We start from the raw sequence: 143,327 nt of genomic DNA, 5'->3' as shown, positions 1-143,327 counted from the left end.
GCACTCTACCACTGAGCTAAATCCCCAACCCTGAGGTAGCTTTTATTAACGAGATCTCGGGCTGACACCGAGGTCTCGGGCCGACACGACACGCATCTCACGAAGGAGATAGAGGAGTCGACCCCAAAGCTCAAAAGTCAGGGGTTTATATAGGGAAGGCTAGGGGTTTGGCGCGGTTACACACAATTGGCTAATTTTTGGCGCGACTAGAAGTGATTGGCTCATTTAAACATGGCAGTGAGATTACAGCACAGCAGGAGAGTATGTATTGACTGGAGCATACAGGATTTTAGAAGCTAGGGGCGTATCAGAGTTTGAAGGACATCTGGTTAAGGTGTGACTCTGAGTAAGCTGGGGGAGGTGCCTTTCTGCCAGATGGTTTGGGTCAGTCCTGATAACTCGGGCAGTTTCCTGCATTCCTTTTCTTTATTTTTATGGTCTGTTAGTCCTAGCGGCAGGGCGGGGCTGCCTGGACTTGCTTTTCAAAGTGTTTGGCCCTGAGTTTGTGAATTTTGAAACTTACTCTTTTTTTTTTTTTCTTCTTTTTTTCGGAGCTGGGGACTGAACCCAGGGCCTTGAGCTTGCTAGGCAAGCGCTCTACCACTGAGCTAAATCCCCAACCCCAAAACTTACTCTTTTAACTTCATATTTTTAAACCTTAAATCTGTATAATTTTTCTTTCATGTTCCAGGCTGACCCTGAACTCAGGAATCTGCCTGCCTTTTTAAGCACAAACAAACAAACACACAAAAACAAAAACAAAAACAAAAACCAACAAAACAACAACAACAACAAAAAAAACCCCAGCTGGATGGGATTCTCCAGTGATCATCACTCCCTAAATCTCTTATCTCCTTCCTTAGTATCTTTCTGACAAGCTGATTCATACTGCAGCTGCCTCTATTCCTTTAGATCTATGAAGTTCCTTATACAATTCATATTATGTAGTTGCAATTATATTTTGCCTAGTTGAGAAATTATACAGTTTTGAACTCAGGTTTTCAGCATTCTTTCCCACAGCCTCAGGGATGTGGTGAAGGTCACAGTGTTCTACCATTTTGTTGAAACGTTAGATGTGCTCCTGCCTCCCAGACTCATGCTGTCTCTGATTATTATGGAGACACTAATCTTTTTTTTTTTTTGGTTCTTTTTTTTTTTTTCGGAGCTGGGGACCGAACCCAGTGGAGACACTAATCTTGACAGACAGAACATTTCTCATTGGAGGAGTGTGAAAATAGGTATTGTTGTGTAAACAAGCCATACACCCACAGCAACCATCAACATTTATGGAAGCCAACACCCTGTTGCTCTGTTGCAGGAGCAGGAAAGCATGTCACACTGTCCCTTATGTAGCCAAGCATGACTCAGCATAGGGTCACACTTCGACTGAGCCCATTCAGGTGTGCTCCTCCTGGACCTCTGTTTAAACATTAATCTCACTTCAGAATACTTCTCAAAAAAGATGTAAGAGAGGGAGGTCACAGGATCATCTGCACCTCCTTCTAATGTTGCTATGTAGAAAAAGTTTCCTTTTTTCTTTATGATATTAATTTGGGTCTTTTAATTGGCTTATTAAGGGTAGGTGGTTGAAGCAGATCTGGAGCATGGGTTATGACTCCCATTTGATAAAATGCTCATTCTATGGAAAGGTACTGGGGACTCAAGATATGGCTTTGTGGATAACCCTTGCCATGCAAGGGTAATTACCCGAGTTAGAATCCTCAGAGCTAGCAAAAATGACAGGTGGGCATGACTGGCCAACTATAATCCCAGCATACAGGAGATGGAGCAAAGTGGTTATGTTAACAATTAGCATTTTCACCAGTCTGCTTTCAGGGACCTACAGTGTATGCCATCACCCACCACCAGCAAGAGCAGTGCCTAAAAGGCCTGGGCCATCCTGGTACCTCTCCTTCCCTTCTCTGTCTCTGTCTTCTCTGTCTCTGTCTTCTCTGTCTCTGTCTTATTTGTGCTTATATTCTCTCTCTCTCTCTCTCTCTCTCTCTCTCTCTCTCTCTCTCTCTCATTCCCTGTGCTGTTCATTCTTTCTGTCTGTTAGTCTCTATTTCTCCCTCATGTCTCTTGCCCCCAAGATGACCTTTCACTCCTTCCCCTCCCCCTATAAGCCTCTTACACTAAATCTGTTGCATGGAGTAATTTTTTTATTGGCACACCTTGGCACAGCCCATCAAAGTTACCCAACTTGCCATTTTATTCTATCAGGTTAACTAGACTAAATCAATCCATGAGCTCTGGGTTCAAGGGAAAGATGCTGCTTAAATGTATAAGGTAGAGAAGAATTGAGAAAAAACACTTGATGTCAACCTCTAATCTCTGAACACACATGCATATAACTGCCCCAACCTACATTTGAACATGAGAGACTAGGAGTTAGACTCCCCAGTAAATGTTAGCCTATAGGTGATTTTACTAGGCTCCTCCTTGGGAACTGGCAACAGCTTATGTCATCACCTGAACTGCCACCAGATTCAGGTAGCCTGGCAGAAAATGAGAGGACTGCTTGCTACCCCACCTCTCTTTCTGCATGTGCATGTGTGTGTGCATATGAGTATGCATGTATATGCGTGTGTGCGTGCGTGTGTGTGTGTGTGTGTGTGTGTGTGTGTTCTCACATGCTCCTGGCTTAGCTTCTCTTTCCTTTTCTGTCCTTCTTTCTGTCCTTTTCTGTCCCTACTTCTCTGTCCTCATGACTCTGCTCCCATCTGTCTGCCACTACCTCTTCTCCAGGTTCTCCCTCCCCCTCCTTCTTCCTCCCCCACCTTCTCCCAAATAAACCTCCTTTATAACAGGTCTGTTGTATGGGGTGATTTCTCACCTTGGTATGGGCCCAACAAGTACCCTGACACCATTATTATATTTCATAACAGTAAGCAGACAGGGAGAGTGGCCATGACCACTTAATAAAAGTGGCAAATTTGCAGAAAGGCTGGCTTTTTTCTCACCCTCCTGATTTGAGACAAAAGCCTGACAGATTAAGACAAAGGCCCTGTAGGTTTTTATCTCCCACCAGCAGGCCCCTTGCTGATGAACTGAATCCACAAGTTCAAGGCAGGATCCGAACATATATGTTATACAACAATTCTAGGCCAGTCAACTCTCCCTTTTTTTTCTTTAAACTGATCAACCCTAAATTATGGGAGGAAAACTCTTGGAGATTTAAAACAAAACAAAAAGCAAAAAAACTAGCCCTCATTATCTGAGTTTCCCCTCTACCTTGTAGAGGGTCTTTGTTTGTCTGATGTGTGTGTTTCCTCAGCCTCTATAAAAACACATTTCTTCAACTGACAGTTCTGTCTGCTGCTGATTTCTTTGAAAATTTTCTACTGCTACCTGTTGCATTAGAGAATTTTCCTGCTTTTTAAATTTTTAACTGGCAGACAAACCAAGATCAAAACATGTAGACTGAATCAAACATGCATACACAGCTGCACGGTTACCACTGTTAATCCCAAAGATTGGAGTAGAAAGACCACTGACCAAAATTACCTTGGTCGAATTAATTCAAGCAAGTTCTTTTATCCCTGTGCATAGGCTGTCTCCCCTAAGGTGGAACTTGATATTTTGGCACCGGACATGAAGAAGACAATGTTTTTATAGCTCAGGGGTAGGGGGTTTTCAAATGGGAGGTTTGGCCGGCCAAATAGGTGTGGTTACAGAAGCAGAATATAAGCATAAGTTAGTCATAAAGACCTCCTGAAACAAAGACATGGTTGTAGGTGGCATAACAACATGGTCATAACAACTGGTAGTTATAACAACAGATAGTGAGGTTGCAAGATGGTATAGGCTGTAGCATTTGTAGTTAAAGCTACAAGTTGAACGCAGATCAATTCTTGAGAGTAGAGGTTTAATCCTAAACAAGAATGAGCCTAGTTTGTCTTTACTATAAGATGGCTTTTAAGCCTAAGGTGGAGGCAGGCTAGTTCATCAGCTACATGCACAAACAGACACTGAAATACATTTATTTCAAATCCTAACAACAGCCACCCTTCCTTTAATCTCAGCATTCAGGAGCCAGGAATATTCTTTTACTTGGAGGCCAGCCTGGTCTACATAGTAAGGTTCAAGCCAACATGTCACATAGTGAGAACTCGTCTAAAACAGCAGCAGCAGCAGCAGCAGCAGCAGCAGCAGCAGTGATAATAACAACAGCAATAACAGCAGCAACAGCAGCAGCAACAACAGCAACAGCAACAGCAACAACAGCAACAGCAACAACAGCAACAGCAACAACAGCAACAGCAACAGCAACAACAACAACAGCAGCAACAGCAACAGAAGCAACAGCAACAGAAGCAACAGCAACAACAACAACAGCAACAGCAGCAACAGCAACAGCAACACAGCAGCAGCAGCAACAGCAGCAGCAACAGCAACAGCAACAACAGCAACAGCAGCAACAGCAACAGTAATAACAGCAACAGCAGCAACAGCAACAGTAATAACAGCAACAGCAGCAACAGCAACAGCAACACAGCAGCAGCAGCAACAGCAGCAGCAACAGCAACAGCAACAACAGCAACAGCAGCAACAGCAACAGCAACACAGCAGCAGCAGCAACAGCAACAGCAACAACAGCAACAGCAGCAACAGCAACAGTAATAACAGCAACAGCAGCAACAGCAACTGCAACAGCAACAATAGCAGCAGCAGCAGCAGCAGCAACAGCAACAGCAACAGCAACAACAGCAGCAATGGCAGCAACAGCAGCAACACAGCAACACCAAATCCTATCATCGGAATAATTTTGCATTCAGCTACTGTTACTTATTTCCCTCATTTTCCAGTTCTTTCTGTATATTCCATGAACACATGGTAAGTGATAGGAACCTGCTGTTAGGCATGGAAACAGTGGTTAATTAGATGCAGTTCCTCTCCTTAAATTAAGGAGCTTAATTTAAGATATTGTAGGTTATAATTAGATGTGGATTTTTAAAATTCATTCATGCATGTATTGACTTAGCCACCCACCCATCTGTCTATCCATCTGTCCATTTATCGATCCATTCACAAGCACTTAATAAGTGCCTGGTTTTACTTTTCCTTAGGAACATTAAGCGTCACCCATGCACAGAGATCCATTTCTTGACATAACATGGGTATGATGAAGCAAAGATAATTGCTGGGATTTTAAGGTTAAAAGCACATTTTACCACCATTTGTTCAAGGGCAAACAGTTAAGGTTAGAAATAGATTAAGAAGCACATGTGTGACCCAGAGCCTGGACTTTGGATCTAATAGACTTGGACTCTACTTCCTTTACCTTTCAATGGTTTGCCATCAGCTGTGTTCATCTTCAGATTCCATAGTTTCCTCCTCTGTGAAATGAAAACAGTCCCCAAGATGGTGTAGTAAGACATAGCTGTACAGTGTTTAGAAAAGAAGTGATATCGTGTGTGTGTGTGTGTGTGTGTGTGTGTGTGTGTGTGTGTGTGTGTCGAATGAGTGAACATATATGTGTGTGCATGAGCATGTGACATGGAAGACAACCTTGTATGTCAGTCTTTCTGCTTCATTTAGGATAAGGCTCTTTTGCTGTTTGGCACTATGGACATTGGTCACAAGCTACCAGGGAGTCTTCTGTCTCCACCCCATCTAATCAGCACTGGGATCACAGATGCTTGCTACCATACATCGTTTACATATACATGTAAATATGTTGACATGTGTTCTGTAGACCTGAGCTCAGGTCCTCACATTTCATAGCAAGTTCTATATCTACTGAGCTCTCTCCCCAGGTTCCCTCCTCTCTGTCTCTCTCCCTCTTCTTCTTCCTCCCCTGAACTCTCAGCAATCTTCACTCTTCAGCCTCCTAAATTCTGGGACTATGAGGTGTTGTTATTATTTAGATATAAGCTTATTTAATACTCTATTTTAATATGTATGTATCCATGTTATTAGTCTGTTTCTTTAGAGAATCCTAACAGAGTAGGATTTTATTATAACAACAACAAAAAAATGAAACCATTCAAGACACATACCCATAAAGCAAAACAAAATGTGTAGGATTAAGTAAGACTTTATATAAACTATGGCATGTTCTACAGAAATGGTGATTAAGCCCTCCCCCCTTTTCTTTTCCTGTTATTGGAACTCAAGATAAGCATCACTATGAGTGATGAGTAGGAGAGTTTGTGGAGACCCAATGTTCAAATGGCTTTGTTCATGTTTGCAAGCCTGATGAGTTGAGGAAAATGGTTAAACAGCCATTTTCTTTGACAGCTTCATGTGTATACTGGTGTGTCATTATCTAGCCTCCCATTGTCTTTTCCAGTAAATTTCAGAGAACAGGAGTGAATGTCAAGGGAACTCCCTGTGAGAGTCTCTGTGACCACCTCAACAGCTGAGTCACAGTCTGCAAAAGCTAGAAGATAGTTCAGGTCAGCATGGCTAAATAATCAGCGTGGGATAAAACTTGGAGAGTCTGACCCTGAGTGGTTTATTGTAGGCATATTTGAGCACAACAAAATTTTCTGATAATAACTCGATGTGTACATAATAAAACATATGACATGGCCCTATTGAAACTGAAAAGTATATGTTCTATCCTCCATAAAGATTGACAAGCTCACAGTAAGGGGGAGGGGATTCAGAGTGGTCTTGGCCACACAGACATAGCAAAGGTCACCAGGCTTTCCTTTACTCCCTATCATTTTTTTTCTCTTATTTGGTGGTAGGGGGTTGAAAGGGTGGAAAAAGGAGAAAGAAAGAGAGTAGCCAAAACCAGTTACAGGTCACTGCACCTCATGTTGGCATTACTGAGAAGGTCCTCAAGGTTCTTTGGGGTATTATGCACAAGAAATAGGGAATGCTTGTGCAAACGTGTGTGTGTGTGTGTGTGTGTGTGTGTGTGTGTGTTCATGTATCCGAGGGTATTCAATCATTGAGCCCCATCCACATGACCTGTCCCTTTCATCTCCCAAACAACGTAGGTTAAGTTTTGACTCTTTAATACCTCACAATTGTGTTCAATTTCCATACATGGAAAACATACTCAAACCTTATCAAAGCCACACTAATAATAAAGAATAAAAGTATTTTTAAATTACAAAGCAATGCTAAAACCTGTTGAATACCTATAAAGAAAGCAGGAGGCAACAAGCCATTACCAAAGGGCCTTTGCTGGGACAATGGGGAAGCAAGGTTCTATTCCTTTTTTGTCAGCTGACTAGTTCCTCCATCCCAAACATCTTCCCAGCTAGTCTTCAGTAGTGGATATAAGTCCATATATGGACTCACTCTTCCTACTTCCCCTCCAAGAGATGACAAGGACTGGTATCATTCTATATGTCAGACTAGGGATTATCTATAATATTGTCTTAATTCCTCTTGACCAAAACATTAGTCCTATGTGATTGGAGCTGGCCAATCACAAGTGCACATACAAAAGGATGTATTTGGCAGCCTAGACAGGGGAGCCTACGGGAAAAGGTGGTATATGATGAAAGACAAGAGCTACAAACAAACAAACAAACAAACAAACAAACAGTAGCTAGTTGTTGTAGGGTGATGTCATACAGGTGAAGGCAGGTACAAGATAGAAAAAGGCCTGTCATTGGATGAGAAGGAAGGATGGGCAGGAGAAAAGTTTTAGAGAAATGAAGAGACTGGATGGAGGGGGAGAAGCAGTGGAGAGAACATGGAGGCTGATTAAGATTCCTCTCTACACATTTTCAGGTTATTATGAATATTCTTAAGGGATGGATGTGTACAGGGTATTGTGTGTCTAGTTGGGCAATTATATCTTACCAATTGGATCAGAGGTTATTGTGTGTCCTTTCATGTGACGATTTAAGTTTAAGAGAGTATGTGGTGGCTGGAGACACTGGGCCTCCATGGAATTGAGATGTGTGCGATTGGCATGGTGGCAAACCTGCCTTGGGAACTAGATGGGTAGAGAGATTGCTGCTAGGCTCAGAGAGAAGCCATTGGCAGATATGGGATGGAGCAAAGCAGGTGAGAGGCTTTGCTGACTGAGATGAAGACATCTACCACATATCTTGGGGGCACTGCGGTGCCAGATCTAGTGCAGGGTAAAAGACAGCATTTATTTTTTTTCTTAAATAATTTTACAGCAACAAGTTGCTACCTATCTCTGGTGAAAGAGGATAATAACAAGGGGCCTTGAGAGGAGCAAGTAGGGCCTGTGGAGATATGTCTCTCCAGTGTGATGGTTAATCTGGCTAATAACTTATTGTATGGGAGACTAACTGAGAGGCATGCTGCCTTAGTAAGGGTTATTATTGCTGTGATGAAACACGGTGACCAAAAACATTTTGGGGAAGAAAGGGTTTATTTGGTTTCCTGCTGATTAGGGGCATCGAGTTCTTTGGGGCAGCAAGGTTGATTCTTGCTATCAGGATATCTAATTTCTTATTTTTTCTTCTTTGTCCAGGACTACTTAACAAACTGCAACCAACCCTGACCAACAGCAACCGACAACATCCAACCAACGATCCATCCTAAGCGTCCATAGACCCTCTAAAAACTCCCAGAATTCCAAAGGTCACACAATCACAGAAACTATCTGTAGCTGGTAAGAATCACGCCCCTGCCAGAGCATGAGGCAAATCATAGTCAGCTGCTGTGGACAGTCTGAAGCAGCCCCACATCCCCACACCTGGGATTAAAATGGAAACACACTCTCATATGTGTTGTTTAAAGAAACCAAAAATTCCAAAATTGTCACTGCAGCAACCTGACCTCGGACCTCTAGAACATGGGCCCAGATAAATCCCTTTTTCTTTACAGCGTAACTTGTTTGAGCATTTCATTATAGTAATGTAGAACTTGGGAAGGTCTAGTATGTTGCTTTAGAGTGTGGATATGAAGTTGATTTGAACAGTACTTTTTTTTTCCCCCAGCACCAGGAAAAGTTTAATCTTAACAAACAAAAAAACCAGCTTTCACAGAAGATGTGATTTTTATACATAGAAAACCTAGTTGTTAGGAGAACGTAAAGGCTTAAGTAGATGTAAGATGCAGTTCAGTGTGTCCTGAAGAGTTGCAGTTTGGGTGTGCCTCTAAAAACCCCGTAGATGAGACTGCTAAAGAACGAAACATTCCTGTCTGTTTTAAGGCAAGGTCCTTGGGAGGGCTGTTGCGGTTTTGCTCTAGGATCTGAAGCAAAAAGTCAGCTGGTTGGCCTTGTGCTGGCCCACCTTAAAGATGAAATGATTCTCACACTACTGGCTTGGCTTGGAACCCCACCCCCCACTATATGAGGTGTAGGGAGGAGCTAGAGACTTCTTTGATAAAGAATAAGATCCTTCCCTCCTCTCCCCCTCCCCGTCTCCCTCCCCCCTCCCTTCCCCTCCCTCTCTCTCTTTCTCTTTCTCTCTCTCCACACACACACACACACACACACACACACACACGCACGCACGCACGCACGCACACACACACACACACACACACACACACACACACACACACACACACCCTGCTTGGAAGAGCCTTTGTAGAAGGAGTTCTGGGTAAGATGATTTTCTCTCTGGGCTTGCCGGAACTACAGAGAGGCAGCTGGCAGGGCACAGGTAAAACAGGATTCTAGGAAAGAGCTAAGGAGCCCTCTTGGGTTTGGGGGAGCTCATGAGAAAGGTCGGCTAGCTCGGTAGTATGACACAGAGCTTTCTAAAGAGCTAGCAGTTTAGTTGCAGAACCAGGCTTGTAAATAGATACTTTGTATATAGTTAAGAATATAAAGTTACCTCACTGAGCTAGCAGATTTTTACCTCAGTTTATGGCTCCTGGGTCTTTACTGGTATAAATGTTAGTTAATTTAAATGGTTAACTTATTACAGCATTGCCTTAGTCATAGTGTCTCTTTATAGCAAGAGAACAATGACTAAGACAAGTTGTGCCTCACAAAACTGAAACTACAACTCCCATTTGTTCCAGCTATACTCTATAAATACCTGGGTATTTACCCAAAAGAAACTAGTCAGTACACCAGAGAGACATCATGCTCATTGGTACAACATTCATAATTTCCAAGTGATAGAATCAATGTGTTTTCTCATGGATTGTTAAGAAAACATGGTGCGTATAACCTTGGAATTTTATTCAGGAATAAAAGTATGTTATTTTCAGAAAAATTGATCAAAACTGAGCATTATCATGTTAAGTGAAACAAGCCAGACTTCAGCAAATTACCACAGATTTTTCTCTCATGTGGGAATCTAGAATATGTGTGTTTGTGCTTGTGTGTGTGTGTGTGTGTGTGTGTGTGTGTTTGTACATTTGCAAAAGTAAAAGATGTCTTGATTTAGTCACTATTTTTATGATATACTATGACTAAAGGGAATTGTGAAGAAAAGGATTTATTTAGTTTTCATGTCCTCCTCATAGTTCATCTCTGAGGGAAGCCAAGGCAGGAATTGGAGGCAGAACCTAGAGGCAGTGATTGAAATTGAGGCCATTGAGGAGTGCTGCCTACTGGCTTGCTCCCCCATGGCTTGATCAGCCTGCCTTCTTGTACACCCATGTCCACCTGCCCAGGGTGGCACCACACCCACTGGGCTGAGCTCTCCACAGCAATCATTAATTAAGAAATGTCCCCACAGACTTACCTACAGGCCAACTGTACGGAGGTTCTCCTTTCCAAGATTACCCTGGCTCCTCTCAAGGTGGCAAAAGACTAACAGGCAGAGGGACCGTGTGGGAAGCAGAAGAGGGCAGGAGAGAATAATGAGGGATGAGCGAAGGCCACCTCTGTACAATGAATACATGCTAATAATAAAGAAGATAAGTAAAATAAAAATGATATAAAGGGACAAAAAGTAAATATAGATGATAAACTATTAATTGACCTTCAGGGTGAGAAAGGACTTGTCAACTTAAAATCAAGGAAGTCTAAACAGGGTCAGGAAGATGCCTGGCACTTGCTGTCAAGCCCAATAGCTTGAGTTTGCTGCCCTGTAGAAGTAAGAAACTGACTTCTGAAACTTATCCTCTGCTCTCAAAGGTCCTGAGGCTTGCTGGGATGGGTTGCTGGGGTGGGTTGCTGGGGTGGGTTGCTAGGGTGGGTTGCTAGGGTGGTTTGATCTGGTGCTGCTATATATGCAGATGTTAACTCTGGCCCCAAGGTCTTGTTGCCCCCATGAGGAGCTCCTCATGTACACTGAGTGATGCTGTCCAACCTTACTCTCCAAGTTAACTGGCCAACAAAAGGGAAAAGCCTGTAACTGGACAATAGATAGAGGTAGGCAGATTTCAGTTACCTGCCTGGGGGTCCAGGGTGAGGCAGGAAAAAGAAGAAGGATATAGGGAGAGGAGGAAGTCTCTATGAGAGGAGATGGATGATAAGCATGTGACCAGGAGAAACAGCAAGTGACAAGGGACATAGGGCTGGGGTATGAGTTAGAACAGTTCCAAAACCTGCACAGTCTAGGCTTACAGTTTGTAAATAAAATACATGGATTGTGTGTCTTTTATACGGGCTAGCTAGAATTTATAATTCCCTTTACAGCATGCCTTACCCTCCAATTAAAAAACTTGAAAGAAAAGACATGATCAACAACGTGTCTTGAATACACATGTCTAAGTTACTTTTCCATTACTGTGATAACACACCATGATCAAGACAATTTACAGAAGAAAGAGTTCCTTTGGGCATTACACTTGTAAGGGGTTAGAAGCCATGATGGCCCAGTGAAGACAGCAAGTGGCAGGCAGCTGTGGCTAAGAGTTTAATCCACAAATGGGAAGCTGAGAGTGCTGCTTGTGGCTTTTGAAACCTTAAAGCTTACTCCTACTGGCACTTCCTCCAACAAAATCACACCTTTTAAGATTCCCCAAGCAGTGTCAACAACTGGGAACCAAGTATTCAAATGTCCAAGACTGTGAGGGACATTTCATTCAAATCACTACATGTTTAGTTGTGAATCTTTTTATCCGACATAATATTTTATTGATTATTTGGGAATTTTACATAATGCGCCCCCGTCATTCTCACTTTGCAGGCCACCCAGGTCTATCTTTGTGACCTCCACCCTGCAAAAAAAGAAGAAGAAAAAAGAAAAAAAAAGTGCCAATTTGTGTTGCCCATATATTCACTGGAACCTGGTTAAACTCTGGGTGACCAGCTCCTTAAAGAAAACTGATTGTGGGGTTGGGGATTTAGCTCAGTGGTAGAGCGCTTGCCTAGCAAGCGGAAGGCCCTGGGTTCGGTCCCCAGCTCCGAAAAAAAAAAAGAAAAAAGAAAAAAAAAAAAAGAAAACTGATTGTTTTCCTACCCCTATCCCTGCCAGAAGGCATCAACTATGAAGAGCTACACTTCACCATCCCTATTAAAACATGTAAGAGTTCAGCAGTTGTACCTGGTAAACCTTGGGACAGCTGGCACTGAGGGCAGGGAGGTGTGTGGCAGCCGGGAGCTGAAGGGAATCCTTGGCCCTAGACACTCTGCATAGTCAAAAGGGGGCTCTGTCTCTGGACAACAGCATTGGAGTCTCAGCGATGGTTGAGTATGGTGCTTCAGAAACTTTAACCAGACCAACGCCTTGTTGCAATGAATATTTACATGTAAAGTTGTTTGGGCTAAACAAACAAACAAACAAACCCAAACAACCCACACTGCAGTTTTCAATGCCACTTAGGCCAACAGATATGCAATGCAGAGGTGGGAAAGATAGAGGGACTAACTTCAAGTTCTCATTGGAGAGAGGTGGGACTCAAGAAGTTTTAGCCGTGACAAGCATGGGAGAAGGCTGCATTAGACTGGGGAGCGGGGAGCAGGGAACAGGGAGCGGGGAGCGTGTTGTTGCGAAGTAGGACCAGCAGGGTGGTGCGCTGCAGTCTAAAACTGATGCAGGCTCAACCCCAAAAGAGCTGTCTAGTCATAGGCTCTCCCTGGCTATGAGCAGGATCTTGGAGATGGAGAACAGTTCATTTTCTGGACTCTTCAAAAGATCTTGGTACGGTCTATGCTGCTGTCAGAGCCCATGTTGGTGTCTGTGCTCCACGCTTCCTTTAGCTGGGGGACTGGCTAATGTCCGTGGTCTGTAGTGCCGCCCCAGGAGGTAAAGATGCCCACAGTCCATGTGGATGCCCACAGTCCGTGACCTGTGCTGCCATCAGAGGCTGTGGATGCTCATGTTCCCTGTTACTTCCGGAGGCCATGTTGGTGTGTGTGATCTGTGTTGTCACCGGAGACCAAATTGTGGAAATTTTATACATCAAAAATTTAAAAAGACAGGCATGATACACATGATCTTAGTCCCAGTATTTGGGAGGTAGAAGCAGGTGGATCTCTGAGTTTGAGGCTAGCATGTTACTAGGAGGACTGTCTCTAAAATGCTTTTGCATCTCGTCTCAGGGTTCTTTCTTGGGCTATGCACAGGATGCTTGCTTCAAATGCAAGCACATTACATGGGCAAAATCTAACATCAATTATCTATTATCTATAATCTATTATTTATCTAATCTAATCTAATCTAATCTAATCAATCAATCTATCTATCTATCTATCTACCTATCTATCACCTATCTATTATCTATTTATCACCTGTCTATCATCTATCTCTGTCATCTGTCTGTCTAATCTACTTACCTAGATCTATCATCTACCTCTCTATATCCTTAGCTTTTGTGACAGCGTATACATAGAAAGGGAAATAACCACAGATACACTACTGTTAGTGAAGAATGATGAAATCAACATTTGCAAAAGAACTGTCTGATTAAGCAAGAATGCTGCCTAAGCTGAAAGTAGCCAGATACCCCTAAATTTATTCTAACTTTAGCCCTCATCTCCTTCCCTCTCAGAGGTGACCACTATTGTGACACTTGTGATCATTATTTTCTTACTTTATGGCTTTACCCATTTTGTATGTATACACTAATAGCATATTTTAGTCTTTGCCTGTTCTTACTTTATGAATAGACTATAGCTTGCTACTTTCACTTAGTACTGATTATGACCTTCATCCACTGTGTTGGATCTAGATGCTATTGCAGCACTCAGGTGTATAGTACACAGTGCATGATGACACCACATGCTTATCTGGCATGATATTTAATTTCTAGTCTCAGTCTGACAGGGTTTGAGTCACCATGGAAACATACCATGAGTATGTCTACAGTGTTTCCCAGCAAGGCTGTATTGAGCAATAGGGAAGACCCACCCCGAGTTTGCATGGCCTCATCCCACAGTCGAGGCATCCCTCATATTAAAATAGAAAGAGCAAGCTGTACACTGGCATGCATCTCTCCCTGCTTCCCGACTGAGGAGGCGGTTTGATCAGGTGCATAGGAGCTGCTTTGATTTCCTGTCAGGAAGGCTGCACCCTCACACTGTGAGCCAAAATAAACCCTTTCATCCTTAAGTTGCTTTAAATAAAAGTGTGGTATGTGTGTAGTGTGTGTGTGTGTGTGTGTGTGTGTGTGAGTGTGTGTGTGTGTGTGAGTGTGTGTGTGAGTGTGTGAGTGTGTGAGTGTGTGTGTGTGTGTGTGTGTGTGTGTGTGTGTGTGTGTGTGTACATCTGCAGAGGTCAGAGGACAAGTTTGTGGAATGGATTCTCTTCTATCTTTCCTGGATTCTGGAGAGTAAGTTCAGGCGGCCACATCTGCAGGGCACCACCTTCTCACTGACTTTTAAGTTGGTTGTCCAATGCAGAATGGTCAACCCAGAAATCACATACACGCCCAAAACAAAAACAGACTTAACACATTGCATTTATGTATTTATGTATACAACTATATAAAGATATGTGTATAACAAGAACAATAATATTAAAAAAACAAAAAACAAAAAAAAATACCCTGGCTATTAACTTGAGAGTAGAGGAGGGGACACGGGAAGGGTTGGAGGGTTAGTACCTGTGAAGGGCTGGAGGGAGGAAAGTATTGGGGAGAATGATGTAATTCTATTTCAATTACAGTTTATTAAAAATCACAACAAACAGAACAAAAAAACAAACAAAACGAAACAACAAAGAAAGACTTCGGTGCCACACTGCCTGTATTGAAACCTTAAGAAAGTGTTTTGATTCATATTCCCATTAAGAATGAAACATGTAATACTGCACTTGTAGGTGCTGTCGGTTGCACAGTAAGAACTGCATTGGTCCTTGCAGGGGTCTGAAGTCCGTGCAATCACGAGGATGCCCATGTCACCACATGGCACTAATCCAGAGAGGACTGTTGTCATCTGGAGACCCCACCATAAGCTATGTGCGGAGCCCTGGCTACCTTCTAGACTCACATTTTCCTGAGCAAGTAGATCCTGTATAGCACCTGCATTCTCTGATTTCTCTCATCTACAGCAGAGTTGTGTTCAACCCGCGAAGCCTACATTACATGCCTGCCTCTCTGTTGCTAAGGAAGCAAGGGAGAGGAGTTTTATATATATATTTTTTTCCTTAAGAAGTAGGGCTTAACGGGCATGTGGTACCTGTCTTTAGTTCCAGGATTCTGAAGGTAGAGGCAGGCAGATCTTTTACCCAGCAAATTCCAGGACAGCCAAGGCTACATAGTAAGACCCTGTCTCTAAAAATGTAACAGTTAACAACAAGGGAAGCAGGGAATTTTTCTAAATGTAAGAAAGTTGCTGAAGGAAGCAGGTGGCCATAGATGTGGTTTATGCCCACCTCACCCTCCGTAACTGCCAAAATTAAACAGTAAGTTGTTTTTGCTAGTAAAATAGCTTTTCATTTTTAATCTGATTTTCAAGTGCCCCCCACCCCCAAGTCCTGTTTTCACAGCTATCAACTCACTATGTCATTTGTTCTCGTCCTTGTGTTCTGTAAGAGGTGCCTGTGAACAAACTCACTAATGCACTGCTTAGAGTTGTACAAGGGTTCTTCCATCCTGTAGCAATTAATCTCAGCTGTCAGGGTTTTAATCTGCCCAAAGCTCTGATCTTTCCCGTACTTGGTGAAGGTGAGCTAGATTCTGCCTACCTGTCCAACATGGACCCTTGTTTCCTTTCGTTGCTGCACTGAGACCTATCCTAAGAGACAGAAGTTCTCTCTTCCTATGTGGTGACGTATGCCCACAGAATGTCAAGTTAACTGCAAGGGAAGGAAAAAAAAATCCCAAAAGTCACAGTGATGGTTTGTATATGCTTGGCCCAGGGAGTGGCACTATCAGGAGGTGTGGCCTTGTTGGAATAGGTGTGTCACTGTGGGTGTGGGCTTAAGACCTTCTTCACCCTAGCTGCCTGGAAGTCAGTCTTCCAGTAGCAGCCTTCAGATGAAGATGTAGAACTCTGAGCTCTGTCTGCGCCATGCTTGCCTGGATGCTGCCATGTTCCCGCCTTGATGACACTGGGCTGAACCTTTGAACCCATAAGCCAGCCCCAACTAAATGTTGTCCTTTCAAAGACTTGCCTTGGTTATGGTGTCTCTTCACAGCAATAAAACCCCAAGACAGTCACCAAGATTTGTTTTGAGTCTGTGAACACCTCATGACTCTACTGGTTCTAAGAGGAAGAGGAATGTTATGCCTCTGTGTGCCTGAGGTCAGAGTTCATGTCTCTGATGGCATCTCCTAAACAAGAAAGACAGACTTGGCCTTCACTCCTCTCATTGTTACCAGACGCGTAATGTTATCCAGGTCAGGCATATGTTAACAGCAAAACCAGGGGCTGACTCTCCCTCAGTCTTGGTGTTGTGATTACATATGTTTTACACAGAATGGCGCTGCTCACCGGCAGTCTTAAGAGCTGGGGTTTGGGGGCTGGGGATTTAGCTCAGTGGTAGAGCGCTTACCTAGGAAGCGCAAGGCCCTGGGTTCGGTCCCCAGCTCCGAAAAAAAAGAACCAAAAAAAAAAAAAAAAAAAAAAAAAAAAAAAAAAGAGCTGGGGTTTGGGGCAGCATTCTGTGAACGAACCAAGTTATAATCTTTTTCTCCTCAACTAATAGTGTTTTTCAAAGGTGCAGATTACCTCACAGATCATTGAGCAGTGCCCAAATCCTTCTGGAGCAATCTGCCTGCGCTTTCTGACACACAGATCTGCCCTTGTTGACGATGCCCCTGTCTCAGAAGGACTTGGATGGATGAATGGCACTTTTCGCTATTAGTGAATTGAGTGTTCCGGTGGATAATAAAAATAAATACAAACAACATGATTACATTCCAGAGAGGGGGTAGCAGAGCAAGGAACAACCAATCAAAAGTATCCAGAGCCCCAAATTATGCCCCAGAGGAGTCATCTCACATATCCTTGACTCTGTTTCCATGGTAGTAAGAATTGCTTGGGATACTCAAAGGCAATTTAAATGCATTTAGGCCACAACTTACAAGGGGATAATCTTAGGAATATCCGAAATGAATAAACATTAACAGCCACTAAAACAACCAGTATTAAGAACTACACTACATCTTGCTTGCTTTGTTGTTATTGTTGTTATTGTTGAAGTTGTTCAGAATAAAAAAAAATTTAAATCTGGGAATTAAGTCTGCTCATAACTGGGGCTTTCAAAGACTCATATTCTCTCTCTCTCTCTCTCCCCTTATTGGTCTGTCTGTCTGTGTTATCTATCTATCTATCTATCTATCTATCTATCTATCTATCTATCTATCTATCTATTTTTTATGTGCAGAGGCGTTTTGCTGTCAGAGCCCCTGGAATTACGGATGCGAGCTGCCCTGTGGGTACTGGGAATTGAAACCGAGTCCTCTGGGAAGAGCAGCCAGTGCACCTAACCGCTGAGCCATCTCTCCAGCCCCACAATGATGTGTTTCTAGACAGTGTCACAACTCGCATCTGTTAGACTGAAAACATCAGGCGCTGCTTAGGTTTTGAATTATATTTTTTTTCAACTCAAAGGTATGAGCTATTTTGTTCACCATATTGTTCTTTGCACTCTGCAGACTATGAAGGGACATTGGAGAATTCAACCTACCAAAGGCACAGGGTTGGAGAGTCCCTTCCTTAAATTCTGGTGTCTTTTCAGCCTTTCAGAGTCTGCAGAGAAAAGTCAAACGCCACTCGGGGAGGAGGCTTAACTTGGTGTCTAGGGCGCATCACCAGCTGTTGTTTTTGTCCTGATAGAACCTAGAAAGAGACATGTGGAGTGGATGTGACCACACTTCATTGTATTCGTGTGTGGAATTCTGAAGATCAAAGAAAACATAATCAAATAAATACCATCCACATATGAACACACACCAAAGGTTTCAAAGTGGATGCAGGGAAAGAAAAGTAAGGCGGAGAGATGGAAGTGAACAGAGCAGAGATGGAGAGATGGGAAAGAGTGCAGCAAAGACAAAGGCCCTTTCTCTATTCATTCCTCTAAGGCTCTGCATGCTCATAAAATGGGGCAAAGGTCTCATATTCCACACTGATTTTATGATTTTTTTTTTGATCTCACAAATACTTCTTTCTAGTACTTGCTATGCACTAGATACATGTTATAAATATTAATTACTAAGCATGACAGGCATTTGTTCTTCATAGAGTAGGCATTTCTATTTCTGCTGGGTCAATGAAAAAAACAGGTATAGAGAGGTTAGAGCAGAGGGTCCCTGAGGTCATGGGCTAGTGAACATTGCTTCCTCTACAGAAGCAGGGCAGGAGTCTCTTACCACCCTTTGAAAACTTACGTGTTGGAAAATGTGAGCAAGAAAAGAGAACAACTTAATAGTAGCAGCCCACCCCAGAAGCTGGCCTTTCTAACATCTACAGGGGAACAAGAAGGAAGACGCTTGGAAAACTCTATTCCTCTATGTGCTTTGTGTCACATTAGACAAGCTACAGAGACTCCTGGTGTCTGTGTTCTTTTATGAATTGGAGATTTTGATGTTGATCGGAGAAGAACTTTAATTTTACAAACGAAAGGTTGAATTTGTCCTGGAGGCAGATGCATGAGCTTTGTGGCCTGTGAAGGAAATATCATTTTTGGTCATTTGCATAGAGAAGAGAGTAGGGTGGGATATTGGAGAAGGAGACTGACGTATTTTGTGGAATGTGAAGTCGTTTTTTGTGGTTTAGAATCATGGGAATTTTCTTGGCCTGAGTTGTGAAGGTAGCATGACCTTCTCTGTGAGGGATGTGACCTTGTTACCATTCCCGGCTGTACAATTGCTCTATTATGTCCACGCCCACATTTTTCTGCTGGTGGCCAAAGAAAGGGCTCATTGTTGATACTGGATCACCACCTGAAAACTACAGTATCATAATCCACCCAGAATATCTTAAGTAGTCTGAGAATCAGTATGTGTTAGTTGAGATTGGAAAGCAATGTTTTGACATCCTTCTGATGAGAAGAGCTATTAAACCTTTCTAATTAAGACACCTAGGAAGCTACTAAATCTTTAAAATATGAGAAACATGGCTGGGAATATAGCACCCATATCAGAGCATTTCCCTAGCTTGCCTAAAACTCTACTTTTATTTCTTCTCCAGAAGGAGAAAGAGGAGGAGAAAGAAGAAGAAAAAGAAGAGAAAGAAAGAAGAGATACAGCTCTTCATACACCCGAAAGTCTGTATTTAGTTCCCAGCACCCACGCTGAGTGGCTCACAAATGCTTGTGACTCAGCTCCGGACACAAGGAACCCAATGACCTCTTCTGGCACCTTAACCACTGGCATCCATGTGCTCACACATACAGGCACACAAACACAAGTATATGATCTTTTTAAATGTGGTTTTGTTTGTTTGTTTTGCTTTGTTTTTTTGCACACAAGAGCGGTCAAAGTCAGAAGTGTATATAAAACATTGTTCAGAGACCATGGCGCTCACGGGTCTCAAGAGTAACTTTGGCTCTCAGGGAACAACTGGTAATGTCTGGAGGTACCGATAGTTATCGGGACCGATGGTGGATAGACTCTGTTTCTGGCATTTAGCAGATCTGTGTAGGAAGCAACCCACACTAAGCTAGACATGTTTCACTTCAGAACTACCTGTATAATAAACATAGTTTCTTAGTTCCCTTATGTGGGAGTAAATACACGTGGGGCACAGCCTAACTGTAAGTCTCTGGAGCAGACTAAGTGCGTGTAATAGTCACTTTACGTGCCTGATGTAATTCTCATCTCGGAGGCTCACTGCCGAATAAGCTCGCCCTTACTAGTTCTTTCTGAACTGTTGCTGGTTGGTTCAACTCAGCTCTTCTGGCTCAAATTTCTCTCCAAACTGACCGATTCAATCAGGCTTCTCTCAGCATCTCACCGAAAGGCTCTGCTTGGCCTCAGACTAACTCTGGCAATTTGTTCTAATCTTCTGGTTCCTTCCTATTCTCTGGCTTCAGCTGTCTCTGCTGACCTGCACGGAACTGCAGGAACTTAACTGCACTGCGCTCACTGCACCGATTTGCAACCGACTCGACTGAACTGAGCAGCACCCAACTCTTCCTGCACTGTCCTTAAGTAGCCCCCCTTGCCTGTCTGTTCTTGTGAGAGCTGGGCATATTCTACCTCTGACTTATTCTGTCAAGTCTTTCTCTGATTTGTCACTTTCTTCTCCAATTAGATGTTACTTTCAAACATGGCTGCTTCCTTCTACAAACTAACCTTACCTACATTGTTTGGGATTAAAGGTGTTGTCTATATTTCAGCCAGAGTAGTTATGCTGCTGGGTTAAAATTTCTCTACAACCGTGAGACACATAGTTATTCCTCAGTGTAAAGGTGACTCTGCTCAGAAAAACTTAAGTTTCAGAGTTTAGGAATCTCAAGGTGAGGGAAGAAAGAAGAAGCTTGATTCTTGTCACCCAGTCCATGAGGACTTTTCTTCACTCTTCTCTTAATTGTACTGTTCAACTGGCTCCTGGTCCTTGAGGAGGGGAGTAAAATCAGTGTCTTAGATATTCTGATATAGGGGGTTAAGAGCACTGGATCCTTTTTCAGAGGTCCTAGGTTTAATTCCCAGCTCCTACATGGCACCTCAGAACTGTCTATAATACTAGTTCTAGGGAATCTGATGTTGTCCTCTGGCCTCCTTGGGCACCAGGCATTTCATGTGGCACACAGACTTACATGGAGGCTAAATATCCATATGCACACCATAAAATAAAATAAGTATCTACCCAACTATCCATCTTTTCATTTAGTCTATCAATGTTTTTCAGCATCTTAATGTAGTTGGTACAATGTGAGGACTTAGAGGTAAAAATCAAAATACTGTATACTTCACTCATCACTCATGCCCATAGCTCAGCCTCTCTCTCTCTCTCTCTCTCTCTCTCTCTCTCTCTCTCTCTCTCTCTCTCTCTCTCTCTCTGTCTCTCTCTCAACAAGCCATCATTCCACAGTACGGCTAGTTCTCGGTTGCTTGAGAACATGCAAGCTGAATAAGAGCGTAACCTGAGAGGATCCAAGAAAGCTAGTTCCTTCCAGAAGAGAAGGCACTACTGGACCTGAGTTCTGAGGACAAGGTAGGAGTCTTGGAAGCATGTAGGTGGTGTGCTGAGGAATGGTTGATGTTCTTGTTTCTGGTTTGAACACCTAGGTGAATGATGGTGGCAGTAGTTAAGGAGTAAGGTGTAGAAGGAGAGACTTGTAGGTTTGTTACTCAGAAATGATATCACTCAGTTATCTAGCACCCATATCACCACAGGAACCTCATGACAGAGAAAACAATGTTCTGCTGTATGCTAGATCCATGTTAAGGAAAGTAGACATTCTATTTCACTTAAATTTCCCAACATGATACAAATCTCATTCTTTTGTTTCTACTTCTTAGGTAAGAAGGTTATACTAAAGGTACCAAAGCACATGTTCTTCCCAGGATCAAGGGGAGATGATAGAGTGGGGGTGCCAAGTCTAGCTTGAGAGCATTGAACCCAGAAAAGAAGGCTTACTCAATGTAAGTTTGTCTTATAAAACTATCTAGTATGTCTACGGATACTATCAGAGCCCAGAGGTTAGGTGTAACCAACTACTTTGTAACCAGTTACTTTCTGGTTGGATTTGAGGCTTGTTTCACAGGAAGGACTTCACACCTGCTACTCTAAACTTGCTCAAAAGACCACAGTTCAGGAGACCACAGGCCCTGGGGCAAAACTACTACAGCTGTTTTTTTTTTTCCCTAAATGGACACACCATCAAACTATGTTCTAAACATTTATGTTTTTATTCATAGGTTAGTGCTGCCCTCCGCCTTAGCCTGAGAGGCAACTTTTTGCAGACAACGCAAGACACTCAGAACTCATCAGAGTGCTTAGGATTAGTGATTCCTGAATGCTCAGCTCAAAGTGGGACATTTATATCAACCCCCATGAGGCTCTGGGAGCGTTGAGGAAGTGGGGGCAGAAAGAATGTAAGAGCCAGGGGTTGGGGCTGAGGAGATGGCTCAGCGGTTAAGAGCACTGACTGCTCTTCCAGAGGTCCTGAGTTCAAATCCCAGCAACCACATGGTGGCTCACAACCATCTGTAATGAGATCTGATGCCCTCTTCTGGTGTGTCTAAAGACAGCTACAGTGTACTTATATATAATAAATAAATAAATCTTAAAAAAAAAAAAAAAAGAGCCAGGGGTTGAAGACGGGTACTGTGAAGTGCAGCTTGCTGGACATGGCATGACAGCCTCCCCTGCAACCTTGCAGCAGATCTAGTTCTCTGCACAAGAGCAAGCTAACAAGATCAGCCAGTATTCCAGGGGCATATGGTGGGGTGTTTGGGGGGAATGGGAGGGGAATTGGAGGAAGATATGATCAAGATACATTGTATACATGCACAACATTGCTAAGGAATAAATGAAAGATTTGAAAACCACATCTAGGTGTTTGTGGCACAGTAATTTATAGTACATAATTTATTTATTTTTTTCTTTTTAAGATGTACACAGTAGTCTCTTTTAGTGCTGTTTATTTTTCTTGCATTGGAAAGTCAAACTTTTAACCGGACTTCAGTCTGTTGTGATGCTGTTACCACAGCGGGTGTAACAGGTGGCCTGCTGACTCCCATCCAGCTACAGTTTAATCTGCCTTCAGAGAAGCATAATGCTGGCCCTGCAGGGAAGTCAGTCAGGGTAGTAGAGCTAACAGCTGAAATTCTGTCTTCAGAAGTGAAAAACGTTTACCCCATGCGCCAGTGAGCGACACAGTCAGCACGACAGCTGCTGATGTCACAAGGAGAGGTTTATTGAGCTTATTTTTGACGTTGCCAAAGCAGAAAAACAGCCCCACTTAAGGGGACATTCCTTCCCATCGAGTTCTCTTTTTTTTTGTCAGGTCTCATCTGTCTTTCTGTCTCTCTCCTTCATTAACACATTTGAAGCCTTTCAAAGCTGTAATCCTGGAAACCAGAAAGCCAAAGATTCTCTTAAAGAACAACAACAGAAACAATTGTTTTATTTATTTATTTATTTATTTATTTATTTATTTATTTAAGCAGCTGAACAGCAGAGGAGAACACTATTTTGTGACACTGAAATTAAGAAACATTATCAAAAAATTCTATTTGTTTCCTTAGACCTTCAAGCCAACCAGTAGAGGGCAGTGCTGACTTGTTCTTTAACGCCCCCAATAGTAAATGCAAGTTTAGTAATGAAAGCTTTTTCTTGATGTAAATTGTTGGGCAATTAAGCAACCAGAGCTTCCAGGGACTAAGCCACTACCTAAAGAATATACATGGACTGACCCTGGACTCTGACCCCATAGGTAGCAATGAATATCCTAGTAAGAGCACCAGTGGAAGGGGAAGCCCTGGGTCCTGCTAAGACTGAACCCCCAGTGAACTAGTCTATGGGGGGAGGGCGGTAATGGGGGGAGGGTTGGGAGGGGAACACCCATAAGGAAGGGGAGGGGGGAGGGGGATGTTTGCCCGGAAACCGGGAAAGGGAATAACACTCGAAATGTATATAAGAAATACTCAAGTTAATAAAAAAAAAAAAAAAAAGCTAAAAAAAAAAAAAAAAGAAAGAAAAAAAAATTGTTGGGCAATCAACTAGATGGGAGAATCTCAAGGGCAACAAGTCATAGCAACGCACGATCGATGTAATCAGGTTGTCACAATTTACCTTTGAAACAAATTAAATACTAGTTCCACAGCCCAGACCAGAAGTCTGGACCTCCTTTTTAGTGTTTTTCGTCTTCCTCACTTAGCACTGTGGCCACCAGAAAATCCTTTGTGCTCTCGGAGCCTCTTCTTTCTCGCTAAGAAATGATGCATTTGGCGCAGATTAAGGTTAGCTACAAAAGAGAATGCTAACTAAAATAATGCTGTAAAAAGATCTCCTGGAGACGCTTAAGGGGACCATACCCAAAGCCCACTGACCATTCTCACTGCAGAGTTAACTACTCCAAATCCTTGGCGAGGCTTTCCAGAAAACAAACGGGGCCAGGGTATGAGCCATACAAGGAAATACACCGACCCTGGCCTTCCCGGACCCTCTACCTTTATCCAACTAAGAAGTTAGCTTTAAAGAGCAGTGTAAGATGTTTTTGATGTATACCATTGCTTTGGATGTCTGCACCGTTTGCTTTCTAGTGTGTTAGACGTCGGTAGGGCTCCTAGTTCTAGCTTCTTCCCCAAGTCAGGAGCGCTTTGGCTTTTACTGTTACACAGAACTGTTTCTATAAAGAACTTCATAGTCAGTGTAGCTGGCACTTGACACTTGTGGATTTCACAACTGTGGAGTCCATTAGCTGTGGATGGACAAAATTCTTTTTAAAAATTGTGCTAATATTGGGCATGCATTTTGGTCCCCGCCACACTTCATGGCATTACTCCCTAAGCAATGCAACATCATACCTATACACATAGCATTGACATTGTATGCATAGTATGTGAGATACTGGGCTGGATCTTCAGCTATTTACTGGGCATGGTGGCGAATGCTCGTAATTCACAACTTGGGAAGTGGAGGCAAGAAAACTGTAAGTTCAAAGCCAGCCTGGATTACATATGAATTTTGAGGTCAGCCCCGGGGGCCATATCTCAACATGAAAAGACAAAAGTTAAAGAACCTTGAGGAACTGAGAGAGAAGCCATTCACCATGTGCAAAGGATTGTTAATAAAATAATTAGCAGAGCCCTCCTTAGTCAGTGGGACCAGGATGGTAGCAGCTCACTTTGGAAAGACACTCGCTTTCTTTGCTTTCAATCACCCACAGTCAACTGAGATTGAAAATATTAAACAGATACTGAGCCGTGATGGCACACGTCTTTAATTGCAGCACTTGGGAGGCAGAGACCTGTAGATCTCTGTGAGTTTGAACCAGCCTATTCTACAGAGTGAGCTCTGATACATCAGGGATACACAATAAACCTTGTCTTGAAAAACAAAACAAGAAAGAAAATATTAAAAGGAAAGCATCACAAATAAGCAATTCATAATTTATTTTTATTTTATTTTATTTTTTTAACTTATTGAGATGGTGGGAATAAAAGCCCGGACTCTGTGCAAGCTAAGGAAATTCAATATGGCTGAGCTGCGTCCACAGTCTGGCACCAGTGCATACATTTCAAATTTCATATCACTCCGAATAGTATGATAAGATTCATGCTGTCCAGCTCCCCCTAGCCTGCAGCAGAGTCTGTCCCTTTGTCTAGTGTTTTCGTGGTGTATATGCTACCATGCCTTCTGCGTTCAGTCTGGGTTATGAGGTCAAGTGTCACAGTACTGCAGTACTTATGTTCAAGTCACCCACGTTACTGGTCGTGCATCTATTCTCAGTATTTAGGAAGCATGACGCAGAAGATTTCAAATTTATGACTGGTTCAGGCCACACAGCAGGACTCTATCTCAACGAAAGAAAGTAAAATCTAAGACTAAGAGCATAGCTTAGTGCTCAGTGCTAGAGCATTTGCTCCAGGTGCCATTCCAACATCACCACAAGCAATCCGTTGGTCAAGCAAGCGAAGAAGTGAAAACCTTATTTTGCTCAATAATGATGACAAAGCGCAAGATTAGTGGCACAGGAAATTAAGGTACAAAGGGAAGCCCTGGTGTGTTTCCTTTAAGTGACAACGTGGAGGTTTATCCTGTTTCTATGATGTGTAGAGTTCAGTACCGTCCACAGAGTTCACAATGAGTCTGGGAGTAGCTCTCCTACACTCAACCTGAGACTGCTCTGTTTTAAATGTTGAAACCAGACATCACTGTCCATGTAGAGGCATAGCTCTCACTTCAAAGAGAATAAGGCAGTTTACTGTGGAGCCCACTGTAAGTGACTGGGAAACAGAATCAGATTATCCTGAACACTGTGTTTCAATGTGGTAACAGTTTCACTGTTTTTATAGTAACAAAGAATGTTACAAATCAGGCTTCCCCCTCCCCTTCTCTTTATGTTGGCAGAAACATCAGATAGTCAGGTTACAACAAAGCAGGGACACCTCTGTTACAGGTCTACATTTCAAAAAGGCTAGTCATCAGACCTGGCAGTCAGGAAGATGTTAGGTCAAACATTGAGGAGGGAAATAAATGGTTGCTATGGAGACAAGAACAACAATAGAAAATTTGGTTCCCAACCTGTAACATAGCAGCTTTCTACAATTACTGAAATTTTAGTTAGCCAATCAGCCTTATAGAACATTTAAAATAGCCATGTCCTTGTTACTGGGAATGTCACTCCCCAGTTGCTCCTACAGGCCAGCACCACAGTCTGTGCACACATATAACAAAAATCACCTTATGTCCCACAGTGCCAGGAAGGCTCGGGTCTAGAGTCTGACATAGATAAATAGGCAGGAAGTAGTTTTCAGGAGAGATAAATAGTTGGTAAATCCATAAAAGAAGAAATCTCTGGGACATTTGTAACATATCCGTCATCGTGATATGAATTTTATTTTTCCCCCCTCTCCATTTGTCATAACATTTACAGATGACATATAATGCCTAAAGTTAGAATAATTAGTAATGCAGCATGGTCGGAAGAAGTGAAGGCGATAGATGAGGGAGACACGTTTTAATCAGCCAGCATATTTTTAACTAAGTTGACTCTGTTTCCCAAAGTGATTAGAGTTACTTGTACTCCATGGAATGCTTTGTTTGATAATTGGGGCATTTGAAATTGCTCTCTCGGCTGGAGAGATGGCTCAGTGGTTAAGAACACAGACTGTTCCAGAGGTCCTGAGTTCAATTCCCAGCAACCACGTGGTGGCTCATAACCATCTGTAATGAGATCTGATACCCTCTTCTGGTGTGTCTGAAGAGAGCTACACACATATATACATAAAATAAATAAATAAATAAATAAATAAATAAATAAATAAATCTTTAAAAAGAAAAAAAGAAATTACTCTCTTTAGTTAGTTTGGAAAGATAAACAGACAGCCGCAATACAGAAGAAATTAAATAATGACATAGCGATTCATTAAATTTTCTTTTAACAGAGTTGACCTTTGCCAAGTATCAAATATTATTAGTGGTAGGGCTAGAAATAAGAGGTGTAAGAATTAAACTCCCATAATTTTGTAGGCACAACCAAGTCTTATTTCTCATTTTATAGTAAGAAAGGGACACGGAACACCAAAAGAAGTTACTAGTAAATACTATCCGCTTACTTTGCATTGGCAAAATATGATTATTATTTTATTTTTAAAAAATGCTAGCGGACGGGAGCATAGGATATCTTAAATACTCACTTAATCAAGAAACACTCTCTCGTGTTCCAATTGTCCATGGATGTTACTGTAGCTGGATGCTCATTGGGCTTGTAAGTTTAGGTGTTTTGCTGCTATCATTTGTTCAGAAGTTAACTCAAAATTTTGGGTGGTTCTAATAAGAATCAGGGGAATTAAAGACACTTTAAAGGAGTCAGAAGTCTCAGTATGCTGTAGTATTTTTTGTTCTATAGCTCTTCACTTGTTATATTGGAACACTTTTCATATCAAGAAAAACATGGTGATCTAATAGGTAAGCCCCAGTAACATTGTTTCCTTTCTATTAGTAGGAAGAAATGTACTTGTTTTAGGATGTAGAAGTTTGGATTTAAAATCGGTGTGCCCCCAGACCAACCCCAACACCTTCCCTGAGCTGGCACTGGAGTTCCTTTTAGAAGATTTAACATTAAGTCACTATCTGTTTAAAAACTGGATTTTTAAAAATCCAAATATTCTCTAGCAATGGAAAAAGTCTTTTACATGGTAGTGAAAATATGTTACTTTTCTTAAACACGAAGAACTGAGTTAAGTAAGTGAGAGATCTGGAAAGCAAATTGTCACATTAGGAACACAATGGCATTTTCCTTCTTAGAGTCTCTGAAGCCAAGATTGGGGTTGGTTTTTTTTCTTTCTTTTTTTTTGGGGGGGGGGCTTCCTGTTTTTCATTTATTTAAGACCTCCTTACAATTTCCAAAGAGATGATACAAAAGCAACAGACTTGGTTTCAAATACATAAACACTTTTCATATCAAGAAAAACATGGTGATCTAATTGGTAAGCCCCAGTAACATTGCTGGAGTTGAAAGCGTTGCTGATGGCACTGTCACAGGACGTCAGCGCACTCCAGGGCACTGCCAGTATTCCTGAGGAATAAACGCGGCTTCTCTTTCCTCCCGCTGGGATGTTCTCAGCATAAGTCACTGCTCTTTGACATATTTTCCATGTAGAAGATATGGAGCCTGAAAGTCATGCTGACAGTTGGAGTAGGCCATCCCCAGTCCCACGCCAGAAGCAAAGGCTAATGGCCACATTCTTCTCTTAAAGAAGGTGAGGGAGAAAACAATTCCTAATCCAAAACCAGTACCTAGCTTCACTACCGCGTCGGCCATACATCGGACCCACTTTCTGCCCGGCTCGGACTCCGACATGTTCCCTACCGGCAGCTCCAGCGCTCCTCACCGCCGGCCCCCGCGCTCCGACTGATGGTCTGGGGTTGTTTTTATAACTAGCAAATAGCAAATATACCAAATAAAATTCCAAATATCTTTAATGATTTTCAAAATCTCTAAGCTATAAAATGTTTTAAGAAATATAAAAGTGGGAGTTGGTGGGAATGTGCTCAGAGAGGTTTGAGTTCAGGTATCTGGGGAGGACTCACTTGCTGCTGACTAGAAGACCAATGTTACCCAGCTTCCTTGAAGTTCACATGGGTGAGTCTTCGGGAGAAGCTGGCACCATCTTAAGATGAGGAATGGAAGTCCAAGAGTTTACCTCTTGAAGCTTTACAGATCAGGAAGTAGTTAGAAATAACTGCTAGGGTTCTTTCCCTGCCAGGAGAAGGGAGTTTCAAGTGGGGTGTGTTTCCTCTGTGAATGAACATCTGACTTTAGCTCCTATTTCTATAGTTCTTGCTTTCCTCAGAGCCCTCTGTGTTCTTTCCTCAGAACTAATTTGGAACCTTAGATTTAAAGTTCATCAAGAGTGTGTGTGTCTCCCTTTAACAGAGATGCTCATAGATTTTTGATTTAATTTTTACCCAGCATTTGTTTTTCCGAAAGGGAGAGCTCTTAGTAAGAAGAACTAGGCTGACTAAGTTGAAAGCTTTAGCCAGTTTTGACAAATGTAGCTTTGTTTAATTAACCACCAATCTAGAGGACTTGGGGATCAGTGACTCAAAGAAAGTTTTGTATAATAGGCCAAATGTTACAGATAGGTTTATGTCTTTGTCCACAAGAAGTTTCATGATTATTACGTAACTTAGCATTTATTTATTTATTTAGCACGCGTGGGACGGTACACATGTATGACACACACGGAGGTTAGAGGACAACTTGTCAGAGACGGCCTCCCCTTTGGCCACATGGGGGTCTCTGGAATCTGCTGGTATCATCAGACTTTGAGAGAAGCCTGGTGTCAAAGTAATGGCTAGCCTGTGAGTGGGGGCTTTACCCCAGTCATCACACATACAAGCCTAGCATTCGAACACAATCTAATCCGTTTTAAATGGTTCCTTCTGTGAAAAGATAGACCAAAAAGTTTTGGTTTTTCAAAGTCAGTTTTGTGATAGTATTATTCAGGGATCTTTTCTACCTCAGGATGTTAAATTTTAATATTACTGGGTTTGTGGGCTTTAAGTATAGATGCTTTAGTCATAGCCATGATGTCATCTTTAGATTTTAGCTTTTTATGTCTTTTTATGACGCACTGCAGTGTGTGTATGTCACACATTAGTATGTGTCATAAAGTCCTTTGAAGTTTGGTCCTTTTCTGCTTTTCTTTGGAACAATCTTTTACCTTAGGACACAGTTTCAAATCTTTTCATTACTTTTATTTACTGTATGTATGTGATTATGCACGTGTATGTGTCTGTACATGTGCACACATGTCACGGCACGTGTGTGGAGGTCATAAGTCACCTTGTTTTTCTCCTTCCTTCTGGAGGATTCTGGGGATCAGGCCTGGTAGCAAACATCTTTACTGAGCTATCTTGCTGGCCCGTCTTTAGAGCAAAGTCTCATTTTACAAGATCCTTTGTCATCTGAAAGCATAACCTTTGTTTATAAGCTTCTCAAAAAAGACATTTTATATCTATAATTTAGCTCTTTACTTTTAACTTTGTTTTTAAAGAAGACATATCTCTTGTTTTAATAAAATAATTATGTTCCGGGGTTGGGGATTTAGCTCAGTGGTAGAGCGCTTGCCTAGGAAGCGCAAGGCCCTGGGTTCGGTCCCCAGCTCCGAAAAAAAAGAACCAAAAAAAAAAAAAAAAAAATTATGTTCCAAACGAAAATCCAAGGAAGCCAAACGTGAAGCACAGAGAACATGTGTATCACAATGAATCTCCAACAGTTACAAATGCAGGTAAAAAAGCCATTAATAGTACCATCTTTTCTTAATAAACTTAATTTAAATATCTGTTAAAGGGCTCAAGCCTTGTTTCATTAGGCACTTTGAAACTCTTTGAACTTAAGAAGTATTTATTAATTCTATATATGAGCGTTTAGCCCGCCTGTGTGTATGCACGTCATGTGTGTGCTTGGTGCTCACATAGGTCAGGAGGAAGGCATGGAATCCTCTGAACTTGGAGCTATGGTTGTGAATCTCAGTGTGAGGTCTGGGGATTGAACCTGGATCCTCTGCAAGAGCAACAAGCACTTTTAAGTTCTGAGCCCCAGAAACTGCCTTCTAAAGGAGGTCAGAGTTCGACATTGAGTATCTTCTTTATATACTAAGGCGCAAGCTCCCATGGGAGATAAGACATTGTAAACCAAAGAATTTAAGATTACAAAGACATACTATGGCCTTGATAGACTGCCTCACCCATAAAAGCAGGATTCCTACAAGGTCACAGATAATCTTGCTTGACCTTGCTTGTTATCTGTAGAGATAGCAGGTTTCTTCGCAGGGCAACTTCCTGAAGGGAGGCCCTGCCTGAGGGAAATTTAGCTTGGTGCAGCACTCATTCCTACCTATTAGGGGTGGCGGCTCTCCTCTTTCTCTGGTGGACTTTCTGTGGGAGAAGATCTTCACTATGGCTGTGGGCACCCATAAACACAGTCCCCTCTGCTGAAAGGTTGGATTCCAGTCCCCCAACCCCGCTTTTTTTGCCTCTTGTTCCTTTTAAGCTGTCAGAGACATCTAAAGGCCCCGCCCATAAGAATTTATCAAAATAGGCCGGCCAGTCACCTGACCAGGGAGACACCCTTCAAAAAGCTGTAACACTAAGAACTGAGATACACAGAGACTTGGTAAGATTGGAGGAGGAAGTTTTCCTTTAATGAGATATGATACACTTATATCTCATAAGACCTCGCCTTCATACCACTAAGCCTAAGCAACAAAGAAAGTGGGGCCTTTCCCTTTTCTTCCTGCTGGCTTCTTTCTCTGGTACTGGCTAAAATCCTAAGCCTGCTTGCCAACTCTGCATTCGCTATCTGAAAACACCCCTACTGTCTCCCTGCCCCCATGCAGCTGACAACACACTTCATTACTCAAGTCTGCCTGCTTCCCTGATCTCTCATTCTGGACTTTCCTCCTTGTCTTACCCAGCTTCCAACTTCCCTCAACTCGCCTGCCCTGCTGTTTTTCTCTCAAAGCCCAGTAGAATGTCCTCCACTTCCCTTCTGAGTTCATTTAAAAACCCCTTTACACACCAGACCCCATGTTTCTTTCAACTAGAAAGGCAATGGAAGACCATTGCAGGAATCACCAACCGTGGCAGATGAGGCAGGGTCTAACTGTAAGGAAGGGTTCATGATTTGCCAAAGAATGATGCCTCAGACTAAAATAGTATGAAAACGTAAAGAGTGTTTTATTCTGCAGAAGTCCAGCATGCTAGGGTCTCCCATTACCCAGATAGAGAGACACTCAAGTGAGCCCAAAGGCCGAATTTAAAGCACACTAGTGGAATTCTGGGAAGGGGTAGGTGACCTCTATTTTAATCTCTGTCTCTAAGGACATTCCAGAACCATTTTGGGGAAGGGGGGGGGGTGTCTGGAAACTGTTGCTGGGGAAGTCTGGAAACTGCTGCTAACCCATTGTCCTTACCTCAGGCCAGGTGATGGGTCAGCTTCTGAGGCCTGGGCTTGCCAGGACTTGCTCAGTTATTTAACAGAGATCCCGAACTGCTATTTCGAAGCCTGTTGTAGCAAATGCTATGTTTATAACACCACACAAGGCAGAGAGGAAGGGGAAGACTCTTCATGTTCCTTGGTTATCTTAATGTGCATGAATTTTGCCTGCAGTGTCTGTGCACCATATGTGTGCAATGTTTTCTGAAGCCAGAAGAGGGCATCAGATCCTCTGGAACCGGAGTCACAGACAGGTCTAAATAGCCCTGTAGGTGCTAGGATTTGAACCTGGGTTTATTTAGAAGAGCATCCAGTGCTCTTACCTGCTGAGCTGTCTCTTTAGCCCCCCCCCCCCCTTAAATTTCTTAACTGTAAGTTTCTACAGCACTAACAATCTTTAAACTCTACTTACACTAATACCAACAAAGCTCTTCTATTACCTGTACCGCCTTTATTTTTTCCTTTATTTTTTTCCCTGCTGCTCTGACACTATCCCTAGTTTTATTCACTTTATTTTTCTTTCTGTTTCTCCCCTTAATAACAAATATCTTAGTAAATGCCATACTATTCCTCCTTTCTTTATTCCTCCAATGTCATCAGAGTTAAAGAGATGATTATTTTTATTTGACTAATACTTTTAACTGACTATTACCGTATTTATAATGAGGAACTGTATTAAAGGGTGGCAGCCAGTGTTAGGAAGGTTGAGAAGCACTGAACTAGAGCAAAGCGAGAGAGTGCCAGAGAGAGCATCAGAGTGGTGGGGTATGAGATAGTGCAGTGCCCAGGGGCATGAGAATTCTAAGGAGGACTAGTAGCTCTGGGGAGGGGGAAGGGCTCCTTTTGCGGATAGAAAACCTGTTTCACAAGTTCCTGAGGAAAACTCATTTTAACCACCAGAAATCCTTCCATAGTCCAGCTTGAGTCATTTCTAAACCCATGGAGGGCCTGAGACCTTAACTAGAGGTGCTGTGTGGCACCTCTAGTCAGAATGGATCAAAGCGGAGGTCTCTATGATACAGGTTTGCCTGTGGTGATGAAAAGGAATGCTGCTCATAGACTCAAACATCTGAATGCTTGGTCATTATGTAGTGGTACTACTTGAGAGGGATTTGGAGGTGTGGCTGTGTTGGAGGAAGTGTGTCACTAGGGTGGGCTTTGAAGTCTTTAAATGATCAAGTTGGACCCAGTATCTTTCTCTTCTTGCTGCCTACAGGATCCTGATGTAGAATTCTCAGCTCCTCTCCAACAGCATGCCTGCCTGCATGCCACCATGCTGACAATAGATTAAACCTCTGAAACTGTAAGCCAGCCCCAGTTAAATGCTTTCCTTTATGAGAGTTGTCGTGGCCATGCTGTCTCTTCACAACAATAGAACACTGACTTAAGACACCTGGTTCGAAGGAATTTCAGAGTCCTACGACACCCAGTTCTGATCCTCAGGGCAGTCCCACAGCAGTCTTCCTGTCTAACTCCATTCTCTCTTTTTCCCTACTCAAGTTAGAGGCCTACAGGGAGCCAAGAGAAGGGGTTGGGGGAGGAGGACTCCCTCCCCAGCCTAGGGACAGGTCTTACTTTCTTTTTCAGTGGGAAGAAAGGAAGGAAAGTCTTAGCTCTGGCTGGAGGTAACTTACTCACCCTAATTACCCAGGACTCTGAGGACATCCATCAGGGACAGTTTGGAAGGGTGGAGAAGGATTTGTTGGGATCATTTTTGGGAACAGCAGAACAGGTTCTGAGCTATAAATAAGCTTAAGGAGGTGTCTAGCCCTTTTTAGATCCCTGATTGTGTAATGAGGTTTTCCCAGGAACTTGATGTTTACTGCCAATTCTGTGGCCACAAGGACCTTTCCACTCCTCATCCTCTTAGGTTTGTGGCCTGTGCAGATGAGGGCAGGAAAAGCTTAGGAGGAGGGCACATGGGTTCTATTTTGAGTTTTTTGAAATGAATATTATAAACTAGTAGGGCCTCAAGGTGAGGACAGATCTGGCCGCTCAGCCCGGGACACACCAGAGTAGATGACAGACAAAGGAGAGATCACTAGGGCATATAACAGGTAAAAGGGCAAGAGACAAGGGCTACATCAGTCCTAGGCACTCCCACATTCAAAGTTGAGGAAAAGGAGGAGTCAGTGATGGAGGCTGGACAGGAGCCAGAAGAAACACCTTGACCGTGAAGGCAAGTGGGCTGACCCCTGCCTGACTAGTGAGTGTGTCAAGGAGAGATCTCTGCTGACAGGTCAAGAGTGCTTCCTACGGTTCAGGAAAGCATCTGACTGACAGAGCTTGAGAGAAAGTAAAGGGGGCCAAGTGGGCAGACAGTGCATACAGACAAGGTTTGAAATTTGCTCTAAGGGGAACAGTGAAAACCGAAGCCATAGCCAGAAGGGAAATTGCGATAAAGAAGTATCATTTCTTCCCGAAGATGGATCAGATGATATATACACACTTTAATGTGCAAACATCTCCTCTATGGTAGAGAAAAGAGACACAAATGGATAAGAGCACAACTGAACCACGTTACAATAATAAAGTCGCAGCCATGACGTCCATAAAATGAAGTTAAAAGGCACCGTAGGTGCCATGTAGTTGTCTTGGTTGCACGTGATGAAAATTCTATCCAATCCAACTAAACTTGAGCAAAGACGCAGAAATCCTCCCCACCCTCCAAAATAATTTACTTCGTAGACACAAACCCAGTTCCCCCTTTAAAGGGAATAAGCAATAGTTTATTCTGGGACCAAATGTGAGTGGCCATTACCCTGTGAACATGGACTCAGGTTGTCCCAGTTAACATGTTCTTATGTGGTTAATGGTCTCATGAAGGTTTTATAGCACCGCAACAAAGTTATAAGCCAGGGCATTTCCAACTGTGCTAGTGGGAACATTAGGTGGGTGAGTCATGGTAAGGCAGGAAAAATCTCTCTCAGGTGCTGTCTTCACTGGGCTTCCTGTTGCCGTGGAGAGACAGCATGACCAGCAGTTCTTACAAAGGAAAACTAATTGGAGGTGGCTTACAGATCAAAGGTTTAGTCCGGTATCATGGCGGGAAGCATGGTGGTATGCAGGCAGATGTGGTGCTGAAGAAGGAGCTGAGAGTTCAACATCTTGATTTATAGGCACCAGGAACAAAACAACAAAAACAAAAACAAACAGACAGACAGATGCTAGACCTTGCTTGAAGCTTTTGAAACCTCAAAGCTCGCAGTGACACACTTCCTCCAATAAGGTCACACCTATTCCTACAAGGCCACACTTCTTATAAAGCCACTCACTGCCTGTGGGTCAAGCATTTAACCATATGAGTCTATAGAGGCCATACCTATTCAAACCACAACAGATGCTATCTGTGATAGTCTTAGGGATTGGTGGGAGCTAGTGCTCTGTTAATATATTCCAAAAGGATTTAGCTGACAGTCACTGGGATGTTAGGTTGGACAACAATGACTATTATCAGACCTGTGATGATTTGGCTATGTAACTGCAACCCTTCAACTCTCCCCAGTTAGGAAGTTCTAATCAGCCAATCAGTCTTACAGCATCTTTAATAGGTTACATCAAGAATAGTCAGTTGTAAGAGTAGAAGATGGGGCTGGAGAGATGGCTCAGTGACTAAGAGCACTGACTGCTCTTCCAGAGGTCCTGAGTTCAATTCTCAGCAACCACATGGTGGCTGTAATAGGATCTGATGCCCACTTCTGGTGTGTCTGAAGACAGCGACAGTGTACTCACATACATGAAATAAATAAATAAATCTTAAAAAATCCAGTAGAAGATAGGCCATAGGACCAACAGAAATCTTAGATGCCAGAGACTTCTCTGCAGCCAAGTCTCTCCCTTCATCTGATTATCATCAGTTTCTGTTTTTAACATGGTGCCTTTGCTCTCTTATATGTACCCTTCCTTCCTCCTCACTTTGATTCTTTTGATCCTCCTTCTCTAGTGCTGAGATTACAGCCACCACACCTCTTTATGGGATTGTTCAGCCACAAACTGATTCCAGTCTATCTTCCCAAAGAAAAGAGAAACTCTCCCCAACACTAGCAAGTTCAGTTGAGTAACTAGAATTAGGTATCCTTGGTCTCTGAACTTCAACTAGGCTTGTGGGGAGGAAGGGGTCTTTGACAAGCCAGGTCTAGATTCTAGATTCACAATCTCTTCCTCCGTATAGATATGATTTTTCTTGAATTTATTAGTGTTATTGGTGGTGGTACTACTTTGTGTGTGTGTGTGTGTGTGTGTGTGTGTGTGTGTGTGTGTGTGTCCCTGTACATGTGTGTGTGTTAGTTCAAACATAGTTGGAATCCCTTGGTGCACGCATGTGTAGGATGATGTCATACAGGTGAAGGCAGGTACAAGACAGAATGAGGCCTGTCATTGGATGAGAAGGAAGGATGGGTGGGAGAAAAGTTTTAGGGAGGAGACTGGAACCGAAGAGGGAGGCAGCCAAGAGAACATGGAGGCGGATGTTAAAATTCCTCTCTGCACATTTACAGGTTGTTATGAATATTCTTAAGGGATGGATGTGTACAGGCTTTGTATGTCTAGGTGGGCAATTATATCTTATCAATTGGATCAGAGGTTATTGAGTTGTGTGTTCTTTCATGTGGTGATTTAAGTTCAAGAGAGTATGTGGCGGCTGGAGACACTGGGCCGCCATGGAATTGGGAAGCATATGTCTGGCATGGTGGCAACCTGCTTTGGGAACTGGATGGGTAGAGAGATTGCTGTCAGGCTCAGAGAGAGGCCATCAGCAGTGTGATATGGGATGGAGCAGAGCGGGTGAGAGGCTTTGCTGACTGAGATGAAGACATCTACCAGTTATCTTGGCTGCACTGCAGTGCCAGACCTAGTGTGGGATAAAAGGAAGCATTTATTTTTATAATTTTACAACAACACACGTGGAGAACAGAGGACAATTTTGTGCGTCTGGTTCTTCCCATCCATTTTTCCTCGGGTTCTGAAAATCAAGCTCAGAATGTCAGGTTTCTGCGGTAAGTGCCTTACTCATGAGCCACTGTCAGTACTCTGTAGTTCTGTTGTGATCTAGGGACTCTATGTGCAATCTGGCCTTAGGCTCTGTCCTCCAGAGCACTGAAATTTCAGATATGAGATGCCATATCTTGTCACACATCCTTTTAAAAAGATATGTGTCCAATTTCTTTCTTTCTTTCTGTCTGTCTGTCTTTCTTTCTTAAAAGATTTATTTATTTTATGTGAGTACACTGTAGCTGTCTTCAGACACACCAGGAGAGGGCATCGGATCCCATTACAGATGGTTGTGAGCCACCATGTGATTGCTGGGATTTGAACTCAGGACCTCTGGAAGAGCAGTCAGTGTTCTTAACCACTGAGCCATCTCTCCAGCTCCAAGTCCAATTTCTTGGCATGACATGACATTGCCATCTACAAAGTTCATGCTCAAGAACTGCCCAATGGAGTTATAAAACAAACACACAAACAAACAAACAAACAAAAAACCCCAAAGTCCTCTTAAATGTTTTTTAGTTTGTGGTTTTGCATTGGCCAGGTTTGTTGGGTTGCTCTACGCCAAGATTGTGACTCCAGATTGTGCAAACAGGAGTCATTTTTCCCAAGTGCCCTGTACTTTTTTTTCTGTTGTTTCTTTTTTCCTCCTTGTAAATTGTGTTTTATCTTTCTTATTAGTTAGAATCTTCTCTCTGATGTGTGTGATTTTCCAACAGGCAGACACCTCCAGGTTAGGTTTAACTTATGAAGGGGGAGGGGGACAGTTCAATTCCTGGCAGAGAATGATAGAGAAAGAGAAAGTTATTAACTGGGCTTAGACTCATGGACATTCGAGGGAGTTGTTTGTGGATTTGTGTCCTCTATCGTGTGTTCAGAGAAGTGATCCACTTGCAGCTGGCTTTTTTTGTGTGTGTTAAACACAGGAGGCTGCCATTTATATTAATAGTGCATATTGATCTCATAAGTTAAAGGATTCCACCTTTCCATGCATGCATATAACAAACTTGCACATATTCACCTAAGTGAACAACGTAGGGAATGATTTACCTTGCATATGGCTTCAGAGAGTTCAATCTAAGACTGAACACCATAGCAGCTCTTTCTTACCCGGGTTTCATCTAATGAACAGAGCGTGTTTGTGGTGGACCTGGAGAAAGACTTTGGGATACAAACAGGGGAGGTGATGACTACATAAGTGTGTATAGGGCTGCACTTCATGCACTGGATGCGTTCAGACTCTGTCCTCACTTCACTAGTTTACTTCCACTCTTAGGAGAACCTTTTCTTTCTTAACAAGGTGATTCTGTTTATAGTTACATGTCCCCAGTGCAGTACCGTGCTGTGGGACACAAGAGCCTGGGATCATTCCACCTCCTTTTCACTCTGCTTCTCTGATGTCCATGGCTAACTTTGTAGGCGTGACTTATTCTTACTCCCCCTCCTCTTGGTGGGTGATGGAGTTTTCAGCTCTCCTGTGCTGGTGTTTTTCCCTCAGACGTTTGTCCTCAAGTTAAATTCTTTCATTAATGAGGACAGGACCCCACCCACCCCCCAAAACACACACACACACACACACACACACACAAACGAGTAACCCCATTTTCTTTGCTAAAGCAGGCCCATTGATTGAAACTTTATTCAAAGCATTGATAACACTCAGAGCAGACTGACTTATTAAGCACTCTTATTCTGCCAGCCATTTGAATGGAGAAGTTCTAGGAGGTTTAGCTCCCAGAGGAAGTGGGAGATGGGTTTGTTATGCCTTGTTTGCTTTGGTGACACTGAGCTCTAAGCATTGCATATGCTCCTTACAAAACACCAGGACTGCAGCCTCTTCTCGAGGAGTTTTTTGTTGTTGTCGGGCTTGTTTTGGGTTTCTTGTTTTTGTTTGGGGGCTTGTAATGTTTTGGGGTTTTGAGGCAGGGTTTCTCTGTGTAGCCCTGGCTATCCTGACACCCCATCTGTAGCCTTGAACTCACAGGGATCTGCTGTGTCTGCTGGTGATCATAATCAACCTTGAAAGCAACAGAGAACAGTGTCAGATGGTTGTTGTCAGAGGCCAGGGTGAAGAGAGGAAAAGATTAGGGACATGACTAGGTTGAACAGCCCAACAAATAGACCTTTCTAGACAAGGGTGGTCACTAACTAGATGAGTTTTCAGTGTGCTCAGAAAGGGAGAAGGGAGAACTGTTGGAGGAACCTTAGGTTTTTTTGTTTTTGTTTTTTTAAGATTTATTTATTTATTTAATGTATGTGAGTACAGTATCACTGTCTTCAGACAACACCAGAAAAGAGCATCAGATTCCCACTACAGAGGGTTGTGAGCCACCATGTGGTTGCTGGGAATTGAACTCAGGACCTCTGGAAGAGCAGTCAGTGTTCTTAACCACTGAGCCATCTCTCCAGCCCAGAACCTTAGTTATTAAAACTAAGTTTTTAAAACTTTCCACAAACACTAAGACAGAAGGGAAGCTAGATAGCAAAATGGGACGCCTCAGTCAGCCCTGGGGAGGGCGACGCCCTAGCCTTTTCTCATGTCTGTTTTAATGTTTGGCTTGTTTTTGAGACAGGTATCACCCTGTAGCCAGGCTGGCCTCAGACTTTCCAGAATCCTCCTGCCTCAGCCTCCCAAATGCTTTTATTATAGGTATGAGCCACCATAGCCCACTCTCTCGAATAGCACCTTCAGCTTCACCAGTAGAGCCGGGCTTGGGACATGTAATCCTTTTGGAGTCAAAAACTGTCCAAGAGAAATGCTGTTGATATGATGCACACATCAAACTCAGATTCTGTAGCGCAGGCACCGAGACAAGAAGGAATTTCCATTTTCCAGTCAGGTGTCTATTCTTGGCCCCTTAGGACAACAATTTCTCTCGTTAATTATCCACTACCTAGTCATCTACTACCTAGCCGTTCTTTTTTTTTTTTTTTTTTTTTCCCTTCAGGAGCATGTTTATTGTATTTGAGATGATACACATCAATGCTCTCTGAGTTACAAAGGGTAGAAGGAAATCCTCTCATTACTACAAACTGACAAAGGTAAAACATTTTTACAACAGCATGAACTGCATACTTAGAAATAGATCTGGGCTTACACAAATGACATAATTCCTAGTTATCTACAGCTGTTGATATCAGGAGCCGCTTTCGCCTCCAGCAGTGATGTCACTGACAGGCGACGGGAATCTGCATCTGTTGTCATGGCAACGACCATACATTTCCTGCATACATTTGGTTCAGTTCCCACCTTCTCCTGGGAGCAGTTATGTCACAGTTTAAACAAAAGGCAGACCCCCCCTTTCTGCCTCCCTCCTCTTTTTCTTTTTTCTCTCTCTCTTCCCCCCCCCCCCTTGTCTCTGTCTTCCTCAATAAACCTCTTCCACAGGGGACCGTATTGGCCAGGTGTGGTCTGTCCGATGGGAGCTGCGATTCTATCACAATAACAGCTAGTTTTATAACTTCATACAGATAATGAATTAGGATAAAATGTACTATAATATTTGGTAGACTTCAGGACCAGTGTCCTTTAGTACACCACAAAATACATTTTGATATTCCAAAGAAGAAAGACTTGCAAGTGGGCATTTTAAACGTTACTAATCTATGAAGTTCTACTCTTGGTAGCATTTACCCTCTGCTTCTTCATACTGCATACCAATTATGTGAATTGTGTTGCGTATCTCTTGGTCCACCATCTGGCTATACTGTCACGCTCTGCTCTGCTAGTCAAATACCGAGTGGCTATGCTTCCAACCAGAATCTGCAGGATTGCAGTCTGTCAAAAAGGGACAGATAGAGAGCAAAACCTTTGAAATAGTCAAAGCATGACTCCAGTTGTCTCTCAGAACATCCAGGCATAGGACTCCCTGACTGTTGATGTTACAGTGATAGATTCTGGTATGGAAGGTAACCTTTGGTGGCTTAGATGGATAATCTGAAGAAATTGCTATATCCAGAAAAACCCCACCACCTAATACACAGAACCTGGTGGACCCAGTATGAACGTTATCTCCTTTGGGTCCAGCACTGCTGTAAGGAGGAAGACCAAGGATGATCTCAGCTTGGTCTTTCTGAATTCTTTTAGCACTAGTGGATAACTTAGCAGTTGTTTTGCTAGAGGTGTCTTTCTTCTGTTGGGTGGCAGAAGGTTTTCTTCCTGGTCCTCAGGCTCTGCAGCCACAGGGTCTTGATGGTCTGCACCTGAACTGCCACTGGTGTTGGGGCTCTCATCATCCGACCTTTGCCTATCACTGGACATCTTGGTGAAGTTATCTCTGGGAAAACTTACAAACGGGTTATATGCTGGTATATGCTTACCTAGCCATTCTTGGCATAACGAGAGACACTTAAAATTTTATCTGAGGCAAAGGACTGAGACAAGCAGGCAGCCACAAGGGGACACCAGCCGCTCAGATGCAGCTGCTCACCAAACACTGGCAATCAAATCTCCTATTCTCATACTGCAGTAAAGTTGCATTTAGTCTCGGCGGAGGAACAGTCTTTTACATCAGAATTTATACTTTATTACAGAAATTAGATCCTTTCACATTACCTTTCTCTGATGCTAGGGGCTGAATTTAGGGTCAACTGTGCGTGTGCTCTACCACTGAGCTACACAACCAGTCTTCCAGAAAGTAGAGACCGAAGGTTTCAAAAATTTTTTGCTTCATCAAAACAGGACTTTCCCATCTGACTGTGGGTTGTACCCATCTTGTCCTCTAAATGCATCCCTATGAGGCTTGCTGGGTAAACATTCTCTTGCTTTTTAAATGCTTGAAAACAAGGCTGTTGCTAGTCTCCAGGTGTGTAGCAAGAAGCAATGATGTCTTTGTAGTCAAAATGAATCAAGAATGGTATTTTATGGCAGGGCTAGGAGAGTAGGTGAGACCACGGTGTGAAGGACATTCTCTGTATTTATGGTATTAGCATGAGTGTGTGGCAGCTGACAGAGGCACTGAGATGGGCTTTGTGGTTGTTAAGTAGATGCTAGTTAAGTCTGTGTTGTCAGACTCACGGGTAAGGTGTCAGGTTCTTTCTTCTGCAGTTGAAAGGGTTCCTTTCCAATGCAGAGGCTGTTTGCTTTGAATTATGGGGTTTGGAAGGATAGCTACATTGTTTCTTCAATGCTGTTCTGACTCCAGGAAGAAGTGGCACACAAGGGAAGGAAATTGTTGCCACCCTTTCAAAGGGGAGTAAGCAGAGAGAGACACAATGAGCGGTTCTCTCTCGTCATTGTATAACTTTTCTGTTCAGAGAGGAAATGATGTGGCCTGTGGATGTAGCTAGTGCTTGGATTTTCTTCCTTTAGTTATTGAAATTTTACATTTAAGGGGTTAAACTTCTGTCAGCTTGTGCTGGTCACAGTGGTACATACCTGTAATCCAGTACTCAGGAGGCAAAGGAAAGAGGATCAAAATTTTGAAGCCGACTTGGTCTCCACAGTAAGTGTCAGGTCAGCCTAATGTATTTATTTCAAAGCTACAATGGCACAACTAAGGGCCACTGCTTCCTGAAAGCCAGCCTATTCTTGCTTTGTTGTCTGCCCTCAGGTTTCAGGAGAGTCCCTACATCTGCTCGCCTGTCCTTCGTTTGTCTTCGACGTTTCTTTTCCAGTTCTGGGATGACATGCTGGTGCTGGCTGTCAAAAGACTTTGTTCAATGTCTTTACCACAGACCTCACAGTCCAAAGTCTCTTGTTGTCTGCTCTTTCTCACTGGTGAACGGAATAAATGAGGATAGTTTTGTGTCACAAAAACATGAGCAATAAATATGTTATCTAATGATGACTGAAATGGATTCACTAAAACATAACTGGGCTCAATGGTAGATGACTTGGCTAGAATTATTTGGCCCTGGGTTTGAATTTCAGCACACACACACACACACACACACACACACACACACACACACACACACGAGAAGTGGAGGAGTACACAGAGACAGAGAGGTGGGGGTATAACTGTATTCCAATTGAATTACTGAATTATGCTATTATTCAAGTGAAAAATAATTTCTGAAGTTGACATTTGTTTGTTTTCTTTCTCTAATGCAAAAATAATCATGTGGATTTTTTTTTATTTCATGTGCATTGGTGTTTTGCTTGCATGTATGTCTTAGTGTAAGGGTGTCAAATCTTGGAGTTACAGACAGTTGTGAGCTGCCATGTGGTTGCTGGGAATAGAACTCAGGACCCCTGGAAGAGCAGTCAGTGCTCTTAACCACTGAGCCATCTCTCCAGCTCTATGTGTGGTTTTATTGCAGCTTTTTAATTAGCCAAAGTCTTCCAGAGAAACAAAAACACATACATATTTATCTATCGGTGGTGGTGAAGAATTGGTTCACATGGCTTTGAAGTGCAGCAGTCTGAAGTCTCTGACACACAGGCAGCTGGAATTTCGGGGGAGAGGAGAGGTAAGTGGAATCCAAGGGTCGTCTGGAAGCAAGATCTTCACTTCCTAGCTTTCAGCTGTTTTCTCATAAAGTTTCAACTAACTGAATTTCCCACATTATGAAGGGTAGGATGTGTGTGATTTACTGAAAGTCTGTTGATTCAAATGCTAAATACATCTTTAAAATACCCTCACAGTAATATCTAGACTGATATTTGAACAAAATTTAGATATCATAGTCCAGCTGAGTCAGAACATATAACCAATTAATTAATTAAAAACCTGGAGTTTTTGTCTTGTTTCATTGTAGGCTCTCACTGTGTAGCACTGCTTGTGCTGGGGCTCGCTATGTAGACCACACTGGCTTCAAACTCAGAGAGATCACATGCCTCAAACTAAGAATTTCTTTTTTTTTTTTTTCGATTTATTTATTTATTTATTTATTATATATAAGTACACTGTAGCTGTCTTCAGATACACCAGAAGAGGGCATCGGATCTCTTTACAGATGGTTGTGAGCCACCATGTGGTTGCTGGGAATTGAACTCATGACCTCTGGAAGAGCAGTCGGGTGCTCTTAACTGCTGAGCCATCTCTCCAGCCCAAGAATTTCTTATGTTAACAAAAGGAACACTTAGTTGAACACAATAACTACACATGTTGGTTTGAAGGAAACATTCATACCAGATCAAATTATCATATTAAAAGATCCACTTGGGGGCCGAGGAGACAGCTCAGCAGATAGAGGCACCTGGTAGTAGGAGTTTGATCCCTAAGACCCACAAAGTGTAAATAGAGTCTGACTTCCAAAAATTGTCCTGTGAACCCCACACATGTACACATACATACATGTGCACATCCACACAAAAGCTAAATAGATTTTAGTAACATTTTATTATTTTTTGTGTACATGAATGTTTTGTCCGCAAGTATGTTTGTGCACCGGGTGAATGTCTGATGCCCTCTGAGGTCAGAAAAGGGAACTGAATCCCCTGGGACAAGAGTTACAGACAGATGTGAGTTGCCATGTGGGTGCTGGAAATTGAACCCAGGTTCTCTGCGTGGGCAACAAGTGTTTCTTAACAGCAGAGCCAACTCTCCAGCTCCAGCAAAAGCAGTCTGAACCTCAGCCTTGGTGCTTTGATCTCCAACACCCACACAGTCTAATCCCTAGGGGTGGACAGGGAGAGATCATACTTTCCTGCCAGTCCCCCAAGCCTACTGTCCCAGTCATCTCCACAGCTGGGGGTTGTGACCCCAATGCAACACTAGATCCACCATAGTCCTTGCCTTTTACAGAAGGGAAAACATCTGGATAAGGCTCAGCATGAGACTCTGTGTGGTGTTTTAAGACATCTTATTATCAATAATGTGCTGCGAAGAAAATGAAGTTCACATGGCCCAGGTGACACACCAGCTAGAGCGATTAGCTAACTGACGTACATGCACCTTGATCTACACCACAGCAACGTCTGATTAACACTAGTTCAAACATTTACTGCATAGAGCACTCTGCAGGTGCAAACTATAGGCCTTTGTAAACCTCCTCACTGCAATGAAAAAATAGTGACAACTTGTAAACACAGCACCAACAAATACCGGAAGAAAGAATAAAGGCAATCGCTGTGCACAGTGGCCTTTTCTCATTCAAATGATATCAAATGATCGAGATATCATTTACATGGGGTGTCAAGGGACACCAACCTGGGTGTTTTTAACTCCCGGAACTTAACAACAATTGCGTTCCAGCCCAGTTAATCTTATATTCTGATTTGGCTGAGCCATGATATTCAGCTTTTGGCCAAATGAGTATCATTTGTAATATTTTTCTAAACATAAGTGGACCATCCACGCGGGCAACCCAGTTTAACTGCTGGGTTACTTCGGTACGCTCATCTTGGTCCACACGCTTAAAGAGAAAGAAAAACAGATTAGGAAAAGGGGTGAAGGAGTGAGGGTTTGGCTCAGCTGTTGGGAACTTGCCCAGCGGGTAGAAGGACCTGGGCACAAGTCCCAGCGTGGAGTGGGGGATGGGACCCGGGGCTAGGAGCGGGCAGCATTGTTCAAAGATAGATTGTTTTGTTTCTCTCCAAGGCACCACCAAAGCCCTGAAAAGCACGTCGTCCTAAAAAGGGCTATAAAAGACTTGTTCATGCCCTCACAAGTCTTGTTGACTGCTCTCCCAACAGCAGTGCCCCAAGTAATTTTGTTTCCCATGCCTTCCATTGCAACACACCGCAGGGACGCGTAGAGTTCCAGTTCTGGAGCTCGGCGGTGTTTCCCCAAAGCCGCGGTGCAGCCCGGGACCCAGATGAAGCCCCGCCTTCGGGGACTCTCTGGGTGGAGCCCCGGGGTTGTGACCCGCGGCGTAGATGTAGGGCGCCGACCGTCTTCCGCTCGCCCACAGAGAGGGGCAGGCAAGTGACAGCCATGAGCTGGGAGCTGCTGCTCTGGCTGCTGGCGCTGTGCGCAGTGATCCTGCCCCTGGTGCAGTTCCTACGCTTCCTGCGGGCAGATGCCGACCTAACCTTGTTGTGGGCCGAGTGGCAAGGGCGACGCCCAGGTGAGCATCCTCAACTGCCTGCGCTCTAAGGGAGAGCCCCTGCAGCGAGTGGCAGAGGAGCATCCTGAGCTCCGCTGACAGGGAGCAGGGCAGAGGTCCCTCTGGGTAGGATGGAGTCTCTGTTGCCAAGCTGAGGCTTGCCCAAGGGTTGTGTGTCGGGGAGGAAGAAGCAGTAGGTAAACAGGCGTACTCACTCTGTCCCTTGTCTTAATTCGAAAATGGGACTGATTTGCCCAGACTAGGATAGAAAATGTAAACTCCAAGAGAGAACTGCAATCCTTTGATGCCTGCAGGACACAGACTTCTTCAGTAGGATCCCACGGATCCCGGGACACTATCAGGGACGGCACCATAGAGAGCAGAGTGTACCCCTTGCTTTGTAAGAGGCCCAGTTGTCTGTTCATCCCGAAGATTTTATATCCTGTGCTTTTTACTCTCCCAAAGCACTGAAAGAAAATTTGGTCTGACTCACCACCCCCTTACCTACTCATTAGGCTAAAAATTTCACAATAGAAAGCACTGAGGTGGCATTTTGCTCGGAGGGAGATCATGCTGGGTACACAAGGAGCATTGCACCTGCTTCGCTTTGGCCTACGGCTTGCTCGGTGTTTGATGTTCACTTAATGCGTGATTCACAGGCTTTGACATATCAGTCCACAGATACTGCTGTGTGTCATGTCATGTCACGTAGGCAGTGTGCTCAGCCTCGGACCTTTGGAGGGAACAATTCTTATAACACGGGCATTATTCGTATTGTTTTGTCAATACGAATACCTGCCCTAGGTAGGCTTTTTTTGATCCTTAAAGAAGTAAGTGGGATCCCATTATTCACGGTGAAAAATACACACAGAGAGCACCTGAGAAAATGTGCTTTGAAGTCGCTGGTGACTCAGAAGGTACTGTATTCAAAGTCAACGGGGCAGGAGTAGGTGAAACCTGGGTCCTGCAGACTGAGAAAAACAGGTGATAGTATTTTATGTCCCTCCCAAACTCTGGATATCCTTGCTGTCTTAGTTCTGAAGCTGCGTTTCCTTGGCTCTAACAGTTGCAGCACTGACAAAGGCAACCGCACAGTGTGCTTGTGAATTCCGTGCTGCAAAACTGAAAATGTATGGCTGTGACCTGGAGACTGTCTCTCATTATTGAGGGCAAGAATCCCTGAATACCCCATACATCTGTTAACTGTAACTCTTCACCGAGCATTGTTTAAACAGATTTGTGTCAGTTCACAGCTATCGGCTGCCTGTGGGTGTTGTTTGTGTTTGGCCTCAGTGCTTTTATTAAAATGGAAGATTTAATCCGTTTATAAATTATATGATCATATAAAAATTATTAACATGTTAATTATGTTTGAAATGTAAAAATATTAACAGCATCCAAATACATATCAAACACCAATCTGAGCTAGGCAGAGGTGTGTAAGAGGGGTGAGGGGTGTTTTGAGAGGTCTAATAGCAGCAATTGGGTGTGTTTAGTCTTAGAGAAGACAGGACTTTGGGTATGGAAGCTCCCTCACGTTAGGGAGAAGCAGCTTCCACATCTTGTGAGGGATGAGACAGAGTGGTTAAGGGCCTTGGGAGAGATTTTTCAAGCTGGGTTGGACATTAAACTCTAGGTTTCTTGTCAACTCTCAGAGTCTGTTTTCTTTTTTCTTCATGATTGCCAGATTCTATGGAAACACTTAATGAACAAAAATGGATGCTAAATTAAATTTCCCACTTCAGGATGAGAAGATGGGTTTCATATCTGTCATCACGTGAGCATAAACTTGAGCCTGAGAACATTTTTACTCTGGCTTTATATAATAGGTGTTAATTGGTGTAAAAAAAAGTTGGACTATGTTAATTGAGGCTGATTAGTAACAGTTACAAAGTAAACGGTATGTAGGGTAATGTATAAACAAGCTTTTAGTAAGCAGTTGTAAATGGCTGTCTGAGTACACATCTCTTACTTGTGCAAAGTCTTGAAAGCATTTTACCTGAAAGGAAAGCTTTGTTTACATAGTTTGGTTATTTCTAGGACAAGTTATATGTGTCCGAATGTCTAAGAAGCAGTCGGGTTTTAAAATACTGTTTAGGGCTTTGGCTATGGTTTGATGATAGTTCCAATGTTTGTTATACTCGCAGCATGGGAATCAGGCCTCAGCACTGGCGACCTAACTTGACCATGTCTGAATGTGTGCACCATAGGGCAGCAGACAGTGTGGGTTCTGTTTCAGCCAGGGTTCTTGGTGTTTATTCAGTAGATCCTTACTTATGGAGTCCTTTTGATATTCTAGTTTTTGCAAGGTGTTAGACCCCTGTTGAGATGAAGGAGGACAGAGTCACTGCCTCGGTGGATGTAATAGACTAATGTGCATAACTTACTCCAGAAGACCTCAGGTTTCTGAAGAACTCAGACTCCATGATGTTCTTGTGATGGTTTTTAATATGGAATTGTGTTAAGCTCATAGACAAGAATGGAGTAAGGGCCAGCCTAGAGAGCCTTATTGCCCCCTGTCATGGTATAAATTAGAGCCCATGAGAGACCACATGAGGTCTGGTGAGTGTTACAGAGCCTCAGTACTTAGTAGGCCCCCAGATCTTAGCACAACTGACTCCTTAAAGTACCATTCAGAGCATAAAAACAGCACCTTGGGGTTGGGGATTTAGCTCAGTGGTAGAGCGCTTGCCTAGCAAGCGCAAGGCCCTGGGTTCAGTCCCCAGCTCCGAAAAAAAGAAAAAACAAAAACAAAAACAAAAACAAAAACAGCACCTCCTGCTGAAAACGAAATAAAGAACTAATCCATCCAAGTCCATAGTTCTGGAAAAGGCTCTAAAGGGACGAACCTTGCTTTTTAGCTTCTGTAGTTCTGCTTCTGAAGTGTGTCAACCCAGAATATAGTTTTTGTGCTTAAAAGCTCATCCAAGAAAGGCTGGGGCTACCCTGGGATCCCATGCACCCAGTGTAGTTGCCAGATGGCTAATAAAGGCTTCCTATTGGCTTAAACCTAGTCTTCTGTGGTGAGGACCCACAACAGTGAGACCAGCATTAAAGCTGCTTGCTGAACAGTGTGCCCGAGTGCCACCCTGCACACCACAAAAAGGTGGAAGAAAAGAACTGACTTCTCAGATTGTCCCCCTGACTGGCACATGCACACATACCCCACCATGCATACACACCCCACCATGCACACACACCCCACCATGCACACACACCCCACCATGCACACACACCCCACCATGCACACACACCCCACCATGCACACACACCCCACCATGCACACACACCCCGCCATGCACACACACCCCACCATGCACACACACCCCACCATGCACACACACCCCACCATGCACACACACCCCACCATGCACACACACCCCACCATGCACACACACCCCACCATGCACACACACCCCGCCATGCGCATGCACATGCACATGCAGTCATTATAATGTGTCATCGTAATAATGGAATTTAAACAATTAAATCCAGGAAGAGGATTGGGACAAGCGATCACACTGCTGGGAGGGTGGCACTTATGGTGCAGAGGCAGGAGGGTGAAGTGTGTGCTTCAGGCAAACAGCAAGATGCTGTCTAAACAACAGAAACAACGACAACACAGTTATAGCATACTATCGTGCCACATATGGTATTTTCAAAGGCATCTGTGGGTTTGCCTCAGAAATTAGAATTTATTGCCTTCTCATTTAGTAGAGAAGGTAATGAGTTTCTAGTCACTAGCTTTAATTTTCGTTGTCAAATAAGCAGATAAATTGAGTGAAACCATATAGTAATGAGGCTTAGCTACAAATAGATTCTAGGAGATTTACCAAGATTCCAAAATATACAATGTACAGTGTGGGCTGCTTATTAAGAATGGGGTTTGTATCCATGCTTTTCTGTTTGTTTTGTTTTAAGACAGGGTTTCTCTGTGTAGCCCTGTGCTGTCCTGGAACTCACTCTGTAGACCAGGCTGGCCTCGAACTCATAAAGATCCTACTGCCTCTGCCTTCCAAGTGCTGGGATTAAAGGTGTGCACTACCACTGTCTGGTGTCTTGCTTTCTCTCTCTCTCCCTCCTCCCGCCTCTCGCCATTGATTTTGTTTGAGACAAGGTCTCTGTGTATCCACAGAGGTCTCTGTCCTCCAGCTGATTATGTAGCCAAGGATGGCTTTGAACTTCTTACATCTTGATTCCCTTCCAGCTTCTGGGATCACAGACATGCCTGGTTTATAGAGGTGCTCCAGACTGTAATCAGCCTTTGTGTACTTGAGGCAACATTCTCACAGCTTGAGTGAATCCCCTACCAGGACACTTGAAAGTTTATGCTCCAAATATTAGAGCTTCAGACTTATATTTAGTGGTATTTTTAAAATTTTTTTTTTTTAAATTTCATTCATGTTTTACTGTTCTTTGGTAGATGGGTGACATTCATCGCATACTATCTCCCCTGTGACACTCTTCCTTCTTTAACAGAATGGGAGCTGACCGACATGGTGGTGTGGATTACTGGAGCATCAAGCGGCATTGGTGAGGAGCTGGCTTTCCAGTTATCTAAACTGGGGGTCTGTCTGGTGCTGTCAGCCCGAAGGGGGCAGGAGCTGGAGCGGGTGAAGAGAAGATGCCTGGGTGAGTCAACTCCTAGCAACCGCCGTGCTTCCTAGCAGTGAGAACCCAGACTTAGTGCAGCTTCGCAAGTGAGGGAAGGAGGGATTGTCCTGCGCAGTTCGCACTGGCTCCGGAGCTTCGCGCATGCGTACTGCCCAGACCTCCTTTTCTGTCACCTCTTAAGCAGCCCTGGTTACTTGGCTTTTTGTTCTTTCCAGCCAACCTTCCATTATTGTTTTTATACCAACTTTTGATATTGAGTGGTGAGAAAGCTGGTGCTGGTGGACTTTAATGACTCAGGTCTTTCCTTCAGAACAGGGCCTCATGGGCGCAACTAAGGAAATGTACTTAGGAATGAATTCATTTTGCCTTATGTCATATATTAAAGTTATGGGTGGTGTGTGTGTGTGTGTGTGTGTGTGTGTGTGTGTGTGTGTATGGGTGCGTGTGTGTGTGTGTGTGTGTGTGTGTATGCGTGTGTTGTGTTCGGATGGATAAAATGAAAGGAAAGTAATAAAGTTTAAAAATGAACTGTAGGCAATACTTTCTATATTCACACAGTTCTAATCTTGTCACCTTCACTTAATAGACACTTCAGGAGCTGTTTAACATTTATATAGTCTTAAATCTCTGTCTCTCTGTGTACATGCACACACACACACACACACACACACACACACACGAGTGTGCTTCTTTATGTGTTATCTCTGTCTGCTATTCTTTCACTATCTTTTGCTTTGCTGACTACATTAACCCAGGGATATAAAAGATACAAGAGTCTTTGCCCCATCTCAGCAGTCACAGGCTCTCTTCATGATGCCACTTGTGTTTTATTTCTATGCCTTTTTGAAATGGCTATTGGTCCTCCACCGCAGAGACCTGTAAGGCCTGCTTAAAAGCCTGTCAGCAATGCTGAGCTGTGAGGACCCCTGGCTCCCATTTCTCTGTGTGGTCACTGGTACAAGACTTGCCAGGTTTTTAGTCACGTTCTTTCTTGTCTTTGCCCACAAAGGCAAAAAACACATTCCTCTCCCAGTCTGTGTACTTGCTGGTTTTTTTTTTTAACTGTTTCTTATTTTATATTAAAAAGTCCAGAATAATCCAATTCAGTTCTTCCTCTGGTGATGGAAATAGAGAGAATTGATTATGTCTCAATGTCTTTAGGTAGGAAACGTCTGAAGGACTGCACGTCTTTCCTTATTTACTGTCTGGAGTTCTTGGTCTTGGGGAAGAAGCTTCTACCCATCATCCACTACTGGCCTTCTCAGCTGTTACTGATTTATAGTATAGCCCCCCTCCCCCTCAGTGTTTCAAGACAGAGTTTCTCTGTGTAGCCCTGGCTGTCCTGGAACTGTAGACCAGACTGGCCTTGAAGTCAGAAATCCACCTGCTCTGCCTCCACCTCGGCCTGTGCTTCCTGAGTGCTGGGATTAAAGGTGTGCTCCACCACTACCCGGTGTCTGCTATAAACTTTAGAAACAGATTTATGTGTAATTATGTGTATATGTGTGTGTCTGAACATCTGAGTGCAGGTATCCTTGGAGGCCATACTGGAGCTGGAATTATAGGTGGTTGTGACATGGGTGCTAGGAATGAAACTCAGGTCCTCTGGAAAAGTGGTGCACGCTCCTAACCATTGACACCTTGCACAGCATCTCCCACCTTCCCGTCAGTGAGAGATGCTTAGGAAGTGCCGCCTCGAATGAGTTCACTGCCGCCTTCTTGTGGAGTAGAGGTTAAATTTAACAGGGAAGCTGAGGTCAGTGAAACTGGGATGGCTTGCTTACTGTCCTTGTGTCTTTTCCAGAGAATGGCAATTTAAAAGAAAAAGATATACTGGTTCTGCCCCTTGACTTGACTGACACAAGTTCCCATGAGGCAGCGACCAAAGCCGTTCTGCAGGAATTTGGTAAAGTAAGTTGCATTTTATGTTTGTGAAGCATGGATGGTATTGCTTGTCTGTCTCTCCACAGAACTGCCAAAGGGATTTCCAACTGTGGATCCCCTTCAAAGGGAGAGACAGAGGGAGCACATGCTGAGAGGCCAGGGCTGTGAACTGGCTGTAGCTACTTAGTGCATTCATCCCTTCCCAAGCACTAATTTCCTCATGCAGTGTGAGTGTAGTTAACATCTACTGATGCTTTTCTTCTTCTGATACTGGTTACTTCAAATGGAAAGTCCACGGTCAATTCTGCTTATTCTCTGTGTCTCTCTCTGTCTCTGTCTCTGTCTCTGTCTCTGTCTCTCTGTCTCTCTGTCTCTCTGTCTCTCTCTCTCTGTCTCTCTCTGTCTCTCTGTTCCTTTCTCTTCCTTCCCTCTTCCCTTCTTCCATTCCCTTTCCTTCCTTTATTCTTTTCTTTCTTTTTCCCTCCTTCCTTCCCTCCCTCCCTCCCTTCCTTCCTTTCCTCTTCCCTTCTTCCATTCCCTTTCCTTCCTTTCTTTTTCTCCTCTCTCTCTCTCTCTCTCTCTCTCTCTCTCTCTCTCTCTTTTGTAATAGGCCATTCTGGAACTCACTCTGAAGTCCAGCCTGGCTTTGAACTCATGAGATCTGCCTGCCTCTGCCTCACAAGTGCGGGACTTAAAGATATGGGCTGTACCATCTATTTTCTCTTATTTTATTTTTTAGCTGCTACTAGACCCACACAACTGTCCCATTTGCTCTTCGGATTACCAATATGAGTAATTGTTTTCTTACACTGCCTTTAAGAACCCATTTTCTGATTCTTAGATTGACATTTTGGTCAACAACGGTGGAAGATCCCAGCGTTCCTTAGTTCTGGAAACCAACTTGGAAGTCTTCAAGGAGCTGATGAATCTGAACTACTTAGGGACGGTGTCCTTGACCAAGTGTGTTCTGCCTCACATGGTAGAGAGGAAACAAGGGAAGATTGTTACTGTGAATAGCCTTGCGGGAATTGCATCGGTGTCCCTTTCCAGTGGCTACTGTGCCAGCAAGCATGCTCTTCGGGTAAGGTGGCTCACACGTAAGTGGGAAAGCTGACCTCTATGTGTGTTTGGGGTGTAAGACTGAGTGGATGTGCTGATTGGAACTGGGACTGAGGCAAGAGAAGCTGACATCTCGCCTTAGGTAATAAAAGGAATGTTTAAGCCACATCACATCACAGCTGCTTAGAACTCATCAACCCATCAATACAGGCTCTGAGCACTTGTACTGTAGAATATGCTGTATCAGACCCTGGGGATGTAAGGATGAGGCAGTTCTTCCCTTAGATGATCTACTGAGTCCTCCACCTTTCACCTTACTCTGAGCCCCACCACATCCTCACGGCAACTCGACCTTACCGCTCCTTTCTTCTCTGTGTCCCAGGACGTGCAGGTTTTGTGGTCCTCGGTCTGTGACTTCTGTTTCCTTCCCCTTTCCTTGTTCTTTAGTTTCTCCTGTCTCTCTGTGTGTGCTTAGCCCTGGGCCCATCTCTCTTAGGGAACATGTGCCTTTGTTTCTTGTGGTTTCTTTGGAAGAAGACATTCTGATTAGGTCAATGACTAAGAGAAAAGCTTCATTTATGTTAGATGTCTCATGAGACTGAAATAGCAGAATGGAACGAGCTTTTCATTTTGGCTTGAGAGTAAATGTGAAGAGAGAGTAAATTCTCTGAGACGATAAGGAAACACATATATTGGAAGGAGAGTTTTAGTGGCTGTCCCACCGCTGGCATGTGAGACTCAGTGGTGCAGGTCACCATGCTTTCCCAGAAACTGAAGATGTAGTTCAGCAGGACCCATCTCTACCATGCAGGACCGACAGTGCATAGTGATGAAAGGTTGCAGCTCAGATTTAATCAGGGCCTGTCAATCAACCTTCCGCAGAGACAGTCCCATCTCAGAAAGGCAGCTGCTGTAGAGTACAGACCCTATCTGTTGGCTATTGATATGTAGTCTCATAAGACATACAGGATGTTGTTAATAAGACACAGGTAAGCTGTCTGGCCTGCCCTTCTCGACTCTCTGTTTTATTATTGGGTTGGATCCTCTGACAAAAATGTGGGCAGTTGTAGCAGAAGTCATAGCAGTAGGTGTAACAGAAGTCATAGCAGAAGTCATAGCAGTAGCTATAAAAGAACTCATAGCCATACTTAGGTAGATGAAATGCTAAGACTAGGGGCTTTTCTATTGTTCTGGACTGTCTCTTCTAGCACAGGCTGATCTTGAGCTCCAAATCCTGCCTTTATCCCCCAAGAGCTGGCCTCAGAGGCACTTACCACCATATCCCAGGAAGCCTTTTTAAAGAACACATTTCCTTCCCATATTCCTAGAAGTTATAGTGAACTTCTTAAAAAGTATTTTTTTTTATTTTTGTCTGCGTACCACATGCATACAATACCCATGAAAACCACAAGAGGGCACTAGAGTCCCTGGAACTGGCGTTACAGATGGCTATGAGCTGCCAAGTGGATTCTGGGAGGCAAACTTAACCACTGAGCTATTTCCCATCTCTGACAGTGAACTTTTTTTTTTTTTTTAAAGATTTATTTATTTTATTATATATAAGTACACTGTAGCTGTCTTCAGATACACCAGAAGAGGGCATCGGATCTCTTTACAGATGGTTGTGAGCCACCATGTGGTTGCTGGGAATTGAACTCATGACCTCTGGAAGAGCGGTCGGACGCTCTTAACCGCTGAGCCATCTCTCCAGCCCGACAGTGAACTTTTAATGGCTGAAGGGTGAACGCAGTATGCCAGGAGAGGGCTCAGCGTCTGCCTGGCTGCTTGGTTCCCTCTGTCTGTCTTACAGGAAGGATAAAAGTATAGGAGCTCTTTATTCTTTTACCAAGTACTTTGTTTTGGACCCTCTGTGAGGTAGGCACTGTGTGACTGTTTTATCACACTATTTCTGGGGAGACATGAACAACAGCTGCTTATCCCAGATAAGGAGCAGATGACAAGATCAAGTATGGCTACTACCAAAGTTCAACTTAGTGAACCAATGAGTTTTATTGGTGTTACTTACAGGAGTTTGGGTGAGGAATTACTTTCAGAAACAGAAATGACCCAATGACAGCTGCACCACCAAAGCCCATCCCAGCATGGTTGACAGCTCACAAGCTGGGAAACCTGGAGCACGAGGCACAGACTGCAAACCGCTCAATAGATTGGAGAGTGTCAGGGGTTGGGGATTTAGCTCAGTGGTAGAGCGCTTAAGGCCCTGGGTTCAGTCCCCAGCTCCGAAAAAAAAAGAAAAAAGAAAAAAAAAAAGATTGGAGAGTGTTTTTTTTCCAAGTAGCTCAGTTGATCTGAGCCTTTCCCAGGCAGCTTGTCTTGTCTCTGTTTCTGACAACTAGCTCAGCTTGTCTGAGAGCATCTCTTAGCAGTTCTGACAGTGAATGTGTGCTGGGAGTGGGAGGGGCCTAGTGAATCTGGTCAATTTCAGGGACTTCCTAAAGTTATTTTGAGTTGTTTACTTTCTTAATTTAAGGAGTTTTGCTTCAGGATGGAATGTTTCATTTTCCCTTTGAACATTCTGTTTTACCTCCTTTCAAAAATCCTGCCTCTGAAGGGGCTTTCCTCCATTTTTTTTTAAGATTTATTTATTTATTATATGTGAGTACACTGTAGCTGTCTTCAGACATACCAGAAGAGGGCATCGGATCCCATGACAGATGGTTGTGAGCCACCATGTGGTTGCTGGGATTTGAACTCAGGACCTCTGGAATAGCAGTCAGTGCTCTTAAATGCTCAGCCATCTCTCCAGTCCCCATCCTCCACAGTTTTAATATCAAAGGAAACTGCTACACAAAACTCAGCCTGACAGCAGGAACCCCCATCATCTCTGTGCTAGTCAGAGTTTAGAGCAGACAGCGAGTTAATGTTGTTAGATTGTGTACAAATGAACCATGACCTTGCCTTTTAGAGTCCCAGTTCTACTCCATTTTTCTTGTTTTTCCCTGACAGTCCCATAGAGCATGCTTTGGCCCCTAACTTCCTTATTTGCTGAGGATGGCTTTGAACCTCTGATCCTCCTGCTTCTTCCTTTCTATGGAGGGGTTACTAGTGTGAACCACCATACCCAACATCCAGTCTTTAAAATAATGCAGGCACATTCTCCTAATTAAGGAAAATAAATGTGGGGAAGAAAGTATCTGTTTCTATTGGTTGGGAATGGTCTGTGTCTTTGAGTGCAGAAGGTTTAGCTTGGTCCTTGGAAGGTCTTGCATTGGGTGGTCACATCATATTTGTGACTAGTCCTATACTTGGCATTTCTTCAAGAAAGACTGGTTCTCCACTGGATAAAATAGTAATGTAAATTGAGAAACTGAATTTCTCTGTGTTTCTTAGTTGTTTTTCTCCTTTGCCCAACAATTGCACATTTGGTCTTTTTGGGCACTTGAAGAAGTCCCTGTCAGTGATCTTGTGTGAGCAGAGGACTCTTTTTGGAGTGGGCGATGGGTGTTTGTGCACAGAACGAGTGTGGGTTTCTTTCTGGGAGCCTTCCCCTTCCTTGCCTGCTCTGATTACATTGCTAACAAAAACCAGTTTCCAGACAGTGAACCATTAGTCCTCCTGGGATGTCTGCTGGAGGTTATTTTTAGGCTTATAGGTAAAATAATGCCTAATCGATGGGGCTGGAGAGATGGTCCAGCCATTAAAGGTAAGTATTGCTCCTGTATAGAACCTGAGGTTGGTTCCCAGCACCCAAGGTGGGGACTCACGTTTGCCTCTAACTCTAGTTCCAGAGGGATCAGACATTCTAAGCAGGTGACTTCATTCACTCATGCACAGTGAAAGGCTTGCAACTCTGACGGGTAAGGTTTCTGGGATGGAGGTGCTTGGCCCTGAGTAGCATCCTGGTAGTTAAGTAGGAGCCAAAGAATACCACAAAATCACAGAACACTGTTGTTAAATATCGTTGTTGTTAAATATTGGCCTGTGCCCGTCCAGATAGTGCACACCAAACCAACACGGTTCCATGTGGACAGATTTAATGGGAGAACGAGACAAGGGGGAGGGGCAGGAGAAGCAAGAGAAAGAGGAGGAGGTCAGAAGAAGTCTGCCTTTTATTTAGAATGTGATGGAACTACTCCCAGGTGGAGGTTGGAATTAAACTAAAGGAATTCTTGGGAATGTATGGCCATTGCCATGGCAACAGTGACCAAATGGTGTCCCTGCTGAAGGCAATTCCTGATACCAACATACACAACAAACTTCACAGAAGAGACTTCCTGGGAGGAGAAAACCCAGGAGGGTGACTACCTCTGCTCCATCGAGAACTGAGCAAGACACAGTCTTTATTTTCATATGGTTTCTTGGTGTGTGTGTGTGTGGGGGGGGTGGGAGATGGTGGAGGTGGAAGTGGGGGAGTTTTTAAGGGTGGAAATTTCTGAAGTGGGGATTGGTGGAATTTCAAGCCAAGCCCAGCTCAGGGATAAGTTTTGGTAGGTTTTCAAATTTGGAAGTGGTTGCCCTACATATAGCTACATACAAGCACACACACACACACACACACACACACACACACACACACCACACACACACACACACAATTAAAATTAACAAAAATAAATCTTTAAAAAAAAAAAAACCAGTCTTTGTGGAGGCCTGCTGAGAATTCTAAGCACTTGGGAGGCTGAGAGAAGAGATCTGGGCATTTAAGACTGTACACAAGTTCGAAGCTAGCTGGGCACACTTAGACCGCTGTCTTCGAATGCAGTGTAAAAAGGGTGCTGTCGAGATGGCTGACTAGGGAAATGCTTGCCGTGAAGCTTTAGAGTCTGCACTCACGTTCTTCCCTGCACACTGGGCCCTGCCATGCCACCCCTAAGAAACAAGTAAATATTTAACTGTAAACATACCAGAGATATAAGTGTTAGAGCCCTTGCCTAATGAGTACAAGGTTATAGGTTCAATCACCAATGAGGCAAGATGTCAAAAGGGATAAATGACTGGATAAATAAATAAAGCCCTGATAGGCGTACGTCAGAACTACCTGTTTACTCCAGAGCATCTTTTTAGATAACATATTATCTTTTTATTCTTCTTCCTTTCCTTTTCCGCTTATGTTCCTGTTTTGTGGTCCTTAGGGATTTTTCAATGCCCTCCATAGTGAGCTTGGCAAATATCCAGGCATAACACTTTGCAACGTTTACCCAGGGCCTGTGCAGTCTAATGTTGTGAAGAACGCCCTAACTGAAGAATTAACGAAGGTAAAAAAATCTAGGAGGGAAATCCCCACCCTTTAATACCCATGTCTGCTTCATCATGTATACCAGGCATATTTGGAAACTGACACCGTTAAGGACGGTGTTCAGGTCACTGGGTAGTACTTCAGTGCCTTGCTTTAACACCAGCTTGTTAACACTCGTAAGTGGCTCACCAGCATGGATCCATTACCCTCATTAAGAATGTCCTTTCATCTCTTTCCATTTCCTCCCCGTGATTCCACTTGCTAAGCATAAGATATGTTTTATGTTGTACGGTGCTGACCATCGAAGCCAGGGCCTCACCTGTTCTAAGTGATTGTATTACCTCTGAACTGCACACTCTTTTCCCCTAGTGTAAATCTTGGTAGTTTGATATTTCTGAAAATGTGATAATAAAATAGGCATTTTTGCCCTATTATGAGAAAATTGTGATTAAGAGTAGAGAGCCTTCAGCACATGTAATCTTACCTGGTAAATGTCTAACTCCTTTTAGGCTCTTTGAAATATCGTAATTTAGAACCCTTCAGCGACACCTATGAAGTCCCCTCCAGACCCCAGTTGTCAAATCGCATCCTGTGGGTCCCTTCCTCACTGTTAACCTCTTGTTGACTTTCAGCCCATGAGAGAGAATATAGACCAGAGTTACAAGATGCCGACAAGCCGCTGTGTGCGGCTGATGCTCATCTCCATGGCCAACGATCTGAAGGAAGTTTGGATCTCTGACCAACCCATATTGTTGGGTGCATACATTTGGCAGTATATGCCAACCTGGGCCTTATGGCTAACCTGCAAGTTGGGGGAGAAAAGAATCCAAAACTTTAGGAATAATTTGGTAAGAGCAATTTTCTATTTCTTCACAATATTGTTTGGATCCTGAGGGGGTGGGGGGGAAGAAGTCGTTTTCAAAGTTTTAAAAAGATTTTTGTTGTTGTTTTTCTGACTGTACAACAGTCTCATGGATAAAATACCAAAGAATGTAGAACAGATTCTATACCCATACAGCGTATTGGATGGTTTCATCACATGGCTTCTAATCTGGAAGAGTGAACTTCGTATAGGGTTAAATCAAAACAAAGGTTGCCAGCATCTCTTTCCATCAATGTTTGGAAAAGCCCCTCACGCTGTCTGTCCTGTCCTATGATTTTACTTGCTTTAGGACTATCTTTCTAAATAAACATATATGGTGGCTGATCTCTCTCTCTCTCTCTCTCTCTCTCTCTCTCTCTCTCTCTCTCTCTCTCTCTCTGTCTGTCTCTCTCTCTGTCTCTCTCTCTCCCCACAGGACAGTGACTATGCCCCATTTTGAACTATCATTTGTTACAGGATTTTAGCAGAGCTGTTATATCTGGCAGGAATCTGCAGTGATGACACCTGGGCTTGGAAGTAGGCTTTCATCAATGATTGTTTGAGATTTTACGGGCTATTCCCTTGAAAGTGTGAGGCTTTGCCTATCTTAGTCTGGAGACAGGCCTGGCAAACCAGAAAGTCTCCTGAGAATTGCTTAGGTATGCATGTCTTTCAAGATAGCCCCTAGGTCAGGTAAGAGGTTGTGGTATGCAGAAATTGACTCGAAAAAGATGCCTTTTGTATAAAAATAAAAAGCGTCAATAAGGCTATCCAGTTCAGTTCCAGGGAGGCTGCTCCCTTGCTGCTAAGAAGCCTGAATTCATCCTGTAGTTCTCTCTTTCTTAGATGGATCCTCTCAAGTAACCCACCAACACAAACAACTATTTTTATCTGTCTTTTGGTAAATTCTTGGATGAGTAATTGCTTACCCTTCCCAAAAAGTAAACCACATTTAGGGGTTAACGAGTTGCCTTGTTTTTTCTTGCAAAGAGTATATCAAAAGCTCATAAATAATTTCAGAGTCACATCCATATTTTTCTCTTTCTCCCTCCCTTCCTTTCTTATCTACCTACTCCTGACGACCCTTGACCTCCCTACATAAACCAAGCTGGCTTCAGACTTGGAGAGCTCCCTCTGCCTCTTCCTCCCCAGTGCTGGGGTTAACAGTGTGCACCATCACAATCAGCCAGATAATTAAATCCTAGATACTCTGATCTCTTTTGTGTACTCTTAGGCTATCAGTGGGTGTGATCCTGAGAAGGAAGAAGAAGAGCACTCACTGTTTAAGAGAAGGAAAGAATTGACGCCATCTTTGCCCTGTGCTAAGCCACAGGGCAGCATCTGCCAGTGCATGTAGATATTGGTGTGATGGTTTACTTCCAGTTAAAGTTTGCTAGAGGATTACAAAGCTCACCATTGATTGAATGATGATATAGTTCATTAAACAGAGACACTTGGTTCTCAGACACAGGTCAAGAAGCAGAAGGTCTGGTTCTGGTTGATGCTCCTCTTATTCTTTTACAGGATCCAGACTCGCAATATACATTGTGGAAGCCAAAGAGGGATTGAAAGAGCCACCAGGGATGACTGAGCCATTTGTTGAGGATGACAAACAGCATATGCACAGTAAGCGTGCACACAGAAGGCAGGCCAGTGACTACTTTTGAGTTTAGTTTTTGATACAACTTTCTATTCAGTATGTGATGAATAATAAAGCTTTGTCCTCTATCTTGTATTTGTACCAGAGTATGTGGTACCTTCTTGAATAAAATAACACTTAACATATTTAAGAATGCAGATTTGGAATATCATCCTGAGTGAGGTAATCCAATCACAAAAAACACACATGGTATCACTCATTGATAATTGGATATTAGCCCAAATGCTCGAATTACCCAAGATGCACAGACCACATGAAACTCAAGAAGGATGACCAAAATGTGGGTTCTTCACTCCTTCTTTAAAAGGGGAACAAGAATACCCATAGGAGGGGATAAGGAGGCAAAGTTTAGAACAGAGGCAAAAGGAACACCCATTCAGAGTCTGCCCCACATGTGGCCCATACATATACAGTCACCAAACTAGATAAGATGGATGAAGCAAAGAAGTGCAGGCTGGCAGGAACTGGAGCAAGATCTCTCCTGAGAGACACAGCCAGAGCATGTCAAATACAGAGGCAAAGGCCAGCAGCAAACCACTGAACTGAGAACAGGACCCCCAGTGGAGGAACTAGGGAAAGAACTGAAAGAGCTGAAGGGGCTTGAGACCCCATAAGAACAACAATGCCAACCAACCATAGCTCCCAGGGACTAAACCACTACCCAAAGACTATACATAGACTCACCCATGTCAGTCTCCAACTTCATAGGTAGCAATGAATAGCTTTGTTGTGGCACCCGTGGAAGGGGAAGCCCTTGGTCCTGCCAAGGTTGGACCCCCCAGTGTGAGGTGTTGTTGGGAGAGGGGTGGTAATGGGGGGCGGGTGGGGAGGGAAACACCCATACAGAAGGGAAGGGGAAGGGGTAAGGGTTAGGGGGCTGATGGACAGAAAACTGGGAAAGGGAATAGTGTTTGAAATGGAAATAAGAAATACCTAATTTAATAAAAATGGAAGAAAAAAAAAAAGAATGCAGGGGTTGGGGATTTAGCTCAGTGGTAGAGCGCTTGCCTAGGAAGCGCAAGGCCCTGGGTTCGGTCCCCAGCTCTGAAAAAAAGAACCAAAAAAAAAAAAAAAAAGAATGCAGACTTACAATGTTGTTAACAGAAACTGAAAGGTAGAAGTTTTAAGGTTGGCCCCCTAGACAAAAGTTTAGAGCAGAAGAAAGAAACTGGTGGGCCTTGGGGGTTAAATGAGTGAGGGTCTCCCCGCTCCGGGGGTTTTTCATTTGGGGGCTCCTCCGGAATTGGCGACCACCCTCGTCTCCGAAGACCCACTTGGAGGTGAGATAACATCTGTGTCTTTGTATATCTGTGCTGGCTAAACTCTGGGTCTGTATTTGCTTGTGAATTCTGGTTTTGCAGTTGCTCATGTCTCAGGAGAGATGGCGGGTGTGAGTGGTAGACGTGCCGGGGGATCATTGACTGTGTTGCCCTGGGAGACGTTCTAGGAAATCTGGGGAAACCCCAAAGACACCCGGGAGATTCCCATGTGGGTACCAGTGAGGACACAGTAGTTGTGTAGTTCTCCTGGATTGGAGAAATCTTCACGCCCTCCTGGACATCTGTATTTCCAGAGTGGTCTTTGTGTGTCTTAGGTCTTTGTTTTGTGTTACTTGTGACTTTGATGATGGGACTCCTCTGAGTTTGATTTTAGAACACTGGAATGAAGTTAGGGCTAGAGCACACAACTTGTCAGTTGAGATTAAGAAGGGACCGTGGCAGATGTTTTGCTCCTAGGAGTGGCCGACATTTGATGTCGGATGGCCTCCAGAGGGCACCTTTGACTTAACCATTATTTATTTATTTTTTATTAACTTGAGTATTTCTTATTTACATTTCGAGTGTTATTCCCTTTCCCGGTTTCCGGGCAAACATCCCCCTAATCCCTCCCCCTCCCCTTCATTATGGGTGTTCCCCTCCCCATCCTCCCCCCATTGCCGCCCTCCCCCCAACAATCTAGTTCACTGGGGGTTCAGTCTTAGCAGGACCCAGGGCTTCCCCTTCCACTGGTGCTCTTACTATTAACCGTTATTTTTGATCTGCTCTCCTTCATCTATCTGTCTTTGGTGTCCCCTGGGGAAGGAGGAGTGAAGTGAAATCCACTCCCCTTCATCTGTCTTTGGTGAGCTCATGGAAGCTCCCGTCTGAATCAGTTCAGTTTTGTGGCAATCTTTTGTCGGCCGCTTATTTTTTGTTTTTCTGCGCACTACTGTTTTTTGTCTGTTAGTCTTTTGATTGTTTTTCTGTGTGACTGAATGCTATTTGTCTTCTTTTTCGGACCTCTATTTTCTGGACTCTCTTCTTGTTTTCTCACCATTCCACTTGAGATGCTTGTTAGTAGCTGTTACAGATCCTCTTCACCACTGAGGAAATACAGAATCCTACTAGAGGCAAGAAAGAATGTTCCAGACATGGATGGAAGGCCCTCACTCCTGCCTGTTGACTTCAATATGCCTGAAGGTAGGGAATGCTACAAGTCTTTTGCCAGGCTCCAATGGTTGGTCTCTGAGGGGCTAGAAAATGCCCCACCAATTTGGCTAAGGTAAAGAAAAAATATGACGAAAAAGTTGGAGAAACTTGAGGGGTTAAGCTATGTTGCTGAGAGAGTTAGTGTAAGTTGCAGAAAAAATAAGGTTGAAGTGTGGTTCAGGGTCTGTGCACAAGAGTGGATAGTACCTGGTAGCTGTAGGGGAAGATGCAGAAGATATCATAACAGAGAGACTGAAAAAGAGAAAGAAAGGGGTTGGGGATTTAGCTCAGTGGTAGAGTGCTTGCCTAGGAAGCGCAAGGCCCTGGGTTCGGTCCCCAGCTCCGAAAAAAAGAACCAAAAAAAAAAAAAAAAAAAAAAAGAGAGAGAGAAAGAAAAAAGAAGACAAAAGAGAAAGCCAGAGAGCTAAAGAGAGATAAAAGGCAGGAGAGGAACTTATTAGAGGGACTACAAAGACAGTACCTGGCAACAGAAGAGAATTCCTGACTGTAGTTCAGTGTGCCTATTATAAGAAAAAAGGTCACTAGGTCAGGGATTGCCCCAGGATAGAGGGGAAGCCTACCCAGTGTTTTGTGGATATAGGGGCCAAACACTCTGTGCTCCTACGCCCCAATGGGCCCGTGTCCATCAAAAGACTTTGGGTACAGGGGGGTACCAGCAAAAACAATACTTATGAACTACCCGAAGAACAGTGGACCTTGGTGAGGACTGGGTAACCCATTACTTCATTATCATCCCTGACTGCTCCTATCCCTTGCTCATGAGAAATTTGCTCTCCAAAATGGCTTGTGTGGGCTGAAATGGCTGGGTGAGGCCATGTGTATGCATATCTGCAGACTGTGTATGTGGACCTTTAGACCTGTCTCAGTGTACCAGTACCTGATGCTGGGAGATGTGTAGCTTAGTGCCAGTCTGCCTGGAACACACCCTCTCCTGCCAGCCGGTCACTAACAATTATCACCCAATCCACGACTTAAACTGTGGTAGAGTGGCTTATGTTTTCCCTTTGAATGGAATGTCCCAGAGGATGGGACCACTGGTCAGTTGACATGGACTAGATTCTCCACCTGTTGGGGGCAATCTGGTCACCATGCTGCCCAACCCTGACCTGGAGCCACAACAGCAGAAGCCCATGGGTGGAGGAAAGACCTCTGTGACTGACTGATCAACCCCTGCTAAAAGCCGAGGCTACCTTGTCTACAGACAGGAATAGTTCTCTTCATGAAGGTCAGAGATGAGTGGGTACTGCCATGGTGGACAATTCAAATGTCATCTGAAATGGACGAACCTCTACCCCCAAGCACATCAGTGCAGATGCCTTTGCCATCTCTTGGATTCCCTGATGAAGCCAACAACTGTGAATATTGTTCATTGCCCAGGACATCAGGAGGGAAGAGATTCAGTGGCATGGGGCAATAACAAATCAGATCAAATGGCTCGAAAAATGGCTATGCAGGAGCCTATCCTGATTGCAGGTCCACAAGAGACAGCCACTGGGAAGTGAGATCAGACTAAGGTATGGCCTCACTTAGAATTAACAACAGAAGAAAAGGCCCAAATTGCTTAAAAAAAAAAAAAAGACAATGGCACACTTGAGGGGAAAGCTATACTCCCCAGAGACTCACTTTGCCAAATACACAGATGGACTCATTTAGGGGATTAGAAGCTGGGCTGGAGAGATGGCTCAGCAGTTAAAAGCACCCGACTGCTCTTCCAGAGGTCATGAGTTCAATTCCCAGCAACCACATGGTGGCTCACAACCATCTGTAAAGAGATCCGATGCCCTCTTCTAGTGTATCTGAAGACAGCTACAGTGTACTTATATATAATAAATAAAATGAATCTTTAAAAAAAAAAAGAAGCTTACCCATGTAGTTAAGATATATGTAATAGACTCTAAGATTTTAGCCAGAGAGACAGTAGAAAAGTGTGAGGTATGTCAGCAAGTAAATGCTTACCAAGCAAACAGGGCAAAAAGACCTAGGAAATTTAGTGAGAAGTTGAAGTAAACTTCACTGAGATAAAACCAGGAAAATGTGGTTACAAATATCTCCTAGTGCTTGTATATACCTTTTCAGGAATAGATAGAAGCTTTCCTCACCAGGCAAGAGACAGCCTCAGTAGTCATCAAGAAGATACTGGAAGATATCTTCCCTGGTTTGGAGTGTCCAAGGTAATCAGGTCAGACAATAGCCCTGCTTTTGTTGCCAAAGTAAGCCAGGGTGTGGCCAGATATTTATAGGTCGAGTGGAAATTACATTGTATCTACAAACCTCTAAGTTCAGGACACGTAGAGTGAATAAATAAAACTCGAAAAGAGACCCTGACCAAATTGACCATGGAGACTGGCGCAGACTGGGTGGCACTCCTTCCCTCTTACTCTGGAATATCCCTTCCAGATTCAGCCCTACCCCTTTGAGATCTTATATGGGGCCTCGACTCCTCTGACTCTATTAGATGATGTTATTGAACCATCATTTCATAGTAATAATGATTTATATGCCAGGCTAAAAGACCTACAGGTGATACAGAAAGAAGTTTGGTTACAGCTGGCAATAACTTATGTCCTGGGGACCCCTGATACATCTCACCAGTTCCACATTGGAGATTCCATCCATGTATGACAACATTGGTCCCAGACACTCGAGCCTCGCTGGAAAGGACCGTACCTGGTGCTGCTGACCACCCTGAGAGCAGTCAAGTTTCAGCCCTCACCAGCCATGTACTAGATGTTGGGACTGGGAGGGTGCTGGAACCTAGAGGGACACTCAGATTTTTAGAAGCTCCCTAGACTTGCACATCAGATAAGTGGATACATCAGAGACGTGACTGGGAGGTTGCTGTAATGCTCACTTGAGGAGTGTGCTTTAGAAACATAAATTTCATGTTTGCCCTGGGCTCCATTGAGATATGTCCCCCAATCATAGATCTGGAGGTAGTCTTGATTTCTATTGCAAATGATGTAACATCCCCTTACTATGAAGGCATTCCATATGTTAGTACTCCTAACACTTCTTGGGACTGTGCCTCAGGGATCACAACCTATATAATTTTAGAAGTTCTAAAAGGCAGTCATGAGTTTTGTGTGTAGATTCAGATAGTGTCCTGATTGGAATCCTGATGCTAAAGTCTTAGTAAGACACAAACGAAAGTTGAGAATTGCTCTGGCAATTATCTTAGGGCTGAGTTTAGGTGCTGCGAGGGCAGCTACAAGGACATCTGCTATTGACCTGCAACACAAGGCTTATGGAGAATTCAGAACTGCCCTTGACTTAGATATAGAAAGAGTAAAACAGACTTTTTAGCTGACCTCCAAGTATCCCTAACCTCCCTGTCAGAGGTAGTCCTTCAGAATATGAGAAGATTAGACCTGATATTCCTTAAAGAAGGAGATCTGTGTGCTACACTAAAGGAAGAATATTGTTTTTATGTAGCCCATTTAGGAATAATTAAAGACTCCATGAGTAAAGTTAAAAAAAAGTTAGACAAAAGACAGAGAGACAGAGAAGCACAACAAGGATGGTTTGAGAGATGATTCAACAGATCTCCACGGCTGACAACTTTAATCTCCTCATTAATAGGGCCCCTTTTGATTTTACTTTAGCTTCTTACGTTTGGGCCATGCATCCTTAGTAAGTGAGTAGATTTTATTAGAGAAACAGTGAGTGCTGTGCAGATTTTGATGTTACGTCAACAATATCATGCTTTAGGAGGACAAGAAAAACAATATTATGAAGATACTGAAATTTAGTTCTATGATTAGAACTACAAGAAGTGGGGAATGAAAGGTAAAAGTTTTAAAGTTGCCCCCATAGACACAAAGTATAGAGCAGAAGAAACAGGTTAGGCCCCAGAATTTTATGTTCCAGGAAGCCTCTCCTAGGGCTATGGAATGGATAATTACATCAGCTGGTTCGGCAACTCTCTCCCAGGAACTAGCTGATCATAAAGTTAGATTAAAATCTTAGAGAACAATCTTGAGAAGCAGGAAGCTTCTCCCAGGAACTAGCGGAGCATAAAGTTAAGCAATCTTGAGAAACAGGAAGCTCCTCCTTGTGATTTTTCACTGGTATTCTCGATATTTTCCAATGATGTCCTTCCTACCCAATTTGCCCCAACAGCAGTTTTTTGGCAGCAATATTCTCTTTACTGGATACATTTACCCGCCTCCTCAACTAGGGTCCTTCCCACCTATTCCTTGCTGGTGGCACAAATCATACATCTTGGAAGAGATCAGTCCCATAAGCTCTTTGGAAGGGACCCCGATGCTTTAATCTTACCCTAGAGCCCCTCCCAGGTTTCTTGGCTCAGTCAACATGTAGACGAATGGACAATTAGCTGCATTGCCTTTCAGGGTAAGATAGGTAATCATTACCCCTCAGATAAGTTGATACAGTTTTTTCACAAAATTACAGTCCCAGTCTTCTTTCCAAAGGTAACACTTGATCACCCTATGTCGGGAGTCCACCTTGCCTTTACAGGTGGACAAGCCGCATTTTCCATTGATGGTCAAATTCAACACTTCTCTACCCCCTTTAGATTCCACTCAGCTGGTAGAGCTTCAATCTGTCCTCGCAGTATTTTGTGCGCTGCCCGATGCACCCTTTAGCCTATATACAGATAGTTCATATCTTGCCTTTTCTATCCCCCTGTTAGAAACAGTGCCCTATATTTGGCTGACCACCAATGCTGCCCCCCTGTTTGCCACCTTACAAAAGTATATTCAGAGGCGTTCTTGCCCCTTCTATGTGGGATATAGCTGAGCACATACCGAATTGCCAGGCCCCTTGCCTGATGGTAATGATGCGGTTGATTGCCTCACCCGGTTCGTGGCCTTGGCCCAGGGAGCCTTTTCTATGCCCCTTACACTTGCCCAATAAGCACATGACTTACATCACCTTATTGCACAAACCCTTAGGATTAAATATAAGATCACCCGTGAACAGGCTTGCCAAATAGTCCGTAATTGCAAAGACTGCATGATCCTACTGCCTGACCCCCACCTAGGGGTCAACCCCCATGGGCTGGTTCCTGGAGAGCTCTGGCAAATGGATGTCACCCATCTTCCCTCCTTTGGTAAATTAAAATATATTCATGTCACCATTGATAACCTTCTTGGCTTTATCTATGCATCCCTGCAGACAGGGGAGGCCACCAAACATGTTATAAGTCATGTTCTGGCTTGCCTCACAGTTTTACCTCAATCGAAGATTGTTAAAACAGATAATGGACCTGCATATACTAGCTCTAAATTTAAAGACTTTTGTTCCCAACTCGGAATTAAACATGTCATGGGCATTCCTTATAATCCTCAAGAACAGGGTATAGTTGAAAGAGCTCACCAAACCCTTAAAAATATGATCCATAAATTACAGTCAAATGGGGGGGATATTATTCCCCCTCCAGGTAATCACAAAAATTTAATAAATCATGCACTCTTTGTTCTTAACTACCTTGTCATGGACAAGGATGGAGAAACTGCAGTAGACTGCCTGTGGCACCCCCATACTTCTTATGATTATGCAGGAGTCCTATGGAAGGACCCGTTAACATCCCAATGGTATGGCCCTGATCCAGTCCTCATTTGGGGACGTGGATCAGCCTGCATTTATGATTCAAAGACCCGTTGGCTACCCGAGCACCTTATTAAGGCCTTTAACCCACCCAGGGACAACCCTGAGGAAAAGTCTAACTATGCTTAATTACAGACCATGCTGACCATGTTCCCCTTCATCTGGAACCTTGGAAGTATCATCACGTCTGCTCTTGCTTCATCACCTCATCAAATCTTCAACTATACCTGGGTGATTCTAAATAGCACTGGAGATGTGGTGTCTGCCAACTCCACCACCGCTGCACGAGTTCCCTGGCCCAATCTTGAGTTCCTGCAGTTCTGGGAAAGAGGCACCTCCCCGAATACAAAGAGAGAACCCATCACTGTTTATGACTCTTGCGTAATCCTAGGCCTGTCAGCTGTGGGGACACAAACGGGGGTTGCCTCTCTGATCACCTCCCAACAGAGTTATCATCAGCTCAGTGCTGCCATAGACAGGGACATCAGTGATCTTCAACAAGGAATAACCTATCTTAAAGATTCAGTCACTTCCTTGGCTGAGGTTGTTCTACAAAATAGAAGGCATTAGATCTTCTCTTTCTCCAACAGGGAGGGCTCTGTGTGGCCCTCAAGGAGGAGTGTTGCTTTTATGCTGATAAGACAGGATTAGTAGAAAACAGCCTACAAAAAGTTAGAGAAAGTCTACAAAAGAGACAAAGAGAAAGATTAAAGAGTGAAGCCTGGTATAAAAATTGGTTTTCTGCCTCTCCCCTGCTTACCAGTCTTCTACCCAGTATCCTGGGTCACTTTATAGGACTCCTGCTACTCGTCTCCTTTGGTCCATGGGTGGTTAGAAAGTTAACAGATTTTATCAAGGCCCAGGTGATTCAGCTACCAAGCAGGTCTCTGTCCATTACCACTGCCTCCATTGTGAGGAGGCTGAGACAACTGGGGACTCGACTTCTCCATCCTAAATATAGCCTATAACTCAGGCTGGAAATCAGTCGCTGGTAGAAGCGTCAATGATGGGAATATTATGGTGCCACATACCAGGCACACACCTCACTTCTGTGAAGTAACCCTATGATGGGATTAGCACGGGTCTATGATCTGGCTTGCCAACTCAAGAAAACATACACATATATCCCAGAACGGTGTGTTAAAGCATAAGATTGTTTTTAGCCATTGGGGTTGAAAGACCTCTGGAGAGGACCTTTACCTCAGGAGGAGACCCAAGCGCCCAATGACCGAGCCGAGTCCACTCGGATGCAATCAGCAAGAGGGTTTATTGGGAAACACAGGTACCTGCAGGCACACAGTCTCTTCGGAGGACTTGCGTGCCCAGCAGCTCCAGCATGGGGCTTTTATAGGGTTGGGGGAAGCAGAAGCGGGCGTACAGAAGCAGATGCATAGTTATGGGGATTGGTGGATTCAAATGAGGCACATAGACATGTTCACATATGATTGGCTATTTCACATGATGAGGTAATAAGGTATAGCTACACACATTGGCAGGTTTGGAGCGTCCTGAATGTCAGGGGCTGGGGGCTTATCTCTTCCTGCCAGGTGGCCTGTGAATCAGATCCGGTACTCCGGGTCTGTTCTGCATTCCTTTCCTTTTATGGTCTGTTAGTTCTAGCGGCAGGGCGGGGCTGCCTGGACTTGCTTTTCACAGTGTTTAGCCCTGAGGTTGTGAATTTTGAAACTTACTCTTTTAACTTCATATTTTTTTTTTTTTCGGAGCTGGGGACCGAACCCAGGGCCTTGTGCTTCCTAGGTAAGCGCTCTACCACTGAGCTAAATCCCCAGCCCCTTAACTTCATATTTTTTTTTTTTGGTTCTTTTTTTTCGGAGCTGGGGACCGAACCCAGGGCCTTGCGCTTCCTAGGTAAGCGCTCTACCACTGAGCTAAATCCCCAGCCCCTTAACTTCATATTTTTAAACCTTAAATCTGTATAATTTTCCTTTCAGGGTGCAGTCCTAACTGCAAGAGTGGCTCGCCATGGCTGGGCACTCTGTGAAGCATGTCTGAATCTATCTCAGACCACTTCCACCCTGGCGGATATAATGGAACTGAACTGAAAGTGCCAGATCCATGATTTGGGTCACCCACCCTCACAAAACACACACGTATAGCCCAGAATAGTGTGTTAAAGCATAAGATGGTTCCTAGCCATCGGGGTGCAGTCTTAACTGCAAAAGTGGCTCGCCATGGCCTAGCTGGGCACTCTGTGAGGCATGTCTGATCAATTACAGACGACTACTTCCACCCTGGCAAGAATAATAAAACCTAAGTGAGAGTGCCAGAAGTGGGGGCAACCTGTGTAGCCTATGACTAGGGGCTTCACCAACTCCTTATAGGTGCTGGTCGTGGATGCACACCATATAGCCTAGCCAAACCTTCCTCCCACTGATAGTTAAAGAAAGGGGGAGATGTCTGGGACTGGACTGCGGGACTGGGCAAAGATAGAGCCCCGCCCTGAGCAGATTCCTGAAAGGGCTTGACCTTTTCAAAGAAGAAGAACATCTTGGGGTTTAATGATTCACCTTATGTCCTTGGGCACTTCCCAGTACTCCCCCTGACCTAAGCTTCAGTTCCTGCTTCAGAGCTTTAAATGCTGTACATTCCTCTCATTTAAACAGACCTTGACAAGGACACTGCTTGGTCTCGCTCCTCTTTCTTGCCCGTTCTCCCACAGGTATGGGTTCCCCTCGACCCCCAAGAATATATGAGTCCCCACTGGCAGGGGCAGGGTTCCTATAGCTTTATTCACTGTATATATACCCCAAGTTGACCAGTTGGAAAAGGTCTGGGAAGCACAGTGGGAAACCCCAGTTCAAGAGTTCAGCAACAAAAGACCGACTACATGCCCTGAATTAACTAGGGAGAAATCCAGGAAGACCAGCCTAAATCTCAAAAACAAAAGACTGGGAAAAGACAAAAGACAGGAACAAATTGACCATTGCCCAGGTGTGTACCCGGCCAGACTGCTCCTTTGTTAGGAACAAAAGTCTTTCACATGCATCAGCAGGGCTCAGCGGGTGTCAAATCCTGCAAGAGACCCAGAAGGGTCTGACAAGGTGGGTGAAACATTGCAGGGGACCCTGGAGGCTCTGACATGGCTGGGCTTAGAAGCCACTAGGCCCTGATCACTAAGCCCTTTTATATTATAATATCATTTATACATATTATAATTATAAATAAATGTATTTAAATATTTGTTATATTTATACTAATATATATATACATATATAGTTATATAGTTATATAGTTATATTCCTAATTCTACTCAATCTGCTCTTATAGGCCAGGCCTTTTTCTACACTGTTGGACTGGGATTTTTCAACTACAGTTTTGGAGAGAGCAAAAGTAATTTAAACCACAGTGATGTGAGTTATTGTATACAGTGAGTGGATATAAGAAGTATTTGGAACAATCCTTATCCAGAATGCTCACGCAATCTTAAGAAGATTGGGTAGGTGCATTTGGCTAGCTTGAAGCAGCTGGTGGGATGTATAGCAGCCTGTGATATGCATCGTGATTGAACACCTTAGGCATGCCTAAGGTTTCATACAGGGGACTGCTTGGTTACTTTGCTCCACATGACAGCTACTGTGATAGGTGGTGTTTTCTACCTTTTATATCTGCTAGAGATGCTTAAAACACTATGCAGCTTTTCAAGATCTCAGTTTTTTTAGGCTCAAACAGTGCTGGGAGCTGTTTTTTAACTTCTCTGAAGCGGAGAAAGAAAGAAAGAGAGAGAGAGAGGGGGGGAGGGAAGAAGAAAGAAAGAAAGAAAGAAAGAAAGAAAGAACAAAAGAAAGAAAGAAAGAGGGAAAGAGAGAAAGGAAGAAAGGAAGAAAGGAAGAAAGAATGAAAGTCTGTCTGATCGCCAGACTCAAGGCAGAATGAGGCCTGTTGGCAGATTTGTTTCCCAGCCTACTAAAGCATGGAAGGATACAAAGAGGTGTACCTGAGGCTCAAGGCCAGGGACCGAAGATTCTATTGACCTTGTTGGAAGGAACAGGGAGACTTTTGGGATGGGAACAAATGTCTTGTGTACACTTTAGCAAATTTGTTTCTGTTAGTTTGTGGCTTTCCTTCCTACAGTACTGTAGTACGGGAAGGCTATGAGAAATACACTCACTGCTGGTATGGTATTAACTGTGGCCTTCCGGAGGAAGTCAAACAGTGTTGGGGGAGGGGTAGCCTTTCAGGTTTCAGAAGCTCAAATCAGGCCCAGCTCTCTTCCTGCTGCCTGGGGATGCGGATGTAGCACTCTAAGCTACCTCTCCAGCTCCATGCCTGCCTGCATGCTGCCATGCTTCCTGCCATGATGATAATGGACTCAGTCTCTAAACTGTAAGCCAGCCCCAGTTTATCTTTCCTTTATAAGAGCTGCTGTACAAGGGTAGCCCTGGGGTGGCTCCCACATCCTTCATAGTTATGAGTTAGTCTACAGTTACCTTGTGTGTGCTGTTGATCCCAAACTCAACATACTTGTAAATGACTGGCTTTCTGCTGTTACTTCTGTTGCTTTTCTATCACAGCCCATGTTTATTTTGAATTTTGAGATCCACTGGCCTCTTCCTTCTTTGTGCTGCGATCGAAGGTGTATATCACCACACCTGGCTCTAAGCTTTTCTTTAATTCCTTTTCACAAGTTGAAAGATTAGCTAGGCGGGTGTTGTTCTGAGGTCACCACTCCCTTTATTCCATTTAGCATCAGGCTTTCCTTTAATCTGTTTATGCTTCCTTATGCTCCTTTCTCCTCAAATTGTACATTTTATATTTTTTCCTTGTTCAGCTTGTTCCTTTTCATTATAGATCTGCATAAGCATGGCAGTTAATAACTACAGGACACAGTCCTTGCTAGGCTGTTTTGAAATTTCCTCTGCAAATGTAATTAATCCACATTCTTCAGTTTAGCGTCAGGTAGATTTTTGTTTCTTTGTACATTTGTTGGGATGGGTAGAAAGTAGCCATCTCTTTACCAAATTATCACAAAACCTGTCTCAAGGCCACATACTAAAATTTTTCTCCTCTGAAACCTTTCAAGTCAGTTACCCCACAGTCTGAGTCACCCTCAGCATCACCATCTTCTGAAGGACCCCAGGGCCTTTTGCCAGCCTTACACCTACCTAGCTCAGGTCAAGCTACGCCAAGTTCCATTCTTTACCTGTAGTTCTGGAGAAGAGCAAGAATATTCTTGTCCCCGACAGCGGGGACCCAGTTATTCAGGGTCCCGAAGAGGCTTTCTGCCTGTGGGCCAAATGAGGGTGAAGAGAAGAAGGAGACCAAGCAAGATTCTGTTGTCAAGGTCTCGTTTATTGGAGTGAACGTTACAGCTTTTAAGGCTTTCAGGTAGGGGGAGTGTCCTTTGTGAAACATGAAGGAGGGGGAGATGAAGATATAGACAGTGATAGCTGGAGGCAAAGAGGTCAGGCGGTAGACGATGATGAGGTCAGGCGATGGAGACACTGGGTGTTGACTCAGGAGATAACTGGTATCTGCTCGAGCTGAGGCATCCCTTGAATGTTATCTTCCTGTGCTGTAAATTCATGGGAGAGGCTTTATCCAACAATCTTAAGACTTATGGCAGTCATCTTAGGGGTGAATATCTGTGGCCAAACAGCCCAGAGTCACCTAGTCACTTTGAGTCACTTTGAGTCAAAAAGCGGCTAGGCCCAAATCCAATATGGCTCCGTACATATTCTTAAAAAAACAAACAAACAAAAAAATCACACACACACACACACACACACACACACACACACACACAGAGGGGGGGGCGGGGAGAGAGAGAGAGAGAGAGAGAGAGAGAGAGAGAGAGAGAGAGAGAGAAAGTACTGGCTGACAGTCACCTGAACCTTTGGTCCCAGATTGAGTTCCAAGGCATGTCATAATCTGTCCATGCTTGCTAGCCAGCAGATTCAAAGGTCAATATGCTAACCAATAAGTTTAAACTGTAACCTTGCTTATGTAACCTATACACCTAAAAGCTATGAAAACTGCTTGTTATAGTCACTCGCCACAAGGGGCTGATTGAGGGTCTACCCCAACGTGCCAGAAAATAAACCTCTTGCATTTGCATCAAATTCCATTCTTGTGTCTCACTTGGGTTGGGGAAGGGGGTGTCTCCCAGGAGTTAAGACTCACTTCGATTCTTACACTTTTATGCTTCGATAGTTTGGCCCATCAGCCTCCACAACAGTCCAATCATTTTTCTAGTCCAGAGTCCCAAAATGTTCCATATTATTCCAAGTGAAAGCCTGGTCAGGCCGGTCACAGCAATGTGCCAGTCCCTGGTACCACATTCTGTCTCAGGGTTTTAGAGCTTCGAAGAGACACCGTGACCAAGGCAACTTTTATAAAGGACAACATTTAATTGAAGCTGGCTTACAGGTTCAGAGATTCAGTCTGTTATCATCCTGGCAAGAAACCTGGAAACACACAGGCAGCCATGGTGCTAGTGAAAAGAAAATTATACGAATTCTAGGTTTAAAAATATAAAATTAAAAGAGTTAGCCCCAAAAGCCACAAACTCAGGGCTGAGCCCTGCCGCCAGGAATAGCAGGCCATAAAGATAAAGAAAAGGAATGCAAAAACCAGCTCAGGCTATCGAGGACTGACCCATAAACCATCCAAAGACATCCCCCCAGCTTACTCAGAGTCATACTTTAACCAGATGTCCTCCAGACCCTGATAAGCCCCTACTTGTGCTTTTCAGCCATTGTGTCCTGCAGAGAGCACTCCAAGAAACCGGGCAGCCCAAGCCTAACCAGAGGTGTTTCAAATACAGATGCTTCATCAATTTTGACAAACTTTTAAAAATAATGAGGACCTGAAGACCCTACCCTTCTCCTGATTTAGTAGCTCTGTTCCAGGAACCAGGGGGCCATAAAACTTTCTGGCGTCCCCTTATCTCCTGGAGCCATAAAACAATCTTGTAACTTGTGGTACATTCCCCTTTGACATCCCCCATCCCCTGGTGCTCACAGCCTCTGCCTTTAAATACTCTTTTTCCCAGCCTCTCGGGGTCGACACCTCTGTCTCCTGCGTGGGATATGTGTCGGCCCGGAGATCTCTGTAATAGGTCTCCGTAATAAACCTCGCCTTTGCTTATTACATCCAAAATGGTCTCTCTGTGTCTGGGGTCGGCGATTTCCCAAGACTTGAGTAAGGGTCTCTCTGCGTGGGATCTTTCACTAGAGGAGCCAAAAGTTCTGTATTAGTGATCAAACCAGCTCAGTCAACAGGTTCCCCAGGGCAGGAGTGAGGATTAAGAAGAAAAAGACAATTAGACAATACTGTAGCATGACTCCAGCCAGTGCTGAGGTTGAAGTGGGTTTATTATTTTCCAATCTGCTTTTATACCACTTTAAGTACATGCAGAATAATAAGATCTGTTCTGGGTCTAGGAACAAGCAAGACAATAAATAAAATCCTATAAACACCTTTCTAGGTTCTGGTGAGGATGACCAAGACAAAAGGACTACCACTCCTGCCTCAGCTGGGTCCTGCTCTGAGCTTTGCATTAACTCAAATGTAAATGTTCTTAATCTGGGTCAGTTTTCTGAGTCCAGGCCCCCAAATCAGATGCCAGCCTTGAGCTTACTTCTTATTCCTGGACTGTTGTCAAATTCCCCCCAAGTGTGTAGAAGCAAGTGGCACCCAAAGGCTCACAATCTATCAGGATCAGCAGGCAGCAGGAAGAGAAAGAGATGCCAGGCCTTGCTTGAGCATCTGAGACCTCAAAGCCCACCACCAATGACAAGGCTGCACCTACTACAACAAAGCCATTTCCATTCAAACCACCACAAACTGTAAACCCAAAAGAAGCTCTTATGCAAGTTGCCTTGGTAATGATACTGTATCACAGCAATAGAAAAATAACTCTGATAAAGAAGAATGTTCCAAAACAATGTTTCCTTCCATACCATATTAAAAGAAAGGATCTCCGGGAGTGGCTTAGGACGGTTTCAGGAGGCACAGGAATCTTTGTAGGACGAAGTGGTACATGGGATGCACTGAGGAAAAAGGATCTCCAAGTTTCATCAGAGCAACTGCAGCCCCCTTACTTCTGGATGTCAACTGTACCCAGCTCTTTCTGACAGTGCTTTCAGACAGGTTGCAGCTCCAGTCGACAGTGATGGAGCACACTGAAATGGGTTAGTGGACTCGTCGACATTGTGATGTTGTCAGCATTGTCATTGATTGTGGTAAGGGAATTAGGACATTCAGGTTTTGTAACAGGGTGTCCAAAGTCCTTATCTAGAGTAAATAATACAGAAACGGGTCTGAGGTCCCCCAAACATTGCTGCTGACAGTTTTAAATGTGAACTTTAGGGTTTTGTTTGTTTTTTTTTTTTTTTTTTGTTTTTGTTTTTGATTTTTTTATCTGTTATTTATTCTGAGGTGGGTTGGGGAAGGAATTTGCCAGTGGGACCCCTGCCCCCGATCTTATGATGTTTGCTTAAGCCCCCATTGTGTCCCGCAGATAATGTTCCAGGAAACCAAGGTTGGAGTTTAACCAGATGTTTCATCAACTCAGATAAACATTCACCCTAGGGAGCAGGAATCAAGGACTGTTCCCAGGACATTAAGCCTGACCTTTCCTGTTGCCTCACTAGGAACCCCTGCTCCCCCCCACCTCTGCCTATATAAACCCTAAGCTTCTGTGCTTCGGAGTCCTCTTTCTCCTGCGTGAGATACATGTTGGCCCGGAGTGCTCTGCCAAATTAAACTGCCTCATGTGTTTACAGCAAGACGGTCGTCTGTGTGTCTTTGGGTGTGCCCTGTCTCGAGACTAGAGCAAGGGGGCTCCCTTTGGGGGTGTTTTACTTGGCTAACAAATTATTAACAGTTTTCATGATTTATGGCACCTTAAATGACAGACATTAACTGTTCTAGATACCTCTATCTTTAAAGCAAATGTGCCCATTTATTTTGCATAAATATGTAAAATCCACAATTAAGAAAAGAAATCTTAAGAGCATTTTATTCTTTACCTATATCCAGGAAATAAAACCAAGCCACTGCTTTTCCCTAACAAAGGACAGGCTCAATCTAAGAAAAAGGTTAGGACTTACACACCTCCCTGATATGAATATAAGTACTTTCTGACAGTCCCTGGCATGTCCTCAGGGTAGAGGTCTTCGCTCCCTAAACTAAAACCCAAAGGTATTCCTTGGTATCACATATGTTCATTCTGAGGCCTTTCAACACCATACTAAAGATTCCTGATGCGTTGTAATGTAGCTTAAACAACCCCATCAACAACAACCAATAAGCAAGACAAATAAGAAAACCTCAATAGGTCTAAGAAATCAAATGTGTTGGCTCGTTTTTTTTCCACAAGTGCCCTTTTAAGTTCTCACACAGATAACCCTGGACCTCTGCTGGGGTCTGATGCTCTGGTTACCCCTCTTTCCCCTTCCCACCCCAAATTTCTCCTCCCACCCCTAATTTTTCCTCCCAACCAATCCAGAAGCTTAGAGTAAAAACTTATTAACAGCAAAAGCTGACCTCAAAGTTCATACTTCCCACAAATGTTAGAATAAAAAAGGTTGTAAAATGTTGATTTGGACACACATAGAGATTTTTTTGAGGGGAAAAAGAAAAACAATGGACAGAGATAAGACCCAAGTGACATGTTAGAATGTGGCTTCCTGACGATCCAACACACACGCGTTCAGTTATGAGATTGTTCTCTGCTCTAGAAGCAGCCTCACTTGACATTTTAGGCTGATGCCTGTAGCTGTCACAGTAAATATTAAAAAAGATACAACAACCCAACCTAGTGCTGGCTCTGGTGGGCCACAGGGTGTCTGCGGGGCATTTTTATCTAAATCAGCAAAGCATCTCAATTGAGTTGCTAAGCTCCCAATCTCCATCCCACCTTGCCACTGGCTACTCTCTGGGCCCAGCAGCAGCCTCTCTCTTGTCACTCTCTTGCTGCAGAATCTGCTCACATTCCCAGTGTCTGCCCCCTGTGGTTATGGTCACAACTCCCAATAACCCGTTAACATCAAAACTCAATAAGCTTGTAATTTATCAATCAGATTTATACCAGTAAACCCTCCCCCCACAAAACATCCACACAATAAACTCTGAATCAATTAATATTAATAATAACTGTCCACCTAGAGAAGACAAATTGTCCCATTAAAATCCATCCCTTATGAAATAGTCATAACTACCTGTGGCCCTTTAAGGCCACACAGATCTGGGTCATCCTTGTCCTCATCCATATTGGTTCTTCTTCCCCTTTGTCCTCTCTCTGTCCTCTATCTAAAAGTCTGCCCCCATCTTACTTTTTCACTGCCTAATCACAGGCCTTGCCTTATCTTGTGCCTGCCTTCACCTGCATACAGACAAGAATCCACTTATAACTGCCTTTGAAGAGCCGAAAAACAAACAAACAAACAAATGAACAAACAAACAAAACCAAAACCAAAACCAAAACCAAAAAAACCCCCAAACCAACCCTATCTCTAATATTATACTTCAAGTCTCCAGTACTTTTATTATGGAGGGAAGATTATTATTTCCTCTACAGATCTCTTTGAATACACACAAGAAGTACCACTTCCATAGGACAGAGTCCCACTTTCAACTTACCAGAAGTCCTATTTTGTTGGCTTTAGGCATTGTTGATACAATATGCATCCTGTAGTTGGAACCTTGCATGATTTTCCTTTAAACTAGTCCATCATTTGACTCCTCTTAAAGTTTCTATTTTGGGGGTTGCCATATTCTTGGTATATAGCTCTATATGCACAGTAGATCTTGGGTATACATATCATTTCATAGTCCAAGAGATCTCTCTTAAGAGCTAAAATGATGTCAACAGCTATACTACAAGGCTTGATGGTCCTTAGCATTCTGAGATTGGCACAGATAATAAAGTGCTATGTGTAGACAACTTGGCAATAGAGAGAAGCCACTGTCACTCATTCAAGTTTTCAATAGTGGTCTCTCTGTCAGACTCAGCCTTATGTCTCAAAGGTATGGTAATATTGTAGTCTCTTGTGCCTCATTATTCGGTGTTAAACTAAGGGAAAAAAGTTCTTTTTTGAGGGCTTAATTTGCAAAACTAGCCTTGCTATAAAAGTGGGTTTAGACATTCCAGCATGTAGAGAAATCTGTGTTTGACGACTGCTGTCTGCAAACTGGCACTCTGACCACGGAAGGAAAGACTCCTGTAGTAACTTTTTCTGTAAAAGGGATGCTGTTTTTTTCTTGACTACTTTGAGCTACTTTGTAATTAATAACTGAATGTTGGCACCACAGTTAACCAGGAACACCTGATAATGGAGTATGGAAAGTATTGAAAAGAATTTCCTGCAAAACAACTCTCTCTCTCTCTCTAGAATAGAGTTTTTTCAGGGCATGTGGATGTGAGTCAAGAGGTATTAGGGGGAGCGGAGGGGAGGGGATATAGAAGAGAAGAGAAGTAGAGTAGTTGGAGAGAGGGGGGAGAGGACAGAGGTTGGAGAGCAAGGCAAGAGTTGCATGGAGCTATATTGGATTTGGGCCTAGCCGCTTTTTGACTGCATGGTTCAAAGTGACTCTGGGCTGTTTGGCCACAGAGACTCACCCCGAAGATGACTGCCATAAGTCTTAAGATTGTTGGATAAAGCCTCTCCCATGAATTTACGGCACAGGAGTATAACATTCAAGGGATGCCTCAGCTCGAGCAGATACCAGTTATCTCCTCAGTCAACACCCAGTGTCTCCACCACCTGACCTCATCGCCTGACTTCTTTGCCTCCAGCTATCACTGTCTATATCCTCATCTCCCCCTCCTTCATGTTTCACAAAGGTCACTCCCCCTACCTGAAAGCCTTAAAAGCTGCAATGTTCATCCCAATAAACAAGACCTTGACAACAGAATCTTGCTTGGTCTCCTTCTTCTCTTCACCCCCATTTTGGCCCACAGGTAGAAAGCCTCTTCGGGACCCTGAATAACTGGGTCCCCGCTGGCGGGGACAAAGAGTAAGAGCGCACAAAAAACTTTAAAAAATATTTGTTTATTCATTCATTTATTTATTGGTTTGTTTATTATTCTACATAAATATGCTGTAGCTGTCTTCAGACACACCAGAAAAGGCATCAGATTGCATTATAGATCGTCGTGAGCTATCATGTGGATGCTGGGACTTGAACTCAGCACCTCTGGAAGTTAGTGCTCTTAACCACTGAGCCATCTCTCCAGCTTTGTTTATTTTTTATTCCTATTGCAACATTTTTTTTTGAAGTCCAGTCAGTGTCTTTGTTCTATCGGAACCAGCATACCTCATTTCAAAGTACCTAGGAGGGACAGCACTTGGCAGAGAGCACCTGGCACTCCTCACTTGCCTGCACCTGGGTGGAGCCAGAGCCCAGGGCTACATATTTTAGCCCTGGCACCAGCAGGCTCCAGAGCTGTAGCTGTCTTTTCCTAGCTATGATGGGCTTTGAGTTCTGGATGCTGGCGTTGTGTGCCCTGCTGCTGCTAGTCTTGGGGCTGCTGAGCTTCCTGTGGCTGGATAGTGACCTGACACTGCTGCGGGCTGCTTGGATGGGCCAGTGTCCTGGTGAGAATCTTCTGTGACATTCAGCTGCAAGTGGGAGTCCTGATCTCTGCTGGCTTAGATCCTCCTTGACTGCCACTGGTTGTTGAAGCCTCAGTGATCCAGCCTGAGCCTTTCCTAGGGTTAAGGGTTAGGGAGGAAGAGACTGGATAATGGGAACAGGCAGTCTTACAGCCAGTCCAGGTATAAAAATGAGAAGTTTTCACCTCTTGGCTGGGAAACATTTCTAGCAGTTGGTTGCCAAAGCACTCCTAAGAGAGCATCTTTAAGACCTTGCATCACTGGAACCCCAGAGAGCTAAGACAAAAATCCCGTGTTGAACAGTGTGCTCTGTGCCATGCTAAGGTGCCTCTTCCCACCAAAAGTGTTTATCTGGCTGATTTCACTCTGAGAGGTTTTGAAGTAGAATCTTAGACAATCCAACTTTTGACTACTCATTGGCCTAGAAGCTCAACATCACAAAATCCCCAGGTGTTCTCTCTGAGGTAACGTGATTTTTGTGCTCTAGTGGGTAGTCTGCCTAGTGCCTTTTGGTCTTAGTCTTGCTTCTCCTTTGAAGAACTAGCATTTCACACCCTCTGATCTTTAATTTAGCCAAAATTTAGAAGCAGACATTGTCAGTGTGTGAGGTCCGAATTGAATTTCTTCCAGGACCTCTTAAATGAGACCCACAGAGGTGGTAATCGATGCAAAGGCAAGAGAAGTTTGATCATTCTGACATGTCCGGGTCATCCACTTCAAGCGGAGACAACCTTGAGCAGACTCTAACAGGCAGTTATATACCTTGCAGACAGTTGGAGCAGAATTCAAGCAATGGTAACTAGGCAGGGTACTATCAGTGGGGTGAAATGACCTTGTGGTCCACTAACCATTCCAGGACTTTCCGAGTGGGTCAGATGGGGAGTTACAGGTGGCTTTGTTCAACAGTTTAGCTTGTAGCTCCTCTAGGAACTAAACTACCTCTACTCCTACTAGAAGGGAGGGGTCTTTCTGTGTGCAGAGGTTTGTGGTGGAATTTTCCCACTGGCCTCAGACTGACCCCAATTCTGACTCTTTCAAGTGCTCCTTCAAAAACAGGGGAGTCATAGTCAGTAAGTGCATGGCAGGCTCACAGTAGATTTTGGGTCCTAATGATCTCAGTCATATTTTCCTGGTCTCTTAAGACAAGTACCCAAAGTTTGTGGTGACTTTTTCTTAGAAGTGATAGCTCAGAAGACAACGTTATTCATGCTGAGTGGGTGAAATTGTCTGGGGTAGTGGCAGGGCATGATGAAACTGATAACATATTTTTGTCTCCCTGCCTCCCTGCAAAACTCACCCCTACAGACCAAAATCTTACTTTTTAGTGTGTCATTTTTAGGGCATAACTTGTGCAATCTTGGCAGCCAGTGCACAGAGAAACAAAACTGGAAGGGACCCGTTACTTAATCTGAATCTCCCGTTTCAAGGGTAAGAAAGTTGAATCCAGGCAATTAGTTTATATTTAGAAGCTTTAACTTTCTTTATCAAACACATAGATAAATAAAGTCTTAGAATGAAACCATTCAAGTTAGAATCAAGGCTGGAGATTTTACCAGAATTATGAAATATTCAAAATATTGGATGGGTGGGAACCATTTTCCTTTTTAAGAAGTCTTAGGAGATTTGAAATATTAAATTTCACATGGTAGGTTTTTCATATTTAACGACATGGCTAAATGATTATTTAGTCTTTTTCTCTTATTTTGTTGTTTGAATCAGTTTCTCTACATGCCTCTAGCTATTCTGGAATTCATTGTGTAGATCAGACTGGGCCTTGAACTCCCAGAGATTCACCTGCTTTTGCCTCCTGGGTGCTGGGATCCCAAGTGTGTGCCACCACATCCCACTGCTGTTTCGCTTCTCCGTGATGTCTGAGCATCACAATCCCAGCCAAGTCTCCTCCTTCCTCCACAGAACAGGCACTGGCTGACAAGGTGGTGTGGATTACTGGAGCATCAAGCGGCATTGGTGAGGAGCTGGCTTTCCAGTTATCTAAACTGGGGGTCTGTCTGGTGCTGTCAGCCCGAAGGGGGCAGGAGCTGGAGCGGGTGAAGAGAAGATGCCTGGGTGAGTCAACTCCTAGCAACAGCCGTGCTTCCTAGCAGTGAGAGTCCAGACTTAGTGCAGCTTCGCAAGTGAGGGAAGGAGGGATTGTCCTGCGCAGTTCGCACTGGCTCCGGAGCTTCGCGCATGCGTACTGCCCAGATTTCCTTTTCTGTCACCTTTTTTTAAAGATCCAATTGATAACATATAATTGCCCACTTAAACATACAAAGCCCAGTACCATCCATTCATTAAGAATATTGATAACAACCTATAAATACACAGAGCGAGATTGTTACATCAGCCTCCATTGTCCTGCCATTTCTTCTCTCTCTCCCTCTAGTCTCCCTTCCTTTTCATTCCAGTCTCCTCTTCATTCAAACTTTTCTCCCACCCATCCTTCCTTCTTCTCCAAAGACAGGCCTTCCTCTATCTTGTACCTGCCCCTCACTTGTATTTTACAAATTCAATGGGGAGGTTTTGATGAACTCACATGATTCCTGAGTACTTGACTAGGCAGCTGTCCTTGGGGCAGTGTAATTAGCGTCAAAATACATTACTCCAGGGCAAACCACAACCTTTCCCCTTTTTTGTCCAGCTATAAAGCCTTTTCACTTATATATAAATTGAGTACAATTATTACCATTCTACAATTTATAAAATATATGATATACTCAACACCCAGTCCATCACTATATCAGTTAAACAGAATATTCAGTTATCCATTCCAGCTAAAGAAAGGCTGAAAATCTATATTATATCTTGGCTAGCTTGTATACTATCTGATAACTATCCAATAAAATACATATATTCAGAATTAAATAGCTTGATAAGCTATGAGACTATAATCAGTCTTCAACCCCATCAGAAATCTGAGAATGACCAAATATCTACACACAAAGGAAGCCTAACACAGCTTCCAGAACTGAGAGGTTGTAGAGACAAATCTCGACTATCGAAGTCCCTGTTAGCAAAATGTGAACACAAGTCTTCAGCCTTCTGGCCCAAAATCAACTAACAGACTCTTGACATGCAGATTTTGAAAGACTGATCACCCCATCTTGGCAGAATTTATCAGTCAACTATTCTGCATAATTTGTCCTTTTCTGGACAGTATTAGTCTGCAGATGAAACAGGCAGTTTTGTCTAGTGACTGCCTAGCCACAAAGTATTGTCTCATCTGGAGGTAGAGATGTTCAAATTCTTAGTTAAATCTGCCAAAGAGGAACTGTTAGGAGCAGATATGTCTCAACAAAAGATAAATAACTTTATGTCTCAAATTTTGTGGATTGCTGACATTTTTAAAACCATCTACCTATATAAGACAATCTGTACTGTTGTCTTTGTATCTTAAAAATATCTTGAAAGTACTCTCACAAAGTCAACAATATGTCTGCTATTTGGCCCTTAACTCACATGTGTATTCAACTCAGAAGTTTGTAATGATATTGAAAGACCACCAGGGTGGGGAAGACCCCCACTCAAATCTCATGATGACAAAACCCCTACGAACTCACGAGAAACCAGTCTTGATGTAATGAAGAAGAGGTGTATTTGAGGAACCAGAGCTCTGGGGATGACACGTATCTCACACAGGAGACGGAGGAATTGACCCCGAGTCCAATTAGGGGAAGGTATTTATAGGGAAAATTACATAGGTAGTTGGCAACAGTCACACAAAGCAATTTTATTGGTTTGCAACTTGGGCTCAGTTCAACTCTAGGCCACCCTGCTTCTGGAGCAAGCTAACCCTAATTCTCATTTTAATCCGGACTGTTGGGTCAGGCCTTATCGAGGCCAGATGGTTTGTGGTGGCTATAGCCAGGCTACATCCCCAAAACATGTTATGTTATTCTTTGCTGTAAGGTGCACTTGTCCTCACCACAGGGTCAGTGGGGGATAGTTTAAAATTTTTATTCTTTCATTTCCCACTTCTGCTTGTGACTAGTTCTAATCTTAGAACTCAGGGCCTTCTTCAATTTTTCCCCTAAGGGCTTCTGAGTCATGATATTGTTGGTGAAGCATGAAAATCTGCAGTGCACTAACTCTTTCTCTAATAAAGGCTATTAACTTATTAAAAATACAGGGTTCAAATGTCAAAAGTAACAAGGGAATAACTAAGGGTCCTAGGAGCGTGGAAATTAGTCTCACCTCCCCAAGAAGAACAGTGTAAACTTTCTAAGCCCCCACAATGCCAGATGTTAGCCTGGTCTCAGCCATCTCAGGGGCTAATGTAAAACCTTAGTCTCCCCAATTTGCACCTTGCTTCTGGACTTCCACATCCGAACTTGCCCCCAGGTGAAATCTCTTTGGAACTTCTAAGGTCATACTCTGAGGATCTGTGTCAGGAATGTCCCAGGTGTCCAGCCAAGCTACCAACTTACAAAAGTCAGGGGTGAGAGCGGGCCACCATGTGTATGGAGGGGTCACCTTGGAGATGGACCATATTACCTTCCAGGTCTGGCAGGAAACTTGCCAAATCAGTTTCTGGGGGATATGGGGATTATAAGCGCTTACAACAGAGTCGAAGCTTAAGAGGATTAGCAGTCTTTCCTAACTTCCATTCATTTCTGAGAACATCTGGTGCTATCTTCAAAAGGGAGACATGGACCCATGCAGCAATACCATTTACCTTAAGAACAGTGGGAGTGGTTAACAGTACTAGATAGGGTCCTTTCCAGTGAGGTTCTAAGTTCTCAGCCTGTTGTCGCCAGACCAGGTCTGCATCTCCCGCTGGGAATGGGTGAGGCACCCTGGACTCCCTGGACTTCCTGTCTTGTAGGCGTCCTTCACTTGGCTCCAAATTCCACTTCGGACTGTTTCTAAAGCCTGTAAATGAACAAACAGGGTTTTAGGAAGAGCCTCAGGGGAGGGCCCCCCCGCACCCCCCCCCACCCGATTCGATGGGGGGTTGTGGCTCCCATATATAATCTAATAAGGTGTTAGGACAAAAGGGTCAGGAGTGTTCCATACATAGAACAGAGCAAAAGGAAGGAGGACAGTCCAGTCTCCCGTGCCAGTCTCTAAGGCCAATTTTGTCAAGAGCTCTGAGGATGACATGTATTTCACACAGGAGACAGTAGAGTCGACCCCGAGTCCAATTAGGGGAAGGTATTTATAGGGAAAATTACATAGGCAGTTGGCAACAGTCACACAAAGCAATTTTATTGGTTTGCAACATAGGCTCAGTTCAATTCTAGGTCACCCTGCTTCTGGGGCAAGCTGACCCTAGTTCTTGTTTTTCTCTGGACTGTTGAGTCAGGCCTTATCGAAGCCAGATGGTTTGTGGTGGCTATAGCCAGGCTACATCCCCAAAACATGTTATGTTATTCTTTGCTGTGAGGTGCACTTGTCCTCACAGCAGGGTCAGTAGTGGATAGTTTAAAATCTTTATTCTTTCAGTATCAGTAGAAATACTTTTAAACTCTTTTAACAAATAAATTCTATATTAAAACAAAGATATGATTTTATCTTAGTTACCAAATGAGATTATGACTGTACAACTCAATCTAGCTAATTCCTCCGTATTAAATTACAACCAATTTTAAGTTCCTCATAAAAACAACTTTAGAATAAGCACTTCCAGCCCCCTGAAAGTTCAGGGAATTGGGACAATGACTCCTCCCTAACTTCTTCAAGCTGTACATGGAGGTTGAGATATCCTTGGGGGTAACGGGATAGGAAGAATGAAGCAAATGCTGTATCCAATGTGTCCTGATTGGACCCAGGTGAAAGTTCTTGAGATCAGGAATCCAAGTAAGCACATTCTGCAAAATACAACTCTCAAGACAAAAGTTTAGAATCAAGATATCTTGTCTGATTCTCCGGAATCAATTTTTCAGTCAGTCTACCACTATCAAATCTGATCAGTATGACTCTGTGAGGTTTCCAGAGCCTAATCACACTTTTTACAAACACAGACAAAATTTTCTCCCAAAATACTGTGTTCCTTAGTCTGTAACCAGAAAAGCTTGTGTCTTGTACTCTCTCCCAGAGTAATAATATAACCATAAAACTCAAAGTCACACCCATTATGAAATTAAACAGTTTTTTTTTAAAAAGTAAGCTAAACAATGGGCCTGATAGGCTTTTGTACTCTGTGATATCAGGAAATTAACCCAAAATTCTTGTTAAGATAATCTGACCTACCTGTTGTGATAAATATCAATAGTAACCACAAACCCTCGCTAGTCAGCATCAATGAGCCATATGACCTTTAGCGGGATAATTCATAAAACAAACCAAATACCTTCTATCAATTCCAATATCAATATGTAACATATCAAACCAGGACTTTAGCCCTAAATATATTCATCTGTTAAGCTCTCTACCCGGAGCCACAGATTTTCCTTATACCTTAATAACTTCTATAATATATGTCTGCATTCACTGTCTCTGGTGTTACAGACATTTATCACAACTCTCTACTTGGAGTTAGTTACCAACTTTTCCCTATCTAAGTTCCGAACCATAGATGAAAATCCCCACATGATTCAGGTGATCTCTTTACTCTATTCTTTCTAAAAACAAACTTAATCACCTTTTAATATTACAAGAAGTAGCTTGTGTAACTAGGATTTCAACCCAAAATTCCCATGGAGCCCACGTTAAAAAGAATATGAGTATCCTGAAAGACTTTCTAAACAACTTTCTTTAAAAAGCAGCTTTTAATCTCTAACTCTCTGAGCTGCCATTACTTATCATACAGCAGGGGACCTACAGTCTGCAAGCCCAGGTTACTTCCCTGTTTCTTTGTTTGAATTCCCACCCTTCAGATATCACTTGACTAATGTGGTTCTGGCTTCCTCTTACTTAGAAAATAAAACTTTCTCTCAACTATTAGGATTACCTGTGAATTCTTACCCATCACATTAGTTCGCCATCTGTTGTTGTAAAAATAGAATATATATATATATATATATATATATATATATATATATATATATATATTGTTGTCTTTTACTTCTCTGGGTCCGCTCTGCAGTGTCTCAAGATATCTGCTAGATATCTCTGCGGAAACACATTTCAACTCTGCCTCGGTGGCCCAGTGACTCCAGCCGCTGCACACTTTCTTACACTCAAACCCTCACATAAAAGAACACACAACACAGTAATCTTCGACCCAATTGATAAGATATTAATTGCCCACTTAAATATACAAAGCCTGTACCATCCATCCCTTAAGAACATTGATAACAACCTGTAAATACACTGAGCAAGATCTTTATGTCAACCTCCATTGTCCTGCCATGGCTTCTCTCTTTCCCTCCTGTCTCCCCCTTCAGTCATCTTTTAAGCAGACGTGCTTGCTTGGCTTTTTCTTCTTTCCAGCCAGCCTTCCATTATTGTTTTTATACCAGCTTTTCATATTGAAGGGCGAGTAAGCTGGTGCTTGTGGACTTTAATGATCAAATGGCTCAGGTCTTTGCTTTAGAAGAGGGCCTTATGGGCACAACTAAGGAAATGTTGTAACGCCCACCTCGTCCAGCAAGGAAGACGCAACACCATTGGATTCTTCTCAACAGCCTTTATTGCAGGAACACCTCATTTTTGATATGAGGGACCCCGAGGAACAAAGGCAGCAGCCTTATATACAAGACAGGCTGTGGCTGTAAACTTGTCCTCTGGAGATTGGTAGAGCATGAAATACCTCATTAGCATGAGTATCACCCTGGCCTTGTAGATGCCAGAGGAATGCCAAGGACACTCGCTGTAATGGTTGTATACCACAAACGACCACTAGATGTCAGCGCCGTCTTTATCTATATGTGCTGCTCCCTACAAAATGTAGTTAGGAATGAATTCATTTTTCCTTATGTCATATATTAAAGTTATGGGTGGTGCGCATGCACGCGTGTGCACGTTTGTGTGTGTGTTGTGTGTATGCATGCGTGCATGTGAATGCTTGTGTTGTGTTCAGAGGTATAAAATGAAAGGAATGAAATAAGGTTTAAAAAATGAACTGAAGGCAATACTTTCTACATTCACATAGTTCTAATCTTGTCACATTCACTTAATAGACGCTTCAGGAGCTGTTTAACATTTATATAGTCTTAAATCTCTGTCTCTCTGTTTGTGTACACACACACACACACACACACACACACACACACACACATGACTCTGCTCTGGCATGTGTAATCTCTGTCTGCTATTCTTCTGTTATCTTTTGCTTTGCTGACTACATTTACCCAGGAATATAAAAGATACAAGAGTCTTTGCCCCATCTCAGCAGTCACAGGCTCTCTTCATGATGCCACTTGTGTTTTAGTTTTATACCTTTTTGAAATGGCCCTTGGTTCTCCACCGCAGAGACCTGTAAGGCCTGATTAATAAGACTGTCAGCAATTCTGAGCTGTAAGGACTCCTGGCTCCCATTTCTCTGTGTGGTCACAGGTACAAGCATGTTGGATTTTTAGTCGAGTTCTTACTTGTCTTTGCCCTCAAAGGCAAAGAACACATTCCTCTCCCAGTCTGTGTACTTGCTGGCTTTTTCTTTTTTTAAGTGTTTCTTATTTTATTTTAAAAATTCCAGAATCATCCAATTCAGTTGTTCCTCTGGTGATCAGAAATACAAAGAAATGATTATGTCTCAATGTCTTTAGGTAGGAATCCTCTTAAGGACTGCACCTCTCCTTATTTACTGTCTGGAGTTCTTGGTCTAGGGGAAGAAGTTTCTACCTACCGTCCGTTACTGGCCTTCTCAGCTTCTAACTGATTTATAGTATACCCCCCTTACCCTGCCCTTCAGTGTTTCAAGACAGCGTTTTTCTGTGTAGCCTCGACTGTCCTGGATCTCAATGTATAGACTAGTCTGGCCTTGAACTCAGAAATTCACCTGCCTCTGCCTCCCAAGTGCTGGGATTAAAGACATAGGCCACCACAGCACAAGTCATCCCCTAAAAATTCTTAGGTTTGATCTCTTGATCATGTTTTGATTGTTGTGGTAGTGCTTTTTTCAGACTTCTTTCTTTCTTTCTTTCTTTCTTTCTTTCTTTCTTTCTTTCTCTCTGTCTCTCTGTCTCTGTCTCTGTCTCTCTCTCTCTCTCTCTCTCTCTCTCTCTCTCTCTCTCTCTCTCTCTCTTCTTTCAATTTCTTCCTTTTAAGTTTTGGTGGTACTTTACCCCCTACATTGTTTTTTTTTTATCAAAATCTCAATTGTTTTATTTTACCAAAGACTCAGGAACCAGATGTTGGGGTGAAAACCTGCTAGCTCAGAGAGACAGAGAAAACTAGCATCTGACTTTCCCCCACAGCTAACTTTGTAAGATCCCCGACCCTCAGTTAGTGGTACTTTGAGAAGGCCCTGAGTGAGACACTGAGATGTAGATAGATGTAAAAGCAAGAGGTTTATGTTCTGGTGCCTCAGGAAAGACCTTCCTCAAGGCAGGTGACTAGAAGGTGATCCAGGCTGACTGTTACAAGCAGTTTTTATACTATTTAGGAGCACAGGCTACCTCAACAAATTACAGTTCAAATTAATCATATTGACCTTTAAATTTCACTAGCTAACAAGCATCAGTCAGTAAGTTCTGAGACTTTTCTACTCAAGAATGTTCCTGTGAGTGGAGAATGGTACTTGGCGTAGCCTCGATTAGAGACAGGAAGCTAGAACCTGGTCTGGCCTTGCCTTGAGGCTGGTGGGTGTAAGGCTGGGGGAAAGCCTCTAGCATCCTTCAGTTGACCTTATTGAATCCTCTTTTCAGTCAACAGAAAGGGCGTGGATTAAAGGTGTGTGCCAGGCCTGAACTGTGGCCACTTGTTTTTCTAGTGTTCACAGTGTGACCGAATATCCAGGTTTCTCCCCCCCCACTCCTCCCATCTTTGCTTTCAGCCCTCAGGCTTTTTCTTCTATTTGAGCTGGTCTATGGAGAATGCTGTTAACTGACATTCATTCCGTTTGGCTTTGTCAGCATTTCATCTCAGTCTCCTTGCTGAATTCTGCAGCATGCTGCTGCCTTTCCTTTCTCTGTTGCTAATATTGTATTGAAAAGCTCTCAGGGAAACTTTCCCTCGGGATGGAGACCCTCCAACTTCAAAGACCAGACCGAGACACCACAGGATGCAATCAGCAAGAGGATTTGGTTTATTGTCGGGATACACAGGCACAGGCACCTGCGGGCGCTTCAGTCACTCGGGGGACTGGCGCGCCCCACGGAACCAAGGATGGGCTTTTTATAGGATTTTGGGGAGCAGAAGCAAGCATACAGAAGCAGATGCATGGTTACAGGGATATAATTGGTGGATTCTAATGTGGCAAGGGTTTAGCCCGGGGGCAAGTTTCCTAGCTACCTTCCTGAAACATAAGGACTGACTCGGCCCCCCAAGGGTTTAGCCCGGGGGCAAGTTTCCTAGCTACCTTCCTGAAACATAAGGACTGACTCGGCCCCCCAAGGGTTCAGCCCGGGGGCAAGTTTCTTAGCTACCTTCTTGGAACATAACGGCTGACTCGGCCCCCCAAGGGTTCAGCCCGGGGGCAAGTTTCTTAGCTACCTTCTTGGAACATAACGGCTGACTCGGCCCCCCCCCACCAGGGTGTGGGACCTCTCCCGGGGCTTTTCTCATTGTCAGGTGCTCAACCTCAGTCGTCCTGTTGCCAGGCCTTCAACCAAACACATCCTGCTTGGCAGCCGCTGTGTACTCAGTGTTCTAACCTTTCCCTGAACCAGTCATCTTAAGTACAGCCTTGCAAAATGGCGTTACTGCTGCTAAGCTGGGGTCTTTCATTCCCCCATTTTTTTTTTGTTAACTTTGAGTGAAATCTTTCACTCGACTTGGTCAAGAAATTTCTGTCTGGTGGGGGCTTATTTCCCCACTGACTCTAGGCCACAAAAGGGCTAGGAGGAGCCACGTAGGAGTTTTAACTTTAAGGGGTTTGGAGTGCGCTGAACTCTCCATGTCTGGGGTGTAGTGTTGTGATTAGTCAATTCCTCAGACCGGACTGCCTTGACGTGTGGTGCGTGGATCTAAGGAGGACGGTGTAGGGTCCTTTTCACCGTGGCTCGAGATTCTTGGTCTGGTGTCTGTGCACCCACACGGTGTCTCCAATCTGGAACGGGTGTGGCACCACCGGATGCTCAAGCTTGTCCTGGTAAGCAGCGGCCAAAGGTCTCCAGACGTCTCTCTGCACAATCTGTAGGGCCTGTAAATGGGCCCTCAGAGAAGGGCTGTCAGCAAAATCAGCAATGTTTGAATCAAAGAAATGGACAAATGGGGGTGGTGCTTCATACATTATTTTAAAAGGAGTTAGACCATGGGGGCCCGGGGTATTCCGGGCCCGATATAGAACTAGGGGAAGGAGGGCCACCCAATCCTTTGAGCCAGTTGCAAACGTAAGTTTGGATAAAGTCTCCTTAATTGTTCTATTCATGCGTTCTACCTGACCTGAACTCTGGGGTCTATAGGCACAATGTAATTTCCAATCAATCCCCAGCAATTTGGCCACCAACTGACTTACTTGGGAGACGAAAGCGGGCCCATTGTCCGACCCCAACGCTTGAGGCATGCCATACCTGGGAAAGATTTCCTCGAGGAGCTTCTTGGTGACCATTTTTGTAGTCTCGTGTTTTGTGGGGAAGGCTTCGACCCATCCTGAGAAGGTGTCTACAAACACTAGGAGATACTTGTATCCATATATACCTGGTTTAATTTCAGTAAAATCAATTTCCCAATGGATGTCGGGACGGTGTCCCCTAGGACGAACTCCTTGTCCAATCATGGTCCTTCCCGGGTTAACCTGAGCGCACGCTTTGCAACTCTCAGTCACCTTTTGTATCGCTTTGTCCCGATTCAAAAAACACAGATTTATCTCTTCCCGATCTAGTAAGGTTTTCATCTTCTTAAACCCCAAATGGGTTAATTTATGTAAAAAGGAGATCAATTCAAAAGTCCTTTGTAGACCCACTGTTTTAGTTGAGGGTGGTAGATGGCCCCCATTTTTTTAGGAGCTCTATGTCCTCATGGGCATAAACCCAACTGGTTTGTCCCACTGGTGGGGGCATGGGTTGGTCTGGGCTATTTAAGGGCAAGATTTGTTTGTTCATGGCCGCTTCTCGCGCCGTGGCATCGGCCAGCCGGTTTCTTTGTGCCTCTGGGTTGTGCCCTTTCTGGTGTCCTGGACAATGTACAATACTCAGTCTTTTGGGCAAGAATAGGGCTTCTAAGAGGGCCAGAATTTTAGCCTTATTTTTAATATCTTTACCCTCAGATGTGAGCAGCCCCCGCCTCCGGTAGATCTCCCCGTGGATGTGTGCCGTGGCAAAGGCATAACGGCTGTTTAGCCTCTTACCTTTTGTCATCTTGAGCGCCTGAGTCAAGGCGATGAGTTCAGCCCGTTGTGCGGAGGTACCAGCAGGCAGGGCTTTCGCCCAAATCACTTTGTCCTCCGTAGTGACCGCAGCTCCAGCCTTTCGCTCTCCCTCTGCCAAGAAGCTGTTGTCATCCGTGTACCATGTGTGGTCAGCATTCTGAAGAGGCTGGTCCGATAGGTCCGGCCTGGTTCCATGTACTTCTGTGAGGATTTGTAGGCAGTCATGCTGTTTTGTCTCCTCTGGTAGAGGAAGCAAGGTGGCAGGATTGAGGGCGACTATGGGCCCAAACTGAACCCGTTCTGCATCCAGTAACAAGGCTTGGTGTGAGAATTAGAGAGCCAGCGGTCTGGGGGCTGCTTTACCAAGGCCTCCACTGCGTGGGGTGCTAGGATGGTGAGTGGCTGTCCCAAAGTCAATTTTCCAGCATCCTTGATCAGGACAGCAATAGCAGCCACCATCCTTAGGCACGGTGGCCAGCCGGAGGCCACAGGGTCCAATTTCCTCTTGTTGACCTTTCTCAAGTCTTGTATTGGCCTATAATCTCCAGTGCCGGGTTTCTTAACAGGCAGAAGAGGCATATTCCAAGGCGACCGCCAGGGGACTAGGATGCCTTGATCCAGAAGCCTTGTAATGTGAGGCCTTATACCTTGATAAGCTTCATGTGACAGGGGGTATTGTTTTATGGAGACTGGAGTTGTAGTGGCCTTTAACTGTATAATTAAGGGGGGCTGTTGGAGCGCCAACCCCATCCCACCAGTCTCTGCCCAAGCCAGTGGAAAATTCGTGACCCAAGTGTCTATTTCTAGGGATTGTGGCTTGTCCTGTCCCGGTTCATATAGTCTATATTCATCTTTTAATTGTAGGGTTAGAACTTGAAGGGGAGTTCCGTGGGGGCCAGTTATTTGGGCCCCTCCTTCCTCAAAATGAATTTGTGCTTTTAGTTTGGTGAGCAGGTCACGGCCCAGCAGAGGGTACGGGTAGTCCGGAACATGTAAGAAGGAATGGGTCACCTTACCGGTAGCCAGCTGAACCCGGCGGTCCATAGTCCATCGGTATTGTTTCTCACCAGTAGCTCTTTGTACCCAGGCCGTCCGGTCGCTGAGTTGTCCTGAAGCTTGGGTGAGGACTGAATGCTGGGCTCCTGTGTCTACCAGGAAAGTAACCGGCTGCCCCCCAACTTTAAGCGTTACCCTGGGCTCAGGGGGGGGGGGCTCCTGGCCCTGACCTCCCTAATCTTTATCTAGAGCCAAGAGGGAGGTTCGTGGTCGAGGCTTTTGGGGTCCGCCAGGCTTCTTGGGGCACTCTCTGGCCCAGTGCCCTTTCTCTTTGCAATAGGCACATTGATCTTTATCCAGCTTCAGCCCCTTTCGAGCTCCCCCCCTATCTCCCTTCCTTTCTTGGCCCTGAACTACGGCGGCCAAGATTCGACTCAATTCTTAGTTTCTTTTTTTATCTCTCTCTTATTAAAAATCTTTTCAGCTTCTTTAAGTAAATCCTGTAATGTATAGCCCTGCAAATTTTTTAACCTCTGTAACTTAGTCCTGATATCTGGAGCAGCCTGCCAGATGAAGGACATAGAGACACTCGTCATTTGTCCTGGGTCATCTGGGTCATAGGGAGTGTACATACGGTAGGCCTCCTTAAGTCTCTCTAGAAAGGCGGAGGGAGTTTCCCCTGCTTCCTGTAATACCTGTTTTACCTGAGCCAAATTAGTAGGGCGTCGTATAGCCCCTCGGAGACCCGCTAGAAGCAACTGGCGATAAAGGCGTAGGTGTCCCTTACTGTATTAAAATCCCAGTTTGGTCCTCAGGCAGCTGGGTGGGACGCCCATCATCTCCCAGAACATGCTTTCTGGCCTCTAGGAACACTCTTTGTTTTTTTTCTGAGGTTAAGAGGGCCTGTAAGAGCTGTTGGCAGTCATCCCAAGTAGGCTGGTGGGTAAGTAAAACAGATTCTATTAGGTCGGTGAGTGCCACCGGATCTTTGGAGAAAGAAGGGTTGTTTTGTTTCCAATTGTAAATGTCAGCTGCTGAAAACGGCCAGTATTGGGTCTGGCCACCGGTTCCCTGTCTAAGTGGGAAAGCCTGGGAGGTTGTATCTGGCATCACCTCGCGCTTATTGCGCAATCTCCCTGCGACAGGGGAGAAACCCTTATCAGACTGTGGCCCAGCAACTGATCTGGCCGGCGGCTCTGCCTCCTCCGTTTTAGCCGGGCCTGTCAGAGAGAAGATCTATGAGAGGGGAGTTTGGGTCTGCCGGGAGGACAGGTTTCTTAGAAGGCTCTGATTTCACAAAGGTAGAGAGAGGAAGACGTGGCCGGCGGACCGGGCGGGGCCGAGGGGACAGGCTGGGGGTTGAGGGGAGGCCAATTCGGGTCCACGAAGGGTTCTGCCCAGGAGGGGGGTTTTAAGGCGAGACTCTCTCAAGTGATAATATAAGGAACCTGGTCAGGATGTCCGTGGACGACCCGATCTTTAACCTGTAAAATAATGATCTTATTAAATGTGTCATTCACTGGCCATCTCGCTCCGAAAGTGGGCCACTCGGATGTGCAGAGAGTCTGCCGTTTTCCTTTTTTAACCTCGACGGACTGGTTGTGTGCCCGGTCGTGGACGTCTTTCCAATGATCAAGAGTGAGACTTAGGGGCGTTGTTAGGGACTGTCCCATGTTAGTTCTAAGGAAGATTAGAACACAGAGAAAACAAACAACACCAACAGTCAAACAAACAACAGACAGGCGTGCTGCACGGCTTTGGTACCAAACTGAAAGCAAAAAGTCAGATGGAGGTGGCAAAGGTCCGGGGCCCTCTGAAAGCCAAAAATACAGACAGAGGTGCCGTTAGTCCGGATCTTTCTCCTCTAACCAGAGTCCCAGATTGGGCCCCGAAAAGTTGGGCCCTAACACCCTTGGAACGTCTTTCAGGGCTGCGGGGCGAGAAGTCCGAGCTCGTCAGCTCCTTCTTCGTCCCGCCCAAATTCCAAACAACCTGGCTGAGCGCTCACGGAACAGACCTGGCTGAGCGCTCACAGAACAGACCTGGCTGAGCGCTCACAGAACAGACCTGGCTGAGCGCTCACAGAACAGACCTGGCTGAGCGCTCACAGGACCTGGCTGAGCGCTCACAGAACCTGGCTGAGCGCTCACAGAACAGACCCGGCTGAGCGCCCACAGAACAGACCCGGCTGAGCGCCCACAGAACAGACCCGGCTGAGCGCTCACAGAACAGACCCGGCTGAGCGCTCACAGAACAGACCTGGCTGAGCGCTCACAGAACAGACCTGGCTGAGCGCTCACAGAACCTGGCTGAGCGCTCACAGAACAGACCCGGCTGAGCGCCCACAGAACAGACCCGGCTGAGCGCTCACAGAACAGACCCGGCTGAGCGCTCACAGAACAGACCGAATAAGGCAGAATGAGACAGAATCAGACAGACGCCGGCCGGCTTACCTCCCAGTGGGTGGTCAGTGGTCCCTGGGTGGAGGATCTCCTTTCCCGGCCAACGCACCAAATGAAAAGCTCTCAGGGAGAACTTTCCCTCGGGATGGAGACCCTCCAACTCTAAAGACCAGACCGAGACAGCACAGGATGCAATCAGCAAGAGGATTTGGTTTATTGTCGGGATACACAGGCACAGGCACCTGTGGGCGCTTCAGTCACTCGGGGGACTGGCGCGCCCCACGGAACCAAGGATGGGCTTTTTATAGGATTTTGGGGAGCAGAAGCAAGCATACAGAAGCAGATGCATGGTTACAGGGATATAATTGGTGGATTCTAATGTGGCAAGGGTTTAGCCCGGGGGCAAGTTTCCTAGCTACCTTCCTGAAACATAAGGACTGACTCGGCCCCCCAAGGGTTTAGCCCGGGGGCAAGTTTCCTAGCTACCTTCCTGAAACATAAGGACTGACTCGGCCCCCCAAGGGTTCAGCCCGGGGGCAAGTTTCTTAGCTACCTTCTTGGAACATAACGGCTGACTCGGCCCCCCCCCCACCAGGGTGTGAGACCTCTCCCGGGGCTTTTCTCATTGTCAGGTGCTCAACCTCAGTCGTCCTGTTGCCAGGCCTTCAACCAAACACATCCTGCTTGGCAGCCGCTGTGTACTCAGTGTTCTAACCTTTCCCTGAACCAGTCATCTTAAGTACAGCCTTGCAAAATGGCGTTACTGCTGCTAAGCTGGGGTCTTTCAGTATAGGTTAGTACAGTAGAGAACTGCCCATGAGCAGCAGATTAGGTAAATATAAGAAGGGGAACCCAAAGAATGTTGTAAATGCCTATTTTTGAGAAAAGAAAGTATAAAAATGCTAAAAATACAGTGAAAAGAAAAAGAATCCCCTGTGGAAGGAAGGGAGTTGGAGTGGTGTTATCTCTTTCCTTGGCATCTAAAGATTAGACGGCTAGGTACTGGGGAGGGACAGAGTCCTGAAGTTTGGGTTTCTTATCTTTCTTATCCAGGAGTCTGTTTTTGACCACAGACAAGTCATGTTGCAATTATCTAGCAGTTTTCTTTCTCTGGGAGCTTTTCTTCTTTTTGTACCAGGGGCACCTGATGGCCACTTACAGCTTTGCAGTATGTGAGCATGGGGCTGGTCTCAGGCCACATAGACTCACCAGATAATCAGCACACCTTGGAGTGACTATATTTGTGGGAGGCATCTCCTGCCTAGGGTGGGGTTTGGGGGAAGGAAACAGCACTGATTGGTGTCTGTTTAGGCAACCTAGTCTCTAGGGTTTACAAATCACTTCATTGAAGGCTCGGAGGTAGCTAGGGTAGAGCGCATGCCTAGCACAGGTGAGACCAAAAGTCCAATCTCTATTTCTGCAAAATAATAATAAAATTTGCCTCCTAGTGTCTGCTTTACATATAGTCTGGCAGTGGGGCTCTGAACTCTGCCTGATCTAAATGAAACTCACTGATTCTGGAACTGTATGAAAGAACAGCTAAGGGCTGGGTGGAGATGGGGATTTAGCATTGTAGTAAAGCACTTCTTAGCTGGTATGAAATCCTGGGTTCAGTTGCCAGACCAAATTAAAAACAAAGGATAGTAGTGATAATTTGTGAGCATACTGCAAAAGAAACGTAACCCTGCTTCTAAATGAGCTGTGGGTTTTTTGTAGGTTTGTTTTGTTTCTTGTTTTTTTCTTTGTTTTTGAGTATCTTTTGTGTTTGTGGTTTGTTTTGTTTTGTTGTAGAATAATTTCGATTTTGCCAGAGTTCTTTTTACCAGTCCCACTATGTCTCTCCATGTCTTTTGAAAGGTACAGGAATAGTCTTTATTAGAGCAGGAAATAGTTTGATTGTCTTGTAGCGTGGCTTTCTCACTAATGTGCTGATGTGTCTTAACTCAGAGAATGGCAACCTAAAAGAAAAAGACATCCTGGTTTTGCCTCTTGACCTGGCTGACACCAGTTCCCATGACATTGCTACCAAAACTGTTCTCCAGGAGTTTGGGAGAGTAAGTAACCATTTTTGTTGATACGATTTGCATTGTATCGCTTTCTCCAGTTTGGTTAAAATTGCCAAAGAGAGTCTTACCTGTGGTGACTCATTCAAAGTGATTCACATGGGATGCCATTAGTGGGTCAGGACCATTACACCCATCAAGCTCTTGATCTCTGGGTCTTGGACTTTAGGCCACTAAGTTTTTTTTTTTTTTGTATTTTTTTTTAAAAACCTTTTAAACTCCTAATTCCTATTGTAGGTAAAAGGGCCAAAATTTCACCACAGCTTTGAAGTTTATGCATTTTGGTGTATTTTGTGAAATATTACTCAAACTGAATAGGAGAATTCTACTGATTTTCATCTCCTTCTTTTGTTTGGTTGTGTTTTGTATTGTTTCAAGATAGGACTTCACTATCTAGCTCTGACTGTCCTGGAACACATCATGTAGACCTTACTGGCCTTGAACTCAAAGATCTGCTTGCCTCTTCCTCCCAAGTGCTAGGATTCAAGGCATATATCCCTACACCTGAATTGATTTTATCCTCTTATTGTTGATTTTAGAAATGTAACATTGCTGTACTGATTCATTCATTTAACAACATAACCACTTACCACTAAGAATTCCATTCATAAATCATCTCTAAATAATCTTCTGTCGGATTTTATTTCATTAGATTGACATTCTGGTCAACAACGGTGGAGTAGCCCATGCTTCCCTTGTTGAAAATACCAACATGGATATCTTCAAGGTGCTAATAGAGGTGAACTACTTAGGGACAGTGTCATTGACCAAGTGTGTTCTACCTCATATGATGGAGAGAAATCAAGGAAAGATTGTTGTCATGAAAAGCCTTGTGGGAATTGTACCCCGCCCCCTTTGCAGTGGGTACGCTGCCAGCAAATTAGCTCTTCGGGTAAGGCTGCTTCAACTCAATTTTGTTAGCTTTGACTGCAGTGTGCATGGGGGATGTGTCCATCAGTGAATGAGGTGGAGGGGACTAAGGGATAATGTGGGGCTACAGAAAGACAAGAACTTTGAGTACAGCACCAGTGACTAAAAATATTAGAGCCATGCATGCTTATTACTTATTCAATAGATTTCTTTTTGTATTGTGCACCTGCATGAGATGAATCCTGAGGAGACAGATTTATTTTTGCTCTAGCAAGTATATATTGTCTTTTGCCTTAGCCCATTGCTAGATTTTCAAGACAAATTTCAAGTTTACCCTTTATTCTCTGCTCTCATTCTATATTTTAGAGTACTTGATGATTGGTTCTGGGCTCCTGAGGAAACATGGACTCTGTTCGTTCTGGCTTAATGGAAAAAAGAAAATTAAGGCAAAGGCTAGGAGAAAAGCCTGCTCAGTTTTATCTTATGACTAATGAACATCAGAATAACATGAATTCTTAGGTTGGCTTAATGGTGACACTAACAGTGGGAGGTGGTGGCACATGGTTTTTTTTTTTTTTTTTTTTTTCATCTTTATTAACAAGGCACATGTTTTTAATCCCAGCAATTGGGAGGCAGATATTGTTCAAGGCTAGCCTGGTGTGTATGTGTGTGTTTGTGCATGCATATATACACATACACACATATATGTACAAATATTATGGGTGTGTTTTACTTGATTGCATGTCTACACACCAGGTGTGTGCTTGGTCCTTACATAGGACAAAAGAGGATGTTAGATCCTTTGGGACTGAAATTATAGGTGGTTGTAAGGCCCCATGTGGATTCTGAGAATCCCACCAGGATCTTCTGGAAGAGTGAACCACTTCCAGAACTTTCTTTTTTTTCTTTTTTTCTTTTTTTTTCTTTTTTTTTTGGTTCTTTTTTTTTTTTTTTGGAGCTGGGGACCGAACTTCCAGAACTTTCTTAACCACTGAACTTTCTCTTCAGCTCTAAAGAGATACAAATTCAGAGGGCAACTTGATACTATGTCCATATAGCAAAATAATAATAGTGGGTTCATTCCCAGTCTAACTTCTTTTACAAGTCCAACAGAAGGCAATCCCATTGTATTCATTACTAGCTATGTGCTAGTCATCAACCTAAATTTACTTCATAAACCTAATTCACCAGAAAAAATGGCAATATAAGTTGAAAAATGAATGTCTATGGTAGTTTTTGTAAAGTTCTGTGTAGTGGTGAATTGTTAATCCATTTTGGATCCTGGTGGGTCACACATGTGCTGCACCCACCCAAGAGCTCTGGATTCACTAATCACAGACAGACAGACAGACAGACAGACAGACAGACAGTAATTTTAATATGCCTTGACTAGCTCAATGGTTGGGCACTTCTAAACCTCCCCACAGCTAGCACACACTCCCCTCTGGTATTCCTGGCTTACCTAACATTCTAAATCTGAAGTTTATCTTTGAAGCCCTGTTACCTTCTAGGCAGTGCCGCCATAGGGCCGCTTTTCCTTTCCACCTATGTTGCTGGATGGTTTCTTTCCTGCAGCTCTTAAATCTTATCCATCTGCCTCTGAGTAAAGTCAGTTAGGGGCAGAGACCCTAAACATCTGGAAACGAGGCTTTTGGGAGTCAAATTAAGACCAAACATTAGAACCAATTCTCATCAGTTCCCATTCCTGGTTTGTTTGTTTGTTTTTTCTTTTGCCTTTTGCCTTTTCCCCATTTTTAAAAAATTTCTCTTTTTATCTATCTGGGGAATGAAGATGCATCTCCACTGCTACCAGGGATCCTCTGTAAACATGCATTTTGTACAATGGGGTAGTGAGGACAAGACAAGGAGGGGTATACAGGGCTCTTCAGAGATAAGAGGTTCTTGCTTGTTGCTTGCCTAGCACGGAAGCATTAATGGCAGAAGCTACTGCTAGTGTCCATTGAGCCCCTGGAATCTGGCTACAGTTGAGAGACCCTGCTTGGGTTGCCTCTGTGTTTATGTTATGGTCCATGTCCTTCATGTGTGCACATGCGCCGTCCTTCACTCAAGCATTTTAGAATACAGTTCCTCTAATCAGGAGGAACTGGGATGAAATGAGACCTCTAATTTTTCTTTCTTCTTTTATTGCCTATTAGGGGTTTTTTGATGTACTTCGAACTGAACTTTTTGACTATCCAGGTATAACATTGTCTATGATTTGCCCAGGACCTGTGCATTCGAATATTTTCCAGAATGCTTTTACTGGAGACTTCACGGAGGTAAACATTTTTAACTGGAAAATAGTTGGAATGGTTTACTATTAATCCCACAGTTTTGAATCATACAGATGAGTGTTTCTGTCAGAAGTGTTTATGAATTAGCCACATAACCACTCTTGCTAGACTTGTTACCATTAGCTGACCATTAGCTGGCAATGCTCGGTATCCAGTTTTTATCAGGCTACTAAAATCACTACAGTATCAGTGCCAAGTTGTCCACCCTGTCCACTGTTGTACAAGAACTCTATAGCTGGTAATAAAGTCTTTTTTTATCTTCTTTTACCTCATCACCACGGATGGGTGTGGTTTCATTTTGTGAGATTTTCGTATGGCTTTTCTTTTCTTTTCTTTTTTTTAAATTTATTTTTATTTATATGAGTAGACTGTGGTTGTCAGACACACCAGAAGAGGGCATCAGATCCCATTACAGATGGTTGTGAGCCACCATGTGGTTGCTGGGAATTGAACTCAGGTCCTCTGGAAGGGCAGTCAGTGCTCCTAACCGCTGAGCCATCTCTCCAGCCCCTCGTATGGCTTTTCAAATGCTAACAGTTATTAGGTGCTGTGGCAAAGAACATGAAGACCTTTGATCTTTTTGCTAGCCAGTACAGTCTCCACTAGTCTGTGTATGATTCTGATGAGGCTTGGTGAGACATCATCGAAATTTATGACATGCATCAGCACCTATAGAAACTTGTAATGAGTGCAAAGCTCCACACTGCATGTGTCCCACTGGTTCCTTCTTAACATATCATTTCTGTAGAAAAGAAAAAAAGCTTGATAAATCTTCAACATCCTTTTCCTTTCAAACCTTTTTAGACCAGACTGCCTAAGATTCCGCTATTCAAGATGGAAACAAGCCGTTGTGTCCAGCTAATCCTTGTCTCCCTGGCCAATGATCTGGAGGACATTTGGATAGCTAATCAGCCTGTCTTGCTTCGGGCATATGTGTGGCAGTATGTGCCATTCCGGGACTGGATACTTCAAGGACGCTATGGAAAATATATATCGAAAGTTTTAGGAATAACATGGTATAGGTGACTCACTTGTTTCCAGTAGTTTATGTGCATCTTGCATGCAAATATCAAGTCTTCAAATGCTTTAGGATAGCTTTTGCTAACTTCCAGACCCAGCTCACAATATAAATACCAAAAAATACATAGGCATTATTCTAACATCACACGTAACTGACAACTTACCTTCAATCGCCACTGGTCTAGGTGTTCTAGAAGTTTTACATTGCAAGCAACGTTATCTTCTATACTTAATGACTGAGAGAGTACATTTCAGAAAACTTTCTTCTCTGCTCCTTCCCATCATGTCCTACCTGGCCTTCCATCTTAGCTCAGGACTCACTTTCTTGAAGCGAAACTTATCCACCTTTCTACTTCTCCTGGGGACAGGAATCCCTATACCCTTGAGTGCTCCACCTTCAGAACAACCCATTAATCTAAGACTATTGGGGACCGGGATCGGACTGTCAGACTGGGCAAAGCTAGAGCCCTGCCCTGAGCAGATTCCTGACCTTTTCAAAGAAAGAACATGTCCCCGGAAGACTGTTGCCTCATTGTCTAAGGAGGATATCTTGCGGTTTAATGATTCACCTTATGTCCTTGGGCACTTCCCAGTACTCCCCCAGCCCTAAGCTTCTATTCCTGCTTCAGAGCTTTAAATGCTGTACATTCCACTCAATAAACAGACCTTGACAAGGACACTGCTTGTTCTCCCTCCTCTTTCTCGACCATTCTCCTACAGGAATAGGTCCCCCTCGACCTCCACGAACAACTGGGTCCCCGCTAGTGGGGGCAAGTGGTGCCCAACGTACGGCTCCAGGTACGGACCCTCACCAGACAGAAAAAGAAGTTGAGGACTCCGGGTATTTGTCCAGAAACCGACGCAGATAAAGTGAAAGTAGCTGCGCCGATCTGGGGTTCATAGCTGTGTGCTCTCACCGCTCATGAGAGAAAGACATAGCAGGCAAGAGTTTTCTGTCTAATTGACAATGGGCAAAAAATGTCTAAGGAAGTGGTCTTTATCAAAGACCTTATGGCTTCTCTCAGGGAAAGGGGAGTAAGAGTTAAGAAAAAAGGATCTCATTAAATTTTTTTGCCTTTGTGTCAGAAGCTTGTCCTTAGTTTATTATTGAAGGACCAGAAATTAGCTCCTATAGTTGGGACAAGGTTGGAAAGTGTTTAAATGACTTCTTGTAAGGAAAAGGATCTGAGGCTGTTCCAATTTAGGTGATAGCATCTGTGTCTTTGTGTCTTTGTGTTTTCTGCTGGCTAAACTCTGGGTCTGTATTTGCTACTCTGGGTCTGTATTTGCTCGTGAGTTCTGGAGTTCTGGTTTTTCAGTTGCTCCCATCTTGGGTTGAGAGGGAGGCTTGTGTCTCAGGAGATACTAGAGTGTGAGCGGTAGACATGCCAGTGGCTCACCGATTGCGCTGCCCTGGGAGACTTCCCAGGAGGTGTGGGACCCCAGGGACTCCTGGGAGATTCCTGTCTGGGTGCCAGTGAGGATTCGGTGATTCTCCTGGTTTGGAGAAAAGACCCACCCTCCCAGCCATCTGTATTTCCAGAGTAGTCTTTTTCTGTGTGTCTTAGATCTTTGTTTTGTGTCACTTGTGACTTTGACAATGCGAAGATTCTGGTTGGGAAGGAGGAGTGATGTGGAATCCGCTCCCCTTCATCTGTCTCTGGTGAGCTCATGGAAGCTCCCATCTGAATCACTTTGGTTTTGTGACAATCTTGTGGCAGCCGCTTGTTTTTTGTTTTTGTGCACACTTTTGTTTTTTTTTGTCTGTTAATCTTTTGATTATCTTTCTGTGTGACTGAATGCTATTTGCCCTCTTTGGCGGACCTCTATTTTCTGGACTCTCTTCTTATTTTCTCATCATCCCGCTTGAGATGCTTGTTAGGAGCTGTCACAGGAAATCTATAATGCTCACTTGAGGAGTGTGCTTTAGAAACAAAGATTTCATGTTTGCCCTGGGTTCCATCGGGATAGGTGTGGGGATAAGCTTGATTTCTATTGCAAATGATGTAACATTGCGTATGTTAGTACTCCTAACACTTCTTGGGACTATGCCTCAGAGATCACAACCTGTATAAGTTTAGAAGTTCTAAAAGGCAGTCATAACCTTTGTGTGTAGGTTCAGATAGTGGCCAGATTGGAATCCTGATGCTAAAGACTTAGTAAGACACAAGAGAGAGTTGAGAATTACTTAGGGCTATCTTAAGGCTGAGTGTAGGTGCTGCAAGGGCAGCTGCAAGGACATCTTCTTTTGCCCAGCAACACAAGGCTTATGGAGAATTCAGAACTACCATTGACTTAGATATAAAAAGAGTAAAAAAGACTTTTTAGCTGACCTCCAAGAATCCTTAACCTCCCTCTCAGAGGTAGTCCTTAAGAATAGGAGAAGATTAGACCATATATTCCTTTAAAAAGGCAGTCTGTGTGCTACACTAAAAGAAGAATGTTGCTTCTATGTAGACCATTCAGGAGTAATTAAAGACTCCATGAGTAAACTTAGAAAAAGGTTAGACAAAAGACAGAGAGACCAAGAAATGCATCAACGATGGTTCGAGAGCTGATTTAGTAGATCTCCTTGGATGACTACTCTGATATCTTCCCTTATGAGACCATTCTTAATTTTGCTTCTGTTTCTGATTAGAAGTCCATGTGTATTAAATAAACTAGCTACCTTCACTAGAGAAAGAGTAAGTACTGTTCAGATTTTGATGTTATGTCAGCAATATCATGTTTTAATTTAGTTCTATGATTAGAACTAGCCACTAGAAGAAGTGGGGAATGAAAGGTTGAAGTTTTAAGGTTGCACCTGCCACCCCAGGCAAAGGTTCAGAGTAGAAGAAAAAAACTGGTTAGGCCTTGGAATTGTATGTTCTAAGAAGCTTCTCCTAGGACTATAGAATGGTAATTACATTAGCAGGTTCCGCAACTATCTCCCAGGAACTAGCTGACCATAAAGTTAGATTAAAACTTTATAGAACAATCTTGAGAAGCAGGAAGCTTCTCCCAGGAACTAGCAGACCATAAAGTTAAGCAATCTTGAGAAACAGGAAGCTCCTCCTTGTGATTTTTCACTGGTATTCTCGACATTTTCCAATGATGTCCTTCCTACCAACTTCTCCCCAACAGCAGTTTTTTGGCAGCAATATCCTCTTTACTGGATACATTTAACCACCTCCTCAACTAGGGTCCTTCCCACCTATCCCTTGCTGGTGGCACAAATCATACATTTTGGAAGAGAACAGTCCCATAAGCTCTTAAGAAGGGACCCCCGATGCTTTACTCTTACCCTACAGCCCCTCCCAGTTCTCTTGGCTCAGTCAACATGTATACAAAAGGACAATTAGCTGCATTGCCTTTCAGGGTAAGGTAGATAATCATTACCCCTCAGATAACTTGATACAGTTTTTTTCACAAAATTACAGTCCCAGTGGTATTTCCAAAGGTAACATGTGATCACCCTATGTTGGGAGTCCACCTTGTCTTTACAGATGGCTCCCCTAATGGACAAGCCGCATTTTCCATTGACGATCAAATACAACAGTTCTCTACCCCTTTAGATTCTGCTCAGCTGGTAGAGTTTCAAGGCATCCTCACAGTATTTTGTGTGCTGCCTGATGCACACTTTAACCTATATACAGATAGCTCATATCTTGCCTTTTTTATCCCCCTATTATTCGGCCTACCACCAATGCTGCCCACATGTTTACCACCTAACAAAAGTATATTCAGAAGCATTCCTGCCCCTTCTTTGTGGCATACATCTGAGCCCATATCGGATTGCCAGGTCCCTTGGCCGATGTTAATGATGCTGTTTATCACCTCACCCGGCTCATGGCCTTGGCCCAGGGAGCCTTCTCTATGCCCCTTACATTTGCCCAAAAAGCACATGACTTACAGCAGTTTAATGCACAAACTCTTAGGATTAAATATAAGTTCACCCATGAACAGGCTCACCAAATAGTCCGTAATTGCAAAGGCTGCGTGACCCTACTGGCTGACCCCCACCTAGGGGTCAACCCCCGTGGGCTGGTTCCTGGAGAGCTCTGGCAAATGGATTTCACCCATCTTCCCTCCTTTGGCAAATTAAAATATATTCATGTCACCATTGATACCCTTAGTGGCTTTATCTATGCATCCCTGCAGACAGGGGAGGACACCAAACATGTTGTAAGTCATGTTCTGGCTTGCCTCACAGTTTTACTTCAACCTAAGATTGTTAGAACAGATAATGGACCTGGATCTACTAGTTCTAATTTTAAAGACTTTTGTTCCCGCTCTGCCCCCAGACCCTGTGAGAGAGAGACCCAACTGCCTGGTCAGGTGGGCACTCCTGAGGCTGCAGAGCAGAAGAGACCACCAACACTGCTCACCCCTGCCCACATCCCTGGCCCAAGAGGAAACTGTATAAGGCCTCTGGGCTCCCGTGGGGGAGGGCCCAGGAGCGGCAGGACCCCTGCCTGAGACATCGCCAGAACCTGAAGGAAACAGACCGGATAAACAGTTCTCTTCACCCAAATCCCGTGGGAGGGAGAGCTAAAGCTTCAGAGAGGCAGACAAGCCTAGGAAACCAGAAGAGACTGCTCTCTGCACACACATCTTGGACGCCAGAGGAAAAAGCCAAAGACCATCTGGAACCCTGGTGCACGGAAGCTCCCGGAAGGGGCGGCACAGGTCTTCCTGGTTGCTGCCGCTGCAGAGAGCCCGTGGGCAGCACCCCACGAGCGAACTTGAGCCTCGGGACCACAGGTAAGACCAAATTTTCTGCTGCAAGAAAGCTGCCTGGTGAACTCAAGACACAGGCCCACAGGAACAGCTGAAGACCTGTAGAGAGGAAAAACTACACGCCCGAAAGGAGAACACTCTGTCCCCATAACTGGCTGAAAGAAAACAGGAAAACAGGTCTACAGCACTCCTGACACACAGGCTTATAGGACAGTCTAGCCACTGTCAGAAATAGCAGAACAAAGTAACACTAGAGATAATCTGATGGCGAGAGGCAAGCGCAGGAACCCAAGCAACAGAAACCAAGACTACATGGCACCATCGGAGCCCAATTCTCCCATTAAAACAAACATGGAATATCCAAACACACCAGAAAAGCAAGATCTAGTTTCAAAATCATTTTTGATCACGATGCTGGAGGACTTCAAGAAAGACGTGAAGAACTCCCTTAGAGAACAAGTAGAAGCCTACAGAGAGGAATTGCAAAAATGCCTAAAAGAATTCCAGGAAAACATAAATAAACAAGTAGAAGCCCATAGAGAGGAGACACAAAAATCCCTGAAAGAATTCCAGGAAAACACAATCAAACAGGTGAAGGAATTAAAAATGGAAATAGAAGCAATCAAGAAAGAACACATGGAAACAACCCTGGATATAGAAAACCAAAAGAAGAGACAAGGAGCTGTAGATACAAGCTTCACCAACAGAATACAAGAGATGGAAGCGAGAATCTCAGGAGCAGAAGATTCCATAGAAATCATTGACTCAACTGTCAAAGATAATGTAAAGCGGAAAAAGCTACTGGTCCAAAACATACAGGAAATCCAGGACTCAATGAGAAGATCAAACCTAAGGATAATAGGTATAGAAGAGAGTGAAGACTCCCAGCTCAAAGGACCAGTAAATATCTTCAACAAAATCATAGAAGAAAACTTCCCTAACCTAAAAAAAGAGATACCCATAGACATACAAGAAGCCTACAGAACTCCAAATAGATTGGACCAGAAAAGAAACACCTCCCGTCACATAATAGTCAAAACACCAAATGCACAAAATAAAGAAAGAATATTAAAAGCAGTAAGGGAAAAAGGTCAAGTAACATATAAAGGGAGACCTATCAGAATCACACCAGACTTCTCGCCAGAAACTATGAAGGCCAGAAGATCCTGGACTGATGTCATACAGACCCTAAGAGAACACAAATGCCAGCCCAGGTTACTGTATCCAGCAAAACTCTCAATTAACATTGATGGAGAAACCAAGATATTCCATGACAAAACCAAATTTACACAATATCTTTCTACAAATCCAGCACTACAAAGAATAATAAATGGTAAAGCCCAACATAAGGAGGCAAGCTATACCCTAGAAGAAGCAAGAAACTAATCGTCTTGGCAACAAAACAAAGAGAATGAAAGCACACAAACATAACCTCACATCCAAATATGAATATAACGGGAAGCAATAATCACTATTCCTTAATATCTCTCAATATCAATGGCCTCAACTCCCCAATAAAAAGACATAGATTAACAAACTGGATATGCAACGAGGACCCTGCATTCTGCTGCCTACAGGAAACACACCTCAGAGACAAAGACAGACACTACCTCAGAGTGAAAGGCTGGAAAACAACTTTCCAAGCAAATGGTCAGAAGAAGCAAGCTGGAGTAGCCATTCTAATATCAAATAAAATCAATTTCCAACTAAAAGTCATCAAAAAAGATAAGGAAGGACACTTCATATTCATGAAAGGAAAAATCCACCAAGATGAACTCTCAATCCTAAATATCTATGCCCCAAATACAAGGGCACCTACATACGTAAAAGAAACCTTACTAAAGCTCAAAACACACATTGCACCTCACACAATAATAGTGGGAGATTTCAACACCCCACTCTCATCAATGGACAGATCATGGAAACAGAAATTAAACAGTGATGTCGACAGACTAAGAGAAGTCATGAGCCAAATGGACTTAACGGATATTTATAGAACATTCTATCCTAAAGCAAAAGGATATACCTTCTTCTCAGCTCCTCTTGGTACTTTCTCCAAAATTGACCATATAATTGGTCAAAAAACGGGCCTCAACAGGTACAGAAAGATAGAAATAATCCCATGCGTGCTATCGGACCACCACGGCCTAAAACTGGTCTTCAATAACAATAAGGGAAGAATGCCCACATATACGTGGAAATTGAACAATGCTCTACTCAATGATAACCTGGTCAAGGAAGAAATAAAGAAAGAAATTAAAAACTTTTTAGAATTTAATGAAAATGAAGATACAACATACCCAAACTTATGGGACACAATGAAAGCTGTGCTAAGAGGAAAACTCATAGCGCTGAGTGCCTGCAGAAAGAAACAGGAAAGAGCATATGTCAGCAGCTTGACAGCACACCTAAAAGCTCTAGAACAAAAAGAAGCAAATACACCCAGGAGGAGTAGAAGGCAGGAAATAATCAAACTCAGAGCTGAAATCAACCAAGTAGAAACAAAAAGGACCATAGAAAGAACCAACAGAACCAAAAGTTGGTTCTTTGAGAAAATCAACAAGATAGATAAACCCTTAGCCAGACTAACGAGAGGACACAGAGAGTGCGTCCAAATTAACAAAATCAGAAATGAAAAGGGAGACATAACTACAGATTCAGAGGAAATTCAAAAAATCATCAGATCTTACTATAAAAACCTATATTCAACAAAACTTGAAAATCTTCAGGAAATGGACAATTTCCTAGACAGATACCAGGTATCGAAGTTAAATCAGGAACAGATAAACCAGTTAAACAACCCCATAACTCCTAAGGAAATAGAAGCAGTCATTAAAGGTCTCCCAACCAAAAAGAGCCCAGGTCCAGACGGGTTTAGTGCAGAATTCTATCAAACCTTCATAGAAGACCTCATACCAATATTATCCAAACTATTCCACAAAATTGAAACAGATGGAGCCCTACCGAATTCCTTCTATGAAGCCACAATTACTCTTATACCTAAACCACACAAAGACCCAACAACGAAAGAGAACTTCAGACCAATTTCCCTTATGAATATAGACGCAAAAATACTCAATAAAATTCTGGCAAACGGAATCCAAGAGCACATCAAAACAATCATCCACCATGATCAAGTAGGCTTCATCCCAGGCATGCAGGGATGGTTTAATATACGGAAAACCATCAACGTGATCCATTATATAAACAAACTGAAAGAACAGAACCACATGATCATTTCATTAGATGCTGAGAAAGCATTTGACAAAATTCAACACCCCTTCATGATAAAAGTCCTGGAAAGAATAGGAATTCAAGGCCCATACCTAAACATAGTAAAAGCCATATACAGCAAACCAGTTGCTAACATTAAACTAAATGGAGAGAAACTTGAAGCAATCCCACTAAAATCAGGGACTAGACAAGGCTGCCCACTCTCTCCCTACTTATTCAATATAGTTCTTGAAGTTCTAGCCAGAGCAATCAGACAACAAAAGGAGATCAAGGGGATACAGATCGGAAAAGAAGAGGTCAAAATATCAGTATTTGCAGATGACATGATAGTATATTTAAGTGATCCCAAAAGTTCCACCAGAGAACTACTAAAGCTGATAAACAACTTCAGCAAAGTGGCTGGGTATAAAATTAACTCAAATAAATCAGTTGCCTTCCTCTATACAAAAGAGAAACAAGCCGAGAAAGAAATTAGGGAAACGACACCCTTCATAATAGACCCAAATAATATAAAGTACCTCGGTGTTACTTTAACCAAGCAAGTAAAAGATCTGTACAATAAGAACTTCAAGACACTGAGGAAAGAAATTGAAGAAGACCTCAGAAGATGGAAAGATCTCCCATGCTCATGGATTGGCAGGATTAATTTAGTAAAAATGGCCATTTTACCAAAAGCAATCTAGAGATTCAATGCAATCCCCATCAAAATACCAATCCAATTCTTCAAAGAGTTAGACAGAACAATTTGCAAGTTCATCTGGAATAACAAAAAACCCAGGATAGCTAAAGCTATCCTCAACAATAAAAGGACTTCAGGGGGAATCACTATCCCTGAACTCAAGCAGTATTACAGAGCAATAGTGATAAAAACTGCATGGTATTGGTACAGAGACAGACAGATAGACCAATGGAATAGAATTGAAGACCCAGAAATGAACCCACACACCTATGGTCACTTGATTTTTGACAAAGGAGCCAAAACCATCCAATGGAAAAAAGATAGCATTTTCAGCAAATGGTGCTGGTTCAACTGGAGGGCAACATGTAGAAGAATGCAGATCGATCCATCCTTATCACCCTGTACAAAGCTTAAGTCCAAGTGGATCAAGGACCTCCACATCAAACCAGACACACTCAAACTAATAGAAGAAAAACTAGGGAAGCATCTGGAACACATGGGCACTGGAAAAAATTTCCTGAACAAAACACCAATGGCTTATGCTCTAAGATCAAGAATCGACAAATGGGATCTCATAAAACTGCAAAGCTTCTGTAAGGCAAAGGACACGGTGGTTAGGACAAAACGGCAACCAACAGATTGGGAAAAGATCTTTACCAATCCTACAACAGATAGAGGCCTTATATCCACAATATACAAAAAACTCAAGAAGTTAGACCGCAGGGAAACAAATAACCCTATTAAAAAATGGGGTTCAGAGCTAAACAAAGAATTCACAGCTGAGGAATGCCGAATGGCTGAGAAACACCTAAAGAAATGTTCAACATCTTTAGTCATAAGGGAAATGCAAATCAAAACAACCCTGAGATTTCACCTCACACCAGTGAGAATGGCTAAGATCAAAAACTCAGGTGACAGCAGATGCTGGCGAGGATGTGGAGAAAGAGGAACACTCCTCCATTGTTGGTGGGATTGCAGACTGGTAAAACCATTGTGGAAATCAGTCTGGAGGTTCCTCAGAAAATTGGACATTGAACTGCCTGAGGATCCAGCTATACCTCTCTTGGGCATATACCCAAAAGATGCCTCAACATATAAAAGAGACACGTGCTCCACTATGTTCATCGCAGCCTTATTTATAATAGCCAGAAAATGGAAAGAACCCAGATGCCCTTCAACAGAGGAATGGATACAGAAAATGTGGTACATCTACACAATGGAATATTACTCAGCTATCAAAAACAACGAGTTTATGAAATTCGTAGGCAAATGGTTGGAACTGGAAAATATCATCCTGAGTGAGCTAACCCAATCACAGAAAGACATACATGGTATGCACTCATTGATAAGTGGCTATTAGCCCAAATGCTTGAATTACCCTAGATCCCTAGAACAAAGGAAACTCAAGACGGATGATCAAAATGTGAATGCTTCACTCCTTCTTTAAATGAGGAAAAAGAATACCCTTGGCAGGGAAGGGAGAGGCAAAGATTAAAACAGAGACTGAAGGAACACCCATTCAGAGCCTGCCCCACATGTGGCCCATACATGTACAGCCACCCAATTAGACAAGATGGATGAAGCAAAGAAGTGCAGACAGACAGGAGCCGGATGTAGATCGCTCCTGAGAGACACAGCCAGAATACAGCAAATACAGAGGCGAATGCCAGCAGCAAACCACTGAACTGAGAATAGGTCCCCCGTTGAAGGAATCAGAGAAAGAACTGGAAGAGCTTGAAGGGGCTCGAGACCCCAAAAGTACAACAATGTCAAGCAACCAGAGCTTCCAGGGACTAAGCCACTACCTAAATATTATACATGGACTGACCCTGGACTCCTACCCCATAGGTAGCAATGAATATCCTAGTAAGAGCACCAGTGGAAGGGGAAGCCCTGGGTTCTGCTAAGACTGAACCCCCAGTGAACTAGACTATGGGGGGAGGGCGGCAATGGGGGGAGGGTTGGGAGGGGAACACCCATAAGGAAGGGGAGGGGGGAGGGGGATGTTTGCCCGGAAACCGGGAAAGGGAATAACACTTGAAATGTATATAAGAAATACTCAAGTTAATAATAATAATAATAAAAAAAAAAGACTTTTGTTCCCAACTGGGAATTAAACATGTCACGGGCATTCCTTATAATCCTCAGGGACAGGGTATAGTTGAAAGAACTCACCAAGCCCTTAAAATTATGATCCATAAATTGCAGTCAAATGGAATATTAATCCCCCTCCCCAGTGCACGAGTGCTTTGGAAGGACCTGTTAACATCCCAATGGTATGGCTCTAATCCAGTCCTCATTTGGGTACGTGGATCAGCCTGCATTTATGATTCAAAGACTGGGGGTGCCTGTTGGCTACCCGAGAGCCTTAAGACCTTTAACCCACCGAGGGACAACCCTGAGGAAAAGTCTAACTATGCTTAATTACAGACCATGCTGACCATGTTCCCCTTCATCTGGAACCTTGGAAGCATCATCATGTCTGCCCTTGCTACATCACCTCACCAGATCTTCAACTATACCTGGGTGGATTGTTAATGGTGCCGGAGATGTGGTGTCTGCCAACTCCACCACCACTGCACGAGTTCCCTGGTCCAATCTTGAGTTCCTGCAGTTCTGGGAAAGGGGCACCTCCATGTGTATGAAGAGAGAACCCATCACTGCTATGACTCTTGCAGTACTCCTAGGCCTGTCAGCTGTGTGGACAGGAACTAGGGTTGCCTCCGTGATCACCTCCCAATGGAGCTATCATCAGCTCAGTGCTGCTGTAGACAGGGACATCAGTGAGCTTCAACAGGGAATAACCTATCTTAAAGATTCAGTCGCTTCCTTGGCTGAGGTTGTTCTATAAAATAGAAGGGGATTAGATCTTCTCTTTCTCCAACAGGGAGGGCTCTGTGTGGCCCTCAAGGAGGAGTTTTGCTCTTATGCTGATAAGACAGGATTAGTAGAAAACAGCCTACAAAAAGTTAGAGAAAGTCTACAAAAGAGACAAAGAGAAAGAGAAAAGAGTGAAGCCTGGTATAAAAACTGATTTTCTGCCTCTCCCCTGCTTACCAGTCTTCTACCCAGTATCTTGGGTCCCTTTATAGGACTCCTGCTACTTGTCTCCTTTGGTCCATGGGTGCTAAGAAAGTTAACTGATGTTATCAAGTCCCAGGTGGATTCAGCTACCAAGCAGGTCTCAGTCCATTACCACCGCCTCCATTGTGAGGAGATGGAGACAACTGGGGAGTGTGATACTCCCCTTGGGTTGCCCATGACTGGCCTCAACTTCTCCACCTTAAATACAGCCTATAACTCAGACTGGAAAATCAGTCGCTGGTGGAAGCGTTAATGATGGGAATATTATGGTGCCACATACCAGGCGCACACCTCACCGCTGTGAAGTAACCCTATGACGGGATTAGCACGGGTCCATGATCTGGGTCGCCCACTGTCACAAAACACACAGGTATAGCCCTGAACAGTGTGTTAAAGCATAAGGTCGTTCCTAGCCATTGGGTGCAGTCCTAACTGCAAGTGTGGCTCACCTTTTCCGAGCTGTGCACTCTGTGAAGCCTGTCTGACCAATTATAGACCACTTCCACCCTGGGAAGAATAATAAAACCTAAGTGAGAGTGCCAGACATGGGACAACCTGTGTAGCCTAAGACATGGGGCTTCACCGATTCCTTATAGGTTCTGGTTGTGGATGCACACCATATAGCCCAGACCTTCCTCCCACTGATAGTTAAGGAAAGGGGGAGATGTTGGAGACCGGGATCGGACTGTCAGACTGGGCAAAGCTAGAGCCCTGCCCTGAGCAGATTCCTGACCTTTTCAAAGAAAGAACATGTCCCCGGAAGACTGTTGCCTCATTGTCTAAGGAGGATATCTTGCGGTTTAATGATTCACCTTATGTCCTTGGGCACTTCCCAGTACTCCCCCAGCCCTAAGCTTCTATTCCTGCTTCAGAGCTTTAAATGCTGTACATTCCACTCAATAAACAGACCTTGACAAGGACACTGCTTGGTCTCCCTCCTCTTTCTCGCCCATTCTCCCCCAGGTATGGGTCCCCCTCGACCCCCATGGATAACTGGGTCCCCGCTGGTGGGGGCATAAGACAACACATGCATGCACACAGGCATGCACGCATGCACACTTACTGTGCAGTTCTATTTCTTCTGTCTTCGCCCTAAAGCACTCTGCTCAACTCAGATATGAAGGCAACAAGACTGCTTACTACAATGCTGAGTGGGGAATAATACCTGTTTCTGAATAAAAAAGTTTCATGGGTTTATATCCCAGCAGACGTAATGAGTTATGACGGCATCCACGCCACCAGGGCACCAAGAGCTGGGTGGGCATAGGCCTGCAAGGTTTAAGAAAAAACACATACTTGGCTCTTTCATTTAAGAGAATGCCAAAGCTTTATTGAGGTTCACAGAATATATACCCCAAGTCCACTGAGTGGAAGCACAATGGAAAAAAGAGTTTACATTCTCAGCAGGAAGACAGAAACCAGAACCAAGAGCTGACATCAAAGATATAGGCTCCCAGGTGCCAAACAGAAAGGTCAGTATGTTCCTTTGTTAGCAACAAAAGGCTTCCACATGCAGCACCAAGGCTCAGCAGAGGGCAACCACTTGAGGTGGCCCAGGAGGATCCTACAGCATTCTAGTTCTAGGTTTTAGCCATGTGGGATGGTTGAGCAGACTTCATGGAAAGCTGCCTGAGTTTTGAATAAAGCTTAAAATCTCTTATCACAGGTATAAGGCTATTGCTGGATATTGTTTTCATTGCTGAAGTTGTTCCCTCTGTATACTTTGTAACAAACATTTTCTGAGATTAACTTTTACTTATGTATTTGTATATTTTAATGTGTGTGTATCTGTTACCTCTTTGTGGGTGCCTGTGAAGGCCAGAAGATGGTCAGGATGCCTGGGCAAGGTTGTGAGTCTCCTAGTGTAGTTGTTCGGATCCAAACTCAGGTCTTCTGGAAGAATTGCAAGTGCTTTTAAGTGTTAAGCTGTCTCTCCAGCACATGATACAACCACTAAAATCCAAAGTTGGTTTATATGTGGGTATGTTGGCATATCAGGTTATCCCAACACTTGAGGCAGAGGCAGAGGCAGAGACAAATGGATCTCTATGAATTTGAGGTTGGCCTCTTCTACAGTGAGTTTTGAGTTCCAGGATAACTAGGGCTACACAATAAAGAAACCATGTCTTAAAAACAAACAAACAAACAACCAACAAACAAACTCAAACCCTGCAAACAGGCAAATAACAACAAAGCTGGATAAATAAAAATCGCTATAAAAGAGGACCCTAATATAGATTCTATAATCTACCATTAATTAAGCAGTCTGCTCTAGTTTTTAGACACCTAATTACTTTTATTCATCTAAGTTGTAGTGAAAATGAATTATGTAAGGAAAATCCAAGAGTAAACTTTAAGAAAATGCTTAAAGACATTTAGAGTATAAAACATTTGCCTGCTATCCTAAGATATAGAGGTTGAAATACCATGAGGAGGGCCTTTTGCTTTCTTCCAAGTTGAGATATGGACCAGCATTCTTTGCGTCCAGTCACTTGTAAGCCTTCTAGTTGTAGGTCTTGACCATGTGGAATGGTTGAGCAGACTTCATCGAAAGCTCCCTGAGTTATGAATCAGGGGAATGACTTAGGAAGTTGCCTCCAGCTAAGTGACAGAGAAGTCCTGGTAAGGAATGATTCTGTAGAAGTGAGAGATCCGTACCCTAGGTCAGAGCTGTGATCTCTGCTTAAATCTAGTTCTAGGTTTTAGCCATGTGGGATGGTTGAGCAGACTTCATGGAAAGCTGCCTGAGTTTTGAATAAAGCTTAAAATCTCTTATCACAGGTATAAGGCTATTGCTGGATATTGTTTTCATTGCTGAAGTTGTTCCCTCTGTATACTTTGTAACAAACATTTTCTGAGATTAACTTTTACTTATGTATTTGTATATTTTAATGTGTGTGTATCTGTTACCTCTTTGTGGGTGCCTGTGAAGGCCAGAAGATGGTCAGGATGCCTGGGCAAGGTTGTGAGTCTCCTAGTGTAGTTGTTCGGATCCAAACTCAGGTCTTCTGGAAGAATTGCAAGTGCTTTTAAGTGTTAAGCTGTCTCTCCAGCACATGATACAACCACTAAAATCCAAAGTTGGTTTATATGTGGGTATGTTGGCATATCAGGTTATCCCAACACTTGAGGCAGAGGCAGAGGCAGAGACAAATGGATCTCTATGAATTTGAGGTTGGCCTCTTCTACAGTGAGTTTTGAGTTCCAGGATAACTAGGGCTACACAATAAAGAAACCATGTCTTAAAAACAAACAAACAAACAACCAACAAACAAACTCAAACCCTGCAAACAGGCAAATAACAACAAAGCTGGATAAATAAAAATCGCTATAAAAGAGGACCCTAATATAGATTCTATAATCTACCATTAATTAAGCAGTCTGCTCTAGTTTTTAGACACCTAATTACTTTTATTCATCTAAGTTGTAGTGAAAATGAATTATGTAAGGAAAATCCAAGAGTAAACTTTAAGAAAATGCTTAAAGACATTTAGAGTATAAAACATTTGCCTGCTATCCTAAGATATAGAGGTTGAAATACCATGAGGAGGGCCTTTTGCTTTCTTCCAAGTTGAGATATGGACCAGCATTCTTTGCGTCCAGTCACTTGTAAGCCTTCTAGTTGTAGGTCTTGACCATGTGGAATGGTTGAGCAGACTTCATCGAAAGCTCCCTGAGTTATGAATCAGGGGAATGACTTAGGAAGTTGCCTCCAGCTAAGTGACAGAGAAGTCCTGGTAAGGAATGATTCTGTAGAAGTGAGAGATCCGTACCCTAGGTCAGAGCTGTGATCTCTGCTTAAAAATTCCAGGTCCAAGACCTACTTGCCCAGGGCCTTAAGCAGGTGACCCTTGGACTCACGGTGGAGAGTTGAGGATAGTAACAAGTCATAGCGTTATTATAGGCATTACATAAGAATACAGTGGCAGAGATACCTCCTAAACATCCTAGAGTGTGTCAGGGCTCCTGACTTTTTTTCTCCATTTCAAGCTGAGTTTTCTAGTAGCTAGTGTAGATCACTGGGTTGTTTCCCTGTTGTGACTCTTATGAACAGTGATATGAAGGGGGAAATGGGTTTTGCTCCTTTACCCTGGTTTCAGTTCCTCTCAGGGTGTACATGGTATGACTTACCGTGGGGATTTCACCCTCCAAAGCTTTGTCTTCATGCTGAACCTCCATTAAGAAGTGTGTCTGGTGTAAGTCCTTGGATGTACCACCTTGGGGTGGGTGGGTGGGAGGTAATAGGCTTCTCACAGGACTCTGGGAGTTCTAGAGCAAGTAAGTCCATTGACCAGCCTAACTTGGTATCCATCTCAAGGGGAGGCTCCAACGCCTGACACTATTACCAGTGCTATGGTGTGCTTACAGATAGGAGCCTAGCATGGCTGTCTTCTGAGAGGCCTAACAAGCAGCTGACTGAGACAGACACAGATACTTACACTCAAGTAGTGGGCTGAAGTTGGGTACCGCTGTGGTTGCGAAAGAAAGTTGGATTCTAAGTCAGGACCCTCCTGCCATAGCTTCCTGAGTATTCGGATTTCACTCATCTGATCCTCTGTTGTCCTTCATTTTAATATTTGATTTAACTTTTTCAAGATGAAGTGAATAAAAAGTAAAATATTGCCATGAATATTTAAAAATGGATAATTATTCTACGTAATTGAATAAAATAACATTTAATTGTGTGTGTGTGTGTGTGTGTCTGCTTATTTTTGTAGACCTGTGGGGTCAATCTCAGATGTCATGACTCAGATACCACACACCTTGAGTTTTTGTTTGTGTTGCTTGACCCCTCCCTCCACTCCTTCCAGTGTTTCTACCACCTCCCCTCTACCCTATATCCATTCCTCCTCTGTTCCCTTTTTTAAAAAATAAAATAGCAGGCCTCCTAGTGATATCAACCAAATATGGCATAAAAATTTACAGTAAGACTAGGCACAAACCCTCATATCAAAGCTAGATGAGTCAACCCAGTAGGAGGAAAGGAGTCCTAAGAGCAGGCAAAAACAGTGTTAGGAGTCCCACCCAAACAACAAGCTATACAACTATATACTCAGAGGATCTAGGTCAGACCTATGTAAGCTTTGTGATTATTGCCTTTGTTTCTGTGAGCCCCTATGAACCCTGCTTAGTTGATTCTGTGGGGTTTCTTGTGACTTCAACCCCTCAGGCTCCTACAATCCTTCCTCCCCTCTTCTCTAGGGTTCCCCTGGTACTTCCTAGTGTTTGGTTGTAGGATTTTGCATTTGCACTCATCAGTTGCTGAATGACATGTGTCTGATGACAACTGGGCTAATGTCTGGTGTAAAAGTATAAGCAGACTATCACTAGGAATCATTTCATTGACTTTCTTTTATCCAGTCATGTTCGGTTCTATGCTGGGTCTCAGGACTGTCAAGCCTCTCTGGGTTCTGGCCATCCAGGGTGCTTCAGGTGTGGCATTGGACCTCTCCTTGTTTGGTTTACTGGATGGTTTTGTGTTTCAACTTGGCACAAGCTGGAGTTATCACAGAGAAAGGAGCCTCTCTTGAGGAAATGCCTCCATGAGATCCAGCTGTAAGGCATTTTCTCAATTAGTGATTGGGGGTGGGAGGGACCATTGTGGGTGGTGCCATCCCTGGGCTGGTAGTCTTGGTTTTTATAAGAGAACCAGCTGAGGAAGCCAGGAAACACAATCCAGTAGGCAGCAGCCCTCCATGGCCTCTGCATCAGCTCCTGCATTCTAGCCTGTGTGAATTCCTGTCCAGACTTCCTTTTAGTGATGAGCAGCAATGTGCAAGTGTAAGCTGAGTAAACCCTTTCCTTTCCAATTTGTTTGGTCATGGTGTTTTGTGCAGGAATATAAACCCTGACTAAGACAATTAGCTACTCCCACAAGTTCTGTGCCACTATTACCCCAGCATATCTGGCAGGCAGGACAGATTATAGGTCAAAGGTATTGTGGCAGGGTTGATGTCCAGGGCAGGGATCCTTGCCTTGTTAAATAATATGGCTGGTTCAGGGTCCAAATTCCTCATTACTAGGCATCTTTCTTCACTCTGGACTGTGGCCACCTAAAATGAATTTGGCAATATTTCCTGTTTTTATTTTGTGATAATTTGAGGAGGATTGAAAGTCTTGGTACTAAAATCATTTGCCAGGGGAGGAGGGGCACTTTTAATGACTGCTTCTATTTGCTTAGGGGCTCTCATATTGATTTCATTGATTTTGTAAAATACAGTTCTTTAAATTATGACCTAAGGATTGATTTTTGGATTTCTTATATGTGTGTGTGTGTGTGTGTGTGTGTGTGTGTGTGTGTGTGTGTGTGTTTATGCCCCACTTTTTATTTCTAATTTTGTTAAATTGAATATTTTCTCTCTCTGTCTTTTAGTTAGTTTGGATAAGTGTTTGTCTATCTTGTTAATTTTCTCAATGAACCTACACTTCATTTCATTAATGCTTTGCATTGTTTTCTTTGTTTCTATTTTATTGATTTCATCCTTCAGTTTGATTATTTCCTGCCATCTACTCATCTCGGATGAGCTGCTTTCCCCCCTCCCCCTACACTTATAGGTGTGCTGATATGTTGCTAGTATGAATTCTCTCCAAATTCTTTATTTAGGCACTTAGAAATCTTGTTTTATACCCATTTTCATTATGTTCCATAAATCTGAGTGTGTTGTGTATTTATTGTCACTGAATTCTAGAAAGTCTTTAATTTATTTCTGCCTTGACCCAGTTGTCTTTCATTAGAGAGTTATTCACTTTCCATGAATTTATAAGCATTCTTTTGTTTCTGTTATTGTTGAAGTCCAGCTTAGTCCATGATGGTCTGAAATCGAAATGGGTTATTTCAATGTTATTGAATCTGTTGAGACCTGCTTCATGACCAAGTATGTGATCAGTTTTGGAGAATGTTGTGGGAAGTGTTGAGAAGCATATTTTTTTATTGCTTGGGTAAAATATTCTGTAGGCAACCTGTTAGGTCCATTTGGTTCGTAATATCTGTTTGCTCTATTATTTCTATTTTTTCTCTGGATGACATGTTCATTAGTGAGAATGAGGAAATGAAGTGCCTCACTATCAATGTATGAGGTTTGATCAGTGATATAAGTTTTAGTAGTGTTTCCTTTGTAAATATGGGTGCCTTTGAATTTGGGGCATAGAGGCTAAGAATTGTAAGGTTATCTTGGTGGGTGTTTTCATTGATAAGCATAAAGTGTTCTTTCCCACTTTTTTTTGGTTGACTGTGGTTTAAAGTATATTTTGTTAGATATTAGATGGCTTCAGAAACTTGTTTCTTAGGGCATTTGCTTGAAAAAAATTTTTTCCAGTCCTTTACTCTGAGTTAATGTTTATCTTTGATGTTGAGGAGTGTTTCTTATGTACGGTGGAAGGATGGATCCTGATTTTCCATTTATTCTGTTAGTCTGTGTCTTTTGGTGAATGATTGAGTCCATTGACATTGAAAGATATCAATGACCAATAATTGTTCATTCCTACTATATTTTTGTTGTTTATGGTGGTAGTGGTGTTCATGGTGGTGTATGTGTCCCCTCTTTTGGTTGTGCTGGTATAAGATTATTTCCTGTTTTTTTCGTGGGTGTAGTAAACCTCCTAGGGTTGGAATTTTCCTTTCAGTAAAATTCTTCTATAGGGATGGATTTGTGGGTAGATATTGTTTAAACTTGACTTTATCGTGGAGTATCTTGTTTCCTCTATTTATGGTGATTGGAAGTTTTTCTAGACTTTTAGAGTCTTTTAGAGGCTTTTAGAGTCTCCTTTGAGAACTTGGGTATAATTTACTTGTTTACCTTTATTTGTACTTGGTCTTTTTCCCTTGTAGCTTTTAATTTCGACTTTTATTGTTTTGATTATTATGTGGCAAGGAAACTTTCTTTTCTGGCTCACTCTATTTTGGTGTTCTTTAGACTTCTTGTACCTTTATAGGCATGTCTTTCTTTAAGTTAAAATTTTTTCTTCTATAGTTGGTTAAAATATTTTCTGTGTGGTTGAGCTGGGATTTCAGCGTGAGTTGGGGGCTGCAGTTATGGTGGCTGCTGTGACCTCTGGTCAAGCAGGAGACCTCTTGTAGAGTTGGGGGATAGGCCAAAGAACAGAAGAACAGTTGTGGGTAGGTTGGACAGTAACAGAAAGTATGGGGGCAATCAACTGGCAAGTGGCCTACTAGAAGTTGTGACAGCCAGCATAGCATCTGTTAGAAAAGGAGGCTTCTGCCAGAGTTGTGGCCTGGGATATGGTGACTAGGAGAAGAACCATGAATGGGGATAGGCTTTATATATTTTTTAATTGGATATTTTTTATTTACATTTTAAATGTTAGTCCCTTTCCCAGTTTCCCAACCATAAGCCCCCTATCTCATTCCTCTCCCCTTCTTCTATAAGGGTGTTCCCCCTCCCCAAATACCCTCCTTCTACCCTCCCAACATTCCCCTACACTATGGGGCCAGCCTTGGTAGGACCAAGGGCTTCTCCTTCCATTGGTGTCCAAGAAGGCCATCCTCTGCTATGTGTTCAGCTGGAGCCATGGGTCTGTTTATTGACAGTCTTTGGATAGTGGTTTAGTCCCTAGGAGCTCTGGTTGGTGGGTATTGTTGTTCTTATGGGTTTGCAAGCTCTGTCAGCTCCTTTGATCCTTTCTCTAATTCCTCCAATGGGGACCCCATTCACAGTTCAATGGTTTGCTTCTAGCATTACCCTCTGTATTTGACACACTCTGGCTGTGCCTCTCAGGAGACAGCATTATCAGGCTCCTGTTAGCATGCACTTCTTTGCTTCATCAACAATATCTAGTTTTGGTGGATACACACATATATATGCTGTATACCTATGTGCAGCAGGCTCTGCATGGGCATTACTTCAGTCTCTGCTCCAAATTTTGTCTCCATATCCCCTCCTATGAATATTTTTGTCCCCTTTTAAGGACGGAAGCATCCACATTTTGGACGTCCTTCTTGAGCTTCATGTGGTCTGTGGATTGTATCTTGGGTAATTTGAGCTTTGGGCTAATCTCCACTTATCAGTAAGTACATGCCATGTGTGTTTTTCTGTGATTGAGTTACCTCACTCTAGATGATATTTTCTATTTGCCTATGAATTTCATGAAGTCATTGTTTTTGATAGCTGAGTAGTACTCCATCGTGTAGATGTACCAACTTTTTGAATCCATTCCTCTGTTGATGGGCATCTGGGTTCTTTCCAGCTTCTGGCTATTATAAATAAGGCTGCTATGAATGTAGTGGAGCAGGTGTCTTTGTTGTATGTTGAAACATCTTTTGGGTTGATGCCCAGAAGTCGTATAGCTGGGTTGTCAGGTAGTATAATGTCCAATTTTCTGAGGAACCTCCAGACTGAGTTCCATAGAGGTTGTACTAGTTTGCAACAATGGTGGAGTGTTCCTCTTTCTCCAAATCCTCACCAGCATCTGTTGTCACCTGAGTTTTTGATCTTAGCCATTCTGACCGGTGTGAGGTGGAGCGAACATCTCAATACTTTGCCATTCATCAACATTCAATTTGGTCTCTTCTTACTCATTATACTCTGTAGGGCAGGGACTTCTGTTTGACATTTGCTTAGCAAACCTAAACATGAGGGCATTCACAATCAAGCACTAGGGATATGAGGATTCACTAACCTCCCTGATGTAAAAGTCGTGACCACCCCTTGATAGGGTTTTATATCAGGGCTGTACCACATGCACACTTTATTATGAACTGAAATAATTCCTCCCTACTCCTTTTATGAAATTTCTGATCAGGCAAATCACACTAGCTGTGTCATTCTTGTCAGGTTTCTACTTTCTTGTTTCTTATGTTCTTTAAACATGGTGCATGCTTATTTCCCTCCCCATAAGAGGTATCTGTCATAGTATGTTACCTCTTTTTTACCCTTTAAGGACAAGTTCTATTTTTTCAAGTCTAAGATAGAGTAGTGTTTTCACATACTGAACCTCTTTAGGGTTAAGAGTGCAGCTCAGTGATTGAGTACTTGCTCAGTACAGAGTCCTCAGTTTGACCTGTATCAAGAAAAACTGACCTTATTTGAATGTGTGCACTGTAGAGCTCTATCCAGTGCCTATCCTGTAGATATCCCCGAACCTCACCAGAGCACCTGGGTATCTAATGTCCTGTGTATCTTGTCTCTTTTCTAGTGACATAGGCCACAGCTTACCCAAGACAGAAAGATTCCATCCTGACAGAATTTACAGTGTACTACAGTAAATTAATCTCTGCAAAACTTTCCTTTTTCTGAGATCTAAAGTATGAATACCTCTGTCATGGGGGTTCTATAAGGATTTTAACAGGTAAATGATAAGTTCATAGGACGTGATGAAGAAAATTTAGGCCATGAATATTAGGAACTTCACTGTTTCTGGCTGGAGGAGTTAGATATCATGACCATTGACTATCCTGTTTTGTTTCAAATAACAGATTAAACATTCTCAGTATTAAGAACAATTAGCATTTCCTAAGAAGAGAGTAGGGATTGGGTACAGCTCTGAGAGTTTTCCAATGTTACCTCATTTCTCCCATCAATCTTGAGGATGCCTTCTTATATTCTTTTCAGGTTATGAGAAATGAAAGCACTGTGTTCTCTTCTGGATATTGGATATTTCTATCCTTTCTGTCTGAACAAAACAGGATTTATCAACTATTTACTAATACTAGGCTTCAACGTTCAGCTTTTATAATCTAGATGTGAACTTCATTCTATTGATGCCATGAAACACTCTGTTCAAAGGGATCCTGAGGGAGGTAAGGAGTTTATAATTGCATGTCATGGCTCACCACTGAGGGAAGCAAGTGCAAGGACTGAAACTGAGATGTGGAGGAATGCTGTTTCCTACTGGCCTACTCTCCCCTGCTCATGTTTAGTCAGCTCTTTTAAATAACCCAGGTCCACCTGCCTAGAGAATGCCACTGCCCACAGTGGGCTGGGACCAGTCACATTAGTCAGCAATTAAAAAAATACCCCATAGACACACCCATGGCAAGTTTAATTAAGCAGATGCCTCAGTTGTTGTTTTTTCCTATTCCCTTGGTCTGTTTTAAGTTTACATTAGAAACTAGTAGAGCAGCTTTGAGGCCTGTTTTATGAGGTACTGTAAGCCCTGCTTGTTTTCCTAGTTCCATTTACTTGGGATATTTTTCCCCATTCTTCATGGTAAGTTCATATTTATCTTTAATGGGGAAGTGTATTTCTTAAGAGGCATGGGGAATATAAAAAAGGATTTTCTTTTCTTATCCAATCTTCTACTGTATGTCTTTTGATTGGGAATTTGAGTCCACTGATAATAGACTTATTATTGAAAGGTATATTAATTCCTATGGTATTGTTGGTTTTTATAGAGTTTGAATGCTTTCTTTTTTTAAAAAAAATATATAAGTACACTGTAGCTGTCTTCAAACACACTAGAAGAGTGCATCATATCTCATTACAGATGATTGTGAGCCACCATGTCGTTGCTGGGATTTGAACTCAGGACCTCTGGAAGAGCGGTCAGTGCTTTTAACCACTGAGCCATCTCTCCAGCAAGTTTGACGTTTTCTTAGTTCTTAGTTGCCTAGTAATTGTCTGTTGGATGTGTTTATCCTTCTCTATAGTCTGAAGACATTTATCTAGTGTCCTCTGTAGAGGGGACTTAGTGGCCACCTACTGCTTTGAGTCTGGCAAAGTTTTCTTACTTTTCCAGTTGTGATAGTTTTTCTAGGAATGATAGTCTGAGCCAGCAGCCACGGTCTCTTAGAGCTTGAACTCCACTCTTTTGTTCACTTCTGGCTTTGTAAGTTCTCATTGAAAAGGCAGCTGCTACTCTGAGGGGCCTGTCTGCATATGTGGCTCTGTTCTTTTTGTTGCTGACATTTTCCTTTTTATTTAGTTATTACTGCTACTTTGTGTATATGTATATTCAAGTCTAAGTATGTATGTGTCATCTATGGTTTGTATGTGGTGAATGTGCACATGTGTACAGGTGTGTGAGAGCATATAACAGTGTGTGTATGTATGTAAGCCAGAGGAGGATGTTTTATCTCATGCTTTGTCATTTTCCTTTCATTTCCTTCAGAAAGGCACTCACATTGATTTGGAAGCTGGGTCAGCAACTAGTAAACCTCATCAACGCTCTTGCCTCTATTCCATCTACCATAATGTTAGAGTTACAGGTACCTGTGGCCTTGCCTAGCTTTTTATTCAAGTGCTGGGATTTGAAGTCAAGGCTTTATTCTTGTACGTCTCTATAATTCAGTTGTGGGGATTCTTGGTGCTGTCTCATGGATAGGGTGACTGAGGTCTGTTCTGTGAGGCTCTAGGAATGCTAGGATAGAAGGGTAGCCACGTATGTTCTGATCCCACAATCCAGGGTACTTGGTATGGATAAGTGTGTGCAGAAGGCCAAGGGTAAAGGCCTTCTCCTCTAACACCATGAGTCAGAGTGGGCTCTCTGTGGCAGGGCTGTGGGCTGCAGGCTCTGTGTAGTGACTTCACTAATTAGGTGCTCAAATGCTGTGAGATTATGGGGTCAGGGACAGATGGTTACAAGGCCTCTGACCTCAGGAACCAGAGTGTGCACAATGATGGGAGACAGAGGGAGCTCATGGGTGTGAGACATGGCTGTATTGTACACTAGGGACTCAGTATTGGCTTCAGGTGTGCCACAAGTGAGCACTAGGGTGGAAGAGTGCATGCTGTTGATGTGACCTGCCAGGATTAATGTGGGGTGATGGTTGTCTGTGCTGGGTAGGGCATGGGGACTTGAAGAAGTGTCTCATATTCTCTGTTTGCACAGCCAGGGTGTGTGAAGTATGACAATGAGAAGTAGACCCTGTGACTCGGTCAGATAGGGTATGTGTAGCACAGTGGAAGTGTATAGGGGTTAAGAGTATGTGGGTGAGTTATTTGTGATCTAGTTTTACCAACTGGAGTTTCCGGTATGGCAGAAGAGTGCCTGAGGCTGAGATGGAGTTTGTTGCTCTCACAGCTTCAACTATTTATATGCTTTCCTGTGTGGGTCCTTGCAAGTTCTATGGCTAGCAGCAGAATGATCTGAGGAGAGGCAAGAGTGAGATTCAGTTCAGTAAGACTTTAGTTATGTGTCACTGGTTCAAACTTCTGGAATCTGTCATTGGGTGGTTTATTTTAGCCATACTTAAGCACAGCATAATTTTGGAAAAAACTTTCCTGGTTACAATTAACTCAGTCCTGACTAAACAACAAAGTTTAAGATATGTTTACATTGAAATCCTTACAAAGTACATATGACGTCTTCCTTAAAGATGGGTTCTGTTGACTTAGAAGCAATGCTTAAGATAAGGGAGAGGTAAACCATGCCTGTGGGAGCCAGGATTGGTCTGGCCCTAAGATACCATAGAGGCCACTTAGGCTGTTGAAAAGTATAAATGACATCTCTCATAGGTTTTAGTAACTGAGAAGTAATGCTCAACACTTAAGGGGGTTCCAACATGGACATCCTGGCAGGTCACTCTCCCTGGGCTCTGTCCTAGTGGCATACAGGATCATAGCGTACTGCCTGATGATGTATAGTCCCTTTCCACAACGTTGGAGATGAAGCTGGGCTTTGAGTCTGCGCTTGCATATTCCTATGACTTCTCAGAGTCCTGTGGGCAGTGACTGAGGAGACAAACCATGGAGGAGACCAAAGGGGAAAAAAAAAGACTTAAGGGGGTAAAAACAATCTTTGATAAACGAACATAGTAATCCAGGGAATTCATGTGAATCATGGCCTACAGATAGAAAAAAAAATCACCAAGTTGTAAATTACATCCTTTCTGTGAAGAGACAAGTCTGTATGTCTAACTTTCCCGGCTTTCTCAGTGTTTGTTTGTCTGTGTACACAAGGCCCTCTGACCCTCTGTATTTCCCCTCAGAGAAGACCACTTTGAAAGGAAAAGACATACCTGACAAATGTTCCCATGATGTGGTTAACAAAGTTATTTTCAGGAGTTTGGTAGAGTAAGTAACATTTTATATTAATAGACCATTGGATTACTTAGTCTGTGTGAACTAACCCAGAGAGTCTCGTTTGTCCTGTCTCCCTCAAAAGAATTTAGCAATGCATAAAGTAAGGTCAGCTCTATGACTTGAGTCTTTGTCATGAAGTAATTAGTAATTTTCATACCATTATAAGTATGTAATTCTTCGATGTCGAACAAAAAAGTCCTAAATTTTATTGCTGCTTTGACATTTGTACTTCTCAAAAAAGTTTCTAAAAATATAACTTTCATAGATAAAATCAGATAAATTCTGATTTTCTGTCTCTCTCTCTCTGTCTGCCTTTTTTTCATCCCTGGAAAAAGCGTGAAGGTCAGAGGAAAATGTCTACTGCCTTCCTCTATTGCTCTCTATTATTTGGGGCAGGGTCTCTCATTGACCCTGGAGCTTTGTTTTGTCCTGAACCAGTTAGCCAGGAAGACCCTGGAATTTTTCCCATTTTCTACTCCATCCAATTCTGGGGTTACAAACATAACCCCAGAATTAGTTTTTAGGAAAAGAGAGTAAAGAGAATCAGGTGGGGATTTTCATCCACGGTTCAAAAAATAGGGAAAAATTAGTCACTACCTCCAAGTAGAGAGTTGTGATGAATGTCTGTAACTCCAGGGAGAGTGAATGCAGGCATATATTGTAGAAGTTATTAAGGTTAAAGAAAAATCTGTGGCTCCGGGTAGAGAGTTTAACAGATGAATATATTTTGGGCTAAAGTCCTGAGTTTTAAGTTGCTTATTGGTTTTAGAATTGATAGAAGATGTTTAAGTTTGTTTTAATGAGAGTAAAGAGATTACCTGAATCACGTGGAGATTTTCATCTATGATTTGGAACTTAGATAGGGAAAAATTGGTCACTAACTCCAAGTAGAGAGTTGTGATAAATATCTGTCACACCAGGGAGAGTGAATGCAGACATATATTATAGAAGTTACTAAGGTTAAATAAAAATCTGTGGCTCTGGGTAGAGAGCTTGACAGATTGAGATATTTTGGGCTAAATTCCTGGTTTGATGTGTTACTTATTGATACTGGAACTGATAGAAGGTATTTGGTTTGTTTTATGAATTATCCCACTAAAGGCCATATGGCTCGTTGATGCTGGCTAGCAAAGGTTTGTGGTTACTTTTGATATTTACCACAACAGGAAGCTCGAATTCTCTTAATGTGGGCTCCACGGGAATTTTGGGTTCATTTCCTGATATCATAGAGTACAAAAGCCTATCAGACTCATTGTTTAGCTTGCTTCTTCTTTTAAAAAATTGTTTAATATTCATAATGGGTGTGACTTTGAGTTTTATATTATTACTCTGGGAGAGAGTACAAGATACAAGCTTTTCTGGTTACAGACTAAGGAACACAATATTTTGGGGAAAAGATTTTGTCTTTTTATTTTTAAAAAGTATGATTAGGCTCTGAAAACCTCACAGAGTCATACTGATCAGATTTGATAGAGGTAGACCGCCTGAAAAATTAATGCAGGAGAATCAAACAAAGAGAGATTTCGATTCTAAACTTTTGTCTTGAGAGTTGTATTTTACAGAGTGTGCCTACTTGGAATCCTGGTCTCAAGGAGTTTCAGCTGGGTCCAGTCAGGAGCCATCGGCTACAGCATTTGCTTTATATCATCCTACCCCCTACCCTGAAAGATATCTCAACGCCCATGTACAGCTTGAAGAAATTATAGAGGAGTCGTCACCCCAATTCCCTGGACTCTGGGGGGCTGAAAGTGGTTATTCTAAAGTTGTTTTTATGTGGAATTTAAAATTGGTTGTAATTTAAAAGGGAGGAATTATCTAGATTGAATTGTACAGTTATAATCTCATTTGGTAACTAAACTTAAATCATATCTTTGTTTTGGTATAAAATTTATTTGTTATAAGAGTTTAAAAGTACAAGGTTTAGAGCCAGTCCTTCTATTGTTGTCATTATAAACTTCTGAGTTGATTATACCTGTGAGTTAAGGTTCAAATAGCAAATTCATGGCTCTGAGTTTGTGAGAGTACTTTCAAGATAATATATTGGATATGTAGAAAAGAGTCCAGATTGTCTTATATAGATAGATGTTTTTCTAAAACGTCAGAAATCCACAAAATTTGAGATTTAAAGTCATTTATCTTTTGTTGAGACATATCTGCTCCTAATACTTACCCTTTGGTGGATTTAATGAAAAATTTGGACATCTCTATGTCCAGGTGAGGCAATACTTGGTGGCTAGGCAGCCACTACACAAAACTACCTGTTTCATCTGCAGACTAATACTGTCCAGAAAAGGACAAATTATGCAGAATAGTTGACTGATAAACCCTGCCAAGACAGGGTGATCAGCCCTTCAAAATCTGCATTTCTAGAGTCTGTAAGTTGATTTTGGGCCAGAAGGCTGAAGACTTGTGCTCACATGTTACTAACAGGGGACTGTGCTAGTGGAGATTTGTTTCTGCAACCTCTCAGTTCTAGAAGCCATGTTAGGCTTCCCATGTGTATAGATATTTGGTTATTCTCAGATTTCTGATGGGGTTGAAGAGCGATTATAGTCTCATAGCCTATCAGGCTGTTTAACTCTGAATATACATATTTTATTGAATAGTTGTCAGATAGTATACAAGCTAGCCAAGATATAATGTAGATTTTAAGCCTTTCTTAAGCTGGAATGGATAACTAAATGTTCTGTTTAACTGATATAGTGATGGACTGGGTGTTGAGAATATCATATGCTTTATAAATTGTAGAAAGGTAATAATTGTACTCAATTTATATATAAGTGAAAAGGCTTTTTAACTGGACAAAAAGGGGGAAATGTGGTTTGCCCTGAAGTTATCTGTATTTTGATGCTAATTACACTGCCCCAAGGACAGCTGCCTAGTCAAGTACTCAGGAATCAGGTGACTTCACCAGAACCTCCCCATTGAATTTGTAAAGTACAGTTGAGGGGCAGGTACAGGATAAAGGAGGCCTGTCATTGGAGGAGAAGGAAGGATGTGCAGGAGAGAAGTTTGAAAGAGGAGGAGACTACAGGAGAAAGGAGGAGACAGGAGAGAGGAGAGTGTGAGAAGCCATGGTGGGTAACATTAGGATTCCATGCCGTACCTTCACAGGTTGTTACAAATGTTCTTAAGGGATGGATGGTACTGGGCTTTGTATGTTTAGGTGGTCAATTATATCTTATCAATTGGGTCAAAGATTATTGTGTTCTTTTATGTGACAGTTTGAATGTAGGAAAGTGTGCGGCAGCAAGAGACACTGGGCCACCGCGGAGTTGGGATGTGTTTCTTCCAACATATTTAGAAGATATCTTGGGACACTGAGGTGCCGGACCTAGTGAGGTAAAAGACAACCAATACTTTTATATTTCTTATATTTTTACAACAACACCTTAAAACTATGTCTAGAGAGGATGTACATCCAATGAGTGGTGACTGGGGCCAAAAGAAATCTAGGCCCCTTAAGCCAGATTACAGGAGTCGGAATTCACATTACCCTGACTTCTCCACCTCTGAATTAGAACCTATCTCCAGCCCTGTGTGTTCAGTTATTAGGATCCCCAGCTTTACTCCTCCTTCTTTGGAAACCCTGAGCTGTACTTTTTTTTTCACAAAGCATTTCTTAGCTTCTCAAACTTTCAATTGTCATTTCTAGGGCATCTTGTGCTTCTAGCAGGGAACAGCCAACTCCAGAGCTCAGGCCTCTGGGTTTTATTCTTTGAATGAGTTTTTCTAGCTCTCCATTAGAAGACAAGAGCAGACTGCCTAGAGGCCAAGGGTAAGCTTTGGAGAGGTCAGGAGAGTCAGATTTTAGCATCTGGTAGAGAAAGTAAGTGACACATAGGAGGAAAGTGATAAAGTGGTTCAGTTGGGTTAGGCCTGTGTATGCGGTTTAACATCAATTTGGTGGTGGTATTTTCAGTCTTTAGAATGGATTGGCCTGTGTCCAGTGTATGTAGGTGATGAGCTGCAGAGGAAATTGCTGAGGATGTGACAGTCTTGAGAGGTCAGACAGAAGAGGAAAGGCAGCAAAGGTTCTGAGAATGATTACCCAGAGAAGGCAAAGAATGTGATGTTGGGGAGCCCTGACAAACAATGTCACAGGTGACACAGGATAGAAATGTATCTCCATGCTTGCTGCTCAGGGCCAAGTGAGCTGAGAGCTGGGCAGATGGCCAGCAGCCAGATGTTTGACATGTAGGTCAGTCAGGACTGTAAACTTTGTTTTGGGGAGGAACAGCAATGGAATGTAGAGTGGAATGTATTGACAAATAATGAGAAGCAATTCCTGTTTGCTGGCACACAGCATAGGTTGGGCAGAGGACACCCAGAGGTGCAGGCATCACTAAGATTATATCCTAAGTGTTGGAGAAATGTGAGAGAAAGAGAATCAGAATGGTGTGTACACGATGGAGTGAGGAAGAACTGGAGACAAGAGGATAGTGAGGAATAGCCTAATGTGAAAAGCCTGCCCTGCCACCTAAGGCCATGGTGAGGCCCTGGGACTGTGCTGAGGCCAAGGATCATGTCTAGGTGTGGCCCTGTGGTTGCAGGGATCGATGTTCATATCTGTGGCCCATGTTACCACCAAAGGCCATGGGGACATCCTTGGTCTGGGTTGCTTCCTGGGTTGATGTCTGAGGATTGAGTAGAGCTGGCCCTGCCCTCCTACCTGAGCTGACCAACTCTGCTACCACCTAGACCAGGATCCATGGTGCTGAGTTGGCCTACCCCAGCATCTAACACATCTACGAACTTTTGCACATCTATGAACTACTTACAAATTAATTTCTCTTTTTGGAGGTAATATTAAGTGGTAATTCTTACACTTGAAGGGGGAATACTTGAACCTGAACACATTTTGTCAACTGTGCTATGCAGATTGCATGCCCTGTCTTTAGGTCACCTGTTGTGTGGTAACTGCACAGTATAGTCTATTTCCCTATTCAGCCAGCAGAAGGAAATGAACCGGCTACTCCAAGTTATACTATCTAATAACAGAACCAAGGCTATGCCTTCTAACTGTTATTAACACATTATCCATAGCTAGAAAGTCACATTATCTGTCCCTTTACATATTGACATCCAATCTTTAAGGTTTCTGCATGGAAATGTCTTACCATACTAGACTCATACCCCAGGCAGAACAAACACAGCTTTTCTTCTAGAATCACTTCTTTCCACTGTTCTTCCAGCACTAAGCCTATGTACCAGTCCCTCTCATACTCTCTGAGGCAGTTGGTCAGTTCTTTAAAGCCTTCTATTGGACCCAAACTTGCTTTATCAACCATTAGTTTCAGTGTATACCTAAAAAATAGGAACATAAACAATTTCAGAATATTAAAAAAAACCTTGGAGATGAAAGCAATTTGTTCAATATTTTTAAGACTTGGACGTGGAAGTAAGTCACAGAGGACACAGGGGGACACATACGTGACAGTGTCAGAGGCAAGGTGACCAGGCCATCCCTGCCTATCTAGAATGAGCTCAAGGCTGGTCTGAGATCACATCTTAACAGCCTGCCTCCCCTAAAATGAAATCATCCATTTCAGATAAAAAACATAGAGGGAGGTATACCTCACTTGGCAGCGTACTTGCTGACCATCACAACAAAGCCCTGATTTGATGCCAGCACCTTATAAACTAGGCAGTGGTGGCCAATGCCTCTAACAGCCGCACTCTGAAGGTAGAGGCAGGATATCCAGTTCTACCCTCAATACTGACAAAAACAACAGACACAACAACAAAATTTAAACAAACAAAATGAGGGAAAAATGAAAGCAACTAACTGGAGAAATCCAATGAGTCCTATAAAAAAAATCCACGCAAACTAAATCTAAAAAAACAAATAAAAGAATCTTCTAGTGATTAAAAAAAAGAACAACTTGTATATAATCAAAACAAGTTACCTGAATGCTTTCCGAACTAGGTGGAAAAGCTTTGGTTTTTCTGAGAGCCAATTCAAGGTGCCAGACCAGGGCAAGCCACCATTGTAGACTCTTACTAGCTGACCAGGACTAGGCACACCATTGTCTATTCCAAATAAGCCAATGTAACAAGCCATCACTGTATGAACGTACAAGTCTTTTAAAGCTGTATCCTTTGCAATTTCTTCTAGTACACACGACCTTCCTTCTGAGTGGAAACATTCCAATTCCCTTAGAACAAACTGATAACAGTCGTCTGGAAAGAAGGGGCTCATCTCCATTATTTTGCAGTTAGATCTCCATTCTTCAGGTAAACTCAGCAAGCGAGATGGGAAAGGAATATATGCCCCATCTTCTCGCTGTCCTTTGTCAACAGTCCCAACTGTTGTCAATGAGTCCCAACATGACCGTCCTGTAAAGATCATTTTTGGTACCAGTGCCGGCAGAATGCTTATCTGCACTCTGGGAATCTACTGACCCTGGAATAGGCAAATTTGTACAAGGTAGACTTTGAGCTTAAGTTTTTTTTTCTTCCTGTTTTTGATAGCTGGTTCATTATCAAAAATACTACTATCACAACTTTCATGCACAGTGTCTGAATTTGAACTATCTAAGTCTTCCAGGGATTTGGGGCATGGTGGACTGTTTGATGCCAGCCACTGGTGAGGATTCTCCTTTATTCTCAGTTTTGTGAGTATTCTCCTGTATGGTAAGCCTTTTGGAGCAGTGCTGAATTAGCACCCACACAAGCACCTTAACAAGGTCATCTTTAAATTCCTTCAAGTTTTCAGGAGAATCAATTATTCCAGTTAGGACATTCCTGGCATCAGAATACAGTCTCACGGGCAAAACCGTACATGGCGTCAGGACGTTCTCCAGGTGCTCATTAAGGGAACACACTTGCGGGTGTTCCTGCTGGAAAGCACTTTCAAACACTTCATCAACTCTCTGGGCTTCAGCAGTGTGGCAGGATGTTTCCTGCAATTCTAACCCCTAAAGAGGAAAGAGAAGCGCTTGGGTTCACAACCATCTCTTCTCCAGCGAACAGAAACCAATCTCAGGAGTGCAGTGGAATCTCATCACACAGATATAGAGAAGGAAAACGCAAACTCTAAGAGCAGCTACCACTTAAGCTTTATGTCAGCCAGCACATTTGACGCTGGATAAAGAGATAACAAGGAAGGCCACTACAATTTTAAAAAAAATTATAGAATATCCCACTAGAGGCTAGTTAAGACTTACTGTGGCATAGTGTGCCTTACCTTCATTAGATGATCTGCTGTCAAGGATGCCTCACACATTAAAAACTGGTAACTCAGACTAGTTTGGCAGGAGGGGAAGCAAGATCAGAACAGTTAAGTGTGTTGCAATAATTCTGTATTGTTTTCTTCCTACTTTATATGAGATCAAAAGAATTATTATAGTGTATGGAAGTACTGAATTATCAAATCCTATTCCTATTTTAATTTTTAATAACATTTATTTAATTACTGTCTATCTCAACCAACTGCAGCCTAAGTTTTATAAAGAGCTGTCTTTGGTCTTGACTAAGGGCAGGGTCTAAGCCAGATGAGATGAGGGGTTGAGTGAATGAGTTTGTGCCTGTATCAATTTTTGATACATGCTGATGTAGCTTCACAGGCAAACCTGGATATGGTGACATCAAGACATTCCCCAGGCGCTCATTAAGGGAATCACTTGTCCCCAGTCTAGCTGTGCTGACAACTAATACACAAGGAGTAAAGTAGTTATTCTTCACTATTAGAGTTGGTAACTTACTTACATATATCACAAAACCACTAGTGCCTTCCTGACCCACTTTTAAGGGCTGCTCCACCAACATGCCACATAGACCTTCTCCTGTCTCCTGGGAGGTTCCTCTTATTTCACAGGAAAAATGACACCTAGACACTGAGTGAGGATGGGGTGCTCCACCCTCTGTGGGCATCTACATACACCCACTTCTTTCACAGCTTAGAGGGTATCAGCAAGAGAGAGCCGAAACACCTCACAAGCCGAAGGCTAAGCAGGAGTGCTACAAAACTATGTCTTCTGGACCTGATGAAGCTGCTGCTCTCAGGAAGCCAGAGAGGCTGCGGTCCCCTGTTCACGCAGTCACCATCCTGGTGTCCACAGGAAAGGCCTCACAATGTCTTAAGCCTAGCACAGGAGCTTGGCAACTGATGGCTTCCTGGGAAGGAGAAAGAACTTTCTTCAGGGCTGTGGCCCGCACAGGTTGTCAATGCTCCAGCAGATGGCCCTGCTCACTTGCACACTCAGCACTCAGGAAGCACTGATGGGGCTCAGAGTTCTAACAAAACCAAGACTTGCTTTTGGTTGGGCATCTTGATGGGGGTGGGGGGTAGGGTGGAAGAAGAGTCTGGAAGGAGTTGGAGGGTGGACTGGGGGTGTGTATGACCTAACTACATTATCTGCATATGAAATTACCAAGGAGTTCAAGAAAATTAGTAAATATGTTTATGAAGATTAAGTTTTAGAAATTTCAAAGTAATACAAATGTTAGTAAGTCCAAAGCCAATAAATAAATAGATAGACCAATAAAAGTTACCTATAAATGGTGTGAAAATCATGACAGACCATTAGAAGGATTTATGTCATTGTGTAATATTAACTGTATGATTTAAAAATTTAATAAAATAAAAAAATAAAAAAATACTCACGATAGTCTGCATGTTCCTTCTCAGACTATTCAAGCAAAGTGTAGGTGAGTTATAAGATGTAAAGGGTACTTTAGATCACCCCAGTGGACCAACCCTCAGTTTCTGATTTGTTCCAAAGTGAAACTCATGCATTTCCATTTGCAGTTAATTCACGTAGACTGAGGAGTGAATTTTGAGTGTCACAGTTGTAAAGGGACAGCATTTTGGTTCCTAGTACTTTCTTCCAGTCTTTGTTAAGATGAAGAGTGTATCCATTTACTCTGAACTCAGGACTGTTTACTAAAGGTCCGCTATAGTGTTGAGCACTATCACAGGGCCTTAGGTTACTTTCTTGGATAAAAGCAGAACTACATTCCCAGTGGCATTGCATGAGTGAAGGACACAGACAATAAAAAGGAATCACTTATTCAGTTTTTAGAAGGTTTAAGTGTTGGCAAGGCAAGGGTTGGGGCTGCTGGGATGGGAGTGGCTATAGTTTTAAATACAATGGCTATAATACCTAGAAAGAAAACACCTGAAGGTGGTGTGACACGTGATTGATTACCTGAAGGGAGAGGAAACAGTCAGTGGGCTAGAACAGGGGTTAAAGTAGCACATAAGGTTCAAGAAGTAGAAGTAAATCTTGACTTTGAATGAAAGAGATCCGCTGTACCAATGGTTCTCAACCTTCCCAATGCTGTGACCCTTCAATACAGCTCCTCATGTTGTGGTGACCCCCAACCATAAATTATTTTCATTGCTACTTCATAAATGTCATTTTGTTACTTTTATGAGCTGAAATGTAAATATATTCAGGATATCTCTCATGGGACCCATGTGAAAGTGTTATTCAATTCCCCAAAGGGGTCATAACCCACAGACTGAGGACCACTGCTCTATAGGGTTTCCAACAGGGAAATGACATGAACTAACCTTATTTTCAAGATCATTTTGCTTAATAATAGATTAACAGGCTACTAAAATGATCTGGGTGGGTAAAGGATGAAACAAGCAGGGGTGAGAGGTGATGGAGACAGAGACAGTTACAGGACGAAGGGATCCTGTCAGACTGAATGTGGGAAGCACACCAATGTCTACTATGTGTGACCTGAGCAACCAGAATGACAGCTGTCTGGGAGGACTGGTACAGACAACTCATGAAACCAGAGCATCTGGTCAGCTGCTGCTGCCTGGCTATGTGGGGCTGGCTACGAGTGCACACCGGAGCTATTGGCAAGGTGAAAGTCACTGAACGTTTCAACAAGTGCGAGGTTGACAACAGAGTCAAACAGTTGAGTAAGGTGAAGCAGATGGGGAGAATTTAGAATACACAACTCTCATAGAGCATTTTGCCCTTAAAAGAAAGAAGAATGTTGTAATGTGGAGGGCATTTTTAGTAAATTGAAAATATTTATGTAATACATGGGAATTTAAGAAATTACTGATTCACATTTTTGACATATTCAATTAGACATGAATGACAAGAAGAAGACTAGGAGATATGGCCAGAGAGATTCAGACCAGTTAAGTGCACTGGCTACTTTTCCAGAAGACCCTGGTTTGATTCTTAGCACCCACATGGTGGTTCCTGGGGATCTGATGCCCTTTTCTGACCTCCATACATATCAGGCATGTAGTCACATATATAGGCAAACCACCATATGTGTAATAAAATAATACTAATATTAATACATTTTAAAAAGACAAGAAAAATGTAGGTAGTCTTGTTATCATGCTCTAGTATGTAATCAGCTATCAATAGTTGCTTACTTAAATATATCTTTAAAATTTATCATGGATTTTCACTGGATAAGATCCACTTCTTTCAAGCTAAGTTGTTGATGTGTACGTAATGGGTAAAACTTGACATATGCTCTGTAAAGACTACTGGAAGAGTTTCAAGGGGTACTGACCTTAACATTAATGCAGCAGTAAGTATAGCCACACTCTAGAATCATTATCCATAATAAACGATCCTCAAAATGGCCCAAGTAATGAGACCCAGGTACAAGGAGACCTAAAAGAAATTTAAAATAGGAGAGGAAAACAAAAACAAAAAAAAAAGAGGAAAAGAAAGAAAGAAAGAAAAGAAATGACTTTTGGGCTTGTTTTGTCCTGTAAATATTTCCAATTAAACATCTATAAACAAATTCAACTACTTTGTCCATCATTAGGTCAAGAATGGAAATGAAGCTTGAATTCCTGTTCTCCCCAATACTTTTAGCATGAAGGAGAGTTGAATTTTGTCAAATGCTTTTTCAGCATCTAATGAGATGATCATGTATTTTTTCTTTGGGTTTTTTTATAAAGTGGATTACGTTGATGGATTTCTATATATTGAACCATTCCTGCATCCCTGGGATGAAGCCTACTTTATCATGATGGATGATCATTCTGTTGTGCTCTTGGATGCAGTTTGCAAGAATTTTATTGAGTATTTTTGCATCAATATTCACGAGGGAAACTGATCTGAAGTTCTTGGGTCTTTGTGTGGATTAGGTATTAGTGTAACTGTGGCTTCACAGAATTTATTAGGTAGTGTTCCTTCTGTTTCTATTTTATGAAATACTTTGAGAAGGATTGGTATGAGGACTTCTTTGAAGATCTGATAGAATTCTGCATTAAAACCATCTGGTCCAGGGGCTTTTTCAGTTGGTAGCCTTTTAATGACTGCTTCCATTTCCTTGGGAGTTATGGGACTGTTCAGATGGTTTATCAGATTCTGATTTAACTGTGGTACTTGGTATCTGTCTAAAAAATTATCCATTACATCTAGATTTTCCACTTTTGTTGAGTGAAGGCTTTTGTGGCAGGATCTGATGATTTTTAAAAATTTCTTCAATTTCTGCTTTGTTTCCATTTTCATTTCTCATTTTGTGAATTTAGATACTCTTTTTGTGCCCTCTGGTTAGTCTGGCTAAGGGTTTATCTATCTTGTTAATTTTCTCAAAGATCCATCTCCTGGTTTTGTTGATTCTTTGTATAGTTCCTTTTTTTTTTAATTTGGTTGATATCAGCCCTGAGTTTGATTATTTCCTGCCATCTACTTCTCTTGTGTGTATTTGCTTCTTTTTGTTCTAGAGCTTTCATGTGTGCTGTCAAGCAGCTAATGTATGGTCTCGCCAGTTTCTTTTTGAAGGCACTCATAGCTATGAGTTTTCCTTTTAACACTGCTTTCATTTTGGGAAATGATGTTTACCAATTCTACATCTGATAGAGGGCTAATATCCAATATATACAAAGAACTTAAGATGTCAGACTCCAGAGAACCAAATAGCTCTATTATAAATGGGGAACAGAGCTCTATTCTCAACTGAGGAATCTCAAATGGACAAGAAGCACTTAAAGAAATGTAAATATCAGGGAAATATAAATCAAAACAACCCTGAGATTCCACCTTACACCAGTCAAAATGGCTAAGATCAAAAACCCAGGTAATAGCAGATGCTGGTGAGGATGTGGAGAAAGGGGAACATTCTTCCATTGCTGGTGGAATTGCAAGCTGCAACATCCCCTGTGGAAATCAAAATCAGTCTGGAGGTTCCTCAGAAAATTGGAAATAGCTCTACCTGAGGACCCAGCTATACCACTGTTGGGTCCACACTCAAAGATGCTCCAACATACAACAAGGACACATACTCCACTATGTTACAGCAACCTTATTTATAATAACCAGAATCTGGAAACAACCCAGATGTCCCTCAACAGAGGAATGGATACAGAAAATGTGGTACATTTACACAATGGAGTACTACTGAGCTATTAAAAACAATGATTTCATGAAATTGTCAGGCAAATAATGGAACTTGAAAATATCATCCTGAGGTAACCCAGACACAAAAGAACATACATGGTATGTACTCACTGATAGGTGGATATTAGCCAAAAAGAAGCTCGGAATTTTCACAATACAACTCACAGACCATATAAAACCCAAGAAGAAAGAACATCACACAGAAGTGTATATTCTACAGTGCTACTCAGTAGGGGGAAGGGAGTAATCTTTTGGAAGTAGAGGGAGTGAGGAATCTGGGAAGGAAAGGGGGGGCAGTTCAGATATGGGAGGAGATGAGGGAGAAGGACAGAGGGTCAGGAATTTGAAAGTGGGTGTGTATCAGTGGGGATGGGGAACTGGTGTTAGCCACTAGAAAGTGCCAGATACCAAGTACCCAAGAGGTTCCCAGGATCCAATATGGAGGACTTTAACTAAAATACCCAACAAAGGGGAGATAGAAACTGTAGAGAGCTTATCCATGGATAGGCATAGCCCCCACTTGAGGGGTGGGGCCACTCATCTCAAAAATATTAATCCAGAATTCCTCCTGTCAAAAGAAAATGCAGGGACAAAGAGTGGAGCAGAAACTGAAGGTAAGGCCATCCAGAGACTGCCCAATCTAGGGATCCATCCCATCTGCAGACACCAAACCCAGACACTATTGCTGATGCCATGAAGTGCTTACTGATAGGAACCCTGTATAGCTGTCCTCTGAGAGGGTCTGCCAGAGCTGGACCAATACAGATGCAGATGCACACAGCCAAATATTGGACTGAGTTTGGGGACCCCAATGGGGAAGTTAGGCCAAGGACTGAACGAGCTGAAGGGGTTTGTAACCTCATAGGAAGAACAACAATATCAACCAACCAGAACCCCTAAAGCTCCCAGGGACTAAACCCAAACCAAAGATTACACAGGGGTACCCATGGCTCCAGCTGGATATGTAGCAGAGTATGGCCATATCTGTCATCACTGGGAGAGGAACCCCTTGGTACTATGGAGGCTTGATAACTCAGGATTAACAGTGTGTAGCACCATAATCAGCCAGATAATTAAATCCTAGATACTCTGATCTCTTTTGTGTACTCATAGGCTATATCGATGCATGTGATCCTGAGAAGGAAGAAGAAGAG

General features: G+C 43.2%; 3 protein-coding genes, 2 long non-coding RNA genes, 1 other non-coding gene and 3 pseudogenes across 11 annotated transcripts; 4 read left to right on the top strand and 5 right to left on the bottom strand.

Moving 5' to 3' along the window:
* The first annotated feature begins 1,604 nt into the window (after positions 1–1,604).
* On the top strand, positions 1,605–19,504 carry LOC148005309 (uncharacterized). The gene is made up of 5 exons (XM_087555001.1): positions 1,605–1,699; positions 4,126–4,836; positions 8,417–8,557; positions 17,568–17,794; positions 19,373–19,504. Exons 1-3 carry the CDS (start codon positions 1,605–1,607, stop codon positions 8,424–8,426), a joined length of 816 nt encoding a protein of 271 aa, XP_087411127.1. The 3' UTR covers positions 8,427–8,557; positions 17,568–17,794; positions 19,373–19,504.
* Positions 19,505–28,414: 8,910 nt separating this feature from the next.
* Positions 28,415–28,693, bottom strand: Micos10l1 (mitochondrial contact site and cristae organizing system subunit 10 like 1; annotated as a pseudogene). The gene has a single exon (XR_015622454.1). The product of XR_015622454.1 is annotated as a mitochondrial contact site and cristae organizing system subunit 10 like 1 (transcript).
* A 12,257-nt stretch (positions 28,694–40,950) lies between these two features.
* Positions 40,951–41,550, bottom strand: Ube2e3-ps1 (ubiquitin-conjugating enzyme E2E 3, pseudogene 1; annotated as a pseudogene).
* A 4,509-nt stretch (positions 41,551–46,059) lies between these two features.
* On the top strand, positions 46,060–61,624 carry Dhrs7 (dehydrogenase/reductase 7). Its single transcript, NM_001271394.1, has 7 exons — positions 46,060–46,244; positions 50,703–50,855; positions 52,642–52,748; positions 53,563–53,802; positions 58,874–58,996; positions 59,610–59,825; positions 61,364–61,624. The coding sequence occupies exons 1-7, from the start codon at positions 46,112–46,114 to the stop codon at positions 61,406–61,408; spliced, it is 1,017 nt and encodes a 338-aa protein (NP_001258323.1). The 5' UTR covers positions 46,060–46,111; the 3' UTR covers positions 61,409–61,624.
* Positions 61,625–74,848: 13,224 nt separating this feature from the next.
* On the bottom strand, positions 74,849–77,765 carry LOC148005308 (uncharacterized). The gene is made up of 2 exons (XR_015623119.1): positions 77,482–77,765; positions 74,849–75,092 (listed from the first exon to the last, which is right to left on the bottom strand). It is a non-coding gene; the product is annotated as an uncharacterized LOC148005308 (long non-coding RNA).
* A 4,119-nt stretch (positions 77,766–81,884) lies between these two features.
* Positions 81,885–104,816, top strand: Dhrs7l1 (dehydrogenase/reductase (SDR family) member 7-like 1). Of its 4 annotated transcripts, none has more exons than NM_001013098.1 (6): positions 81,885–82,122; positions 84,055–84,207; positions 99,838–99,944; positions 100,606–100,845; positions 102,980–103,102; positions 103,922–104,813. In NM_001013098.1, the coding sequence occupies exons 1-6, from the start codon at positions 81,993–81,995 to the stop codon at positions 104,141–104,143; spliced, it is 975 nt and encodes a 324-aa protein (NP_001013116.1). In that variant the 5' UTR covers positions 81,885–81,992; the 3' UTR covers positions 104,144–104,813. The 4 variants fall into 4 exon arrangements, with proteins under 4 accessions (NP_001013116.1, XP_087408859.1, XP_087408861.1 ...); XM_087552733.1 differs by lacking the exons at positions 81,885–82,122; positions 84,055–84,207 and adding exons at positions 95,460–95,612; positions 96,387–96,431 and having other exon boundaries at positions 103,922–104,816; XM_087552735.1 differs by lacking the exons at positions 81,885–82,122; positions 84,055–84,207 and adding exons at positions 95,530–95,612; positions 96,381–96,431 and having other exon boundaries at positions 103,922–104,816.
* On the bottom strand, positions 81,996–87,276 carry LOC148005307 (uncharacterized). Its single transcript, XR_015623118.1, has 3 exons — positions 87,157–87,276; positions 86,816–87,012; positions 81,996–84,362 (listed from the first exon to the last, which is right to left on the bottom strand). It is a non-coding gene; the product is annotated as an uncharacterized LOC148005307 (long non-coding RNA).
* A 24,491-nt stretch (positions 104,817–129,307) lies between the features above and the next one.
* LOC120093316 (small nucleolar RNA SNORA73 family) lies at positions 129,308–129,511 on the top strand. The gene has a single exon (XR_015623557.1). It is a non-coding gene; the product is annotated as a small nucleolar RNA SNORA73 family (small nucleolar RNA).
* A 2,191-nt stretch (positions 129,512–131,702) lies between these two features.
* Pcnx4l1 (pecanex 4 like 1) lies at positions 131,703–140,587 on the bottom strand (annotated as a pseudogene). The gene is made up of 4 exons (XR_015622646.1): positions 140,333–140,587; positions 135,742–136,752; positions 134,953–135,139; positions 131,703–133,166 (listed from the first exon to the last, which is right to left on the bottom strand). The product of XR_015622646.1 is annotated as a pecanex 4 like 1 (transcript).
* Positions 140,588–143,327: the final 2,740 nt, after the last annotated feature.

Source organism: Rattus norvegicus, chromosome 6, assembly GCF_021556685.1.
Source record: "Rattus norvegicus strain SHRSP/BbbUtx chromosome 6, alternate assembly SHRSP_T2T, whole genome shotgun sequence".
NCBI lineage: Eukaryota > Metazoa > Chordata > Mammalia > Rodentia > Muridae > Rattus > Rattus norvegicus.
The sequence above is the reverse complement of the archived record's forward strand: the minus strand, read 5'-3'. Positions and strand labels throughout refer to the sequence as shown.

What these genes read in the sequence shown, in the direction of transcription:
- LOC148005309 (XM_087555001.1), top strand. Translation starts at nt 1,605, where the DNA reads ATGGGTTATGACTCCCATTTGATAAAATGCTCATTCTATGGAAAGGTA. An exon ending in ATAACCCTTGCCATGCAAGG is followed by an intron (nt 1,700 to 4,125) that starts GTAATTACCCGA and finishes CGTCTAAAACAG; the next exon opens with CAGCAGCAGCAGCAGCAGCA.
- Dhrs7 (NM_001271394.1), top strand. Translation starts at nt 46,112, where the DNA reads ATGAGCTGGGAGCTGCTGCTCTGGCTGCTGGCGCTGTGCGCAGTGATC. An exon ending in TTCTGCAGGAATTTGGTAAA is followed by an intron (nt 52,749 to 53,562) that starts GTAAGTTGCATT and finishes TCTGATTCTTAG; the next exon opens with ATTGACATTTTGGTCAACAA. An exon ending in CCAGCAAGCATGCTCTTCGG is followed by an intron (nt 53,803 to 58,873) that starts GTAAGGTGGCTC and finishes TGTGGTCCTTAG; the next exon opens with GGATTTTTCAATGCCCTCCA.
- Dhrs7l1 (NM_001013098.1), top strand. Translation starts at nt 81,993, where the DNA reads ATGATGGGCTTTGAGTTCTGGATGCTGGCGTTGTGTGCCCTGCTGCTG. An exon ending in TTCTCCAGGAGTTTGGGAGA is followed by an intron (nt 99,945 to 100,605) that starts GTAAGTAACCAT and finishes TTATTTCATTAG; the next exon opens with ATTGACATTCTGGTCAACAA. An exon ending in TTACTGGAGACTTCACGGAG is followed by an intron (nt 103,103 to 103,921) that starts GTAAACATTTTT and finishes AAACCTTTTTAG; the next exon opens with ACCAGACTGCCTAAGATTCC.